Source organism: Leopardus geoffroyi, chromosome D3, assembly GCF_018350155.1.
Source record: "Leopardus geoffroyi isolate Oge1 chromosome D3, O.geoffroyi_Oge1_pat1.0, whole genome shotgun sequence".
NCBI classification, from domain to species: Eukaryota; Metazoa; Chordata; class Mammalia; order Carnivora; family Felidae; genus Leopardus; species Leopardus geoffroyi.
Window position 1 is genome coordinate 580,389 of NC_059339.1, and position 115,505 is coordinate 695,893.

Sequence of the window (115,505 nt, forward strand, 5' to 3'; positions counted from 1 at the left end):
ATCTCTGTTTAAACATGGTACCTTGGGGGCGCCTGGGTGGCTCAGTTGACTGAGCGTCCGACTTTGGCTCAGGTCATGATCTCACAGCTCATGGGTTCGAACCCCACATCGGGCTCTGTGCTGACAGCTGGGAGCCTGGAGCCTGCTTCAGATTCTGTCTCCTCTCTCTGTCCGTCCCCCATTCATGCTCTCTCTCTCTCAAACATTATTTTAAATAAATTAACAAACAAACAAACATGGTGTCTTGAAACCATACATTCATGCCTCTTTCTTCCAGAAGGCTGATTACTAAAATGACAGTAAAAAGATTTTGAAAGGAAAAAAATTAGTCCACAGAAAGAAACAAAGCAAAAATACCGGTTGACAAAATTTTGGAAGCTGGAAATCAGATCACCTTTGACCTGAGAAATGGAGCATCAGTTGCCAGTATTGTGGGGAAACCCAGAACAAGCTCAGTTAGTCCAGTGAGTCTGGAAGAATCTGGGAGTTACATGCCGTAGCCCCACCTCTTAGGAAGGGGATAGGGTTGAACAAAGGAGGACTGATTGAAGAGCCTTTAAGAGACTGTCGTCTGCACACCCTCTGTGACCTGTACCCTCAGGTGAATACCTCACCTCCCTCATGGCAGAAGACGTTCATTCCAGAGGATTTAAACCAGAAGGACTGTGGATCTGAGGACACCAGACCACGGAGACGAAGATACAGCAGTACAGCTGAGATTATGGAGTTCACATACTAATAGGACCTCTAACTCTTTTCCTCTAGTTAGCCACAAGAATGTTGGCCACTAGGCTTATACCATGCTCTGCTACAACCACGACCCTTCTGCTGGGCAAGAAATTAAAGAATTCCTCTCCGGGAAAACTGACCAGTCTAAGAGAAAAGGCCTCAGTTACTGAAAATGGGTCATCTCCAGCCAAATTGGTCAGCCCACACGGAGGGTACCACCTGAGTGGCTCTGACTCTTAAACACTGATGTATGATTAGCAGACTTTGGAGGAAATCCTGATTGGGAGAAAGAGCAAAACAGGAAGGAAAGAAAAAAAAAAAAAACTTGAACCCTGAGAAAATAGAAACAGCATATGCAACAGAAGAGAGATTTTTTATTTTTATTTTTATTTTTTTTAAATTTTTTTTTTTTAATGTTTATTTATTTTTGAGACAGAGAGAGACAGAGCATGAACGGGGGAGGGGCAGAGAGAGAGGGAGACACAGAATCGGAAACAGGCTCCAGGCTCTGAGCCATCAGCCCAGAGCCCGACGCGGGGCTCGAACTCACGGACCGCGAGATCGTGACCTGGCTGAAGTCGGACGCTTAACCGACTGAGCCACCCAGGCGCCCCAAGAGAGATTTTTTAATATAAAATTAAGATCCAAGGGTATTGTAGCTATGAAACAAGAATGGGATATTGAGAATGAGAAAAGGTGAGAAGGAAGGTTAACGAATGAGTGATAACAGAGCAGAAAATCCACTGAAAGGTGACGTATGGTTCTCGCAGGGCGAAATCCTGCTCTAGAAGGCCCCTCTTCCAACGGCTCCACGGAGGTAAGCAGTTGTAGAACAGATTTAACCACAGCTTTTTTTTTAAGTAAAAAAAAAAAAAAAAAAAAAAATCTGAGCCCTCTAGCCACCCGTTTCTTCTTCCAAAGTGACAGCAATTATTCTGAGAAATTAAAACCATCACGGAAAAGGCTACATTATAGTTTATTGTTGTCCTAACTCAATTCAGGGTGACAAGTGCAATCATTGCTACTGCATTCTACGACTCTGAGGCAGCATCACCCGAAGACAGTTTCTACCTTTTTAAAACACGAGATGCTTACATTAACAGGTTGTTTCGCCATCTTGAACCACGTGATCTGGAGTCAGCTACAGTCTTGACCAGGTGGTTTCTGCTCTCTCACCCTAGGCAGGTGTCCCTACACAGCTGGGTGTGTTCACTCCAGGCCATCTTCACTTCCCCAGAGAGGCCAGGTAGATGTACCAGAACAGAGACACCAGGTTGGCAACAAGCACCCGGAACTGCCAAAGCGAACACAGGCCACCGTGAGCGAAGTCCTGACTGCGCTTCCCAGGCACCCATCCCCCGGGACTGAGCCCATCCGCCTACTACTGTATTCACTGAGCCTCACTTTGTACTGAGCACCGTGCTGGAGGGGTGAGCGGGACTCTGCCTAGCCATGTTACAGGCCGGGAGGGGAAACTGACGAGAACTGTCCCACATCCTCCTTCGCTGAGCACTAGCTCCTGGCTTAGCTTCCCAGCCCACGACTGGTCAAGTGGTGGCCTCACCCAGCCCACTGGTGGCCGCCAGCCCCCCCACCCCAAGCCATTACCCTGCTTTGATGCTCTCATGGATGTACTCCCACCTGAAATGCCTTTAGTCAGGGAGTCTCCCTGGCATATAAGCTCCATGAAAGTAGCAGTCTGGTCTGTCTTGTTAATCACTGTACCCCTAGAGTTTAGAACAGTGGGGCATACAGTAGGTGCTCAGTATTTGCTTAATAAGCTTCACTGCCCCTTAGGCACTTGCCTGCGACCACCTCAAATGGAAACCGTGACCACAGCCTCCTGGCGCTCTGTCCCCAGGGTGCCCAGAAGGGTTCCATTTTCCAGGCTCTCCTACTCTCCCATCCGCAGACCCCTTCACATCCTCAGCCCTTCTGCCTTTCTGTGTCTATTTCCTTTGCTACATACATTAGGATACAAGGCCCAAAGCCCTCATTGCCTTCCCTTGCTGTTCCTTGGTTATACTCCTTGGCAAAAGTCCGTTCTCCCTGCTCCCCTGCCACCCTGGAGCCCTAGGTCCACGTACACGAGGGGCTCCAGCCGGCTCCCTCTGCCGTCCTCTACAGGTTTGCCCCTCCTCTCCCCTCGAAGTACCTATCCTACCTCCTTTTGCCTCAGTGTGGCCCCGCCCTGGCCTCTGCCTTCCCCAAGGAAAGAGGTATGGATGGGAGGTCACCAGTGAACAGGCACCACTCTCTTGTCTTAGTAAAGAAGAGCCTCTGTCCAAAGCATCCCTCTGCCTGTGTCCAAACCCCATGCACCCTCTTTAGGGTAGAATATGGCCTCTCCAAGCTTCAGAGACCCTCTCCTATCCCTTCTCCCCACCTCGTCACACACTTCTTGAGAGAACTTCGCAGACTTAACGATTTCTTTTCTACTTCCCCACCCACTGCTCAATTCACAGCAGTCTGGCTTCAGCCCTCACGGAGCCACTGAAATTGCTGAGGATTGTTGTTAAATTGATGAGGACTGTTGTGAAAGTCAATGAAACTAACTGATTTTCATTTTCCTTTAACTCCCTGCAGTGACTGTGGTTGTGTCACTGCCACCTTCTGGTTTTCTGCTACTCCTTGGTGTGTGTGTGTGTGTGTGTGTGTGTGACCACCCAGCCTGCACCTCCCTCCCTCTTCCCATCCTTGCAATGGAGCTCTGCTCCAGGGGGTTCTGCCTCAGGTCTATCTCTCCTTTCTAAACCAGGGGGAAACCAAGTAGGTTACTTAAATGGTGTGCAAAAAAAAGCTTGAGGCTGCTCTCCTTGGAAAGGCCCGTCAGAGTGGCTAGCCCTTGCCTGGGCTCTGGGAACTTAGAGTTCCTGTGGGTTCCTACCTTTCCCCGAGGGATAAGAATGGCCTCTGTGCTTAGACTGCTCGCTAAAACAAAGCAGTTCTGCTGAGCACTGACTCTCCTTCTGGGAGTCTGGAATTCTGGTAAGCACCAGGCAGAGGGTGCCTATGTGACTAGCTCTCCCCCAAACCCCAGGCACTGGGTCTTTACAGGGCTTCCCTGGACAGAAACGTGGCCTGAGTGTTGCTGCGTTTTGTTGGTGGGTGAGAGCTTGCCCTGCGTGACCCTCACGGGAGGGAGGGAGCGTAGGAAGGCTGCAGTGGATTCCTAAGATGCAGTTGCAAATCCTTGCTCTGAGGCTGTAATACACCCACGGCCGTGAGCAGACGCTGTGCCAAGCCCCGCCTCCAGATCTCTAGCCCTGGGCGTGGTCTTGGGGCTGGACACAGGTGGGCTGCCCTTGGTGTGTAAAGACGGCGCAGGACGGCGGGCCCCTCAGCCTTGCCCTGGTGAGCTCTTCCTGCAGCTTAGAGCCCCTCCAGGCTCCCACCGTGCTCAGAGTGGAGGCCCAGTTTCAGCAGCCTGCCTCGGGCCGCGACCCCCGGTGCCCAGAAGGGCTGAACCTGGTGCGCGGCGCCCCGACAGCATCCCTGCCCCCAGGGTCCTGCCTGCCGCTTGCCTCTCCGGCGCACGCTGATGTCAGGGCAGGTAAGGCCGGCCTCGCCGCTGCCGCACAACCTGCTGGGCTCGGCCACCGCTCGACTCCCGCACGCAAGCCCAGCTGTGACCCACGGGGCCAGGCACTGGCAACGCTGAGCCCCTGGAAAACTCGAGCTGTCCTGGACTGGAGGCTTTTCAGAAATGTTTCTGGGACCAAGGGATGAGGTGTGGACACACGCTTCGCCCGTCCACATCCAAAGCTGCTAATGATTCTGCGCGGAGAGAAAACCACCAATCGTTCCAAGAAGGAACAAGGCTGGTGGAGGATGAGGCCCCCTTGGGCTCCGCATGGTGCCAGCTGGCCCTCACCTGCAGAGGGACGTAGTTGATGTTGATGAACTGCACTGGGGTCCAGACTCGCCAGTTCATGCGCAGCGCCGGCCAGAAGCTTCTTCTTATCTGGACAGAGAGAGCAGCTGCGTCTCTCCCCTGGAAAGGAGGGGAGTGTGGACAGTAAGTGATCACCACTGCCCTCAGAACTGAAGCGGGGGTGCCACGGTCTGGAGGGCCCCAAACCCTAACATGATGGTTTTGTTTTTTTTTTTTTTCAACGTTTATTTATTTTTTGGGGGACAGAGAGAGACAGAGCATGAACGGGGGAGGGGCAGAGAGAGAGGGAGACACAGAATCGGAAACAGGCTCCAGGCTCTGAGCCATCAGCCCAGAGCCCGACGCGGGGCTCGAACTCACGGACCGCGAGATCGTGACCTGGCTGAAGTCGGACGCTTCACCGACTGCGCCACCCAGGCGCCCCTAACATGATGGTTTTTGAAAACTGTGGATTTTGTTCCATTTGTGTAGAGACAGCACATCTGTGTGTCTCATTAGCACCGCAGGGACCAGGAGCCAGTCACCTGGTCAGAAAGCCGACGGTGAAACTCCCCGAGGCTCATCCTGTGCCCACTGCCCGCACAGACCCTCATCGCTCCTCGCAGAGCTGATTAAGTGGTGTGACCCGTACTGCTGGCAGCGGGCACCAGAGCTGCTATTTATGGCCTGGCTGTTCGTGTTTCCCAAAATGGCCTCCAAAATGGATGCGTTTTTCAAGCAAAACTTGTCAGGAGTTTTTAAAGAATGAGCCCCAATAAGGTGATTCTGAATGTCATCTGAAAGGATAAGTGCATAAAAAATAACTATCTTGAAAAATAATAACAGGGGAGGCCTAAATTACTGAAGATTTAAAAATACTCTATGGTAATTAATACTAATAATTATGGTAATTAAAAGCTAAAAAATAAAAGACATACTATGGAAATAGAATCCAGCAAAAGATCGAAGAGTCCAAATAATGGCCTGTACATATGAGAATGACAGTATACGATAAAGTTGACACTTCAAGCCACGGGATTGTTTGATAAATGGCAATGAGATAATTTGCAATTGAAGTGGAAGAAACAAGCCAAGTGTATCTCCCACATATAATTAAAAAAATAAGAATACTGCAGGAAAATATGGAATATTTCTATTATGTTTGCATTTGTCAAAATGCACATAATATCGTAAGAGTAAAAGAACAAAGTTTAAGAGAATATTTCCAGTATCTTCCTTTAAAGAAACCCACGAAGAAAAAGAATCACATATTTGAATACATGAATATTTTAAACTCCTGCATGGAGAAACACACTATAAATAACCTATTTTTGTAACTTCAAATGTTTAACTTTATATGAAGTTAAAAGACAAACACCTAGGAGCGCCTGGGTGGCTCAGTCGGTTAAGCGTCTGACTTCAGCTCAGGTCATGATCTCATGGCTCATGAATTCGAGCCCCACGTTGGGCTCTGTGCTGACAGCTCAGAGCCTGGAACCTGCTTCGGATTCAGTGTCTCCCTCTCCCTTTGCTCCTCCCCTGCTCATGCTGTCTGTCTGTCTCTCTCTCAAAAATAAACATTAAAAAAAAAAAAAAAAGACAAACACCTAAAAAATGGGGAAAATATCTGCAATTTGTATCCGGCAAAGGATTGATCTCCTTAGTACACACACACACACAATCAGTGAGAAAAAGCCAACACTGATAGAAAATAAGCAAAGTTCATAGAATATAGGAGGTGTATAAAAAGATATTCAACCTTATAAAGATGTATATGTTGTTTTTACATATCAACCTGCAAACTATTTAAAAGAAAAATATAACCATGATTGTCAAGAATGTGGGGAAACAAACCTCACGTGGAGGAGAAAGAAGCTCTGGGGTCACAAAGCCTGGGTCTGACTCAAGGGCTTGTAAGTTATGAGAACTTAAGCCATGGGCCTCAGCTTTCTCATCTGTAAAATGGGGTTGCCTTGTGGCTCAAATGACACGAAGGGCTCGACGCGGGGCTTGGAACAAGTACTCATAGATGTCCGCCGTTTGTATTACTCTGTACCACCGCAGGGAGGACACGTTGAGGACAGCCTTTTTGGATAAGGGACGGACACATGGTGGACTAGCAAACACTGTGTGGTCCAAACATGATGTCTATGATCAAGAAATGCTGGATGTCGGCACAGCGCAGGGAAGAGAGAAAGCGATGTTTTAACAGAGTCGTATGCTGACACTTGCGGTGAGCATAGTGTAATGTATCGAGAGGTTGAGTCACTGTGCTGCACACCTGAAACTAACATAACATTGTGGGTCACCTATATTCAAATTAAAAAAAAATTTTTTTAATGCAGATGCAGAAGAATCTATCGTGTGTGTGGTATAACGTGGTCCAACACAAGGCATTTATGTTGGGCGCTTTACACACCTTGGTAACATACGATACGTAATCCGGATTTAGGGTCTTTGTCTATTAATGAAAAATATATTCCTTTCGTAGCTAGAAGGAAAAAAAAGAGACACTCCTGTACCTTCACTTCTAATGTGGGTATCCTTTGCTTCCTACCTCAGGTTTTCTAACGGCTTCCCAAACACTTCTTTTTACTATCAAGGACTTACTAGCAATCATGGTTGAGGTTATGCATCTTTCCTGCTTCCCCCGCAAGGATCACTTTTGGCCACAGGGGCATTCTCTTCAGTAACAAGACCTCAAGATGCTGCTTCAAAATAAAACCTGCAGAAGCATTTGCCTGCTGTGATTGGTTGGAACGATTACTTTCAGGGCAGAATGTGATTGGTTGGAACGATTACTTTCAGGGCAGAACAGGACACATCTCAGGCACACAGTGGACAGAGAGATGGTGAGAGGCTGGAGGTGTAGTGAACTGGGAAGGGTCTTAGGCTGGGCACGTTAGAACAGACATGCCTAGTGATTTGCGTGAACACGCCTCTCCTGCGGTGAGTTGTGAGGTTTTCAGTCTATGCTGGTCTCTTAGCCTCTTCAGAGCACTTATGATGTTCAGGCACTGAATTAGCACAGGCTTCTGCGATACCATTGGGGCCTGAAACTTCTGTGTCGTGAGTCCCATAGACCCCCTTCTCAGCATCCTGTTTATATAACATATATAAGATTACCAGGGAACTATACTGAATACAGCTACCAAAATATTCAGAAAAGAATCTTATTGGAGCACCTGGGTGGCTCAGTCGGTTAAGCGGCTGACTTTGGCTCGGGTCATGATTTCGCAGTCTGCGAGTCCGAGCCCCGCGTCGGGCTCTGTGCTGACAGCTCAGAGCCTGGAGCCTGTTTCAGATTCTGTGTCTCACTCTCTCTGACCCTCCCCCGTTCGTGCTCTGTCTCCGTCTCAAAAGTAAATAAACGTTAAAAAAAAAAATTTTTTTTTTAAAAAGAATCTTATGATAGACCAGTATATGTGCTTCCTTAACACATTCAGTGACAAGACTTGAAGGCAGGTGCAGGGGGTCCAGAAACATAAAAGATATTTGGGGATGTGTGATATCAAGACCTCCGTGATTTCTTACTGCGGACCGACAGGTACCGCCAATGTGACTGGGGTTTGTGTCTGACATTCATAAAAACAAGAGAGAGAAGTTTCAACTTTGGTGTGCTGGAAAGTTCACAGACCCTCTGAATTCCACCCACGGATGCCAGGTCAAGAATCGCTGTGCCCCGCAAAGAGCTACCGCAAGTACTATGGCAGCGACCAACCTCCAGGAAGTTCATGACGAGGAGAAACAACAACAGGAAGGCCGGTGCAAAGAGGAGGCGGTCCAGGAGGAGCCTCTTGACCCCAGCCCAGGGGACCTCAGAAGGGATCCAGTGCTCCACGAACAGGTAGAAGAAGTGACTCAGTGGCCCTGTGAAGAAGAACCTGAGGCCCCGCAGCGGGGGTGAGCAGGACTGCCATTTCCTGGATGTGTCCTTCTCGGGTCCAGCTCCACCCCCCAACCCCAGGTCCTAAGCCCTGCTCCCTGGGCCCCCCATCCCTGACCACACAGGTATGTGTGGTCCTTCTAGAAAACAGGCTTTCTTTGAATCTGCTTCAAGCATGGTCTTTTGTCCCTGATAGACCAGATCCCCCCTCAGTCTTCACGCGGCCAGCTCCTTCTCAACACTGTCAGCTTGGAGACCTCCTCATTGTTCTGGACAACGCACCAGCTGCTGTCTCGGCCACTCTCAATTCCAGGTCCTGTTTCACTGCCTTCATAGCATCTATCACTACATGTCCTCATCTCATTTGTCTAGTCACGTGGTGCCCTCTTGGCCCTGCTACAGGTACGCGTCACAAGACGGATTGTGTCTGTCTCATCACTGCTGTGTCCACAGCGCCTAGAACATGGCCTGGCTCAGAGGAGGTGCTCAGTAGTAAGTAAGTGGGGGCACCCCTGGTATTAGAGCTTCTCAGCAAATCCTGTTGGGTAGTTAGCAAGAGCGAAGCCTGGTGCTGGGCACTGGCTTGTCTGTCCTGCTACTGTGCATTCCCAAGTGTAGAACGCTTGGGACAGAACTGAACCCAGCCACGCCACCTGCTGGTAAAACACATCCACAGTTCCGTAAGATTCAGCAATAAAATGGGGGGTAGGGACCTAAGGGTCTTCCCATTTTTGACACTGAAGTCCTTAAACAAGTGGTTCTCAGCTGTGGCTTCCTGTCCTGCCACAGGTTATGTGGCCGGGAGCAGGGTCCTCAGTGAGAGGGAACGGAAGTCAACGCCATAAACCCTGAGTGGGTGAGGCCTCTCAGGTGATCCTGACTCCCTCCTTCCCTCCAGGAGGATTATGGCTTCTCTTTATCTACATTACAGGACAGCTGTGGCGGCTGCAACCAGCGGGCTTCCGAAGACGAAGGGATATTTGTGAGTTTTAGATCAAAAACAAAACACGACTTCAAAATAATCCATCTATACAATCACTATTGTTGGCCAGAGAACGTGACGTGGATTTAATTGGGTAAAACTCCTGAATCTCTGTGTTCTTTGCAGTTCCAAAAGTGATTCCGAAACTGGACATTTTTCAGGATTCCTAGGTATTTATTTTCTGGTTGTTTAAGCTATGAAAATAACAGAAACAACTGGCAATATTTGAGTAGTTTTCCTCTTTCACGGTCTTTGTGTCTTGAAGTCTAATTTAGGTTCAGGTGAATTATCTGCCCTCAGATCTCTCGGCCCAATGAGGACAGCCGCCCCCACTCATGCGATTCCAAATGAAAACCATAAAACAAGTTAATGTTATCCATCATTCTGACTTTTTCCCCATGATGACTTCAACGCTTTTTAAAAATTATTTCTCAAAATTAGGTTATTTCAGAGACTTGGTCTTGATACCCTAGCTTTGTCACGGTTAGTCTGCTGCTGGTTAGTTCAGCCCCTTTGTGAAACTCACCCATAAATGGCGTATCTGAGAGGCCCACTGACATCTAGCTTTTGGGAGTTTTCTTTTTTCCGCTGCTTCGCCATCATCTGGGCCAGGAAGTTCCCAAGTGCTGACAAAATGCCACTGTGGACAGAGATGTCATCAGAAAACGGGGGCAACCAGCAAGAGGGGGGCCATTCCTGCATGTACTTAGCGTGGCTGTTCTGAGATCATGGTGGGGTGGGTAGAGAGGAGTCCTCTTTAAAGCAGGTTTTTAGTTTTAATTTTTTATTTTTTTAGAGAGAGCGCAAGTGGTGGAGAGGGGCAAAGGGAGAGAGAGAGAATCCCAAGCAGGCTCCACACTCTGCACGGAGCCTGGCGCAGGGCTCAATCCCATGACCCTTGGGATCATGACCCGAGCTGAAATCAAGAATCTGACGCTCGACTGAGCCACCCAGGCGCCCCTAAAGCAGGTATTTTTTTTGGGGGGGGACAGAGAGAGACAGAGCATGAACGGGGGAGGGGCAGAGAGAGAGGGAGACACAGAATCGGAAACAGGCTCCAGGCTCTGAGCCATCAGCCCAGAGCCTGACGCAGGGCTCGAACTCCCGGACCGTGAGATCATGACCTGGCTGAAGTCGGACGCTTCACCAACTGCGCCACCCAGGCGCCCCCCTAAAGCAGGTTTTTAAGGCAGCCCCAGTGTAAGGTCCCTATGTCGAAAGGTGGGGATAGCAGAATGAAAGCCAGGAAAATCTGATCTGTGGACTGTGTCTGTGCCAGTGCCTGGCTGTGATATTGTACTACACTTTTACAAAATGTTACCCATGGGGGGAACTGGGCAAAGTGTGCGAGGGACCTCCCTGTATTCTTTCTTACACCCGCATGTAAACTACAGTGATCACAACAGAAATGTCAATAGAGAGGTGGCGACAGGCCCGGTGGCTCCAAGGCTTGGTCTACAGCTACTTTCTGATAAGCTCTGTGGGCTAAAAATGTCAAAATTCTTTGTATGGGTGATAAGCACCTTCTCGAGCTGATCCTTGGCTACCTCTTTCTGATCTGCTTCCTTTCTCGGCTTTTCATTTCTCCAGCAACACAGTCTTCTTTCCGCCCCTCCATTATTAGCTTGCTCCTCCCTCGGGATCTTTGCACCTGAAGTACCCTCTGCCCAGGGAGGTTTGGCTCCCCTCGTCCCCTCCCTTCATTCAAGCCTCCCGTTCAAATGTCACCTTCCCCGACCACTTCATCTCTGCTATGTATTTATCTGTTTCTCCTCACTCTTTCACTAGAATAGAAACGCCTTTGAGGGTCCCTACCCTCTTGATCGCTGCTGATGCCTGACACGCAGGAAGCGTTACTGTACCTACTTACGAAAAGCTGGCTTTAACAAAAGCGGACAAACTTATAAAATTAAGTAATTAAAGTAATGGAGGAGGACGATGTCTCATAAAAAGTTTAGTACCCCAAATCAATGGGTGCAACTGACCAGCAGACGGGGGAGGGGGGAGTGCGGAGGGCGGAGGGGGGTTGTCACCTTTCTGCCGAATGCAAAGCCGACTAAAAAAACAAATCTTAACACGTCGCGCCTGAGCCACTCTAACCTCAGAACAAGCGCAGGTCAGGCTTCGACCGCCCGCGGAGAAGCTGGGCCGGAGGTCACCTCCAGGGCAGGAGGTCACGTCCAGAGCAGGAGGTCTGCCTGGAGCCCTTCGCTTTGTGCCTTCCTTCGGTCTGGCCCCTGGTAACTGCTTGTGAGGACCGAATGCACCGAGCCGCCTATGCTGAGCTCTCGGGCTAACTGAAGGCCTTTGGGAGGTCGTTTTGACACCCGGACATTTTGCCTTTCGCACTCAAATCCCTGCACAGGATGCATCTACGTGGCTGGGTCCCCGAGGCCGGCCGAGCTCCGGGCCGCCCCCCGCCCGGTCCCGTCCCCTCCGCGGCCGTTGCGCGCCGACCTGGTGGCCGCCTTGGTGAGCACAGGGTAGAGCCGCAGAAGGCGCAGGTACTGGGCGAGCGCCCGCTGCGGGAGCGCCCCGAGCCCGGCCTCCGCCCGCAGCTTCGACGCCGCCGACGCCATCGCCTGCCGCGCTCCGCGCCCTCCGGGGCCCCACGACCCCGCACCAGGCGGGGACGGCCCGACATTTCCCGCCCCGCCGCGGCACGCAGCGCGGCCGGGGACAGACCCCGCCTTGCGCGGCGACCGCCTCCGCACACTTTTCCCTGAGTCCCTATCTGGCCGCCACCCCTCGGGCGGCCGTGGCCATTGGAGCTCGGTGGGGCGGGGCGGGGCGGGGCGAGCCTCCAGAGGGAGCGGCGGGCGCTTCCGGTCTCTCGCGAGAGTTGGGGGGAGCGCGCCAAATTTCTCCGGGAGAGCCGGGGCGGTGCGAGCGCGGCGCGATGGTTCTGAGGAACAGCGGGCGGCGGCGCGCGGAACCGGGCGCGGACGGCGAGGCCAGCCGGTGAGGGGCGCCGGGCCGTCCGGGCGGGTGGGCGGCGGGCGTTTGGGGCGCGCGGCCGCCGCGGCCCCGCTCGGGACGCCTCGGTGCGGCGCGTCGGTCCCGGGCTCGCACTGGGTTTCCGTGCGCTTCGCTCCGAGGTCTGTGTGGGAACGTCTGTGGTTGGCGACGTGGCGGCGCAGCAGGTGGGGCCGCCTCCCTGGGTTTGTAACGCGGGCCGGTGGGGGACGGCTTCGTGCAGACCGCGGCGTGTGCGCGCCCCTCGCTCCGCTCCCGACTGGTGCAGACGGAGGCCTTGCGGGCGCGGGGGCTGCGGAGGTGGGGGGGGGGCAGTGCGGAGGCTGAGCGGGCGCGGGGCGCGGGCCGAGTTCCCGGAGCGCTTCCCCGGCTCTCCGCGTGGACGGAGTGGGTCGTTCGAGTGTTTGCTTTCAGCGAGCGCCGCTAGCGTAGGATCTTCCCTTACGGACGAGAGACATACTCCCTTGTATTTGTGTTGACCTTTGATGAGTATCCCAAGTGCTGTTTATTGAGCACCCACTGTATACATCACGTGCATCATATGACTTAATTGTCACGCTCGATTTTGGCAGAAGTAGAATCCAGGCCAGATCGGTCATCAGGATTCTTGCTTTCTTGTGTACTGCGCTGCCGGCTTTGCGGGCTCATTGTTGTGGTGGATAACGTTGATTTCACTTTACAGACTAATACATTTCAGAACGGTCATTTTAAAAATAAAAATACAAAGAAACAGCTTTTTGAGTTAATTGTAGATTCGCAAGCAGTTGTAAGAAATGACACCCAGATCGCATGCACCCATAAGCCATAGTGCATGGACACTCGTGTGTGTGTGTGTGTTTACTCGTGTGTGTGCACATCGTATGTGACCACCACCACAATCAAGGCGCAGAACAGTTCTAGCCCACGGATCCCTCCTGCTGCCCTTTTGTGGCCACAGCCGCCTCCGCTCCTCCCTCTTCCTCATCCATGCCAGCCACTACTCTGTCGTCCACTCTGATATTATTCCAGGGATGCTATCTCAGTGGAATTGTGAAGTGTGTAATTTTAGAGGGTTGGCTTTTTTCAGTCTGAATAATACCCTTGATGGGTAAGTTTGTTCCTTCTTATCGGCCAATAGTATTGCATGGGAAGGATATAGCCTAGGTTGATGACTCACCTGTTAAGGAGTCCCTGGGTGGTTTCCACTTTGGGTTATCATGAGTGAGCTGCTAGGCACAGCCACGCACAAGTGTGTGTGTGAATGTGAGTTTCATTTCTCCGGGGTAAATGCCCAGGAGCGCAATGCTGGACTTCGTGCATTTTTAGTATCCCATAAGGCAGCAGTGTCCAGTCACGATTGTTTTTTTTTTAAGTTTTTTTTATTTTATTTTATTTAATTTTTTTTTTAATTTTTTTTTTCAACGTTTATTTTTGGGACAGAGAGAGACAGAGCAAGTTTATTTTTTTAAAGAGAGAGAGCGGGGGAGGGGTAGAGGATCTGAAGCGGGCTCTGTGCTGCCAGCAGAGAACCCGATGCGGGGCTCACACTCACAAACCATGAGATCATGACTTGAGACCAAGTTGGACGCTCAACCACTGAGCCCCCTCAGGCGCCCCACGATTGTTTGTATTAGTGCTCTGGTTACAGAGTCCAGCGTGTTTTGAGGACCCGGCCTGTCGTGTTTCCCATGACATATGTTGTTTTAATGCGTTGTTTTGCCACACGTGAGGTGTTTTGGGGGATGCATCTCCTGTGTCCCATCCAAAATGGTTACACTGGGTGGACGGAGGGTTGTGGGAAGAGATGGCGTCATGATTGGTGAAGACGAATTTCCCTCCTTTCATTCAGGGACGATGGCCCCTCTTCCTCTGTCTCGGCACTTAAGCGCCTGGAGCGCAGTCAGTGGACAGATAAGATGGATTTGCGGTTTGGGTTTGAGAGACTCAAGGAGCCTGGTGAGAAGACGGGCTGGCTCATCAACATGCACCCTGTAAGCACCTGGGCTTTTTCTCGGTCCTCGTCCCGCTCAGGAGGGCGGCTGCACCCCTCGGAGCAGCCTAGGCCTTGGCAGAGTGGGGGAGACAGGTGGAGACCGCATTGTTTGTAGCTCTCCTGCTTCCCTCTTTCACACCGCTGGGTCGTGTAGGGGCTCCTGGGAAGACCAGGGTGAAGGGTGTCCCTGTTAACCTATGAGAATGAAGTTTTCAGGGATGAGGGAGGGATTGAGAGAAATCCTCATTTGAAAGGTGCTGCGATGCAGTTCTTGCGAATGGGGGGGCTGCAGGATGTTTATGCGGGGGCGGGGCAGGGAGAAAGGGTTTGTTTTTGTGCTCAGTTTCCCAGAGAGTGAAAAGCAAGAGGGGTCTTGGACTGTGCAGCGGGTAAGGTGCCTGTGCTGGCTGGTTCTCTTGTAGACCGAGATTTTAGATGAAGATAAACGCCTGGTCAGTGCGGTGGATTACTACTTTATTCAAGATGACGGGAGCAGATTTAAGGTAAGCCCCTGAACCCCAAGAAGCTAAAACCCACTCAAGTGAGGAGGTGTAGCTGGGTCCAAAGTGGTAGCTGTGAAGAGAGGGGTTGGGAGGTGTCAGGGACACAGGTCCCTTGGAGCCACATGGGTCACCATTTAGGATGTCATAAGAGGAGCCAGCTTGGACAGACTGAAAGAGCAGTGTTGTCTGTCTCAGACTTTTGCCCCTGCCATATGTGCAGCTCTTAATTTCCTGCTGCAGCACATTTTTTTTTTTTTATTTTTTTTAACGTTTATTTTATTTATTTTTTTTTTTTAATTTTTTTTTTTTAACGTTTATTTATTTTTGGGACAGAGAGAGACAGAGCATGAACGGGGGAGGGGCAGAGAGAGAGGGAGACACAGAATTGGAAACAGGCTCCAGGCTCTGAGCCATCAGCCCAGAGCCTGACGCGGGGCTCGAACTCACGGACCGCGAGATCGTGACCTGGCTGAAGTCGGACGCTTAACCGACTGCGCCACCCAGGCGCCCCGTTATTTTTGAAACAGAGACAGAGCATGAATGGGGGAGGGTCAGAGAGAGAGGGAGACACAGAGTCTGAAGCAGGCTCCAGGCTCTGAGCTGTCAGCACAGAGCCCGACGCAGGGCTCAAACTCACCGACCCTGAGATCATGACCTGAGCCAAAGTCAGAAGCTCAACTGACTGAGCCACCCAGGTGCCCCTGCAGCATCTTTTAAGAGGTGTCCAAGGGCAAGGGTGCATTGGATCCAGGCTGCTCACGAGTATAATAGCAAACAGCGTGTCTTCACTCGTCTCCCTTTTTTCTTTCTTGTTGCCTCTGAATGGTCGGTGGCTTTCGCAGGTGGCCTTGCCCTACAAGCCATATTTCTACATTGCAACCAAAAAGGTAAGTGTGGTTAGTAGAGTCAGGTCACACGACCTGAGCCTCATGTTATGGGGAGCTTTGGAACTGAACGTAAAGGGGCCTCTAGAGAAACGGGCCAGGAAGACAGGTTTCACTGTAGAAAGTCCTTTCACTCTGATCTCAATTTAGGGTTGTGAGCGAGAAGTTTCATCTTTTCTCTCCAAGAAGTTTCAGGGTAAAATTGCTAAAGTAGAGACTGTCCCCAAAGAGGATCTGGACTTGGTGAGTACCACTTGGCCCTTCCAGGATAAATGAGGCTGGGTCTGCCCTGCACATGGGGTGAGATGGGAGGAGGCCAAGTTTAGCACCTGTGGGGTGGTATGGGTGGCGGGGCTTCGGTGACTGTCCGTATGTCCTGGAGGAGTCCAGTGGCAGAGTTGGTGCCACACGCAGAGTTGGACAAGGTGCTTTGGACTTGCTGACTCTTCCATTCTTGGGTTTACCTTTGAGTCATTCTCCCCTTATTTTCTTTCCCCAATAAAGTCTTTTTTCTCTTGAGCTCATGAGCACAATCTCTTCATTTTGTAGCCAAATCACTTGGTGGGTTTGAAGCGAAATTACATTAAGCTGTCCTTCAACACGGTGGAGGACCTTGTCAGAGTGAGGAAGGACATCTTCCCTGCCGTGAGGAAGAGCCGGGAGCAGGGCCACGCCAGTGATGCCTACACAGCTATGCTGTCCAGGTGAGCTTACCTGTCGTAAGCAGCCGGTGAGTCCACACGGACGGGTTCCTGGAGTGTGTCCCGAGGGGCAAGATGGACAGGAGGTAGGAAAACCCAGTGGTGAAGTTACCGTAAGGATTGGCTTGTCCAGTGTGGAAGCACTTTCAAGCAATTAGATAGAATTTCTTTCTTTCTTTCTTTCTTTCTTTCTTTCTTTCTTTCTTTCTTTCTTTTTAATATTTGAGAGGGAGAGAGCATGAACGCACAAGCAGGGGAGGGCCAGAGAGACAGAGAGAGAGAGAGAGAGATAGAATCTGAAGCAGGCTCCAGGCTCTGAGCTGTCAACACAGAGCCCAACGCAGGGCTTAAACTCATGAGCCGTGAGATCATGACCTGAGCCAAAGTCGGACGCTTAACCAACTGAGCCGCCCAGGTGCCCCTAGATAGAATTTCTTATGTGCTACATTTTTGTTAAAGAAATGGTGGTTTCTTGGCTTACATTTGAGCTCTTCCTCTTTTCTTACATAGCGGTGGGTTTGTGGCTCTAAAATTGAGTTGCTGTAACAGAGACATTTTGGATTCCTAGTCACACCACTTCACTTCAGTCTGTTTTCATGGCTTATGGCAAGTGTCAGGCTGCCTACAGAGTTTACTGAATGCCTAGAGTTACATAGCACATCTTCTCTAGAAAACTTTGGGTGTTATACAGAAAAACGTAAATATAGGACGCCCAACACTGTTCATCAAGTGTTTAGATATCAACGATAATAGGAAACAGGATAAGAGATTAAGAAGAGGAAATCTTGGGGTGCCTGGGTGGCTCAGTCAATTAAGTGTCCGACTCTTGGTTTTGGCTCAGGTCATGAGATTGAGCCTCTCGTTGGGCTCCACACTGAGTATGGAGCCTGCTTGGGATTTTGTCTCTCTCCTCCCGTCCCTAGCTCACTCTCTGTCTCTCTCTCAAAATAAAGAAAAGACGAGGAAATCTTGGCTAATTAAAACTTATGAAGACTTCAAGAGAGCTAATCATATTCTCTGAAAAAAGATCAATTTGGGACCCTGAACATTTCTGCACTGCACCCACCCCCTGCCCCCAGTATAATTACCTTTTACAGTATTGCAAGGTGTACCCAGAGGCCTAAGTCTTTTCTCTAAAACTCGTTGTCTTTCTTCTCCCCTTTAAGAGTCCATTTAGTGTTCGGAAGCTTACTGGGCTGATATTAGAGTTAATATTCTAGTGACAGTGATTTCCTGCTTTCCAATGATAAGGTAATTATGGTACGGAAAATTGCTACTTACCAGCTGCTGTGCCACGCAGAGAGCTCTATGAGTGTTACCTCACGACACTCCTGCAGGGTGGACGTGTTCCTGTGACCCTTGTTCTCTTAAAAAAAAAAAATTTTTTTTTTTTTTAATGTTTATTTTTGAGACAGAGAGAGACAGAGCATGAACGGGGAAGGGTCAGAGAGAGAGGGAGACACGGAATCCGAAGCAGGCTCCAGGCTCTGAGCTGTCAGCACAGAGCCCAACGCAGGGCTCGAACTCATGGACCGTGAGATCATGACCTGAGCTGAAGTCAGACTCTTAATCAACTGAGCCACCTAGGCACCCCATGACTCTCGTTCTTGATGGGGAAACAAGGTCAGCCAGGGTGGTTCACATCTGTACATGTGCCTCCCAAGTAACAGAGCATTTTCCTTTCTTTGTTTCTAATTGGGATGTAATGTACGTCCCATAAAATACGTATTCGGAGCTCTCACTGAATTTCCTGCCCGTAGCCTGCTGCTTGTGGGAGGCTGTCATCCAACATCGTCCTTTTTGTTTAAAGGATTTTTTTTTTTTTTTTAGTTTGTTTTTGAGAGAGAGGGAAAGAACATGAGCAGAGTAGGGGCAGAGAGAGGGAGAGAGAAATCCCAAGCAGACTCCATGCTGTCCGTGCAGAGCCTGACACGGGGCTCAGACTAATGAACCGAGAGATCATGACTTGAGCCAAAATCAGGAGTCAGATACTTAACCGACTGAGCACCCCAGCATCCCCGCCAACCCCCGCCCCCCCGCTCCGCCCCACTAATTCTTTAAGAAGAGCCTGTCCTGGTCATCTTAGCCACCTTCTACCTTTTGTGTTTACTCCACATGGACTCTGGTCCCCCCTGCGCCATCCCCCGGCAGACTGTAGTTAGGAGTATCCTCTCTCTGTTTCACAGTGTTCTGCAAGGGGGCAGTGTGGTTGTTGATGAAGAGGAAGCCTCTAAGAAGGTCACTGACCAGTTGGACAACATCGTGGACATGCGAGAGTATGATGTACCCTATCACATCCGCCTCTCCATTGACCTGAAGATCCACGTGGTGAGTGGGCCGTCGCTTTCGGGCAGCCCCTGGCGGTCAGGAGGTGACACTGAAGAGAAGTACCCCTCCTGGGACAGACGCAGACTCTTGATAAACACGCTGCACGTCCCGCAGGCTCACTGGTACAACGTCAGGTACCGAGGAAATGCCGTCCCTGTGGAAATCACCCGCCGAGACGACCTTGTTGAACGACCCGTAAGTACTGCTTGCGTTTCCTCCATCCTGGCTTTTCCACTTGTTTCTAGAGAGATCTAATTCGGTGCTGAAGAATGAATACAACTCAGAGATTTGTTTTCTTCTTTTTCCCCAAATACTTTCTTAAAAAAGTTGTACAGAAATCTTTTTCCTTTTTCTTTTTTGTCGGTTTCTGACGAGGTGTGATTTCGTAGAGCTTGTATGTCACCATGTGATGTCCTTGTTTGAGCTGGGCTGGATCTGAACTTCATTTATTTATTTTTTTTCAACGTTTATTTATTTTTGGGACAGAGAGAGACAGAGCATGAATGGGGGAGGGGCAGAGAGAGAGGGAGACACAGAATCGGAAACAGGCTCCAGGCTCTGAGCCATCAGCCCAGAGCCCGACGCGGGGCTCGAACTCACGGACCGCGAGATCATGACCTGGCTGAAGTCGGACGCTTAACCGACTGCGCCACCCAGGCGCCCCTGGATCTGAACTTCAAAGGAGAGCTCTGACTTCCATTTTGGATGGTTGGTAGCGACGTGATGGGGTGAAAAGCAGATTCGTATGTGGAAGGCTTTGGTTCAGGAACGCATTTGTGATCTTGGGCAAGTCTGTACTCTGTTTTCTCATTTCCGAAGTGGAGATGTTGACTCTAGCACAGTCTCCCATGTGGGTTATCGTAAAGGTCAAAAGGAGGTCATGACTTTAAAGTACTTTGTGACTCAAGTGCTCTGTAATTCTAGGATTTTCCCATCATGCTTTAGCCTCTCATAGGTGTTTAAGATTTCATACTCTCCGTGAATCGTGGTGTTCTTGACATAGGTTAGTCAACCCAAAATGCCTCTCTCGCTTCTTTTTTTAAAAAAATTTTTTTTTTTTTTAACGTTTATTTATTTTTGAGAGAGAGACCGAGCATGAAGGGGGGAGGGGCAGAGAGAGAAGGAGACACAGAATGGGAAGCAGGCTCCAGGCTCTGAGCCATCAGCCCAGAGCCCGACGCGGGGCTCGAACTCACCGCGAGATCGTGACCTGGCTGAAGTCGGACGCTTAACCGACTGCGCCACCCAGGCACCCCTCTCGCTTCTTTTGGAACCTCTCTCTGTGGCTGCTTGGCTCTTGTTTTAGCAGCTGGAGGTGGAGGTGGTGGGTGTCGGGAAGACCCTTGGCGTCTCCAGAGCTCAGCTTGGCTTACGTCCAACTTAATGAGATGTCCCTGCAGGACCCTGTGGTTTTGGCATTTGACATCGAGACGACCAAACTGCCCCTCAAGTTTCCAGACGCTGAGACTGACCAGATTATGATGATTTCCTATATGATTGACGGTCAGGTAAGTGGTGCCTTTGGGGGTGTACGCTTCCTGGGAGCAGCATGCAGCCTGTGGCTGGTATTTTTTCGGTGAAAATAAGTGAGTTGAGTCCAGGAAAGTGAAGAAACAAGCCGTGCCCCTGCCTTCCAATCTGAGTCTGACACGTTTGGGGTCTAGGGGCTGCAGCTCCTGGTGGGCGAGGGGCCTCCCGTTGCTGCAGACTCTTGTCGCAGGAGCTTCTGGGCCGAGTGTGGGGAGGTGTGTTTGGCTTTTTGTGTCCTAACTCACACTGACGGCTCACACGCTTCCCAGGGCTACCTCATCACCAACAGGGAGATAGTGTCAGAGGATGTTGGAGATTTCGAGTTCACCCCCAAGCCAGAGTATGAGGGACCCTTCTGTGTCTTCAATGAACCCGACGAGGTAAAGAGGTGTCATGTGGGAAACTCCCCGGTGTTTGGGGTGAGACGGGAAGAAGAGCCCCCTGACTCTTGAGGCCTCAGTGCTCATTTAACCAGAATGGCAGCTTGCTGGTCTGGGTTCCTGGCGGTATGGTCCTCGTTCACACTGGGGGCACAGGGTGGGTGTGGAAATGAGATACAGCATGAGATACAGCCTGCTTTTCCGACATTTTGGGAGGGGTGGTTGGAAGTAGCCGGAAGAAGAGAAACACAAATCCGCTGACTGCTACGAATCATTGAATTCAGGTTCATCTAATCCAGAGGTGGTTTGAACACGTCCAAGAGGCCAAACCCACCATCATGGTCACCTACAATGGGGACTTTTTTGACTGGTGAGTCTGACGTCTAGTTTGTGAGTAACTGAAGTGTGTCGGGGAGGGGATGTTGTGTGGCACTGTGAATGTACTCACGCTAACGAGCTGTACACTTAGAAATGGTTAAGATGCAGAGGAGAGGTGGGTGGGGGGGTTCCTGGGTTTGCTCGGGAGTCTTGTGGGGCAGTCTTTCTGTATTTGAGGGAGCTGAAGAATACCTCCCGTGTGCTCATTTATCTGCCCTCATCCCTAGGCCGTTTGTGGAGGCCAGAGCGGCAGTCCACGGGCTGAGCATGTACCAGGAGATAGGGTTCCAGAAGGACAGCCAGGGGGAGTATAAGGCATCCCAGTGCATCCACATGGACTGTCTCAGGTAGGCCCGGCGGCTCCTGGCGCTGTCTTAGAGGGCTTTCTGTGTGCGGGTCCAAGGCTCCCTTCTTGCACACCCTTGTCCTGTCTGCGTCCCTTTGAGGGAGGATGGTGGCCTCTGTTGCAGCTCCATCACCTTCAAGGACAGCGGCTGTGGCTGGGTCTGGGGACGTGTTGTCTTCCCTTGTGTGTTCATTACTCCTTCCACCAGCAAACACATCAGTGTCAGGCCTCGGGCTGGGGAAGCCAGAACAGAAAGAGGCCGGGTTGAGTCAGGCCCTGGTGCTGTGAGAGCTCCCCATGGAGGTGAGGATGCTGCAGCCAGGGGTGTCCAGGCTGGAGAGAAAGGAGGTCTTGTGGGCCTCCTGTACCCTGTGGGGAGGCAGATTTTATCTTGGGGGGCCTGGCATTATGGTGGGGGCCGGAGGGGGCAGATGGGAGTGAGGAGAGTGGTGGACTTGGGCATCCACAGACCTGGGCGGGGGGCAGGGGCACCTGGGGCACAGGGAATGTTGGTTCTCAGGGTTTGGGGTGGGCTCTGGAGCAGGAGGGTGGGTTCTAGGTAGAAGCAGGCCTGGGAACCCCACTTACAGGGGGCGTGGTGATCAACAGATTCCAGAAGAGAAGAAAAAGGACGGGGGGGGGGGGGGCTTCAGAGGAGGCGGCAATATTGGGAGACCCCAGGGGCACTTCTAGGGGTGAGGATGGCCAAGGGTCTGGAGGCTGAGGGAGGGGAGACTTGATGCAGTCGAGAGAGAGCTGTGGGCGCCAGGGACACGACCACATCCGTCTCGGAGCTGCCTCACAGGGAGGATTTGCAGACAGGTGTGAGGGTGAGGGGCGCAGGGTAGCCCCCGGTTTCCGTGCCGAAGGGACTGTGTAAGCAGAGAGGAGGTTAAGAAGAGGGCCTGAGCCGGGTGGGGGAGAGCAGGGCAGACTGGCAGTCCCATGGGACAAGCTGGGGGGCTGAGGGCTCCCTCCTGCTCAGCGTTCTCTCTCTCCACAAGGGACAGAGGGAGGCCCTGGGACTCGGGAGACTGGCGTTTCCTTGTGTTTGTGGGCGTATCTGTGAGATTACCTGGATCTGGGATAGAGGCTTCGCGAGGCGCCTGTGCCATGCGGGGTCTCGGTGGCCGTCCTTGGCGTACCTGTTGGGACGAGGCGTCTTTCTGTGTCGTGTCCAGCGGGGCTGCCTCTCGCAGTGCGTGGGCTGTGACTCAGAGCCATCTCTGAGCTTTGCACGTGTTCTTGTTCCTAGGTGGGTGAAGAGGGACAGTTACCTTCCTGTGGGCAGTCACAACCTCAAGGCGGCTGCCAAAGCCAAGTTGGGCTACGACCCTGTGGAGCTGGACCCTGAAGACATGTGCCGGATGGCCACCGAGCAGCCCCAGGCATGCGCCTCTCCTCACGGCCTTTACCTGTAGCTCCCGCACGGTGCCTGCCCGGCTCCTTGTCGCTCTTACCGCCCTGTGTTCTCTCCTCAGACTCTGGCCACATACTCGGTGTCAGACGCGGTGGCCACGTACTACCTGTACATGAAGTACGTCCACCCCTTCATATTCGCCCTCTGCACCATTATCCCCATGGAGCCTGACGAGGTCAGTGCGTCTCCCGGCCCCGTGTGCCGGTGTCAGCCTGCCGGCCCTCGGAGCTCGTCCCCGGCGGCTGCCGTGGATGCAGCTGTGTGATCTTGGCGTTTGGTTTGAAGTCTGGCTTTTCCTCCGCAGGTGCTGCGGAAGGGCTCCGGGACGCTGTGTGAGGCCTTGTTGATGGTGCAGGCCTTCCATGCCAACATCGTCTTCCCCAACAAGCAGGAGCAGGAGTTTAACAAGCTGACCGATGATGGCCACGTGCTGGACGCCGAGACCTATGTGGGTGGCCACGTGGAGGCCCTGGAGTCGGGCGTGTTCCGCAGTGACATCCCCTGCCGGTTCAGGATGGTGAGCCCTCCCCGCTCTCCCGAGGGCTGAGACCCAGAAGCCTCCAGGGCTGCAGTACAGCCCTCACCCCTTTCTTGCCCTGTGGGTCCCTCACCAGCCCTCCCTTGTCTGGCCTGTCCTTGACTGAGGTGCTGCGGGACAAGCCCTTGGCTTCTCCGGGCCAGTCCCCGCAGTGTCCTGCCCGAGGTAGTTGGGTAGGTGTGAGGGCGTTTTCCCTTCTCACTTGCGTCCTCTCTTGGTCATCTGTACTAGAATCCTGCCGCCTTTGACTTCCTGCTGCAGCGGGTGGAGAAGACCATGCGTCATGCCATCGAGGAAGAGGAGAAGGTGCCCATGGAGCAGGTCACCAACTTCCAAGAGGTAACGCTCCGGGGGCCAGGAGAGACCGTCTTCACACGCCCTGCTTGTAGACTGGCTGCTTTCAGTAGCATGCACCTACTGTGTGCTCGTACTTGGGCTCCAAGCCAGGTGATACTGAGTCTGTTCTGGTCTGCTTGGGGGACACAGGACAGTGTTGTGGTTACAGAGAATGACTGGGCTTTGGGAGATGGTAGAGATTCACAAGTTGGCCGTGGGGTCTTGAGCTGGCTATTGCTTAGAACATAGTGGTGGGTGGACGCAGGACAAAGGCGAGGGATAGGCCTTATGCCCAGTTCATTTGGACTTTATTTTATAGGCAGCGAGGAGCCACTGGTTTTAATTTTTGTTGTTAAGGAGACTTTAAAAGTGATGATAGTCAATTCCTACAGATGACAGAGTAGAATATAGTGGCTGTAAAAACTGTCCACTAATGGTTAGAAAGCACCATTTACAAGTGCTACGTGCCTAGAGACCCCAGGTACCTCCCGCCTTGCTTGTCTTATTTGAACGTGGCACTTCTCAGGTGTGTCTGTCGGGCACTGCTCAACACTACAGCATATTGAGTTACTAGTGGTTTGGAGCTTTTACGAGTTTTAGGATTGATTTCAAGAAATATGTCATAACATGGTCAGATGAGTGGGTCTGTCAGTTAAGTGTGTGACTCTTGATTTTAGCCCGGGTCATGATCTTGACGTTGTGAGATGGAGACCTGCATCAGGCTCCAAGCTCAGGGCAGAGATTCTCTCCTCGTCCTCCCCGTCTCTCCTCTCTGTCTGTCTCTCTAAGAAATGTCTCAGAACAGACTCACTAGGCAGAATTCGAATAAGAATGTGGTTACGGGGGCGCCTGGGTGGCTCAGTCAGTTAAGTATCCAACTCTTAATAGATTCTTGATATCAGTTCAGGTCACGATCTCATGGCCCTGAGATCAAGCCACACGCTGGGCTCTGTGCTGGGCGTGGAGCCTGCTTAAGATTCTCCCTCTCCCTCTGCCCCTCCCCTGCTTGTGCTCTCTGGTCTCTCACACGTGAGAAAGCTGTGTTTGTACACTGTAAAGTGCTGTGCAGCTGTTGTCAGCTCCAGCTACCATACACTTTAAGAACTAAGAACAACCTGGGGGGCGCCTGGGTGGCTCAGTCGCTTAAGCATCCGACTTCGGCTCAGGTCACGATCTCACGGCTCTTGAGTTCAGGCCCCACGTTGGGCTCTGTGCTGACAGCTCGGAGCCTGGAGCCTGCTTCCGATTCTGTGTCTCCCTCTCTCTCTGCCCCTCCCCTGCTCACACTCTGTCTCTGTCTCAAAAACAAATAACATTAAAAAAACTTAAAAAAAAAAAAAAAGGAACTAAGAACAGCCTAGAAGAGTGGCTAGGCTAAAGAACAAATGTGAGTTAACACCTTAGAAGGAACACACTTTCAACTTGAAACAGTGAAATGAGTGAGAACAAAGATAGGCTGATTGGAGGGACTCTAGACACGCTGGCGAATCCAGCAGTAGGCTCCTAGAGGACGGAGTATGGCTCCTTCGCGGTTTCTGAAGTGTGTTCTAGAGGGCACTGGACTCCTCTCTTTGTTCCCGAGGGACCATCTCATCCCGAGGATGCTGGCCGGGGATCTCGGCAGCGCAGGTGTGTTCCGTGGGAACTGTGCCTCCCTCCCCTCTTACCTGGACCGTCTCCGTGGGCCTCCTCATTGGCATTTCAGGACCTGCCTCAGGGTGGAGAAGGATGGAGTGATTATTCAAATGATTGATTTGCTTAAAATTCAACTAGGAACAAATATTACTACTTTTGGTATTTTCTGTTGTGTGTGATAAACGTTCTTCCTTTTAGTCATTGTTGCTGTATGATTTTTGGTGTGTTTTTTTTATTTTGACTACTTTGGAGGGTTTTAAGGAATGTTTTGGTGTTGTGTTTTGTTTTTTGAGAGAGAGCTTGCAGGGGTAGGGGTGCAGAGAGAGAGAGAATCCCAAGCAGGCTCCACACACAGCACAGAGCCTGACGCGGGGCTTGATCTCCCAACCGTGAGATCATGACCTGAGCTGAAATGAAGAGTCGAATGATGCTTAACTGAGCCACCCAGGCGCCCCTTAAGGAGTTTAATACTAAAGGCAATTTTTCATTCAAATGATTTTTCTAGTATGACTTCCAAATTTAACATATTTCATTAAAAAAAAAAAAAAGATGGCTACTCTCCTGGTTAGTCTTTGTATTTATTCAGATGTTTTTTAGTTTTCTCTATTCTTTTTTAAGCATTTTTTTTTAATGTTCATTATCTTTGAGAGGAGAGAGAGAGCAGGGGAGGCACAGAGAGAGGGGTAGATACAGAATCCAAAGCAGACTCCAGGCTCTGAGCTGTCAGTACAGAGCCCGACATGGGGCTTGAACCCACAAACCGTGAGATCATGACCTGAGCTGAAGTCGGACGCTTAACCGAGTGAGACACCAGGCGCCCCTGGTTTTCTCTATTCTTAAATGTCTATAACAGACGTTGGCAAACTATAGCCCATGAGGCCTATGTAACCAGCAAGCTAAGAATAGCTTTTACGTTTTAAAGATGTTATGAAAAAAAAAGATTGTGACAGATTGTGTGGCCACAAAACCTAAATTAAGATATTTATTATCTGGTCCCGTCCAGAGGTTTCCTGAGTCATTAGATTAACTTCTAAATATACTAATTCTCCAGTTCTGATGTGTATGTTTTGTGCAGAGTGAACTTAACAGATAAGTACATATTAATGTTATGATGTAATCAGGTATTAGTTTTGGGAGAGTGAATATATCACCATTAGAAGACAGTTAGTTTTAGGGGCACCAGGGTGGCTCAGTTGGTTAAGCATCCGACTTCGGCTCAGGTCTGATCTCATCGTTTGTGAGTTTTAGCCCCACATCGGGCTCTGTGCTGACAGCTCGGAGCCTGGAGCCTGCTTCTGCTTCTGTGTCTCCCTCTCTCTCTGCCCCTCACCCACTCGTGTTCTGTCTCCCTCTCTTTCTGACCCTCCTCCACTTGCACTCTGTGTCTCTCTCTCAAAAATAAACATTAAAAAAAAAAAAAAAGAAGTGGGCTCTTCCTCTCCCTGTTTTATTTAGGGCTTGGTGTTTAGTATTTTTAAAATTTTTTTTTTTTTTTCAACGTTTTATTTATTTTTGGGACAGAGAGAGACACAGCATGAACGGGGGAGGGGCAGAGAGAGAGGGAGACACAGAATCAGAAACAGGCTCCAGGCTCTGAGCCATCACCCCAGAGCCTGACGCGGGGCTCGAACTCACGGACCGCGAGATCGTGACCTGGCTGAAGTCGGACGCTTAACCGACTGCGCCACCCAGGCGCCCCGGTGTTTAGTATTTTTAATTGTGCTACTTTCCCCACGTTTACTCTGGGAGGCTTATTCTCTCAGGTTCTCGGCCTCCTCCCCCTGTGTCTGCTGTTGGTCATGGGGGTGTTTCTTCCCACGCTCTGATTTTGGGATGTGAATTTGTATTCAGCAGGGAGTCTCCTACAGCCCTTTAGGGGCCATCAGTTACTTTGATGGTTGTTTGTGGCCAGGGTCCCTTGTCACCTGGTTCCTGGGCCGGAGGGTTCCCAGATCCAGTGGAGTGTAACGTAAACCCCACGCTTATTAGAGGGACTGGCCTGCGGTGCCAGATGTGCAGCCCAGAGGAGATGTGATTTTGGTGAGCAGACTTGTAGTTTATTCTTTCACAGAGGTGGCCTTTGTTGGTCCTGCCTTTTTGGGGGGGTTCTGTATCGTCCCCCTGTTGTGTGCAGGCTTCCTGTCCCTGAGGAGGCACGAGAACCGTGCAGGAGTGCACACACCCTGGGCCAAGGCAGCCGACCTCAGGAAGGCCTGCTCGTGAGGCCGGGAGCTCGGGTCTCAGGAGGGAGGTTTCTCTCCTTTCTTGGACAGGAGTCCCTCCTGAACCTCGCTCACTCGTGCAGACACTTGTTCACAGGGAGCATTGCCCTCCTGGGAGTGTGGTTTGGGTGTGTGTGGGCCAAGGTGCCCAGGTGCCCAGTGCTCAGTGAACACTCTGGGCACTGGGTCCATGAGCAAGATGGCATCAGGCATATGTCCCGGTTTGATGCCAGGAGAATTAAGCTCATCCCAGCTTGAGCCGGACCTCCTCCTGACCTTGCCCCAATGCCTTTCCCCTTTGCCGATTGAGTTCTGTGTCCTTGCACTGCGAGTCACTGCACCTGGGAGTGGTCCTAGAGACCCCGACCCAGAGCCTGGCCTCTGCCAGGCCACTGCTGATGTAGCTCTCTGCTCTGGTTTTGAGTCTACTCTTCGCTCTTGCCCTCTGGGGTAACTTAGAAACTCAGTTCTGCGTTTACAGGGATAGTCCTCATATTTCATGCAGGATATCTAGGTGTTAGGTACCAGGAGGGTTTTTTTAGATAACAGTTTAACCTCTGGCTGGAAACAAATCTGATCCATCGGTTTGTAAAGTAATGCTGGGGACCATCTAGCACCGAGGTTCAGAGTGTGGCGTTTGGGCTAAGGGCGCCTGTGCTTGAGCCCCTGCTAAGCTCTTGAGCCTCTCATGTGTCAGGTAAGGGGCTGCTGAGGCAGGGATATCACATGCCCACACTGCGTGCACACAGGGCACCCAGGAAGGGTGCTGTTGATACTCGAGCTGGGTCTTACACCTTGCTGGCAGGTGGGCCCTGCCATCTGAGGCCACAGTCTTTCAGTTTTCTCCCAGTCCCAAAAGGTCCTCTGGGGTGGAGGCTGCTGCTTCCCGAGATGCTGTGCTCCTTAGGGTTCTTTCCTTGTGAGGCTCCTGTACCTCCCGGACCTCGCGTTGGTGGCCAGCGTCTGCTGTCCTTCTGGGACCCACGTGCTTGCTTTGTTACTGTCTATACAGTCTTTCTCCTTTCTCCATAGGTGTGTGATCAGATTAAGACCAAGCTCACCTCCCTGAAAGATGTCCCAAACAGAATCGAGTGTCCCCTTATCTACCACCTGGATGTGGGGGCCATGTACCCCAACATCATCCTGACGAACCGCCTGCAGGTGAGACGGATTCCCCGGTCAGAATCGAGCTCTTTTCTGCCCAAATACTAACTGCTGCACTCCCCCCACCCTCCCCACCCCCAGCCCTCTGCCGTGGTGGACGAGGCCACCTGTGCTGCCTGTGACTTCAACAAGCCTGGAGCAGACTGCCAGAGGAAGATGGCCTGGCAGTGGAGGGGCGAGTTCAGTGAGTGCGACCCAGGGGCAGGGGCTGGGTGGCTCAGCAGGCAGCGGGTGCATAGGTCTCTGTCACAGACTCTCTTCTGACGCCCTCCTAGTGCCAGCCAGTCGCAGCGAGTACCATCGGATCCAGCACCAGCTGGAGTCAGAGAAGTTCCCTCCCTTGACTGCAGAGGGCCCAGCCCGGGCCTTTCACGAGCTGTCCCGCGAGGAGCAGGCTAAATATGAGAAGCGGAGGCTGTCAGGTGAGCGGTTTCCAAACACTGTGGTTCCTCTGACTTGGGCCTTTCTGGTATGTCACAGCTTGATGTCATCTAAACTAGATGTTGCACTAGATGAGAGAGGAGATCACTGTGAACTATCTCTTCCTAGCCTCCCTTTCCTTATTTCTCCCTCAGTGAATGTTCGGATGATGAATTCTGCTTGCCGGGCTCTTGCTGAATTTGGCCCGTTCACACTGGGCTGTCCTTTGATAGGATAAACCAGCACTGTCTCTCTGAGTTTCGTGCTCCTCCGTACTGACCTGGGAAGCTTCATTTGTTGGTGTCGGCCTTATCCTGACTTCTTTGGCTACGTACGGGTGGCCCAGCTATCTCCTGTTTGGGGTCTCACATGCTCCCCTGCTCTCAATTGTGCCGCAGATTACTGCCGGAAGGCCTACAAGAAGATCCACGTGACCAGGGTGGAGGAGCGCCTCACCACCATCTGCCAGCGGGAGAACTCCTTCTATGTGGACACGGTGCGCGCCTTCCGGGACAGGCGCTATGAGTTCAAGGGTCTCCACAAGGCGAGTCTGACCTTTGTGAAGTCAGAACAGTCTAGTTTCTGAGATGAGAGTCCTGGCTTGGTGCTGTCTGGACAGTCATGACTTCTCCAGTTAGGATGTGTGGCTCCCAGCCTCATGCGTTTGGAAAGTAATTGAATGCACAGTTTTGAGTTTGTTTGTTTCTTGTTTTCAAGTAGCTTCATGCCCAGTGTGGAGCCCAGCGAGGGGCCCGAACTCATGACCTGGAGACCAAGACCTAGGATGAGCTCAAGAGTCAGACACATAACTAGGGGCGCCTGGGTGGCGCAGTCGGTAAAGCGTCCGACTTCAGCCAGGTCACGATCTCGCGGTCCATGAGTTCGAGCCCCGCGTCGGGCTCTGGGCTGATGGCTCAGAGCCTGGAGCCTGTTTCTGATTCTGTGTCTCCCTCTCTCTCTGCCCCTCCCCCGTTCATGCTCTGTCTCTCTCTGTCTCAAAAATAAACGTTAAGGGGCGCCTGGGTGGCGCAGTCGGTTAAGCGTCCGACTTCAGCCAGGTCACGATCTCGCGGTCCGTGAGTTCGAGCCCCGCGTCGGGCTCTGGGCTGATGGCTCGGAGCCTGGAGCCTGTTTCCGATTCTGTGTCTCCCTCTCTCTCTGCCCCTCCCCCGTTCATGCTCTGTCTCTCTCTGTCCCAAAAATAAATAAACGTTAAAAAAAAAAAATTTAAAAAAAAAATAAATAAAATAAACGTTAAAAAAAAAAAAAAAATTTAAGAGTCAGACACATAACCAAATGAGCCACCCAGGCGCCCCTCGGTTATTTTTAGTTTTGAGGATTTAAGGGCCTGAGGCCTTGAAACTATTTTGAATGATTGCTTTTGAAATATTTATTTAGAGCAGGGATCAGCTGACTATGGGTGGGCAGACTTTTTATAAATAAAATTTGATAGGAACGGAGCCGTGTCCGCTGCAGCAGGGAGGTGAGCAGCGGAGCAGAAGCGGAGGCTGCATGAGCACGGTATTGGCCGTATGGCCATAGTTTGCCAGCCTCCGATGGGGACGAATTCGGGTGATTTACTGGCCTGGCTCATCCAGGAGGATCAGGGAAGACACATACCAACCACCTCAGTTGTCATGACAAATCGTAGCTTTATACTTAAGCAAATGGGGTTGTTTTTCCTGAAAGACCTTCCTTCATGTTGGACTCAGTAAGGTCCCTGCTCTGATAGACTTTATCACTGTAAAAGATACGCGACATAAAACCTAACGTTTTTAAGTGCACGGTTTTGTGGCGTTGGGTACGTTCACACTGTTACGCAGCCACCACCCCCGGCCCTTGCCAGAACTCTTCATCTCGCAGAACTAAAACTCGGCACCATTTAACCACAAGCCCCGCATCCCACTTTCGGTCTCTGAGTCCAGCTCCTCTAGGCTCTCACGGAAGTGGAGTCACGCGGTGTTTGTCTCTTATGACGGCTCCTTTCCCTTCGCGTCGTGTCCTCCAGGTTCGTCCGTGTAGTCGCGGGTGTCAGAATCTCCTTTCAGGGGCTGAATGGTACTCCGTTGTGTGTACGCACCACATCGTGTGCATCCGCCCCCTGTCCACGGACACTGGGTTGCTTCCGCGGTTTGGCCACTGTGAAGAATGCTGCTGTGAACGTGGGTGTGCAAATCTCTTGAAGTCCCTGATGTCATTCTTTTGAGTGTGCACCCAGACGGGATTGCTGGGTCATGTGCTAATTCCGTTTTTAACCTTTTGAGGAACTGCCATACCATTTCATGTTAATTAACTATTAAGTTACTTATCCTCTCTCTCTCTCTTCAGACAAGCACTAAAAGTGTCTGTCTTGTTCTTCAGAGTCTACACAATACCTGGCACATAGTAGGCATTCAACAAATATCTGAATTGTTTCTTTCTTTATATTACTTTATTACTTTTTTTTAGAGAGAGAGCGCACGCAGGAGAGGGGCAGAGAGAGAGAATCTTAAGCAGCCTCCATACTCAGTGAGGAGCCCAACACAGGCTCTGTCCCACAACCCTGGCATCATGACCTGAGCTGAAATCGAGAGTTGGACACTTGGGGCGCCCGGGTGGCCCAGCCAGTTAAGCGTCCGACTTCGGCTCAGGTCAGGGTCTCATGGTTTGTGGGTTTGAGCCCCGTGTCGGGCTCTGTGCTGACAGCTCGGAGCCTGCAGCCTCCATCAGATTCTGTGTCTCCCTCTCGCTCTGCCCCTCCCCAACTTGTGTGCTTGTGCACGCGCTGTCGCTCTGTCTCTCAAAAATAAACATTAAAAAAAAAAAAAAAGGGGCGCCTGGGTGGCGCAGTCGGTTAAGCGTCCGACTTCAGCCAGGTCACGATCTCGCGGTCTGTGAGTTCGAGCTCCGCGTCAGGCTCTGGGCCGATGGCTCGGAGCCTGGAGCCTGTTTCCGATTCTGTGTCTCCCTCTCTCTCTGCCCCTCCCCCGTTCATGCTCTGTCTCTCTCTGTCCCAAAAATAAATAAAAACTTTGAAAAAAAAAATTTAAAAAAAAAAAAAAAAAAAAAAAGAAAGAAACCATGTGCTGGAGTCTCTCGGGGGTCGGTCACGATGTCTGCCCTGTTCATCTGGCTGTGCCACTAGAGAGAACGGGATAAGGAAACGTGGCAGAGCATCAACGGTTGTTTTTCCGGATGTGTCTATAGTCTTCACTTGTATTGGATTTTGAAGGTTTCTATAGATTTGACATTTTCACAATATGAGAATGCCGGGCCGTGGACTGTAGACTGAGCTGGAGGGGCCGAGTTGGTGATCGGTGCGCGTGTGGTTCCAGGTGTGGAAGAAGAAGCTGTCTGCGGCCGTGGAGGTGGGCGACGCCGCCGAAGCGAAGCGCTGCAAGAACATGGAGGTCCTGTACGACTCCCTGCAGCTGGCACACAAGTGCATCCTGAACTCCTTCTACGGCTACGTCATGCGCAAAGGGTGGGCTCCCGGCCGAGGGCCTCACTCCGTGGAGCGCGGGGGGAGAGCCGGGGCGGGGGTGGGGGCGTCCGGCTGCGCTGACCCAGAGCGTCTGGACTGCCAGGGATCGGGACCACAGACGTGTTGTCGGAATGTCTTGGCTGGAGACGGTGATTTGGCAGTTGCCAGTGTATTTATGTGACTTGGTGAATGGCATCGCTTGGGGGCTGTAGAGGGTCTAGGCCGTCCTGAAAAAGCACCACGTGAGCCATGGGGGTGTAAAGCTGTCTGAGAAGTCAGGATGGCCAGGAGTGGGGGGGTCTGAAAGCCAAGATGGATGCCCTTTCTGATGGAGATGTACAGCCAGGTGGGTGAGGGCCTTGGGGAGAGCAGGCTGTAGGGGCCTGGCCGCCGTGGGCAGGGTCGTGAGGAGCAGCAGCATGGAGGCTCTGGAGGAGGACGATGGGGTGCTGGGGTTTGTTGGGTTTGGATGAGGGGGAGGAAAGCGGGGCCGGGAGGGGCCGGCCTCTGGGCGCCTGACCTTGCGGGTGAGACCTGGTTTGGGGGCCACGAGGCGGGTGTCTGGCGGGGAGTTGAGGGTGTCTGTGGGCCTGTGCTTTCCCTGAGAAGTCGGAGGATGAGCCTCGGGTCTGGGAGATGGAGAAGGCACGAGATGGAGCTGGGGACAGAGGGAGAGGGCTTGTGGGAGGGGGGCGGGGCACGGGACCATCTGGACGGGTACCGAGAGAGCATGCCGCCTCCAGCCCCACACCCTGAAGCAGGGCGGAGGAGTGTCCTCGGCACGGCCCGTGCTGCCGCGGTTCCTGCCCCACTTCAGACGTCCCCTCCGCGGTGTCCTCCTGGCCTCCTCTAAGGACCCTTTGCGGGGAGCCCCCCCCACCCCACCCCCAGGCTGTGACTGTCTTCCTCAGGGCTCGCTGGTACTCCATGGAGATGGCAGGCATTGTCTGCTTCACGGGAGCCAACATCATCACCCAGGCGCGGGAACTGATCGAGCAGATCGGGTGAGCGCCGTGCTCTGGTCAGCTGCTGGGAGTGGACAGCCTGGGGGGGAAGGCTGGGGGGCACAGAAGGGGAGTGAGCATGTGGGCATTGTGTTTTTGGGTCCACGGCCTGAAAGGGCCTTCACACTGGGTTCTTCCTGCATGGAGGCCATGGTCCAGCTTCCACGTGGCCTCGTTTCTCTCTTTCTAAAGGAGACCCTTAGAGCTGGACACAGACGGAATATGGTGCGTCCTGCCCAACAGCTTCCCTGAAAACTTTGTCATCAAGACGACCAGTGTAAAAAAACCCAAGGTGACCATCTCCTACCCTGGAGCCATGTTAAACATCATGGTCAAGGTGAGCCTGGGTCTCCAGGGATGGCCTGCTATCTCTGGGCCTGGATTCTTAGTGTCTCTACTCTGATGGGGATTTGGGCGGGGGGTACTGCATCGGCTGTCACACTGGCACGTTCCCCTTCCTAACGTCACGTCACCCTGCTTGACGCCGTTCAGATTCTTCTGTAGCCTGAGGATCTATACAGAAAATGCTGTGCTCACACTCAAGTGAGTCTGTGTTCCCTGTAGGACAGCAGCAGACTATTTCGCTTTTAAGTTTGTATTTTGAAGTAACTTCAGATCTACAGAAAAGTCTTAAAAGTAAAACGCAATTTGTATATATGCTTCGGCCTCTTTCCTCTAACGTTAGTTCACATATATAAACCGTGGCACGCTTATCAGAACTAAGAAGTTCACGTTGGCGCAGCCCCATAACCAAGCCACAGTCTTTGTTTGGATTTCCCGGTTTCTCCAGGGCTCCTGTCTTCTTAGTCCCCCCAGGCTGGCAGCTCCCTGTCTTCAGTAAGCCCTGCTCAGGTGTCTTGTTGGCTGCCCCTCCTTTGGGTTTGTTGTTTCTTATCATGTTGGTTGTATCTTATCAAATGAGATTATTTGCATTTTTTAAGGCACGCTAGTGAGATGACCCGTGTTTGATTCTTTGGCTGCATGGTGTCAGGGTCTGCGCTTCTGGTCACCAGGCACAGCTGCTGTCTCCCCGCCCTGTACTGCTGCTGGAGCGAGGCATCGAGCCTACGCCGGCGGGCAGGGGTGTCGGAGAGTCTGGCCATGTGTTAAAGCCACCAGAGCCTTGAAGAACCCTAGAGGAGATACTTGAGACTGTGCAGATGTCCTGTGTCTCCCTAATTTTCACTGGTTTAAGTGACGGTGGTTCTGCGATGACGTTCCCTAATGGTGGCTCCCGCTTTCCAACAGTCCTGGTACATTTATTGGAATCCCTCTGTAAGGAAGCGTATCACCCCTCTTTCCACTCAGCAGTTCTCTTCGTCGTCGATATTGGTTAGACTGGGTTACAACCCAGGCCTGCCCTGGTGTTTTGTGACTCAGCCCATTCCTCCTGGGCTGCTAGGGCCTCCTTCACATTTGCCTACGTGTTCCTGACACGTGTCCCTGGTCTGTGGTTCGGGTTTGGGGCATTTTTAATTTAATTAATTTATTTCTTTAGCACTTTCTTACTTCTTGGTCCTGAAGGCACTCTAGCCTCATCTTGGTTATCCTAGTCCTCACCCTGGAATCCGCCATTTCTCTGAGGAACCAGGTTCCTTTTATTGGAGAGGTATTGGAAACCAAGGTCAAGTGCAGATGCTCATTGCTGCTGGGTGTAACTGCTTCTAGCCGTTCTCAGATTGAGCTAGGAGATATGTATATGCCTGATCGCGCTGTCCACGCATGCATCTAGGTTTATTTCTCTGCGTGTGCACTTTAATTTTTTTTTTTAATGTTTATTTTTGAGAGAGAGAGAGAGAGACAGCATGAGCAGGAGAGGGCAGAGAGAGAGAGAGAGGGAGACCCAGAATTGGAAGCAGGCTCCAGGCTCCGAGCTGTCAGCACAGAGCCAGATGCGGGGCTCGAACCCACAAGCCGTGAAATCATGACCTGAGCCGAAGTCGGACACTCAACTGACTCAGCCACCAGGCGCCCCTGTGTGTGCACTTTAAAGTACGAAATGCAAGGGGAGCCTGGATGGCTCAGTCAGTTGAGTGGCCGACTCTTGGTTTCGACTCAAGTCATGGTCCCGGGGTTGTGGGATCACACTCCACATTGGGCTATGCACTGGGCATGGAGCCTCCTTAGGATTCTCTCTCCCTCTCCCCCTCCACCCCTTTTCCCCACTCACACTCTCTGTCACACGCACGTGCGCGCGCGCTCTCTCTCTCTCTCTCTCAAAACATTTAAAAAACATACGTATGTACGTAAAGGACATGAGTCCACATCTATGTGTCCAGCCCCAACCTAGTCCCCTTTCCGTTAGTCACTTCTTTCTCTTGCAGTGAGAAGCATGTCCCTCATTTTCTCAATATGTTTATTTGTTCACTAGTGTGTGTGTAAAATTGTAAAACGGCTTCAGGATCGTGCCACCGTGTGCCGTAAACTTAACCGACTACGGCACAGTGTGTGTGTATAGTTGCCACTGTCTTTAGTCTGTATTACCTCGTCACAACCAGGTTTGCCAAAGTGACTGAAGCCGGCCCTTCAGTGGGATTGTTTGTCCCAGTCTGCAGTTTCCCTTGGGGTTGCCCGACATCCTGGTTGGATGCTTTTTAATTTGCTTACAGTAAAATTCACTCTTCGTAGAGTGCAGTTCTGTGGGTTTTGAGCCACACAGGGTCCTGTTTCCACCACCGCAGAGAACATGGAAAAGTTCCACCCCTCAGAAGTTCCCGAGTGCTGCCTCTATCACCAGCCTTTCTCCCTCTCTTCCCCTAGACCCTGGCTACCTAGTATGTTCCTTTGCAACGCTAATTCTGCCTTTTCCAGAATGTCCTGTGAATGGAAACAAGGTGTATAAGCTTCTGGGCTTGGCAGAATGTGTTTGGGTTCATCCACTTCTGACATGTGTCACAACTTGGCCTCTTTCTCTGGCTGAGTGGTGTCCACTGTATGGAAGAACCCCAGTTTGCTGGTCTGGTCAGTCCTCACAGGCAGCTGGTCACTTCGAGGTTTGGATGGTCAGGAGTGAAGCTGCCTCCACTTCCTCTTGTTTTGCAGGAAGGCTTCACCAATGATCAGTACCAGGAGCTGACTGAGCCAGCCTCACTCACCTATGTCACCCGCTCAGAGAACAGCATCTTTTTTGAGGTTGACGGACCCTACCTTGCCATGATCCTTCCAGCCTCCAAGGAAGAGGGCAAGAAACTGAAGAAGAGGTGGGAATCCCACAGCCTTTGTGCTTGGGGAGAAAATGAATGAGATTTAACAACCCATCCGGGAAGTGGACCAGGAGGCCAGATGGGACTACTTCTGTTTCTTGACCTTTTTGTTTCAGCATGGAAAGCTGTTGCCAACACAGATCCCGCCATCTCTGCTCTCCACCTGCTAGATTCTCATTCTACAGGCTGCAGCCTCTTATGTTGTTTTTATGTCAGAAATATGAACCTCAGGGTGGGGAGATGTTTGCTGCCTAGTACATGCTGGAGGGGAGGGTTGGACGGAGAAGGGGAAGGTGGAGAGCCAGTGACTAACAGCCAGCATCCCAGGCCCCCATTCACCGCTGGGCTCGCCTATGATTCCAGATATGCTGTCTTCAACGAGGACGGTTCCCTGGCTGAGCTAAAGGGCTTCGAGATCAAACGCCGGGGGGAGCTGCAGCTGATTAAAATCTTCCAGTCCTCAGTGTTTGAGGCCTTCCTCAAGGGCAGCACCCTAGAAGAAGTGTATGGCTCCGTCGCCAAGGTGGCTGACTACTGGCTGGACGTGCTGTACAGTAAGGTGAGCCGCCCTCCACCTGGCCGTGAGGGTCCTGCAGGCTCCTGGCGAGCAGGGTGAGTCAGGGCTGATTCTGATGAAACAGGACTTCCTAGTCGGTGCCTCTCAGTCCCTCTCGGTCGGACCCTGTGCCCAGTGACAGAATTCCAGGAAGGAGGCACCTAGCATAGTGAAAGGATTTGTAAGAGAAAAATTTACCAGTGATCCCGTCAGCTTCTTTGATTTTTTTTTTACTTTGTAGGCCCTGTTAATGAATATGCAATTTCTACAATTTAAATGACGGTGTTGGCTTACCTTGAAACATACCTTCTCATGGGATCTATCATTATTTGTTACTCTTTAGTCTGTATTTGTCAAGTTTGCATTACTTAATTTAATCTGTAAATGTTGGGTATCATATAGGCTTTTTTCACTATTTTAATGTTTTCTAAGCGAAAGGAATACTGGGACGGATATTCTAGAGCTTTTCTGGCTTCCTTTGCTTTGTGGGCTGCTGCAGCTTGAGGCATATTGTCTTGTTCTATAGAGTTGGCCCATACATGAGAGTAAGCACCAAGAGAGAAAAACACACGAAACAGGATCCAAACAAATCTTCCAGGATGTCAGGGCTGGGGGGTCGGGGATGTGTGCACGTGGGACAGCAGGGCCGGGGGGTCAGGGGTGCATGTGCACAGGTACAGATACAGCTATTTGTCCTCAGACTGCTCCGACTCCTCCCTTCTTAGTCCCATGGCTCTCCAGGGGGCTAGTGTCTCTCCTTTTTCCTGGCTCCTCCTTTCCCTAGTTTTCTTTTTGTTTTAGGAGAAAAATATCACTAATTCTGTCTTTCCTCTTTTTCTGTTAACTTTGGTGTCAGTAGCTCAGTAAATGTCTTTTAATGTTTTCCACATAGTTCGACAAAATGGAATTTAAGGTTTTGTGTGTGGATTTGTAGCGTTGCTACTCACTGGCATGAGACAACCGTGTTGTACCGCTGCCTTCAGCCCATCAGGCTGGAGAAGCTCGCTACTCGGGGGACATGTCCCAGTGAGCTTGGGAGAGCGCTCTGTTCCTTCTGTGTGATCTGCTCGTTGCCTCTCCAGGCCGCGAACATGCCTGATTCTGAGCTGTTTGAGCTGATATCTGAGAACCGCTCCATGTCTCGGAAGCTGGAAGATTATGGGGAGCAGAAGTCCACGTCTATCAGCACAGCCAAGCGCCTGGCTGAGTTCCTGGGGGATCAGATGGTGAAGGACGCGGGGCTGAGCTGCCGCTACATCATCTCCCGGAAGCCCGAGGGCTCTCCAGTCACAGAGAGGTAAGGGTTTCTGGGGTTAAGGAAGGGATTCCGTACGGTCTTGGATGTTCGGGTTGGAAGCTTGAGTCTGTTATGGGACCTCTGTCCCTTTGTAGCGATGTCAGCTTCCTTGTAAAGAGCAGGATGGTCAGGAGTGGAAGACAGGGACTGGGCTTTGGTCCCCTGCAGAACCTGGGTTGTGGGGGCCTAGACTGAGGGTGCCCTGTCAGTCAGCAGGCACAGAGATGTGAGAGTGTATTGGAGCGGGGTTGCTATGATGGGAGCCATCACAGTTCAGTTGAGGTCTAGGGCAGGCCCTGGATCACTCACACCCTTGAGGAGACCATTGTCACCCTGGCTGGAGAGGTCTTTCTGGCGAGCTGCACAGAATGCTCTAGCATCTGAGGCTCCATGGCACTGCCAATGCTGCAGCCTCAGCTCTCTTTACCGACAGACAGAAATGTCTTCCAGCTTCTGAAACACGTTCAGCGTGACAGCAAAGGGTTCTGTCAGACGGCATCTTCCACTCCCAACTACGGAATCTTCGGGGTCAGCAGTGGTTCTCCTGTCACCCTGTCGCTCATCAGGCTGCTTGAACCGTGCAGGGACCGTGTGAATGGAACAGGAAAAAACTGTGTTGAGGGCATGGATTTCTAGAACAATAGGTTTTCTTCCTGCGAATCATTGTATAACCATGGCAGAATTTCCCACCAAGAGCTCAGGGACTAGAAGTGGTTCCGCGGACAAGCCTTGAGAACAGCGGGCAGATGGAGGAAGTGCTAAGCACCAACAAGAGAAAACGTTTCAAAGATGGCCACGGCAGTGCTTCCGTGACCGTTTGTGACAGGGCCTCGTTCCTCCCATGACACTCCTTCCCTTGCACAGAGTCTGGGCAGTCCTGTGACTTGCTACGGCCTGTGCAATGTGGCAGAAGTGAACCCTGGTTGCAGGAGGCCTCATGCTTCTGCTCTTGCCCTTTGGCTGCCTGGTCAGCCTGCTAGGGGCTGGGGGTCCCTTGCAGAGGCAGCACCAGGTAACTGCAGCAGCTGCCACACAAGTGACCCCGGGCAGAACCACCTCAATCATAGGCTCATAAGCCAAAACAGTTACTGTTTCGATCCATGGAGTTTGAGGTGGGTTGTAGTATAGCAGTAGGTAACTGATAAAGCTAGACACGTCAGTAACCCGCGTTTTCACCTACGCTAGGAAGGTCTGGAGTGGAGGGGGTGGGGAGCAAATGAATGAAACACAGCAAATATTTCCTTAAAAAGAAATTCCCAGAGTTCTAACAAAAGAAGGAATTTGGTGTAAGGCTAAAACAGATTACATGGAGAGTAAAATGCAGAATTGCTGTGTATCATTAAGAAAATGGCAACACAGAAAGCAGGCAACTTCTGTGAACAGGCAGTTTGCAAGTGAAGTTGATGGTCAGTGCGTGTAAAGATGTGCAAATTCACTGTAATTGGGAAACAAGTGTGTTAACACCAGTTGTCCCACATGTACACAGCGTGGTGACAGTCACTTTGGAGAAGCCAGCAGTGCATGATGCATTAGATGGTGCCTGATTCCCCTCACAATTGAGCACGTCTGGGGATGTGTCCTGGATGATTGCCCCTGTGGTTTACATTGTGTTTAATAGCACACGTTGGGAATGCCGTAGTGTCCCTCAGTCAGAAAACGGGCAAATGTGTTTTTAATGCAGTGAAATGCTGTGCGGGCATTGGAACGATTGAATCGCAGCTCCATGGTAAATGCACGGGCTGGCACAGGCAGTCTATAGACATGGACAACGCTCTTGTTTGTTTACACATACGTACGGACAAGAGTAGTATGGGAGCAGGCGTGGGATTGGTAAACGCCAAGACAGGGGCCATGTTTATCTCTGTGAGCACAGTCAGGATTGCCGCACAGGGCCTCATCCTTGTATCTGTTTTCTCAAGTGTGAAGTAAAATGGGAAGGCATGAAGTTTGATAGGACTAGGTGATAGGTGCACAGGGGTTTGTTGTGTTCTAAGTTTCTTTGTGTTTATAAAACTCACAGGAACAACTGTTTCCTCCAGTGAAAGGAAAGGTATTAACAGTTGCCCTGTAGCCTTGCTAGTGCCATGAAAACTGGCGCATTCTTTCAGGAAAGCAGATAGACTCTTCTGTATCTTACTCAATGAGTAACATTTTAGAAATGTCTAATTACATGCACGCACACGGATATGTAATTTAGGGGAGGGCTTTGGCAATAGCTCTGTTAACAGTGGTCAAACGACACAGACCAAACGGCCACCAGTGGGGGGATCGTGCATTAATCCGTGGTATTTTAATACAGTGAAGGATTATTTGGTTATTGAATATGATAAACATTAGATATTAGCTGTAGTTTATACAAAACAATGTCATTAAATAAAAGAGGTTACAATCTAGGTTCTAAGTCCTTATTTCCATGTGAAATACATGTACGTGGTCAACGCTGCACAGAGTTAGAGAGATTTCCGTGTTTGTGAGTTTTGTGCCTCTTTTCACCCAGGGCCATCCCACTCGCCATTTTCCAGGCAGAGCCCATGGTGAGGAAGCATTTTCTCCGGAAATGGCTTAAGAGTTCTTCCCTCCAAGACTTCGATATTCGGACAGTGAGTGCTGACTTCTGTACTCTGAGAAGTTTGGGAGGAGGAGTCGACAGCACAGCATCCCTGACTCGGGTCATCGTTCTGTCTGAGTCTCCACCCTCGATGTCCTCCTCTCTGTACACAGTGGGTGAGGAAGTAGTTCCACTTAAGGACAAAACCAGAAAAACTAGTGCCGGGCAGCACTTAGATTCTGGTGCAGGGTTCTTGTGCTGGCTCAGCCAGCTACTAACTGTCATCCTGGGAGACCTTTCTTTAAGCATTCTGCCTCAGTTTCCTTCTCTGTGAAATGGGTACCTCTTGCCCCAGAATTTCTAGGTGGGATAAGTATGACACAGGAAGCATTCAGTGTGGTGCTCAGTATAGAGTGGAGCACGGGGCTGCTGCTGCTTTCCTCTTACGGTTTCTCCTTGTGCGCACCCAGATCCTGGACTGGGACTACTACATTGAGCGGCTAGGGAGTGCCATACAGAAGATCATCACAATCCCTGCGGCCCTGCAGCAGGTGAGGCCCCGCCCATGCAGACAGGGCCTGATGTGGCTCAGAAGCCATGGAAACATGGGCCTGGCCCCTACTAGCAGCCAGACAAGTGATTGGTAAGTGATTGGTGTCACCTTCTTGTAGGTGAAGAACCCGGTGCCACGCGTCAAGCACCCTGACTGGCTGCACAAGAAACTTCTGGAGAAGAATGACATCTGCAAGCAGAAGAAGATCAGTGAGCTTTTTGTCCTCGAAGGCAGGAGACAGGTAGTGGGCCCAGGGCCGCCGAGCCATGCCCGTCAGGCCTCGCGGGGGCCCCATGCTACCCAGGCTTGGGTGCTCCCATTCAAGTGTCTAGAGTGTTTCTTTTCTTTTCTTTCTTTCTAAAACTGTGTACCTGATGGGGCGCCTGGGTGGCGCAGTCGGTGAAGCGTCCGACTTCAGCCAGGTCACGATCTCGCGGTCCGTGAGTTCGAGCCCCGCGTCGGGCTCTGGGCTGATGGCTCAGAGCCTGGAGCCTGTTTCCGATTCTGTGTCTCCCTCTCTCTCTGCCCCTCCCCCGTTCATGCTCTGTCTCTCTCTGTCCCAAAAAAAAAAAATAAACGTTGAAATAAATAAATAAATAAATAAATAAATAAATAAATAAATAAAACTGTGTACCTGACAGACAACTCTTTCCACCTGGGGGGGTCTTCTGGCATAGGAAGCCTTGGGCCTTCTGTCAGGGATAAGGACTGTTTTCTGTATGAATAGAGCAGTAACTGGGCTCAGGGACTCAGTGCGTCAGTGTGCCTTGGGACTCCCATTTTCTAAACTGTGAAGTAAAAACCTGTAGAAACACTAGACAGTACTAAAGACAGTGCAATGAAGGGCTTAGCTGAAGTCAGGGGAGCCAAAAAAAAATTCTCAGCTGCTGGAAATGCAAAGTGAACTTTATTTTTACTATTGTTTTTTTCCCCACCACCCAAAAGCACACTGTAAGCTAGAGCACTGGGGGCTGGGAAGGAAAAGAGAGGACCTGTTCTTTGCAGTATTTTATTCTGTCTTACGAAAAGGAGCGAATCCCAGAGCAAACAAGGGAAAAATAGTCGTACTCGACTGATGTTTTCTATTTGACCTTTTCGCTGTTAGAAATTGGAACCAGATCAGTCAGTACATGCACATCTTTGTGTACAAGTATCTTAGCCTATTCATTTGATCCCACATGTGTATTTCTAGAGGTGGTGTTTTCAGTCTCCTGGGTCTTTGCAGGTGGGCGTGGCCCAGGCTCCAGAAGGCACACAGAGCCTTGGTGCTCCGGACATGGAGGACCTCGGCCTGGCAAAGCCACGGCGCTCAGTGGTTCCTGTTGCCACCAGGAGGAAGCGCGTCCTCTGGGAGAGCCAGGGGGAGTCGCAGGACCTGGAGCTGACGGTGCCCTGGCAGGAGATCTTGGGGCCGCCTCCGGCCCTCGGGACCACGCAGGTGACACGTCGACGTGGCCAGTGGGAGGGGGCGGGGGCAGCAGCCTGGCCCGAGCTGTAGCTTGAGGTCTCCCGTGGAGTCTGCTACGTAGCTCCGGGGCCCTGCATGGGTGAGAGGCTCCTCACCAGAGACACCTGCGCTGGGAAGCTGTGCAATGCAGTTGCTGTGCAAGGCTGTTTCTGCTTTCCCGCGTGCCCCTGGGTTGTGTTGACTGCCCCCTCTTCCTGACTTGCTTCACCGTCTGCCCTAGGAAGAGTGGCTGGTCTGGCTCCGATTCCACAAGAAGAAGTGGCAGCTGCAGGCCCGGCAGCGCCTGGGTCGCAAGAAGAGGCGGCGTCTGGAGGTGGCAGAGGGCGACCCTCGGCCTGGGGCTGTCCGCAACAGGCCTGCCACCGGGCTGGGGGGCTTCTTGCAAAGAGCCGCCCGCAGCATTTTGGACCTTCCGTGGCAGATCGTGCAGGTGCGGACTGCCATCAGTTTGGGGGGTGGGATGCCCCCCAAGGGCAGCATCACAGCCGATGGGAAGGGGTGTCTGGCCGGCTCACGGTCCTGGGGACCCTCCGTTACTTTTGTGCCCTGTGACTGGGGCTGGTGCCGGAGAGCTCTCAGGAGTGTGAGCACGGTTTGTGTCGAGGTGACACGTGGTCTGCTCTCTCCGTTCCAGATCAGTGAGACCAGCCAGGCCGGCTTGTTCAGGCTGTGGGCCGTCATCAGCAGTGACTTGTACTGCATCAGGCTGAACATCCCCCGCCAGTTCTATGTTAACCAGCGGGTGGCTAAAGCCGAGGAGGGGCCTTCATACCGCAAGGTACGGGGCAGCAGATGCTGCTGGTCACTGTGGTCAGCTGTCTGCTCCGCCTCTGAGGTGGTGTCCCCAGCGATGAGGGAGCCACATAAAGGATGGGGCTTTGTGGACGCAAAAGCCTGGTGAGCTGTGACGCTCAGGTGTGCCGGAGCACCTTCTTGGGGTGCTGTGAGGAGTGAAACGGTGTCTGGGAGCAACGGGCACAGTGCGAACGCTCAGGGGCTGGAGTTGCCGGTGTCCTGGGGGCACCATCCTCTTACGTCCGATGTCTGTGTAGCAGGGGAGGGACGAGGGGGACGTGTGTCGGTGGCTGGAGTCTGTTTCCATAGGCGCTTCTCATGTTAGCAGCCTCCCTGGACAGACTTCTCACGCCTCAGGGTTCCCTTGGTGAAAGCGTGCGGTTCAGTGGCTTTCCGTGCGTCCCGTCCTGCAGCCTCTGCCACAGCCAGTCCTCGAGCGTTTTATCTCCCTCAGAACAAACTGGGACCCTTTGCAGATCGTCCCCTCCCCCAGCCCTGGCTCACCAGGTTCCCTTGACACCCGGGTTCTGCCTGTAGGTTAGCCTGTCGAGTCCAGCTAGTTTAGTTCTGCCCGAAGCTCATTTACTGAGGCCGTCGTGCGCAATTCGCAGTGGGTGCTGGGACGTGCGGAATGCGCTGACGTCTAGTTGCGACGAGATGTGGGAGTTTGTAACTGAGACTAGACTGCAGAGGCTTTCTGGAGAAGGTGGGACTCTGCCCCCACCAGGATTCAGGGGCGTGCGGCCCTGGAAAGGGCGGGGCGCGTGAAGGCGGAGAACAGATGGTCTGGGATTCCTGTCGCTTTCCTGGATGCGATCGATGCTGCATTGTAACCTTGGAGAACACCTTTTCTGTGGGGAGGTTTTCCCTTTGGGTGCCCTGCTCTGCTCCGCTCTCTGGCTCCCCCACACCCGTCCTCTGACTGGCAGGCAACAGGAAAATAACCTGGGGACACCTGCTCCCCTCACTGCCCCAAAGCTCCTCTGCTTTTCATAAGCCCCAGGCTGCTTTTTGAACCTACAGCCACAGCTTCCAGGTTTAGTTTTACCTGTGAGGAGAGACGGGCTCTGAGGGGCTCACGTGTGGCTGCGGCTGCACAAGCCCTAGGACTATTTAAGGGATGCACGGAGTATGCGAGTTCAACAGACGTCACCGGTGAGCCTTGTGACCAGGCTGGCGCCCTGTTTCACCAGGTCAGTCGAGTGCTTCCTCGCTCCAACGTGGTCTACAACCTCTACGAGTACTCGGTGCCCGAGGACATGTATCAGGAACACGTCAACGAGATCAACACTGAATTGTCGGCCCCAGACATCGAGGGCGTGTACGAGACACAGGTGATCATCTGCCCAGCTGGATGGAGTGGAGGAAGCAAAATTGCGTATGGCGTGGACGGGCTAGCAGCCCAGCTCTGGGCCGCCTTCCCGGTGAACTCCAGCAGCGTGTCTGCTGAGGACACGCGGGCAGTGGCCTCACCCTGCCCTGTCCACCCCTCTCCCAGGTTCCGTTATTGTTCCGGGCCCTGGTGCAGCTGGGCTGTGTGTGTGTGGTCAATAAACAGCTGGTGAGACACCTTTCGGGCCGAGAAGCAGAAACCTTTGCTCTCGAGCACCTGGAGATGCGCTCTCTGGCCCAGTTCAGCTACTTGGAACCAGGTAGGACGTGTGCCCGCTGCCTTGGCCCGGCCCGGCCCGGCCTCCCACGCACGTCGGGGTGACGGCCGTGTTGCCCTGCAGGGAGCATCCGCCACCTCTACCTGTACCACCACGCGCAAGGCCACAAGGCGCTCTTCGGCCTGTTTGTGCCCTCCCAGCGCAGGGCGTCTGTGTTCGTGCTGGACACCGTGAGTTCCTGGCGAGGGGCTCGGGGAGGGACAGGCCCCTGGGCGGGACGGGCCTCTGCCCCCGGTGCCTGTGGTGATGGCTTTTGAAGTGGAGCCACAAAGGGGTCCCTGCGGCAGCACCTGCGTGGGGAGAGGGCTGACACGGCCCCCACTGTCCAGGTGCGAAGCAACCAGATGCCCAGCCTCAGCGCCCTGTACACCGCCGAGCACAGCCTCCTGATGGAGAAGGTGGGCCCCGAGCTCCTGCCTCCCCCCAAACACACTTTTGAAGTTCGGGCTGAAACCGACTTGAAAACCATCTGCAGAGCCATCCAGCGCTTCCTGCTGGCCTACAAGGTGAGTGGGGTGGGGCTTCTGTGTGTGAGCCCCTCCCCCCAACGCCCCCTCCCCCCCAGCCGCTTGCTTCCCTTACGTCCAGGAGGAGCGCCGTGGGCCCACACTCATCGCTGTTCAGTCCAACTGGGAGCTGAAGAGGCTGGTTGGCGAGGTGCCCGTCCTGGAGGACTTCCCGCTGGTGCCGGTCCGCGTGGCTGATAGGGTCAGCTATGGAGTCCTGGACTGGCAGCGCCTCGGTGCCCGGCGCATGATCCGCCACTACCTCAACCTGGACACCTGCCTGTCCCAGGCCTTCGAGATGAGCAGGTGACGGGAGTGGAGGGCATTTCTCCGTTTCTGGGCTCTGGCTGTTCCCGGTTCGTCCGTCCCTTCCCTGGGGCTGACCCCGTGCCCTCTGCAGGTACTTCCACATCCCCATTGGGAACCTGCCCGAAGACATCTCCACCTTCGGCTCCGACCTCTTCTTTGCCCGCCACCTGCAGCGCCACAACCACCTGCTCTGGCTGTCCCCCACGGCGCGCCCTGACCTGGGCGGCAAGGAGGCCGACGACAATCGCCTCGTCATGGAGTTCGACGACCAGGCCAGCGTGGAGATCAACTGTCCGGGCTGCTACTCCACGCGTAGGTGCTTGAGCCACCGGGGGTCCCCGGCTGCTGGCGTTTCCGCCACGCATTGCCATTCTGTGGTGGCGGGAAGGCCCAGTGGCGGATGCTCCGCGCTCGGCCGTGACAGTGTGGGCACTGAGCCTGCAGCAGCATCCGTGGGTGTGGGACAAGCGGGGCTGGGCTCTTTAGTCGCTCGGTGGCAGGCTTGTCAGCCAGCCCGGCTGCCCCGGGAGTGGTGTGTTTCCTGAGGTAGCGCTGGCTGCAGTCGGCCCACGGGCACCACAGGGGTGTCTCTGTGTGCAGTGTGCGTGGAGCTGGACATCCAGAACCTGGCCGTCAACACCATCTTGCAGTCCCACCACATCAATGACATGGAGGGGGCTGACAGCGTGGGCATCAGCTTCGACGTGATCCAGCAGGCCTCCCTGGAGGACATGATCACCGGCAATCAGGCCGCCGGCACCCCGGCCAGCTACGATGACACAGCCCTCTGCTCCAGCACGTTCAGGTGCCCCGAGAGCACAGCCTGGCCTTTTGTTCGTGTGCCCAGTCCTCTCCCTAGGCAGGATGGCTGGGCTTGGGATTTAGAAGGAACATTAGAAACCTGTTTATCCTCTGCCCTCGTTTTGGAAAACTAAGAGCTAAGACATTGTCACTGGGGCTTCTCTCCCCCAGGGCGGCAGCACCAGCACCCCATATGGGGCCAAGCTCCTTCCTCCAGTCGCTGGGCTTTGCTGCCCTCCGGGCACCATTGTGGCCCCTTCCTGTGGCCATTGGTGTGTTGTAGGCGTTGAGTGGAGTGAGGCCTGAGGGCGCACATGAGGGCCCAGCGATAGGGTTTGGACAGTGAGGAGAGGGGGCAGAGGTGACGGCACAATAGGGGGAAGCTGGTATCAGGGACGAAGGGCCACCCTCCATGCCTTTCTTCCAGGATCCTGAAGAGCATGGTGGTGGGCTGGGTGAAGGAGATCACACAGTACCGCAATATCTACGCTGACAACCAGGTGATGCACTTCTACCGCTGGCTCCGGTCCCCATCCTCGCTGCTGCACGACCCCGCCCTGCACCGCACACTCCACAACATGATGAAGAAGCTCTTCCTGCAGTGAGTGCTGCCAGCGGCTTGCTCCAGGCCCTGCTGACCCCAGCCCCCCCCCCCCCACCAGTCCCCAAATCCACAGGAATGGCCGGCCGACGCCCCGGGCTAGTGGTCCATGGCGGTAAAGGTCCCAGGGAGTGCTTAGCTGCTGTCCCAGCCTGCTCAGCATCCTGCACAGGTGTGCCATGTGCTGGGGTCTTTGCTTCCTGTTGGCACAAGTCCTCATGCCCTGTGTGTGTGTTCTGCACCTGTAGTTAAGAGCAGATATTGGAGACCCATGTGTGGATGTATCATCCTAATGGGCACTCGGGCTGCTTCCAGAACTCAGGCTGTTACAGATCACCAGGCAAGAATGGCCTTGTGCCCAAGGTCACGGGAATACATCTCTGGAATAATCTCTAGCAAAAGCACTGGTGCAGGTTTGATAGATCTCTTGACTGGATAGGAAAACGCTAATTTGATTCTTAGCGACAAAGCGCTCTCCGTGGAAGTTGTACAGTTGTTTGTGTGTCCAACAGAGACTGAGAATGTGTGTCCGCAGCCCCACCAGCACGGCAGACACTGGGGCCAGCCTCGTGTGGTGAAGTGCTAACCCAGTGTACTCTTGCTCTGCAGTTCTCATAAGTGAATTTGAACTTTCTTTTTATATCCTTTGTCCATTTTTCTGTAGTTTTGTTGGTTTTTTTCCTCATTGATTTATATGAGTTGTTTCTACGTAAAAATTAGCCATTTTTGTGTGATGTGATAGCATGTTTTCTCCTGTTTTTGATTCTCTTTGGCTTTGTTTATGAAAGAAACAAGTATTTGTTTTGCCCTGAGAAATCTTCACTCTGTTGCGTCTGGATTTCAGGCATATTTAGAATAGCTTTTTCGTTTAGGATCCTTAGCTTGTTTTCCCATGATGTCTTATGGTGTCCTCTGTGACATCGCGACTGGTGATTGTGACCTTGGTCTACAGGCTCATCGCTGAGTTCAAGCGCTTGGGGTCCTCTGTCGTCTATGCCAACTTCAACCGCATCATCCTCTGCACGAAGAAGCGGCGGGTCGCAGATGCCATTGCCTACGTGGAGTACATCACCAACAGGTGTTTACATTTCTAGAATTCTGCCTTCCTTTGTGTTCTGATCTGGTGTCCTTTCCCTTCTGCTGAGGGACTTCCTGTAAATCACTCGTAGCACGGATCTGTTTGTAATGAATTCTTTCTGCCACTGGATGTCCAAAGAAGCCTTTATTTTATCTTTATTTTTGGGAGATCTCGTTGCTGGTATAGAATTATAGTTAGATCTGTTTTGAAAGTTTTATTTCTCTCTGTGTTTCTTTTTGGGTAATTTCCTTTGTTGTGTCCTTAAAGTTGCTAATCCTTTCCTGCAGTGTTTAGTCTGCCGTTCATCCCGTCCAGGGTGGTTTTCCTCTCACGTGTCTGTCAGCCTAGCTGGGTCTTAGTATTCCTAGAGTCTGCTGAGCCTGCTCTGTCTTTCCTCTAGCTTTATGACTAGAATCTGGGGTCAATAACCATTTCAGTGTCCTGCTTTGCTCAGTAAAACACTTGTGTCAGTTCTGATTTGTATTCAGTGGTAGGTTTTTCTCCCGATTCCGCATTGCCTGGGAGCCTGGTGATACCGCAATGGATGTCGGCAGTTGTGAACACATGTGACTGCCTTGTCTCATGGATACCTTGGTGTTTTATTCTTCTGTAGATGTTCTAGATCTTTCTTGCTTGGAAACACATTGGCCTTTTGAGCATTTTTTGTGATTTATAGGTAGGCTGGGCCAGAGCCATGTTTAGTCTAGAGCTCACTGTTGCTCACTGGTGAAGCAAGATTGCTGTGAGCGCAGCCCTGGGCACCTTGTGAGCATCCTGAGGCTCTCGGACAGCGGTGGGAGCGGGCACTCAGCGGTCCTTGTCTCTGCTCTGTGTAGTCTCCTTGCACACAGAGGGGCTCTTGCTTCTCTGGTCCCTCAGCACGGGTCCCTGCCGCTCCCTCTTGCTTGGTGCAGAAGTCGCCTTAGCGTCGGGTTTATCACGTCCTCTGGAAAGTTGGAGGGCTGATATAGTTTGAATCCACTGTAAGTTTTTGTTAAGAAGTGAAGGGTAAGCAGGTACGAAAATAAAAGGAGGAGAGTGGAGAAAAAATGATTTCATGTAAGCAGTTTCTATTTGGCTTCTTTTCAGCGTCCATTCTAAAGAGATCTTCCATTCCTTGACGATTTCTTTCTCTCGGTGCTGGGAGTTTCTTCTCTGGATGGATCCCTCTAACTATGGTGGAATCAAAGGAAACGTCCCATCTAGTATTCACTGTGGACAGGTAAGATGTCACAGTCTGGAGAGCCCAGGCTGGGGTCTGAGACAGCTTTGGGGCCCGTCTTTGTCTCTTTGCACATGTTTGGTGCTCATGGGTCCAGCGCCTGGCCCGGTTCTGGGCCCCATCCTGCAGCCGTTCCCGCAAGAGCGTGCTGCCCCCGGGGCGATCTGTGAGGGAAGAGGTGAGCAAATGGGCAGATGGGGAACGTGCAGCACTGGCAACGGTAGGGGCTGAGGGAGGGCAGAGAGCGGGCTGTGGGGCAGGGGGCTGACTTAGGTGGGACCGTCACAGAGGCCTCTAAAGAGGGGACAGGCAAGCAGGGAATGAAGAACTGGGCCGGGGGTGCAGTGTCAGCGTAGCCATGACAACAGAGCAGGGCTGGGCGGGGGTCACGGGTAGCACAGAGCAGCCAGGAAAACAACTGGAACATCGTACGGTTCCTGCCACAGGCAGCCTCCTTGGGCCCAAAGGCCGAGTTGGAGTCTCGGCTTTTAGTGACAAAGAGACTCTGAGCAGGAGCACGTCGGGGCCTCCACTAGGGCCCCGTATTGTCGACAACAGCGTAGGAGATCAAGGCTTCAGTAGGAGCCCAGTTAGCATCAGCCCAGGGGAGGGTGGGGGGCAGGGTGGAGTCTGGGAGAAGGACTTGGGTGGGTTTTGAAGGTGGAGTGTACAAGCCAATGGAATGGATGGAGGTGACACCTGGGGGTGTGGGTGCACCCAGGGCTGTGGAGCCACGCATCTGTGATGAGATGGGTGGGGCAGGAGAGCACGTGTGGGGTGAGAGGAGCCAAGCCTGGCCAGGGTGTGTGGCGTGTGCACAAGGTCCGGCCGTCCTCAGTGCTGGGACAGGAGGTCTGTGGAGACCTCGATGGGAGGGAAGGACAGGTATCGTAGCTGAATCCGGAGAAGGCAGTGGATGCTGCTTGAAGGGTGTGGGGGATGCCGGAGTTCACACGTGGACGTGGAAGGCGCCACTGAGAGGGGAATTTGGTCGTGCGGGAGATATCTGCAGCAGGGCCCCTCAGGTAGGATCGTCACCGTCCCAGGACGTGTGGGATTCAGACAAGAGATCTAGTCACCCAAGGTCACCCACTCGTGAATCTTCCCTACCTGGGAGGTGGGAGTTAAAGAATTCTAAAGGGAATTCTCTGGAAGAACAAAGTGAGAATCACGATCAGCATTTGCTGAGTACTCCCCGGGCGCGTTACCTAAGCAGCTTCATCTCCTAAGTGGCCTCGTCCTTAGAGCCGTCCTGCGGGACTTTGACTCAGGCTCAGGGATGTGGAACGACTCGACGAGCATCTCACGAGGCACAAGGGGTCAGTAGACCCAGGTGTAGAATGACTCAGGTGTGTTGCGTCTGTGTTACAGCAAGACTCCCGAAAAGAAGGCAGAGAAGAGGAGGAGGAGGAGGAGGAGGAAGGTGGGGAGGAGGAGGAGGAGGAGGAAGGTGCCCAGGAGCCCGACGTGGAGGACATGCTGGAAAACAACTGGAATATCGTGCAGTTCCTGCCACAGGCAGCCTCCTGCCAGAGCTACTTCCTCATGATCGTTTCGGGTGAGCCGGCCCGCTAGCTCGCGTCGGAGTCTGGCGGTGGGAGTAATGTGGCTCTGGTGTGTTTGCAAAGCAAGGAGGTAAAGGGGAAGTCAAGTCTGGGGGGCGTGCACTGGCTGTGCCGGCCTTGCGGGGCTGGACCCCTGTCCTCTGCCCTGGGGCGTGTCCGCAAGTCCCAGGACTTGCGTGTGCACACAGAGCAAGTAAAAGTGAACACCAAGTACAGAAGGTTGGAAACTTCCTGAATCAGTTGCCCACTGGCTGGCCTTTGCGGCTCAACTTCTGTGTCAGAATCTTCTGTATCTGACTTGGGTCTAGAGGTGCAGTGTTAACAAAGGTTTGGTGTTTACAAACCAGGGTGTCTGAGATCACATGCACACAAAGCGTATACATTACACTCTGTCACACAGAGCTCGTCATTAGGGGAGAGCAGGTGGCGAGGGCCGGGAACACCACTCAGACCTAGCGATGTGCAGCCACAGCGGTGGTTTCGTTTATAACTGCACGTGTGCTCGCCCTTGAGTCTCTCTCTACTTCTCTCTTGAAACTCCTGGGGGGCTACCTCAGAATGCGTGCCGACACCAGGAGCCTAGACCTGTGTTTGTTATGAGCCATGTTTTGTCACTGTGTCACTGTGCGGCAGGAAGGTTGGTGAGTGTGGCTTACACGGCAGCCTCCCTACCAAGGTGCACTTGGACTTGGGCCTCAGTAAGTGCCCTGCTTATTCCCATTTTTCCAATTGATTTTGGCTCGTCCAAATGCAGCCAAGAGCCACGACTAGTAATGATATTTCAGCCCAGGCTGGCTGGAGGTCTGACCAGCCACAGGGCCCCCTGGGTCCTGACTCTCAAGGCCTGTGGCCTGTCTCTGCAGCATACATTGTGGCCGTGTACCACAGCATGAAGGAGGAGCTGAGGCGCAGTGTCCCAGGGAGCACCCCTCTGCGGAGGAGGGGGCCCAGCCAGCTCTCCCAAGAGGCCCAGGCGGTGGCCGGAGCCCTTCCTGGTGAGCACCCCCTTGCTGCCTGAGGCCACCCCTCTGCCCCTGGAACCTGAGCCCTCTGCTCTGGGGGTCCCCGTGTCCTTCCCTTAGTGTCCTTATCACTGCAAAATGGGGAGCATGTGCCGTATCCCTTTCCTTCCCAGGAGTGATCACCTTCTCTCAAGATTACGTGGCAAATGAACTCACTCAGAACTTCTTCACCATCACTCAGAAGATTCAGAAGAAAGTCACGGGTTCCCGGAACGCCACTGAGCTCTCAAAAATGTTCCCTGTCCTCCCTGGTTCTCACTTGCTGCTCAATAACCCTGCGCTGGAGTTCATCAAATACGTGTGCAAGGTGAGGCCGCGACACGTGTGCGGGGCAGAGATGCTTAACGCTAATGCGAGCACTCCCAAGAGTGTCAGTGTGTGTGGGAAGCGAGGGTGCCAGGAGTACAATCTTGTTGATTCCACGAACTCTCACTGCTCATTCCTTGCATCTGTTGTGTGAGGCATTTGGGGCTAGGAGTGGGAGGAGACCAGAGCCCCCCCGTCCTCACGGAGCCTGTGCTCCAGTGAGGGTGAGGACAAGTCAATCAGGGACAGGTGAGCCCAGAGAGGGGAGGCGGGCTGAGGTGGCCTCAGAAGGGCAGGGTAGATGAGGAAGTTGGGGCCTGAGACCACATTGAGCAGGAGGGTCCAGCCGTGTGTGGACCTGAAGAAGAACCTGAGGGTGCAAAGGCCCTGGGGTAGGATGGTCTGGGGGTGCTGGTGAGAGGCACCTGCTGAGTGGGCGAGCTGTGAAATGGCGGTGCTTGTGGATCTGGTGGGTCCAAGGGCCGGGACCAGGAACAGTCTCCCACAATGAGCGGGCTGTGGTGAAATCACAGAGGAGAGCTTGCTCGGATGCCAAATGCTTTCTGGGAAAGGCAGGCGGAGTCAGCGATGGGATAATATTACCAGGTAGCGACTGTGCAGGTGTCACCCCTCAGAGAGCACTTTCCTGGGCATTCAGTTACAGGATGCTCCAGGATCAGGTGACTTCTGGTTGTGGTGCAGAAATAGTTTAGTTTGCCATTTTATTCTTCTGTTAGACTCCAGGGTTTTTAAAATTTATTTTTACTCAGGTATAGCTTACGTACGGTGAGATTTCGCCATTGTGGGTGTGTGTTCTGTGAGTTGTGGCAGAGGCAGGATGCAGGGCATTTCACCGTTCCGCAAACATCGCACCCACCCCTGCCACGCGCTGATCTGTCTGTCCGATGTCCGTGCACTCTCTAAAGTTGACCCAGTCACATTCAGTCTGTGCAGTGAGTTGTTCAAGCTTTCACAGAGCGATGGGGCTGTGCTGCGGGCAGGTTCAAACGGTCTCCACCTGAGCTAAGTCCCCCCGAACCACTCATCTGCCCTTGCACGGCCACCTCTTCCAGAATCCCACGTTGTGGATTATGTGGCCGGTTAGGTCTGGCTCCTTTCACGGCACACACAGAGTGTACATGCGGTCCTCCACGCGGTCGCGAGTTGGGGAGGTGCAGAGAGGGAGAGGGGGACAGAGGGAGAGGAGGGGCACAGAAGAAATAAAGCGGGCTCTGTGTGGATTGGAGCCCACAAACCGTGATATCATGACTTGTGCTGAAGTTGGACACTCAACCAACTGAACCACCTAGGTATCCCTAGAATCATTTTAATCTATAGATTAACTTAGGGAGAATTAACATCTTGGGTTTTTTTTAATGTTTATTTATTTATTTTGAGAGAGAGCGCAGAAGCACAAGGAGGGGAGGGGCAGATGAGAGAGAATCCCAAGCAGGCTCTGCACTGTCAGTGCAGAGCCCGACGTGGGACTCAAACTCACGAACGTGCGATCATGACCTGAGCTGAAATCAGGAGTCCAATGAACGCTTAACTGACTGAGCCACCTGGGCACCCACAACATCTTAGTGTTGAGACTCCTGATTCATGAACCACTATCTCTTTCCATTTATTTAGGTCGCCTCTGATTTTCTTCATCAGTGTTTGGGGTTTTCAGTATTTGCACCTAAGGTTTTCAGGCTGTTTGGTGCCATCGTAATAGCACTTTTTAAAACTTCAGTTTCCGAGGGGCGCCTGGATGGCGCAGTCGGTTAAGCGTCCGACTTCAGCCAGGTCACGATCTCGCAGTCCGTGAGTTCGAGCCCCGCGTCAGGCTCTGGGCTGATGGCTCAGAGCCTGGAGCCTGTTTCCGATTCTGTGTCTCCCTCTCTCTCTGCCCCTCCCCCGTTCACGCTCTGTCTCTCTCTGTCCCAAAAATAAATAAACGTTGAAAAAAAAAAAAACAAAACAAAAACAAAAAAAAAAAACTTCAGTTTCCGGTTGTTCACTGCTAATATATAGAGATACATGAATATCTGTATCTTGTGTCACATCTTTGTTGTCCATTCGTTTATCAGTGGACCTTTGGGTTGCTTCCATAAGTTGGCTATTGTAAAAAATGCTGCAGTAAACACAGGGGTGCATATATCTTTTTGAATTAGTGTTTGCTTATTCTTTGAGTAAATACTCAGTAGTGGAATTGTTGCATCATAGCGTAATTTTATTTTTAACTTTTTGAGGAACTTCCATACTATTCTCCAGAGTGGCTACACCAGTTTGCATTCCCAGTGATAGTGTAAGAGAGTCCCTTTGCTTCACATCCTCACCAACATTTGTTATGTCTTGTGTTTTTTTATTTTGCCCATTCTGGCAGCTGTGAGGTGATACGTCATTGTGATTTTGGTTTGTCTTTCCCTAATGATGAGTGCTGTTGAGCATCTTTTCATATGTCTGATGGCCATCTGGACATGACCCTGATTTTTAAATATTAATCAACTCTTGCTTGTATTCTTGGAGGAAATCGCACTTGGTTGTGACGTATCATCCTTTGTACACGTTGGTGGGTTCAATTTGCTGGTATTGTTGAGGATTTTTGAGTGCACGTGCTGGTGGTTGGTCTGCTGTTTTCTTGTGCTGTCTTTGGTATCAGGATGATGATAGCCTCATAAACGAGCTAGAAGTGTTTTCCCTTTTGTGTTTCCCGGAAGGTACTGTGTAGAATACTTTTTTTTTGCTTAACGTTTGGTAAATTTACCAGTGAAATCTTTTTTCTTTGTTTTCCTCTTTAATTCAATCCAGTTTTTTTTTTTTTATAATGGAGATGTATAAACTATATGTTTTTGGTTTTTTTTTTAATTTTTTTTTTTTTCAACGTTTATTTATTTTTGGGACAGAGAGAGACAGATCATGAACGGGGGAGGGGCAGAGAGAGAGGGAGACAGAATCGGGAACAGGCTCCAGGCTCCGAGCCATCAGCCCAGAGCCTGACACGGGGCTCGAACTCACGGACCGCGAGATCGTGACCTGAGCTGAAGTCGGACGCTTAACCGACTGCGCCACCCAGGCGCCCCTATAAACTATATGTTTTAAGCAAACAGCTTCATACTAACAGGCTGTCGCTCCTCATTATACATACTTGCAAATTTACCTGCTTGCTGAAATCTACTTGTCTCACTGGATGGGGTGGCGGGCTTCGAATATGACCATAAATAGTTCTCCCAAAAATGTCTTCTAAGAGGGCTTTGGTTCTGTGGTGTTCTTGGTGTTGAGCTGGGACAGTAGAGTTTTAGGGGTGGGAGGGACCTCTAAAGAGGTCTGTCCTGTCCTGTCCTCTCCATTATGGACAAAAGGAGGAGACACCTCACCTGTGGTTCTGCAGGCACCACCACGAGAGCCAGGCTTCCCAGCGGGCTCCGGGCTGGCACGGGAACCCCCACCGTCGGGGCTGAGAGCACGCACTCTGCCGATGAGACCGTGCAGCCCCGCAGACTTAGGACTTCCTGTCCTTGAGGAGGAGGGAGCCGGGAAGGACGACAGGAAGAGCACGTGGTGCCCCCGTCCCCCGGAGCTGACGGAAACCTGCTCGCAGGGCCGCACTGAGGAAGCGCCCCTCACTTCCAGCGGGAGAGGGAGGGCGCGGTGCTGAGAAGCTGCAGCCTGAAGAGTCCGCTGCAGGCTTTTCCGCTCCCGATAGAGACCGGCCCGCGAGGCCATCACTGATGCTCTGTTCTTCGTAGGTTCTGTCTCTGGACACGAACATCACGAACCAGGTGAACAAGCTGAACCGGGACCTGCTGCGCCTGGTGGACGTTGGCGAGTTCTCAGAGGAGGCCCAGTTCCGAGACCCCTGCCGTTCCTACGTGCTCCCTGAGGTCATCTGCCGCAGCTGTAACTTCTGCCGGGACCTGGACCTGTGCAAAGAGCCCTCCTTCTCTCAGGTGGGCGGGGCCGGGAGGCTCTCAGACACCTTTCCTGTGTGCCGGTGCGGTGTCCTGATAGACGGTGGCGGTGACCGTGGTGCGTGCGGGCCGGCAGCCCCCTCCCCCCGGCTCCCCAGCTGGCTCCGCACGGTCTCTGCCCAGCCCCTGGGAAGCCCTGGCTGCCAAGGAAGGCTGGGCGGACCGCTGACCCGGCCCCCTCCTCCCCTGCCTAGGACGGGGCTGTGCTGCCTCAGTGGCTCTGCTCCAACTGCCTGGTTGCCTATGACTCATCAGTCATCGAGATGGCCCTGGTGGAAGCCGTGCAGAAGAAACTGATGGCCTTCACTCTGCAGGACCTGGTGAGTGGCAGGCCTGGCGTGGGGGACTCCACCCCAGCCCCCTCTCCAGCGGGCAGAGGGCTTCCTGATGAGCGGTTTGCACCCCGAGAAGCCACAGGTGTGCACAGTTCTCAAGTCCCGACTCAGTGCTCTGAGGTGGCCAGCCCTTGGATCAGGGCTCCTCTTGACTGCTTGTCACACATCTCTGGGGCCCCTGCAGGGGCGGGTGCTGGCTCCATGCACCTTTTGTTGTAATGGAAGAGGGTAGCTGGTGAGCAGGATGGAGTGTGAGAGTCATGGCAAGTGTAAAGACAACAAACAGGGAAGAGAGAGAGAAACAGGGACGTTGTCAGCATTAGATAGAGGGGTGTTCTTGACGAGAGGATGTGAAGGGGCGTCGGGGCCCGGGCAGGGAACAGCCCACATCTGCTCTGATGGAATAGGGAGACCCAAGGAAGGCACAGGGGTGAGGTCCCTGGGACTCAGAGGCAAGGGTGCAGTGCCGCCCGCCCCCCCGGGAAGGTGTTAGGAAGCAGCTGGCATGTTTGGATAAATCCCGTTACAAAGTATTGGTCTTTCCTGGTTGAGTTGAAGGCCATGGGGTGGGTGGGCATGCCGAGCTCTTGGCTACCACTGGCCACCACAGGCCCAGAAGGGGACACTGGTGACCAGGGCTGCTCCTCATTGCAGATCTGCCTCAAGTGCCAGGGTGTGAAGGAGACCAACATGCCTGTGTACTGCAGCTGTGCCGGGGACTTCGCCCTCACCATCCGCACCAAGGTGGGGGTCCCACGGCTGGCCTGGCTGCCCCCCCCCCCCCATTTGCCCTTTCTGGTCTCTGCCATCTGCCTCTCTCCCTCTCCCTACACACCCGAGCCTGTGCCTTGCATCCCTGTGCCTCCTCTGGTCATTTCTGCAGGTCTTCATGGACCAGATTAGAATCTTCCAGAACATCGCCCAGCACTATGGCATGTCGTACCTCATGGAGACCCTGGAGTGGCTGCTGCAGAAGAACCTTCAGCTGGGCCATTAGCGAGTCGAGCAGCGACCCCATTCCCTGCCCTGACTTCCAGACTCGTGACCCTGGCCAGGACGGAGCACCGAGGAAAAGGAGCAGGTCACATAGAGAAGCACGAGCCAGCCAGAGCAGGAAGTGGCTCCACCTGGGGCTGCCTAGGCCACCAGCTGTGGTCAGGGCAGCCCACTGTTGGCCTGAGAGGGGTCTCCAGGGCGGTTCCTGCTGAGTGGACAGCCCTCCCTGTGGTCCCGCTCTGTCACTCTCTCCTCTGCTGTTGAGGGGGGTCTTCTGTCTGGTGATGACTAGTGGGGTTTGCAGCCCTCGTTTCTCATCACTTGTGACCACGGAGACGGTCTCATAGCTGGATGCCAGCAGGATGTGGGCCTGTTCCAGGGAATCCGGAGCCAAACCCTGAGGGGACCTGGACATCTTTCCCACAATGTGTTCCCAGGACTTAGGCTTCTTGTCTGGAGACTTCCTGGTCAGTGTAGGGTCTGCAGGGGTGGGGCCTGCATCATGGCAGTCACCTTGTCTGCAGCAGCAAGATCTGGAATCGGGTGTGGCACCCTTGCCCTCTGAACCTGCAGGTGGGGGTGGGGACAGACACGAGCACCTGGCTCAGACTGCCGCACATGGGTGGGAGGACGCACGTGTTTGTCACCGGCTTTAACGTCATCTGTTAGCACTTGGGTTTATAGGGAAATCCTTCACATGCAAGACAGTCGGTTTTTTCCTTCCGCTTTGAGGGATCTGGTCGGGGGAAGAGACGGGAATAAAACGGCAGCAGCAGTTTTGTTGGGCTTCTAGCGGTTCTGCTCTGGCTTTTTAGCTTCAGAGTCCAAGACCTCCGGCCCTTGCGGGCCTGCCCGTCCTCCAGGGGCCACTCGGGGCATGCACGCCCAGGGTCAGCGGCCCTCACCTGCAGAGAGGGTCAGTCGGGACCATGGCCCCTTTAAACCTGGACACTTGCCACCAGTTTCTTCAGAGAGCCGGTGCAGCGCGGAGATGTGGGACCTCACTCTTCGCTGACCCTGTGGTGGGGCTGGAAAAGGGGGGGAGGCCCAGACAGGGGAGTCTGCGTCCCAGTGTCCTCAGGAGACTTTGCTGAGCTGGTCCCTCTGTCGTCACCTGCCCCAGCACAAAAGACCCAACTTCACACTTCATTTTAGTAGTTAGGTTTTATTTTTTTATTTTAGAGAGGAAGCGTGAGCGGGATGGGGGAGGGGCAGAGGATGAAAGACAGAATTTTAAGCAGGCTCCATGCTCCCCGCTGACGGAACTCGACCCCACAACCCTGGAATCATGACCTGAGCCAAAATCAAGAGTCGAGCCACCAGGCGCCTCACGCTTCATTTTTAACTAAATGAGACTGGAAGTGGAAAAAGAAGAATGGCCAGGTTGGCAAGGCAACACACAGGCTAACTGAATCATAAACTCAGACCCCAAATGGGCAGCCTCCAGGGAGGCCGTACGGAAGCCGTGGGCCAGCGTCCACTCTGGGGCCCGGCTCGAGTTCATCATTGCTGCCTGACTTCTCCAAGTATCTCCTAGTATTTTACACTTTAACTTCAGTTTTACTCTTTGGATTTTGCATTCCTGAAAATTTTTACATGTGTTTGTGCGAGGACAGAAAGAAGACTGACCTCTGTTGCAACTGGGTGCATTGGCTCCTGGGTCCTGTGCTCCGGGTGTGCCCGGGCCCTGTGGCCACGAGAAACCTGACACTGGCTGGAAGGTGGACAGAGCCCGCATCAGCCCCCAGATGGAGATCAAATCAAATTAGGGCTGGGATGGGGAGGGGAGCTAACTAGGCTTCCTGGAAGTGCAGCAGAGAGCAGAGATGTCCCCGGAGAGGAGAGGGGAGGGGCTGGGGGCCTGGATACCACTCCCTGTCCTTACAACAGGGCCAGAGGGTGCCGGGTGGGTCCCTCGGAAGCCAGCTTAGGGATTGGAGCATTTGGGACAGCAAAGGGTCCTGGGGTCACTCTCGTGCTTGGGAATGGGAAACCTGAACCCCTGGCCATGGTTCTTGAGCTGCAGCCCAGCCCCAACTGGAAAAGCCAGTTTCTCCAAAACTGGACATCAGGGAGCCAGACACAGGGTATTGTAGGCATTTGGGTGACTGAGGAATCCTCACCTCAAGGTGGCCGTGGGGGGGGGGGGAGGGGTGCTTCTCAGGTGTGTGCCGTTGCTGGCCCCCCTGTTGGGTGTGGGCAGGTGAGATGGCCAGCTCTGGCCACCTGCCAGCATGATTTGGACATGGGGACCCCCTGAGCTATCGCTGAACCTCGGAAGAGGGATCCTGGCTGAGGGAGTCTGTGCAAAGCACAGCATGTGCTGCCATAGACCTGTGTGCTCACCATCCGTGTTGCTAGGGGAACCGCCACCCAGCCAAGTTCTGGCGGCCCCTGGGGGAGGGGGGCCTGGCCAGACAGGCACCAGGCAGCGCCACTGAATATAATGACCATTGTGGCATCTGAGGGTGTGGTAACTAGTTATCTGCTGGCTTGTGCTCCCCCTCAACCTCACCATGACCATCCCCCTCCCCCAGCACCAACTTCTTGCCCCGCCTGGGTCCTTGTTTCAAATTCCCTCACCTACCCCTTGTCTCCCTTCCTCCAGAGTCCCCATCCTTTCACGTGTTTTGAGGGTGGCTCTGGGATCACCCCCCCCACCCCAGGAGGTTGGTAAGCAAGCTGGCTGAAGGGCAGGTGCTGGGTTCCTCGTGCACCCAGTCTCTGCCTGCCCCCCTGTCCCCCTGCTTGGACGCAACATGCAGTCTGCACCCAGGCTGATTAGAGGACAGACCAGACCAGAGGCACCCACAGCTCCCATGCGCGAGAACCCTCTACTGCCTATGTCTTCAGGACCTCAAGATGCTTCTCCCAAAAAATGAGGCCAGAGGTTCTGGACACAGGTTTATTGGACTCTGGGTATGTGACTTCTTGGCTATTGAAGCAAGCAAAGGGTCTGGGTGGGGAGGGGTGAGAAGTTTGTGAGGAGGTCAGCTAGGGAGGAGGAGGAGGCAGGAGTTTACCCCTTCCTCCAGGCCCGGGGACGTTGAGGGGCCAGCCAGGATCCGGTGCCACCCACTTCGTGCCCGCCCACTGCCCGGTTGCATGGGGGGTCCTTTCGTTCCCAGCTTCTCAGAGCGTGTTGAGGTGCATGGGCAGGGCCCAGGGGAGCTGGCGGCTTGGTCTCGGGACCAGACTTCAGGACCCCATCAGGCCCGCCTTGGACACAGCATGATGGAAGGCATGTGGTGGGCTCAGAGCTGGGCCAAACCTCGGGGGTCCGTGAGTGTGGAGTCCTGCCGGGAAGGCTCGGAGGCACCCAACTCTGGTCCCACAGTCTGCTCAGGGGTGTCGGCCATCTGCTCAGAAGGGGCAGAGGCAGGGCAAGGCCATGGGGGCGGGGCGGCCAGGGACTGGCCTGGGTCTGCAGAGCAGGGACAGGGTGGGGGAGGAGCCTGGCCCAAAACAAGAGCCAGAGTCACAGGCCAGCTACCAGAGGAGCGCCTGGGTGTGCACACCTTGTCGAATTTCTTATGGCTGTACACCTTGTTTTTGTTCATGAACGTCAGCAAGATCCAGTCACACAGGAAGGAGCCCTGGGCCAGCAAGACCGACACGTGAGGGCCCAGGAGACCCCCCCACCCAAGCCCCCCGTGCCCAGCATGCATTTCCTTACCACCCCGATGGAGGTCAGTGCTGTGGCCAGATTAATGATGGTGGGAATCAGGCTGAACTTCCCTGCCTTGGGAGAGAATCAGGCTGAAGTTCCCTGCCTTAGATGGTTGTTGGGTCCGGGGCAGGTGGGGCTCAAGGGAGGGTGGGGGAGATGAGGCCATGCCAGCTGGGCCCTGGGCAAAGCAGGCTGGCCTACCTGTCCGTGCACAATGACGTCGATGCGGATCCCATAGGCCTTGATGAGCGTGCGGGTGGCGCTGCCGTTTACCTTGTAATACTTGGCAAACCTGGGACAGCATGACCCTGAGGAGCACGGTGGCGGGCGCCCACCCATCACCCAAGATGGGAAGCTCCCCTGGACCTTGGAGCACCTGCCCTGTTCTTTTAGAGCCACCACAGCCAGGGCAGATGAGGACCCAGGCGTCCCAAGGCCAAGGTACCTGAAGTTGTAGCCAGACGAGGCTGGGACGTGCTTGGGGTCAAGCCTCCGGAAAGAATACTTGGGGTTGCACTTTGACGCTGACAGGTCCAGGTCACAGTCCCAGTTGATAATGACCCCGATGACACCACCCTGCCCAGAAGTGGGCACAGGGATGGGTGTCAGGGAGGCCGCACAGAGGACCCCCAAGAGCCGTGGGTCCTGCCCTGAGACTGTGCACGGGGTGCTCATCTTGGGGCACCTCGGGCCGCTCAGGGCCGAGAGCCAGGAGTGCCCGGCGAGCGCCCCGCTTCTGAAGCACAAGGGTATGCTGGTGGCCAGCCGTGTGACCAGGAGTCAATAATTTAGCAGCAGCCATGCATGCCCAGACCAGTCGGCCGATTGTGTTTCTCTTTCCTTTGCCCGAACAGGGCCAGGGTTGGCCAAGACCGCAAAGGGGGCTGGCTGTAATGGAGACCCTCCGTTTGCAGCTAGGAGCCAGCACCTGGAGGAGAGCTGGCCCGCCCACTCCCGCGGCTGCCCACTCCCTCGGCTGCCCGCCTCACCGTGTGTGCCAGCTCCGTGAAGTTTTCCCCTGCCTGTTCCACGATGAAGCCCAGCTTGAAAATGGGACAGTAGGGGTCGGAGACCTCATCGAATGTGCAGCGTTTCAGGTAGCCGTCCTTCCGGTGCTCGATGTTGCCTCTGAGGACAGGGCCCAGCCACATCAGGTGGGGAGGGGGCAGAAGCTCTGTAACCCACAAACGCCACATTCCCAGGACGTAGCTCCCATCCCGGCCCGTGGTCACCACAGCCTGGTGGCTCTTACTTGGAGAACTGGAATTTAGGGTAGTGGATGCTGTTCTTGATGAGGATGGTGAAATTCGGAGCCATCTTGCCGAGAAATTGGCTGAGGAGGCACAGACTGGGTGTGTTTAGTCTCCCCCACCCCGAACCCCTCCCCGGCACATCCCCAGTCCTGGCCAGTGAGGAGAGAAAGGAGCAAAATAGAGTCGTGCTGGGGTGTCAGCTGCATCCCAGCTAGGTGGGGTCACTGGGCGTGCGCACCTGACCGACGCCCCGTCTTCCACCGGGCACCAGCCCCACACCTCGCAGGTCTTGGCCGACCCTTGGTAGTAGGGTACGCAGCGCCCGGTCCGCAGGCCTGCGGGCAGATGGACGCTCAGGGGGCGAGGGGCCCCGCCCCGCCCCACCCCCAGCCGGCGCGCACTGACCGCTTCCCAGCATGTCCAGCTGTTCCGCCCCGCAGTCCTCGTCCGTGTCACAGGAGGCGTTGCTAACCCTCACGCTCTAGGGAGGAGCCGCCTGGGTCAGGGGCCCCGAGCCTTCTGGGGCAAGCTGACCAGGCAGGCAGGGCCCCTCCCTCTGCCCCAGCTCTGCCCTCCGCCAGGCCTCACCTCCGGGCAGGTTCCGAGGGTCTGCGAGGGTGTGACCTCGATCCTGGTGATGATGCTGAACACGCTGCCTCCCTGGGCTCAGAAAGAGGGGATGGTCGGCCGAGGCTCAGAGAGAGGGGGTGGTCGGTACCGTCCCGGGGTGCGCGGCCGCGGGCGGGGCGGGCAGGCGCACCTCGGGGGGCTTCACGTACTCCTCCACGTCCCACACTTTGCGCTCGGAGAAGGTGATGCCCTTGACCTTGGTAATGACGGAGCTCTCGGGGCCCGTCTCGCTGTCCTGGTAGCTCTTCTGCACGATGAACACGTACCTGCGGGACGGCAGGGCCGCGCTGGAGGCGACCCGGGACCCTCCCCCCGCCGGCCGCCGCCTCCCGGGGCCCCGAGGCCCCGCGCCCCCCCGCCCCCGGCCGCGCCGCACCCACCACACGAAGTAGAGCAGGATGAGGAGCTGCACCGCGCGGTACACGACGCCCAGGCGCCGGTTCTTCACCACGATCACCTTGGGCGTCTCGTAGTCCCAGAACGCGGACCAGCAGCCTCGGGCCAGGCGCCCGGCCGCGGCCGCCCCCGCGGGGGGCTTGGGCTCGGCGGCCGCCATGGCCCGGAGCTCCGCCCGGGGCGCGACGCGGGCGCACCCTGCGGGCTCGGGGCGCGGGCAGGGGAGCCCCGCGGCACCGCCCCGGGGCGTGGCCTCGCGCGCCCCGCCCCTCACCCCTGCGGGGCCGCGCGGCCTTGGGGCGCGCGGGGGCGCACCTGGCAGGTGTCTCCAGGTGGGCCCGGCGCGGGCACAGCGCGGGCGGCGGCCTTCGCCCCACCCGCCCCGGGGGCCCGCACGTCCCTGGGGTGGGACACGGAGCCGCGGGGACATTGTTGAGACGCGGGAGGAAGACCTGGCGAGGCTCCGCAGGCCTCCTGGCGTCTCCGGCGGCGTCTGACGGCGGCGCGCCCTGACCCCGAGGGGCTGTCCCTGTGTCCAGTGCCCTGACTTCGAACACCGTGGGGGGTTAGGTGTCTCAGGAGGGGATTTCCGATGGGCAGTCCTGGATTCTCCGCAGCTCGGCAGAGACCCCCGGCCCCCCGCCCCCGCCAGGCTCGCACAAACCTGGGTCCTTTCCTTTGCCCAGACGGCCCCTTTGCTTGAGCCACGGGCGCGCTCTGAGCCGTCAGTTCTCGCCCCTCCTCCACCCAGCCGCCCAGCCCTGGCGTCTGTCCTGGACTTCGGCTGAGGCCCCTAACTGCTTTTACCCGCTTCCATCCATTTCCGCTTTCTTTGCAAACCGAAGTGGTTGTGGGTTTTTTTGAACCCTTTTATATCTTCGCCCCATTTCGTTATTTTGGTATTTCACAAAATGACACGTTTCTTACAGCTTTATTTAGGTGAAATTCATTTAGCATCTAATTAACTTTTTTTTTTTTTTACAGTTTATTTATTTATTTTGAGAGAGAACAAGCGGGGGAGAGGAAGAGTGGGCAGGGGCGCAGACAGAGGATCAGAAGCAGGCTCTGCGTTGACAGCTGAGAGCCAGATGCGGGGCTCAAACCCGCAAACCCCAAGATCATGGCCAGAGGTGAACTTGCACGCATAGCAGACTGAGCCACCCAGGTGCCCCAAGTGTGGGACTCTTGATTTCGGTTCAGGTCATGATCTCGCGGCTTGTGGGTTCGAGCCCCCACATCAGGCTTTGCACCGACAGTGTGGAGCCTACTTGGGATTCTCTCTGCCCCTCACAAGCTTGCCCTCTCTCTCCCTCCCTCTCAAAAATAAACATTAAAAAAAATCAAATGAAAACACCAGGCAAACTCTCCAGGCTGGGAGAAAACCCGTGTACACCCTAACCACGGAATTTGTAAGGACAGCCACGGTGTCCATTAAAATTTATAATTTGAGGGGCATCTGGGTGGCTCACTTGATTAAGCCTCGGACTTCGGCTCAGGTCATGATCTTGTGGTTCACGAGTGAGAGCCCCACATCGGGGTCTGTGCTGACAGCTCAGTCTGGAGCCTGCTTCAGATTCTGTCTCCCTCTCTGCTCCTCCCCCACTCATGTTCTCTCTCTCTCTCAAAAATAAACATTAAAAAATTAAAAAATATTTTTTAAATTTATAATTTGCATGAAACTTTCAAAGACGTTAAAGAAGTTAGTCTTAGGAGGAGTGAGTCTCATAATAGTTTTTTTGTGTTTTTTTTTTTTTTTTTTTTTTTTTTTTTTTTTACTTAAAAAGGCCTTTTACAAGTGAAAAAATAAAGTTATTCAACTGAATTTTAAGACGTTTGGTTAACCGGAAATAGTACTCTACGGCAAGAATAGAATAAACATATCTGTAAATAACAATGTAAAAACAGCTTGGTTATAAGTAAAAGTCCCAAGTAAAAATAAAATTAGATTTCCTTTTCTAAACAGCTTTATTGAGATAAAATTCACACGCCATACAATTTACCCATTTGGAGTACGGAATTCATTGTTTCTAGTATATTCACACGGTGGTACAAACATCACAACCTAATTTTAGAACACTCACCGCTTCTAAAGGAAACCCCAGCCCCCACTCTGCTCCCCTCGACCCCGCAGCTGCCCCCGGAGGACCCCCGGCCACGCCTGCGTCTCCGCCCACTGCCTCCGGGGCTCCCTCCTGCTCGTGGCCCGATTCCCAGGCTGGGTCGCAGAGCCGCTCAGGCTTCGCAGAGCCGCTCAGGCTCCGCAGGGCCCCTGCCGTGCGCCCGGCCAACCCACACGCCCGGAGAGATGATGTGACCAACTGCCCTTTCAGGCCACCGAGCTCTGGCGCGCGTTGTTAACGCTGCGCGAACGCGGATCCCCGACACCCCAGTCGCGACGGGCCGGGGTCGCTCTGGGTTCTCGCCCAGCCCCCCGCCCCCGCCTGCCCCTCACTCCTGCGCCAGCCCCGACCCCGCCCCGCGTCCTGAAGCGCTTCCCGCCGGCTGCAGGTCCAGACGCGGCTGCCCACCCGCCGCCAGGGGCCGCTCGCTAACCGCTAACCGTCCCAGCTCCCGACACCCCCCTCCTGGCTCTAAATCCACCCACCTCCTTCTGCCTGATCTCTTTGTTGACACGACCATTTCCCAAACTAGACCAAGCACTCTTGGGGGCAAGGAGGGGCGGGCACACGCAATCTTTCCCTGGGCAGAGCCTCGCATATAGTCAACAGTGAGTAAATACATGTTTACTGAATGACGACGTCCGCAGAGAGAAACGAAGACCACCCCCCATGAGAACAAACCCCTGCTTGGCATCCGGCCACCCACAGGCAGGTGTGTGGGGATGCTGGTGGTGCCAGGCTGGTGCAGGTGCCCCCAGGGGACTTGGGGGTGGGGTGGGGTGGGAGCATCCCGCTAGATCGGTTAAGGGCATATTTGACTGGTCCTGAGTCGGAGGAGGGGAAAGCCTGGGGAAGCCACAGCCACTGACCCAGTGCTGGCTGTCTGGCCGGTTGGCCTGCAGCAGCTGTGGTCAGCTTCCTGGGCTCCTGTGTGGCCCGGCCTCGTCTGCTTCCATCCGGTCCTTCCTGCAGAGGGGGGGGGACTCTGGTCAGCTGGAAGGTGGGGCCAGGAAGGAGGTAGGAGAGGAGGGTGGGCCTCGCCCTGGTGAGTCTGTGGCGCTTTGCCCGGGACTCCCTCGGCCTTGGTCCTGTGGATTCTCCCTTGGGGGCTGGAGTCTGTTCTGGAGTTACGGCTTGGCCGGTCTCCCTTACAGAGGGGCAGGTGGAGCCCACGATAGAAAGGTAGGAGCACTGAACACTTGAGCAGTTCTCAGCAGCCAGGGAGAGATTTTCTGCGAGCAGTGTCCAGCCTCACGCATTTGCCCGTGTGGTCTGCTTCCCTGTGTGTAAGCGTGCGGAGGCTGCTGCCCTGGGCCGACTGCCCCGGTCCGGGCCACGCTGCCTTTCCTTGGAGGTGGCAAAGGAGGCAGGGCGGGTAAGGCCCCAGTGTGAGGGGTTCGTGCTCGAAATATGGGAGTCACAGTTCAGGGAATAATTTATTGGCGTCTGTGATTTCTGGCAAGATTTGGCATCAAGGTTTTTTTTAAATAAGTTTGTTTTTGACACAGAGAGAGAGAGAGAGAGAGAGATCACAGTGGGGGAGGGGGAGGGGCAGAGAGAGAAAGGGAGACACAGAATCCGAAGCAGGCTCCAGGCTCTGAGCTGTCAGCACAGAGCCTGACACGGGGCTCGAACTCACGAACCGTGAGATCTTGACCTGAGCTGAAGTCGGACACAAGTGACCGAGCCCCCCGGGCACCCCTGGCATCAAGCTTTTATTTGCCAGATTGAGATACTATGGAATCATATTTTGGTGTTGAGGTTTGGAAGGAAAGACTGTGGAAAGATGTCTGCTCTGAGAGATTTATACACAAATATCCAAGGAAAGAGACTTCATGAATAAAAGAATATTTAAGGGGCGCCTGGGTGGCTCGGTCGGTTGAGCGTCCGACTTCGGCTCAGGTCATGATCTCGCGGTTTGTGAGTTCAAGCCCCACATCAGGCTCTGTGCCGACGGCTTGGAGCCTGGAGCCTGCTTTGGATTCTGTGTCTCCTTCTCCCTCTGCCCCTTCCCCACTTGTGCTCTGTCTCTCTCTATCAAAAATAAATAAAATATTAAAAAATTAAAAATAAATAAATAAAAGAATATTTAAGAATAAGCAGGGGCTGTGAATGCCCTGTTCTTCCAAGTTCAGGAACAGCTACGCCTCAGGGCCTCCCGGGCCTCTGAGTAGTGCCGGTAGCCTTTGATTTACGGCAGTGAGATACACATAAAAATTTTCCCATTGTAAACACCGTGACAGGCGCAGTTCAGGGGCACCAGGTACCCCCGCACCGCCCTGCCGGGGCCACCGTCCACGTCCAGCACTGTCGCCCTCCGAGACTGATGCTCTGTCCCGCTCCACACTGACGGCGGCCCAGCGCCCGGCACCCACCTTCTACCCTCTGCTTCTACGAATCTGGCTGCTCTAAGGCCTTCCTACGAGCGGAAGCCTGCAGTGTCTGTCCTTCTGGGACCAGCTTATTTCACTCAGCATCATGTCCTCAGCGCCCAGCCAGGTTGTGACACGTGTCAGGATTTCCCTCCTTTTTCAGGTGAATTACATGTCATTGTATGGATGGACTACGTTCTGTTTATCCTTCACCCTGGACACCTGGGCTGCGCCCACCTCTTGGCTCTGGCCTTGTTGCTGCCATGGGCGGCATGGGCTGGAGCCGCTCCGTGGGGACAGTGGGTGTCTGTGGGGCATGGCTGTTTGACCAGGCACATCAGGCCCAGTTTTATAAACGGCCTGTGAACTTCTCAAGGGCCCATGAGAAATCAGAGACCATAAAGGTTTTTTTTGCCCTGTTCAAAGCACAAAAAAACACGGCAAGTTTTAAATTCTTAAATATTCAAGTTGTGATTTAAATCCCGCTTTCATATAGTTGTATTACTCATATTCTTCACATTTGATGTAATATGGAGGCAAGACTTTCAAGACTGATACAGTGGCTACAGGTTTGCCCATTTATTTTCGGGAATGTTTATCCGACTCTGTTGTCTAGTGTCATTTCTCTGGAACATGTGCTTAGGGGCATCTGAGAGCCTTGACCTGCAGTGAGGGGACAGAAAGGGGCGCCTGGGTGGTTCAGTCAGTTGACTTTAGCTCAGGTCATGATCTTGTGGCTTGCGAGTTCGAGCCCCGTGTCAGACTGCTGTCAGCACAGAGCCCACTTCAGATCCTCTGTCCCCCTCTCTCTTGCCCCTCCCCTGCTTGCACTGTCTCTCTCTCTCTCTCTCTCTCTCAAAAATCTTTATATATATAAGTATAAAAGAGTTCCCACAGCCCTTCCACTGTCCCTCGAGCGCTGGCTCATGGAGCTTATGGATCAGGAGAACAGAGGCCCAGGGGTCAGCAGAGTGGAACGCGGCCCGGTGCGTAAGCATGACGCAGGGAGATGTGTCCACACCCCAGGAGAAGGGCCCCGGAAGGGACAGCCCCACCCACACCCGGATCTGGACCTCCAGCCTCCAGGACCGTGAGGAACAAACCGTGATTGAACCCACCCCGCTCACGGTGTTTGTTATGCAGCCGTGGCGGACAGGTACGGGTGTCCCATGGTTGCTCAGGGGGCATCGTTGGCTTCGCGGGCTGGTCCTGACTTGAGGACACTGCAGCCGCTGGCCCAGTGCTGGTCCCCGAGGGCCAGCTGAGAGATGGCAGTTGGCTTCCGGGTTGGCTGCTGCGACCCGGGGGCCGAGTCCCAGTTTCAAAGACGGTCCGGCCATCGTCCGCCTGTGTGTTCAGTCTTCCAGGACCAAAAGGTGGGTCTTGGGTTGCATCAGGGAGATACTTGGCGACCTCGTAAGAGCTGTTTCTGAATGTTCCGTAAGTTCGGTGGCCTCCAGGGCCTGGGGGTCTGGGAGGTGCTGGCAGGAGCTGCCAGGTGGGCGGCCTCAGCGGCCCGGAACGCGCGGAGGCCACCCCAGAAGGCTTCGCTCGCCCTCCCCATTCGCCGTGCGGGCCGTGCGGGGAACCCACAAGCTCACACATCACACCTGCCGGCATCTGGGGCCACACGCGGCACAGGAATGTCCTGACCGCCAGCTGCTGCTCTTGAGCGGAAAACGTTTAAACACCGGTAGCACGCGCACGCTGAAATAGACCTCGAAGTGCTTTTCCGAAGGTAAAAAGTGAAAGAGCTTTGGCCCTGCTCGTGCTGCGCCCAGCAGCCTCCCTCTGCTCTCCTCTCCCGTGTCTTTGTCATTCTTTGGTGGCTGCAGATCAGAATAGGGCTCCGCGTTCATGCTGTTGTACCTCTTTTGAAACCAATTAGCAGAACTCGGGAACAAAATGGTCTAGCAATGCTTTTGTGACTTCTGAACGATCTCAAACGGACTGCAGATAAATTTAAGTATAAGATTACAGAAAGCCCGAAACTCAGCTGATGTGTGCTGTGATTTGCTATTTTTTCCAAACACAAAACAAAACAAAAACCCGATAGATGATGATAGCCTCCTTTGGCCTGAGGTGTCCTGAGTTGCTGAACGTGTCTTCACGGGGATTCACGTGTCGCACGGGCAGCGGGTCGTTTCCGGAGATTTTTGTGGAGGCCAAATGACTGTAAGTGTGGAGGCGCTCTGGAAAATACCAGCCTCACCGGTTCTGCTAGCGCTCCTGTTGATGTGACTTGAGCAGGAGATAAACAGAGTCCTCGGGGGCCCGCCGTGCTGGCTCCCTGACCCCAACCCTGCCATGGGCTCTGGCTCCCGCCTCCTCACAAGCTTCCCCACGGCAGCCTGCCCAGAAATGGCTGTCCCTGGGCCGTCCCGTGTGGCTCCACTGTTTTGTCCAGCTCCCGGGCTCTCCTCGTCCGTCTGCGTCACCCCACGCGCGAGGACATGGTGTGTCTGCCTTTCTCCCTGGGGACCTTCTGCGTTTCTCAGTTCCAGCCCCAGGAGGACTTGTCTTGTGGTCAGAGGTGCTCCTGGCCTGGGGACCTGAACAGACCAGGAGACAACAAACAGGTTTCCACTGTGCTTTGCGGGGCAAGTGACCCCAGCAAAGAACAAAGGGGCAAGATGAGCACATCTTCACTGGAATCATCTGGAAACCAGAGGTTCAGGGGACACGACATGGGACAGCAAGAGGCCACCACTGACCTCATAGATGGGCAGCAAGGTCCTGGAAAGGCTCAGCCGTTCCCCCCCCCCCCCCCACTCCACCCCCAAGGGCCTGCAGCACGTGGGACGGAAACCAAAGGCAGGACTGAGTCTGAGGCTCGTGGGCCCTGGGCTGGGAGCTGGTGGTCCTGAGGGGAGCACGGCCACAGGGCGGGAAGACAGACTTGAGGAGGGTTCTAGAACAGGAGTCTAGCTTGTACTGTGGGATGATGGAATGTTCTAGAACCAGATAGAGGTGGTGCTTGCACACTGTTAAGAATGCATTGAAGGCCCCTGAATTGTTTACTTTACAAAAAATTATGGAGGCGCCTGGGTGACTCAATCGGTTAAGCCTCGGACCTCAGCTGAGGTCATGATCTCACTGTTCATGGGTTCGAGCCCCGCATCCGGCTCTGGGCTGACAGCTCAGAGCCTGGAGCCTGCTTCGGATTCTGTGTCTCCCTATCTCTCTACCCCTCCTCCGCTCATGCTCTGTCTCTCTGTCTCTCTCTCTCTCCCAACAATAAACATTTGAAAATTCTTTTTTAATTTATAAAAATTTAAAAATGGTTAACTTTATGTTCTGTGAATATCACTTCAGTTTTGTTTTATTTATCTGTTTATTTATTTATTTACTTTGAGGGAGAGAGAGAGCACAGGCAGAAGAGAGGGGCAGAGGAAGAGAGACGATCGGAAGCAGGTTCCATGCCCAGCACAGAGCCCGACTCGGGGCTCAATCCCATAACCCCCGGCCGGGGTCATGACCTGAGCCGAAATCAAGAGTTGGATGCTTGGGGGCGCCTGGGTGGCTCATCTCTCAGGCATCCAGCTCTTGATTTTGGCTCAGGTCATGACCTCACAGTTTGTGAGTCCAAGGCTCACATCAGGCTCTGCGCTGATGGTGTGGAGCCTCCTTGGGATTCTCTCTCTCCCTCTCTCTCTACCCGCTCTCTCTCTCAAAAAAAAAAAAAAAAAAAAAGAGTTGGATGCTCAACGGACTGAACCTCCCAGGTACTCCATCACGTAATTTAAAAGATAAAAGAGAGGCATCTTGCGGGGGGGGGGGGGGGGTCTGTCAGTTAAGCCCCTTGATTTCAGCTCAGGTTATGATCTTGCGGTTCGTGGATTCAAGCCCTGCATCAGGCTCTGTGCTGATGATGCGGAAGCTGTTTGGGATTCTCTCTCTCTCTCTCTCTCTCTCTCCCTCTTTGCCGCTTCCCCCACCTCTCAAAATAAAGAAATATTGAGAAAAAAAAAAAGATAAAAGAACTAGGGGCAAAGTCGGAGGCCAAACCATCAGCTTTATGAATAGCCAGACAATCGGCCGAATACCCTGCGCGTGGGCAGGGGCGGCTGAGGCTTGGATCTGAGGCTGACTTGGGACTCCTGGCCATCTTCCCCCATCCGGGGCAGGAGACTCGCCCGTGCCTGGGGGCTGCCGCGCCTGCTCCCCCAACTGCAGGGCGTGGGCTCCTGGCTCAACCTGCCTGCCTCAGCGGGGGGCGGGGGGGGGGGAGGGCATAGGGGCTGGACTCACAGGAGGGTTGCACAGCCCGTGGGTGCTCTCTGATGCCAAGCAGAGAGGTTCCTGTTCAACTCAGAGAGGGCACGATCCTTCCCAGGAGAAAGGGGTGTTGAAAATTCATTCTCCACTCAGCGATAAAAAGGGATTTGCTATCAAGTGAGTGAAGGAAGCCAGTCTGGAAAGGCTGCATCTTGTATGGTTCCAGCTCTGGGATACTGGGGAGAAGGCACAAGGCACAGCTACGAGACCAAAAAAGAACCCCCAAAAGATCCATGGCTGCCGGGGTTTCATGGGCAAGGCTGAGCAGGAAGAGCACAGAGGGTTTAGGGCAGTGAAAATACTGTGTGTTAATGTGGTGGCCTTCGTCCAACTGGCAGAACGTCCTGCACCGGCAGTGAACCCGGGAACTCGTCATAATGTATCTATCGCCCGACCAACTGTAGCCGATGTCCCGGCATCCGCTGACATAATACTAGGGAAACAGGGGGAAGAGGGCTGTATGGGAACACTTTGTACTTTCTGCGCAATTTCTGTGGTCCTAAAACTGCTCCAGAAAATGTCTGTTACTGTGTAGAACCTGTTTTGCGAGAGAAAGACTGGGAAGGGGGGAAGGAAGCGGGTGCCCACGCAGGTGCCGTGGGGGGACAGGGAGAGCCATCTGGGGCATTGACAGGCCCGGAGCCCCATGGCGTGCGCCAGGCGTCTGCTGATGCTGCTCTATCTGCTGCCTGTGTCCTTGGCCTGGAGGCCCAAGACCGTGTTCCATTTGCATAAGGTAAGCACCCCCCCCCCCAGCGGAGGTGGCCCCCACTCGGGCTCCCGGGCGTTCCTGGCTCCTCTCCGCAGGTGCCTGCCCCCACGAATCCTGTCTGGGCTCTCTGGAAAAGAAGGCCCCCGGGCGTTTGGGCCCCCAGGACAGCTGACGCTGGCTCCCCCAGGCCACAGGGTCCCCGACGATGACGGTCACAGGCCGGGGAGCCAGGCAGGTAGCGCGGTGCCAGGCGCCCGGTGGGGCCACTCCGTGTTCAGCACGTTCTGCTTTGCTTTGGAAAATAGACTTGTGTTTCATAAGAAGCTGTTCTGTAGGTGAACACGGGCTGGAGTTCCTATTTTTAACTAACTTTGCACACAAGTCCGTAAAACTCTGAGTGAGTACCCGCGGCGGGAAAAGTCGTTACGAGGGACCCACACCAACAACAGCTCTGGGGCCCCAGTAGTTTGCTGAGTTTGCAAAGGGGCGTTTCGACCCGAAGCTTGAGAACTTCCACCAAAGGCCTCAGGAGCAGGGGGGGCCGCCAGCGGCCGGGCCAGGACCTGGGTGAGGGCCAGCCACGGCTCCTGCCCGCACGTGACCCCGCCCGCCCTCCTGGGCCCGTAGAAGCTGTGAGAGTCCGTGGCAGCTCTTCCCCTCCCCGCTCCGCTGCTCCTCCTCTCGTCCTCTGTGCCTTGGTTTACCTCCCGTCCGCGTGGCTCACCACACACAGACCACGTTAGTTCTCTTCCCCTCCCTTTCCGCTGGCTCCCCCCGCCCTCAGCCCCACCAGGTCTGGGACATCCGGGAACTTGGAAGGGAAGCGGAAAGGAGGGGCGGGTGTTCCTCAATCAAGAAGCCCTACTGGGCGCTGGCCCGTGAGGATCGCCTGGAGGGCCCGAGCCACTGCTGTGTCCCCAGCAGCCTGGCGTCACGGAAGCTCTGCACCACCCAGACCGTCTCCCTCCAGGGCCGGGCCCGGCAGAAGGCGCCCGAGCGGGCTGGCCGGCACCGGGAGGAGGAGGGTCCCGCCGCCCGGAGCTGGCCGCCGAGGGGGCAGGGGGCCGGCGGAGAGCACGGGGTCTCCCCTCCCGCGGCTGGCAGCCGAACGGCCACGCCTGCTCCAAGCACTCCGAATGCCGGAGCCGCTGCTGCGTGCTCAGCATCTCGGGCTCCGAGCTGACCTGCAGACCCATGACCATCTTCCTGCAGTGTCAGCCTTGGCGCAAGGTGAGCCGGCGGCCGGGCCGCGGCAGGGAGGGCCGGGGCCGGGGCCAGGGCGGGAGGCGGGCGCCAGGCTCCGGCTCTGTGTCCCCAGCCCAACGGGAGCCGCTGCACCAACGACAACGAGTGCCAGAGCAGGTGTTGCCTCGCTCCGACCGAGGTCAGCCACCGCCGCTGCGTCCCCCAGAGAGGGATCCTGGTTCAGTGCCTGCTCTTGGTGAGTGCCCCCGATGCCCGGGTGGAGGGGCTGCCCGGAGCCCTGGACTGGCCGTAGGGCCTGCGCCGAGTGAACGGGATTCTCCGAACCCACGGAGAGTCCCCTTCCAGGAGAGGCTGTCCTCTGCCGTCTGGACACTGGCCTCCGCGTCCGCTTCCTTGAGCAGGAAGGCCCGGATGAGGCCTCCGAAAAGGAAACAGGTCACAGGCAGGTCCCTCGGGGTCTCGGCAGGGAACAGGTGCCCCCGCCTGGGAAAGGGCCATCTGATGCGTGGCTGGGTGGTGAACCCACCTCACCAGGTGCCAGGATTACCGGGTGCCAGGATTCCCAACATGGGGCTGAGGGCGGGGGGTTGGGGACAGAAGGAGGGGGTGGAAGAAGGGACTTCGGAGATGAGGGGGTGAGAGATGGGGAGGGGGTCGACAGAGGTGGGGAGGGTCGGAGATGGGGAGGGGGCCACAGCAGCTGGAGATGGGCCTTGGGGGGTTGCTGAGAGAACGCACGGGTGCAGTGATGTGTGGGTGTTTAAGTACGTGGTCTGATGCCGGAATCCAAAACTTCTTTCCGATTATGAAGGGGTCTCTGCTCCCAGGGTTAAGGAGCACATTTTTGAGCACATACGACCTCTTTGGAGCTGCGGCACCATCAGCTCCCAGGGGAACACTGGGCACAGCAGGTGTTCACCGCAGTGTGTAAATGCTGGATTCCCTGTGTGGTCCTTGCCCCAGACGAGCTGGTTCCGCCAGTGAGGGTGAGGGTGGGGGCGGTGTTGGGTGCCTGACGGGCCCCGTATCTCCCTGTGCATTTTCTAACTTTGCCCCGTTAGTGACGGGGAAACTCATCCTCGAGGAAGAACCAGTCCGGACCCGGGAGAAGCTCAGCCTGGATCTCGTGCCTGCGTTTCGCTGGGAGCTCAGCCTGCGCGGTTCCCGCCGCTCGTTCTGGGCTGTGAAAACCTGCAGGTGTCAGACGCGCCCGTCCTGTCGTAGCAGCGAGCTCCGGAGACCGCTCTGTGAGGATGAACCGAACCGTAGCTCCGGGGAACCTGCAGCTTGATGGCCTCACATCGGTGAGCCCCGCTGACCGAGTCAAGGCACTTCGTCACTTCTATTTTTTTTCAGACAATAAAGTAATACAAATCTGTAGAAGACGTGGAGACCGTGGACAGGTGGAGCCTGCTCAGGTTGCCTGCCTAGGAATGTGCGTCCAGCAGAGACGAGCCTGACCTGCAGGGAAAGGGGCAGAGCAGGGGCGTGCCCTCCCCACGGGGCGTCTTGTCCTGGCAGGTAGAAATCATCCGCCCACTGTCCCAAACTGAAAAGCCTCCCCTGAGCGTTGCTGCCCGACAGGAAACACAAGCACGGGAGCAGAGCGGAGCCAGGACTCCCTGGAGGGGCCCCAGGTCCTGCCGCTTCCCTGGGAGCAGACGCGCTGGCTAACTCAGAGCCCGTTCCCACCAGGGCCTTCTTGGCGGTCCCAGAGTGCAGGGCCTCGGGCGAAGCACCCGGACAGCTGCCTTCTGGGGCTCCCGTCACCCATGCTGACACGGGGCTGCTTCTCTGGGCGCCTTAAAAATATTTCGCCTCCTCCCTCCCCACCTCGTCCCTTCTGCCCCTCCTCCTCCTCCCCCTCTTCCCCCCCCTCCTTCTTCCACTCCTCCTCCCCTCCCCCTTCCTCTCCCTCTTCCCTTCCTCTCCTCCTTCTCCCCCTCCTCCTCCCCTTCCTCTCCCTCTTCCTTTCCTCCCCTCCCCCTTCCTCTCCCTCCTCCCTGCCTCCTCCTCCCCTTCCTCTCCCTCTTCCCTTCCTCCCCTTTCTATCCCTTCTTTCCCACCTCCTCCTCCTTCTCCCCCTTCTTCTCTTCCTTTCCCCTTCCTCTCCCTCTTTCCTTCCCCCTTCCTCTCCCTCCTTCCTTCCCCCTTCCTCTCCCTCCTTCCTGCCTCTCCTCTCCTCCCTCTCCTCTCCTCCCTCCTCCTTAGCCTGAGCTAAGATGATTGATTGTTGCAGAGAAAGTTAGGAGAAGCCATTGCTTGTATGCTAATAATGAGAGCAGGTGAGGTAAGCCATAAAGTATAGCTAAAAAAAAAAAAAAAAAAAAAAAGGAAAGAACAGATGTAAGTGGAAAACATAACGTACAAAGCATTTAGAAGAAAAATAGGATATGTTCTTGACTTCGGATTCAACAAAGAGTTCTTAGATGTGACCAAATGTCACTCATAAGAGAAAAGGTAGATAAACCCCTAATTAAGAACTTTCATTCTATGATACATACCATTTTATAGGTTTTCTTAAAACTTGCAGAAACCACGTGCTTTTAAAAAATGTTTATTTATTTTTGAGAGAGAGAAAGAGGCAGAGAGGGAGAGAGAATCCCAAGCAGGCTCAGCACTGTCAGTGCAGAGCCCGATGTGCAGCTCAAACTCACATGCCACAAAATCATGACCTGAGCCGAAATCAAGAGTCGGACGCTTAACCAACAGTCACCCAGGCACCGCTATTTTTTTTATCTTATTATTTTATATTTTACTTTATATTTAATTTCATTTCATTATTTCATTTTCTTGTGATCTCTATGCCCAACATGGGGCTGGAACTCAAGACCCTGAGATCAAGAGTTTCGTGCCCCTCCACCTGAGCCGGCCGGTGCCCCTAGGACAGAAACCGTTAAGGGAAACTGTTAACCTAACAAAGGGCTTAGATCCAGGGTATATTAAAAAAAAACCTCTTGGGACTTAACACTTACTAAACAACCCAATTAAAAAGTAGACCAAAGACTTGCGCAGACATTTCGCCAAAGAGATCCACAGGGGGCAGAGAAGGGCATACAACGTGTTGGCCGTCAGGGAAACGCACGTCAGGACAGACGGCGGAGTAACAGTCCTGACTGTCCCCACTCCTTGTGCCAGATTCATAGGGAGACCCCCGTGACCAAAGTCACTGTTTTCCACGCCTGTATTTCTAGCAGCTGAACACAGCTCCTAAATTGTATCATCCAAAAGCCAAGTTCCCTTTTCTGGAAGGTTTGGAAGAGATTTCTCTAACTGAGCACCAGAGGAAGGCTTGCATTTGGAGGCCCGTGTGTGAAAAGATAGGTAACATCCAAGTTCCATTTGACGGCACAGGTGTACCCAGTGCCTGGCTGAGAACGAGTGAGCCGCTCGGCCGAGGGAAGCCTGGACCTGAAACAGGGAAGCGGAGTACAGCCGGGCCTCTGAACAGCATCCCCCCAGGGACCACAGGCAAGGGGATCTGGCAGCCACTTGGGTGCGCCTGCAGCTGGAGGCCCACAGACAGTGAGCCAACGGCACACACGCAGACGGTGGAGGCCCGAGCGCAGTGCAGGCGGTGCAGGCCAAGGGCGCATGTGCGGGCGCCGCAGGCCAAGGGCGCATGTGCAGGCGGTGCAGGCCGGGGGAGGTCTTGACCTCAAAAGTGCGGCCAACTGCAGAACCTGGGCCCGGGAGCTGCTCCCAGAGCCACTCGGCATCTGTTCGATCCAAGCAGGATCTCCCACAACGGCACATTTCGCCCCGAATCCAGAGCAGGTTGCGTGCCTGGGCGGGGGTCGAGGGGGACGGTCGGGTTGCCCTCCAGAGGGAGGGTCAGAAGCCGCCCTTGCTGGAGAGGCCGGGGCACCCACCGGGCAAGTGGACCACCTGGGGACTGACTGGTGCCAGGTACAATGTGCCGCATCAGAAAGACGGTCCTGGTGTGGGCATCCTGGGATGGGTCGGGATCTCCACGGGGCTGGGGTGTCCCCGGGGCCCAAGGGGCGGACGGCACATGTGCAGGCCACGCAGGTGGCACAGCCCGGGGCCCGGAACAGGACGGCTGTAGGAAGGGGCCAGGTCACAGGAGGCGGCTGCTTGGGGCCTGGGTCGGCCTCGTTCAGAGACTTAGTTCACACTCGGGCACATGTGCCCCCCCCCACCGAAGGCCGGTCTAGAGGCAAGTGTACTACCTTTCTAGCTCTGGGCGGGGCCCGCGGGCTGGTGAATCCTAGTGAATCCTCCCCCAAAGACCCGGGAGGGGAGCCTTGATGGCTGGAGAGGCCGGGGAGCCCATCGCACAGACAGGCGGGAGAGGACGGACTGCTGCTGCATTCAAGCTGCTGGCTCAGAGAGATTCTCGGGTTGGGATCTCTCCTCCTGGAAGGCTGTCCGGGTGGTTCTGGTGTGGACGGAGCTCCACAGGCAGAGGGCCCCGGCTCCACACACGGGGGAGGGGGGCCTGGTGCGCAGGTGCGAGCCCCGCGGGTGCCTAGAACGGAGCGAACGTTTGGAGAGGTCTGGGGAGGGGAGCGGGTGCCCGGCTGTCCCAGCCTTTGCCTGATTCCCCGCCCTCCGCTCCACAGTTGTGCCTATTTCACCCCAAAGGTAAAGGCGGGGGAGCGCGCTGCCTCGGTCGGAGGGGCCGGGGTGGCTGGTTTCCAGCCAGAGACACTCGGGAGCCTCGATTCCTGGTAACCCCGGGACCCCTCAGGCAGGCAGCCAGGTGCAGGGGGCACGGACTGCAGCGTTTCGTCACCTGAGAAAGTGTTTGGGTGGAGGGGGTGACTGTTTTCATCGTGGAGGCTGCTGGGTGATTCCGGCTCTTCCGGATTTCCACCGGGGGCCAGGGCTCCCCTGGCTGCCGGGGTGTGTACCCCGCTTGTATGAGCTGCCCGGGTCAGGGGAGCCCAGGACAGCGGCGCCACGAGGGTGGGGTGTGGCCGCGTCTCCAGGCTCGGCTGTAGGGGGTCCGTGTGCCCTACACACTTGCGCCCTAGGTGGGTGCAACCTGCCTAGCTGGGTGTGCTACCCTTTCAGCCGGAGCCGGAGGAACTGGGACTGTCTGGCCCGGGTGGCCCTGAGCCCCCGGACGGTGCTGTCCTTTGATAAGAGACACCTGGGAGCCTTGAGGAGGGTAAGGCCGGAGCCTCAGGCGGCCGTTCCAAGCTGGGACTGCGCTTGGCCGCTTGAGAGGGGCATCCAAGAGAGAGGTGCGGGTGGTGGCCCCTCCAGCCCGCAGGCCGTGCATGTGGCCCCAGACACCCCCCCCCCCCCCGCGCTCCACAGGCTGATACCCGCAGCTGCCCTCCGCGGGCCGACGGAGCGCCTACTGAGCAGGCTCCAGCCGCACAGGCGAGGGTCTGGAGAGGCCGGCTCGCAGGCGTGGCCCGGTGGGGGACGTGGCACCCGCCTGTTTGCAAGCGCCAGTCCGCACGAAGGCGTGGATCCCTTCTGCCCGAGGGCGGAGCGGAGGGATCTGGAAGCCTCGCAGGCACCGAGGCCAGCGCGCGCACCGTGGTACCCCTCCACGACAGGCACCTGGGAGCCTTGTTTGCTGCAGAGACCCGGGACTTCCGAACAGCGAGCTCACCTGGGGACTGCCTCTCACCCACTTCCGGGCCGCCTGCAAAGCGATTTCAGAGGTGGGCGGGCTCCCTCCGTGTTTGATGCAATTGACGCAATGCAGAGGTGGGGGGAGGTGGGCCCTGGCTCCCAAGGCGGCGGGCGGACGGACGGACGGACGGGGTGAGTACCGTGCATGTGTGAGCCTCACGGGTGGGGGTGCGGGTGGGGGTGGGGGGAGCAGGGCCTGGAGCAGGGCCGCGTGGGGCGAAGTCGGGACACGGTAGCGGGCTTGCGTGGACCCGAATCTACCTAAAGCCAAGCCCTGACCTGCACCAGTGTCACGTGCCCCCTGAAGTCTGGTGGGTTTGGGGACAAACAGGGCTGAGACTGATTGTCTTTGCCACCAGTGTCTTTAATGCTGGTTCACTAAGTATCTCCAGCCAATTAATGGTTTTTAATTTACCGTCAAGGAAGTAGCAAAGTCACGCTCATGCTAGATTAATCACACTGTTTCCAGGCAAGGGGAAATGAAAGGAATAAAGTTCAAATGTAGCAGAGGTGTGTTTTTATAGCCATCAACACTTGGAGACAACCCCCCCCCCCCCCCCCCACACACACACACACTTGCCAGAGATCTGACCTCCAGCTGCCCGAGTCAGAGTTTGGTGTTAGAGCTCGTTTCCAGGGAAGCATGGTTCGGGTGCTGATGGCCCAGAAGTACCTCCCTGAGGGGCCTTAGCCTGGCTTTCCCCGCTGCCTGTAAGAGGGGCTGTTCCTCCCCAGCAGGACGCTTCACATCAGCAACTGTAGGCTTGCCCAGGGGGAGCACTGCTGGGCAGTCCTCCGCGCTTGGGTGTCCACGGTCTACGTATGCCCTTGTCCTCCCTGCTCCTTCCCGTGTCTGCACGATGAGCCCCCGGAGGGGCCCCGTGCCGCCAATTGCTGAGTTCTTCTGGGCGAGAGCAGATGAGACGCTGCCGTCCCGACAGGACTTCCCAGGCTCTTGTGTCAAAACAGCTTTGCTGCCGAGAGCAATCTTGTTCTTTGCCACAAAGAAGTGGGTGTGAGATCCTATCGGACCAACACACAGCCACCCACCCTGTGATTCCACATCCCTCACCCGCGACTTCATAGTGGGACCTAACGCCCCGTACACATTCAAGTTCACAGAAGTCTCCGTCCACCCTGTGCACGATTCTACATCACGTCTACGTTCGTCGCAGACACTCGTATGTTGTGAGCGTTTTTCCTTTGCACGCTTTTCACCCACACTTTCACGACCCGTGTAAGCAACTGGAGCCCGATGTGATCAGTATGAGCACAGCTAGAAACCTGAACGTGGAGCCATATCCAGTCGTCGGACGACCCACAGCTCAACTTCTGAAACCAGTCCCTGACTTCCCGACACCCTCCTCGTACAGGTCAGTGTCAGAGGCTGGGGTGTGGCAGAGCACCGTCAGGCACACGTTCGCCGGCCAGGACGTGAGCAGCGGGGCTCCCGTGATTTTAGACGATGCACTGCTCCCTTTTCAGCTCCTGCGAAGTTCTCTTCCTTGATTGGTCTCGACTTCCAGGTGTACCCTATTGTCTAGCGCACAGCTTCCTTCGTCTTCTCTGACCTTGAGGAATGTCGCTTCCTTCCGATGTCACACACAAGACCCGGTTGCACGCAGCCCATCGCGTTGGTCCTTTTTTCTGCTTTGACTCCGGTAGGTCAGGCTGAGGCTTGGCTCTGAGCGTACTAGCCGGGTCCACACTATCCGGTTCCTGTGTCGTGTGTGCCTGGTGGAGGAGGCATCGAGGCCGTACCCCCCGGCACTCGTGTCCTAGGTGAGCCAAAGGCCTAAGGGTTGGAGGATATTTTCGTGCCATTCCACCAACGTCTCCTTAGGAACGGGTTTCCCTCTATCACTACGGGGCTCTCTGTGGCCTGTAGGCCCGCTCCACTCTCTTTTCATACTGGGGGTCCCCAGAGGTGTGGTCCTGTTTCCGCCTAGAAGTGCCAATAGTCTGTTTCCCGAGGAATCACAGCCACGAGGCTGTGTGGTGGCCGCCTTACTCTGACCGGGTTTTCTGGCATCTCAGCCAGCCAGGATCACCCCCAACATCGTAGCTGTCCTAAGAGTATTCCCCTGTCTGCCCATCTCACGGAAGCAATTGTCTACACTAGAGAAATCCCTGTCGTGATTTCTCCACCTGCTTCATGGCGAATTTTCATCGCTTTGTTTCTGTGTGAAATTCCTCTGTGTTTTGTATCCACTGCTGGTCTTGTCCATCTGTGTGCCCAGTGATGACAAAGCTGCCGTGGTCTGTGTGCTAAATGGAAATGATTTGGTTTCACACACTTTTACGGTGCGCTTTGAACGCTCAGGTATAGAGGAAAAGCAGTTGTCCAAGTTCCCAGTGGAAACTCCTACCAGTCAGCACAGATTGGTTTCCTCCCTTCTGGCAAATCTCTTTTTGATACAGGTTACACGTTTGGCACAGAGAAAGACGAACACTGAGCACATCGGGGGACCTGCATCTGGTCTCAAAGTCCTGTGTGTTAAATTCCTAGGCATGGCCTGCGTTGTAGGTTCCGATATATGTGAGAGGCTTTGCTCCTTTTTCTTTCTTTAATTTAAATTCTAGTTGGTTACCATACGGCATAGTGTATGTTTCAGGTGGAGAATTTAGTGACTCATCACTGACACACAACACCCAGTGATCCTCACAAGTGCCCTCCTTAACGCCCATCCCCCCTCCCTCCAGCACCCTCAGTCTGTTCTGTGAGGAGCTTTCCTAACATAGGCTCCCATATCGTTGGGGTGGAAATCTGTGGTGTGAGAGTGAAACCTGTTCTGAGGTGACGGTGTGTTTTAGGCTAAGTTTTCGTGTGCCCTCTATGCACCTTAAAGGTGACCCTGTTCTTTTGAAGCCTGGATATAGTGTCCGTGCATCTGTTGTTAATTTTATGATTGGTGACTCTGGATTAAATGTCGCAAGTTGGGAGTGTAGTAAGTGATCCGTTTTTTTTTTTTTTTTGCCTGTTCTGTTGAAAGATCTAATTGCCCATTACGCACCTTCGGCACTTGCTCTGGTAAATAAAACGCTCGCACAGAGTCAACCAGGAGTTACAGGAGACTGTACCTGGTTGTCTCGGTGTATTTGCTGGGTTATCCTGCCAAGTGCCATTTACAACAGTTCAGGCCAGTCTTCCTCCAAGTCATATGTATGTGAGGGGGCCGCTCAGCAGCCCCCCGACCCTCGTGCCGAGAGACCTGGGGTTTCCACTCCGGATCAGCCTCCCTGCACCTCCCGGCGAGCAGAGCAGGCGGGGCGGTGGCGGAGGGGGTGGGCTCACCACGCCGGGACGGTGGGGCCGCTGGTGCGTCCTCGGGGCGACAAGGCGTCCGGGATGGCGACCGACCGCGGAGCGGGCAGAGGCTGTCGCAGACAGCGGGGCTGTATCCGGACCGGGAGGCCGCCTTCCAGCCCCGGACGGCCTCTCGCTGGGGCCGAGGGGAGGGTGTCGGCGGGGCGGTGAGGATGCCGTCCCACAGTGAGCAGGGACGGACGTGCGGGCCGCGGCCGCGTCTGCACCCGCCCGCTTCGGGGTCTCGGTGGACGCTGGAGATGCGAAGCGGTCCTGCCCGTGGTCGTGAGGACCGCGTCCTGCGAACGTTCCGTCCTTCTCGTTCTCGCCCCTCGAGGGACGCCAGACTCCTCAGGGCCGTCGGTGCGGGGCCCGCCCCGGGCACAACCGCCCCGCATCACCGAGCCTGAATATTCGGCATCCGGAGCTGACGCGGCGAAAGCCGGTGGTGGTCCTCCTACCTGACGTGCTTATAGACCCGTCACACGATTGGCTTTAATTTCGTGGGCCGTGCCTTTTGCTTAGTCCCCTGCCTTTGCTTCTCACCTGTCTTGATCGCGAGCGGAGAGTGGCGGCGTTCGGGCGGGCCGCACCTGTTCCCGTCCTCGCCGCGGTCAGCTGCCGTGCGTGTCTGCGTGAGCTGCGGGGGAGGTGCCCGTGCCCTGTTCCGGGTTGTCGTCCGGGTGCGCGGGGACGCGTGTGACGAAGCTGGAGACGGCGTCGGCCCGCGCCGGTTCCCGCGCCGTGTTCCGTGCCGGGAGCTCCGCCATCAGCTCCCGCCCGCGGGTCTGAGCGCGCACCCAGGGCCTCGTCGTTCCCCGGGACCGGCGGCCCGGTCACCAGTGCGGCCGGTGTCACGGAGGCCGATCTGTCTGGAAAGCGCGCGCTGTGCTCCGGGGCCCGAGCGCGGGGAGGTTGCGGCCCGTCTGCCGTGGGCACAGTGGGGCTTCCCCGGCTGGTGCGGGGGGCCGGCCTCCCGCGTGCGCGCCCTGCTCGGAAACGGTCCGCTCCCCGGTCGGGACCCGTGGTGGGGTCGCTCCCCTCTGTTGGCCGGGGGTCCGCTTTGCCGGCTGCGGAACGGACGCTGCGCTTGATTTAGTCCGTGTCAGTGGCTCTGCCGTCCGTAGGGCCCCAGAGAGCGCGCAGGGGAGCCTTTCAGCCGCTGGTCCCTGTCCTCAGAACGCGGGGACTCGTTGGCCCAAAACCCGCTCGGGTGAAACCGGGGCCTGCGGCGTTTCGGTCCCCCGTGACCGTGCCGCAAACCCTTGGGAGTGACGTCGCTCGGGTGTGCGCCCAGAGTCCTCCTCAGCCGGCGCCAGGGTCTTCCGGGTCCTGACTGTGCTGCTCCAGTCAAGGCTGCGTCAACCAGCATGTATTAAGTTTCAGATCCAGTGGTGATATGGTTTATAGTAACACTTGTATCTGAGAGTATTCCCTCCATTTTTGCAGTATTAGTTTAAATTCCTGTTATCTATTATAAATCTACAGGACTCGTGTTGTTTTTAATCGACTGCATTGGTCTGTTATATGATATAGTCCACACGATAATTTGCTCTTTTAGGAGTTTATGGATTTTTTTCCCCTGAGTATGTGCTATTATGTCCATTCCAAGGATGTTTTCCAAATGGGGACATTTAAGGTACTTAGTGTTAATGGCTGGTCTGTCACCAGTTGTTCTGGATCTAGGACCCATGTCCCTGGGCTCAATTTTCCTCGTAGTTGTTTAGTTAGCTGCCACTCAGAAAGATATTCGGGGCGGGCTTCCTGCGCGCGGAGGCTCTGCAGGTTGACGGGGACTGACTGGAGCCCTCCTGTCCTGGAGGCCCCCGATGCTCACGGGCAGTTGACGGGCTGTGTCCTGTGCGTGTGTTTGCCGTGCAGGTCAGGAAGCCAACGCCCTCGCCGGGGCATGTGTCCGAGAGGCCGGGTGCCCAGGGTGACGTCTCCGGGGTCCACGGTGTCTGCCCTGACTCATCCTCTCCTGCACAGGTACACTTACTCCTCCTGAGCACAAAGCTGGAGGCACCTACAGTGTCTTTCTGGGTTACCTTGATTCAGGGAAACCTAGGATCCTTGACTACTGGTTTTGGGAAGGAAAACTTTTCCTCTGTCTTTCGAGGCTCTTCTAGCTGGTTCAAGAATTAAGTTGACATGAATGGGGCTCGTGGGTGGCTCTGTCAGTTAAGCGTCTGACCTCGGCTCAGGTCATGATCTCACCTCTCTCCGCCTCTCCCCCACTCGTGCACACACACGCACGCTCTCTCAAAAATAAACATTTAAAAAATATTTAAAAAAATTGACATGGTTAACAGGAGAAACAAGGTTTTATCACGTGCATATGGAGGCCCAATGATGAGACAGAAAGCATGACCAAGGCAGGAGGCGTTTGTACATTTTAGACAAAGAGGCATAAATCTGTGAGGAATTTGCAGGACGATTAATCGAGTAATCTGGTATTAAATAAGGGGCATTTCTATGGAAACAAAAGAAAAACAGTGGAGTGGAGCAAATTATACACCAATTTTTGAGTTCTGAGTGTGGCCAGTCAAGATTTCTAGACGTCAGGGTCGAAGCATCTGTAGATGGAGCGAAAGCAGATGGCAGCAATCAGACATTCCTGGTCTGCTGTTGGAATGTCTCCGGTGACCTCTTGGAGTGGCCCACACAGCCACAGGCCTAGAGCCCGTGTGTGAGCTACTGCGGCCATCTCTCCGAAGTACGCCTCGAACCGTTCATTTCAGTTTGCAAGGCTTCGGGAAAAAGGGCAGTTTCAGCGTTCAAGGGTTTCAAGTCAAACAGATGGAAGGAAATTGGAATGTTAGTTTGGAGAGTTGTAGTCTGACATTACAAGAATCTGGAAGAATTCAGGATCCAAAGTTTTTACAGATAGAAATCAGAACCTCAAAACAACAGAACTAGAATATGATATCCAAAAGCACACATTATAGTTCCAACGGAAGTGAAATTTTCCTCTCAACAATTACCCCCATTTCTATCAACAGTAACCATCGTAAGACTAATTTGCCAATTAGATGGTTTCAGTACACTAGAATTAGCGATGGGTCAATATGGGCTATTTTAAATATGCTTTGCTACAGCTTTTCATAAGGAATCTCAGATTGACGTTTTTGAAAATTTTATTTTTGAAACATGGTTGACGCACAATATGACAATATTAATTTATACTTTTTGTGCGATATAGTGATCCGACAAGTCTACACAGTATGCAATACCGTGCAAAGTGTCCCCTGTCATTTGCCGTTGCTGACTGTATTCTCCGTCCCGCAGTCTTCCTCCCTGCAACTTCTTTCAAAACGGGGACTCTAACTCTTCAGCCCCTTCACCTGCTTGGCCCATCCCCCACCCCCTTCCTTCTGCAAGCAAGTTTGTTCTCTGAGTCTGTTTCTGGTTTGGGTTTTTGTTCGTTTGTTTTAGGTACCGCATATAAGGAAATCTGGGTTTTCCCCCGTCTCCGACTTCTTTCAGCACAAAACCCTCTAGGTCTGTCTGTGTTCTTACAAACGGCAAGGTTTCTTTCTTCATGACTGAGTAGTATTTCATTGTGTGTCTGTTATGTCTTTATCCATCTGTCGTTGGACATGCAGGACATATCTTGCCTGTTGTAAATAGTGCTGCAATCAACATAGGGGGGTGCACATATCATTTTGAGTTAGTGCTCTAATTTTCTTTGGGCAAATACCCCATGGTAGGATTACTGGATTGTATGGTGTTTTTAAGTTTCTGAGGCCCCGCCATACTGTTTTCCTCAGGGGCTGCACCAGTCTGCATCCCAGACAGCAGTGCACGAGGGCTCCTATTTCTCCACATCCTCCCCAATACTTGTCATTTCTTGTCTGGCATCAGCCATTCTGACAGGTGTGAGGTGATATCTCATTGTGGTCTTGATTCGAGTTTCCCTGACGATTAGCGATGTTGAGTGTCGTCGCATGTAGCCGTTGGCCATCTCCGTGTCGTCTTTGGAAAAACGTCTACTCAGGGCCTCTGCCCTTTTAAAAATTAGACTGTTTGGTGGGATTGCTGTGTGTGTGCGCATGTGTGTTGTTGGAGTTCATATATATTTGGATATTAACACCTTACTGGATATATCATTAGCAAATACCTTCTATTCATTTTCACTGAATTTTTGTTTTGTTGACGGTTTCCTTCACTGAGCAAAGCTTTCCAGTTTGGTGTAGTCCCAACAGCCTACTATTGATTTTGTTTGTTTTACCTGAAGTGAGACACGAGCAGAAAGTTGCTGCGGCTGATGTGCAAAGGTTTGCTTCTGTTTTCTCTTGGGAGACCTATGGTTTCAGGTCTCACACTTAGGTCTTTAATCCCTTTTGAGTTCATTTCCGTGGGTGGCATAAGCATGGGATCCCATCTCAGTCTTTTCCACACGCTGTCCCACCTTCTCAGCGCCATGTACTGAAGAGACTCTTCCCTCGTTTCATATTCTTGCCCCCTCTGTTCAGATGAATTGACCAGAAAAGTGGAGGTTTGTTTCGGGCTGTCTGTCCGGCTCCGTTGACCTCTGTCTTGGGCCATTCCCGTACCGCTTTGATTACTGCAACTCTGTGGTGTGCCTCGATATCTGGGATTGCGAAACCCCCAGCTCTATTGTCCCTTCTCAAGATTGCTTTGGTTATTTGGGGTCTCTGTGGTTCAATACACATTTTAAGATTCTTGTTCTTGCTCCGTTAAAAACACTACTGGTATTTTGATAGGGATCCCTTTGACTGTGGAGATTCCTCTGGGTAGGCAGGCTATTTTAACAACATCCCTTCTTCCGCTCCACGAGCTTAGCGTACGTTTCCACTTGTTTGTGTCATCTTCGGTTGCTTCATATTTTATAGTTTTCGGAGTCCAAGTGTTTCACTTCCCTGGTTAAATTTATTCCCAGGTGTTTTATTCCTTTTGGTGCAGTTGTAAACCGAACTGTTTCCTCAACTTCTCTTTATGCTGCTTTGATATCAGTGTGCAGAAATGCAACACGTTTCTGTGTATTGACTCGGTATCCTACAACTCTACTGAATGCGTCTATTAGTTGCAGTAGAATCTTGGTGGAGTCTTCAGGCTGTTAAGGATGTAGTATCCCATCTGCAAATAGTGACAGTTTTACTTCTTCCTTAGCAATTGGGATGCCTTTTCTCTCTCTTTCCTGTCCGGTTGCTGGGGTTTGGTCTTCCAGTACCATGTTGAACAAAGGTGGCAACAGGGGGCATCCTTGTCTTGGAGGAAAAGCTCTCGGTTTATCGCCGTTGACTTTGATGTATGCTCGGCGTTTGCCACACGTGGCCTTTATCATTTGCCATAGATTTCCTCTAATGCCACTCCGTTGGAGTTTTATCATGAATGGATGTCGTCAAATGCTTTTTCTGCATCTGTTGAGACGACCATATGGTTTTTATCCTTCGTGTCATTAATGTGATGTGTCACTGTGATTGATTTCGGTATTGAACCACGCTTTCATGTCTGGAATAAACCGCACTTCACTCTGGCATATGGTCCTTTTAATGTATTGTTGAACTTGGTTTGTGAATAGTTCGTTGCGGGGTATTTTTGCATCCGTGTTCATCAGGGATATTGGCCTGTAGTTCTCCTTTTTTGTGGTGTCTTTTTCGGGTTGCGGTGTCAGGGTAATGCCGGCCACATAGAATGAATCTGGAAGTTTTCCTTCCTTTCTATTTTTGAATTGGCTTGAGAAGAATAGTTATTAACTGCTATTTAAATGTTTGGTAGAAATTACCCGTGAAACCATCTGGTTCTTGACTTTGTTGGGAGCTTATAGATTACTGATTCTGAACAGACCAATTACCAATAACGAAACTGATCTTCTGCTTGTTCCTGATTCAGTTTTGGAAGATTGTTTCTAGGAATTTATCTACTTCTGGTTGTCCAATTGTTGGCATATCATTTTTTATAATGTTCTCATAATCCTTTGTATTTCTTTGTCAGTGTTTTCTCATTTCTATTTGAATTATCTTGTTTTCATAATGCGTCTAGCTAAATGTTTATTAGTTTTGTTTCTTTTCAAAGAACCAGCTCTTAGTTTTATTGGGCTTTTCTGATTTCTTTAGTCTCTATTTCATTTCTTCCCACTCTGATCTTTACCATTTCCTTCCTTCCACCAACTTTGGGCTTTATTTGTTCTTCTTCTAGTTCCTTGAGGTGTGAAGTTAGATTGAGACTTTTCTTGTTTCTAGAGGTAGGCCTGTATCACTGTACACTTCCCTCTTAGAGCTTTGCTGTTTCCCCAAGATTTTGCACTGCTGTGTTTCCATTTTCTTTTGTCTCTGGGTATTTAAAAATTTTTTCTCTTTGATTTCTTCGATGACACATTTATTGTTGAGTAGTGTATTGTTTGGCCTCCATGTGTTAGTGGTTTTTCCATGTTTTTCTTGTGATTTGAAAAGATGATGAAGTTTAGATCTTCTTCAGTTTTCTGAGACCTGGTTTGTGGCCCAACATGTGATCCATTCCAGAGAATGTTCCACGTGTACTCGAGATGCACGTGTAGTCCGCTGTTTGGGACAGATTGGTCCGTGTGTATCTGCTAAGTCCATCTGGATTTGTGTTGTTCAAGGCCAGTGTTTCTGCCTTGATCTTCTGTCAGGATGATCTATCCTCGGAGGTAGGTGACACGTCACATTCCCTCTCTATTGTATCACTGTCGACCTCTCCCTTTATGTGTGGTAATACCTGTGAATGACGTACGTATTTGGGTCTTCCTATGCTGGGTGCACAGATACTTACAACTGCCCTATCCTCTTGTTGGGCTGGTTCCTTTATTACTAGGTAAGGCCTCTCTGTGTCTCTGGTTACAAACGTTGACTATTTTTTCTGATAGAAGGATTGTTACCCTGAATTTTTTTCCTTCTTTTTGCACAGATCTCTTTTCCATACCTTTACTATCGGTCTGCGGGTGTCTTTAGGTCTGAAGCGAGTCTCTTGTAAACAGCACATAAGGTGGGTCTTGCTTGTTTTATCCATTCATTCACCCTCTGTCTTTTGATTGGAGTGTTTAGGCCATTTGCATTTAAGGTAATTATCGACATGTATATGTTTATTGCCATTTTGTCACATTTTCTCTCGGGTTTGTGGTTCTTCTGTGTCCCTTCTCTTCCTTTATAACTGATGACTTTCTTCAGTTTTATGCTTGGGTCCTTTCTCTCTTTTGGTGTGTTGATTACAGGTTTTTGGTTTGTGGCTTCCATCCTCACTATACCACAGCCTGTATGAAGTTCGTGGTCACTTAAGTTCAAACACATTCTGAAAGCCCTACGTTCTCACTCCCCCTTCTGTGTGTCACGCCTGTGATGTCATCTCACATCTTTTAGGAGTCCCTTAACTGTGACCGATTTTCCTACGTTTGTCTTTTCACCTTCATACCGCCTTTAAAAGTGATTGATCTACCTGTAGTGTATGTTTGTGCTCACAATTTTCCTTTCAGTTTTCTTGCAACTAGAGCCTTTTCTTTGCTACTCCAAGAAGTTCTGTAGACCTTTCTTGTAAGGCTAGTTCAGTGGTGATGAATGCCTGCAACTTCTGCTTGTGTGGGACACACTCTCCCTTTTCTTTAGTTCTGAACAGTGCAGTGAACTTGGATGTGTTTCCGTTCAGCACTTTGCATACCTCATGCCACTCCCTCCAGCCTGCAAAGTTTCTGTTGAAAAGTCGGCTGATTGCCCTCTGGGGTTTCCCTTGTGGGCAACTGGTTGCTTTTCTACCGTTGTTTTTAAGATTCTCTCTCTCTTTAATCGTTGACCACTGGATTATCATCTATTGTGGGAGGACCTCCCGGGCCTCATCTTCTGTGGGGTTGTCTGTGCTTCTTGGTCCTGAATATCTATTTCCTTCCTTCCTGTTCTTCAGGCTAGGGAGGTTTTCGGTTATTATTTAAGTGCTTTCCCTTTCTCTCTCTCCTCCTTCTGGGACCCCTCTAATGTGAGCACTCACAGGCTTTGTGTTGTCCCGGAGCTTTCTGAACTTGGCCTTTTTATTTATTCATGTCTTCCTTCCTTCCCTGCGGCTCAATGTGGACCATGACCCTGTCTTTCAGGTTGCGGATCCGTCCCTCTGCGTCCTGTGATCTGCTGCTTCCCTCCTCTGTGTTCATTTCGGTTACCATATTCTCTGATTCTTATATTTGCTGTCTCTCTGGGGAAGTTCTCACTGAGCCCATCCACTCTTCCCTCGAGTCCAGCGAGCACCGCTATGACCTCTGCTTTGAAGTCTTTCTCAGGTAGATTGCTGATCTGTTTCACATGGTTGTTTTTCTGAAGCTTTGTCTTTTTCTTTCATTTGGAGCATGTTCCTGTCTCCTCATTTTGACTTTCTGTGTGTGTTTGTGAGTTAGGTGGAACAGCTGTCTCTAATCTTGAAGGAAAGGCCTTATTCAGGAACATGCCCTGTGCAAACTGCATATGCCTGGGGCTTTGGCTGGCTGGCTGGCACTATGGTGGGTGCAGGTGGGGGTCCTAGGGCCATCCTGATCGGACAGCTAGAGCTGAAGCAGGCGTGGGCACGGGGACCCCAGGGTACTCCGTGCAGAGGGTGCCCTGCGGGAACAGGCAAAGGTAAGGTTGGTACAGGCCAGGAGGTCCAGGGCATTCAATGCAGGGGACACCTGGTGGGATCACTGGAGCTGAAGCAGGGGACCTACGGTGCTCCACAGAGGCCCCAGGATGGGCTGGATGGCACGAGCCAAGGGTATGTGGACCAGGTGGTTCTGGGGTACTCCACACTGGGGGTTCCCTGGCCAGTCACGTGGAGCTGACACAGGAGCAGGCCTGGCATGTCCCAGGGTGCTTTGCGCCTGTGTCACCTTGCAGAGAGGGCTGGAGCTGCACTGGGTGCTGTGCCGGGGTCACCTTGGTGGGCTGACTGGGGCCCCAGCCTCGCTGAAGCAGCAGGCTGGCTTCATCTGCACTGGCCAGGCGAAGGGGGGAGGGAAGTCACGGTCTGGCCAGCACCTCCAAACCCCCACCTTTTGGTAGGTGCTCTGGCATTATTTCCTTTGTATTCTAGTTGCCCTTTTACACCGTGGCTCTGTGTGTCCTGGCTGGATGAATCAGTTCCTGGTCCCCCCACCCCCCGCAGGTCACCGTGTTACTCTCCTGCCCTTCCCTGCGTGGTCTGTCCAGTCATTCCCTCAGTGCTGCAGGAGGAACTACCGACCAGGGAAGAGGTGAATCAGGGTCCTGCTACCTCACCGTCTTTGTAATGCCTGTAGCTGGCGGTTACTTCCTCTCTTCTTGAGGCCCCCAAATCTCTGGAAGTTCTTGCTCCTGTGAGGAAGTGACCTTTGATCCCCTGGGAAGGCTGCAGGGGCCCTGCAAGCAAGCCATCAAGGGGACATTTCCAAGGGGCTTTAGTGGCTCCATAAAGTCAACCTCAGTTCCTAAAAGCTGGCCAGTTTGGAGTCAACAAGGTCTTTCTCAAATATGGTTCCGGTCAAACCTTGGTAATCTCGGCAGTGTTCCCAACCGTGCCCCATTCCGAGATCAGATTCCCACTGAGCGTACGCCAGGATGGATGTGAAAACAGGAATGTAACAGAGGTTGCTGATCTCGGGGCATCATGTTGGGCACAAGCCTCCATCCTGTTTACGGAACTGCTGTAAGTAGATGTTCTTCTATCGGGAACACGACAGATGATCGTGAACGAAGTCCTGACAGTTACAAATGCCCTCCCAGATGTAATGAATCATCGATCTTTGTTATGGTTTTGTGGGGCTGTTGGGTCCCCCCGCAGAGTTCTGTAAATCTGACCCTGGGTCAATGGGACCATCGGAAATTAACAGCCCATTCCAGCACCTGGGTCTGTGCTCACCCCGTCTGCTTGAGAAGGAAGCACCCTTGCAGAAGCATCGGAGTCAAACCACAACCACTGTAAATGAGGAAGGACTTAAAAGGGCCATGTTTAAATACCTGCTTAGTTCCCGTCATGCAGCTGACAAGGAGATTTGGGGACTTCTGTGGCTCAGGGCACTTCAAATGACAGAATTACAGGTGATAACACACCAGGACCGATCAGATCTTTAGGAGTTTTGTACGGCTTCCACAATGCTAAATTTCACATAGATTTCTACAGACACAATCTCAGAAGGGTTAGCACCACTTACCAGGAACGAGTTCTGCAAGTATTTTCTCCAGCTGTGGGAAGGGGTTCTCCCACTCTTGTCTCTACTTGACCCGGATGCTGACATGGGAAGGGCTCATGTGCTGGCTGCTTACTTCAAAGTCATCAGCCTGCCAGCGTGGCGCATTTTAGGGTGTCCTGTCCCCTCACAGGCATTTGTGTAGGCTAGGGCTTGGAATTCTCCAGATTCCTCGGACCCACAATTTCCCCTTCTGTTCCCAGTCCCTCCTGGCAGGGGCCCTCTCTCAGGCCCGGGATAAGTGAATCAGAGAGGCCTGCACTGGGGCCAGGCACACTCCAGCTTCAACCCTGGGGGCCTGTACACCCCAGGCCCATTCCCATCAACCGCACAGCCTCCAAGGTGGAGGGAAACACCTGGAAAATCTTTCTGAAATGTCAGCTTTAAACTGGCAACGTGCCTTCCCCATTTGGACCTGCTGCCTGTTGGGGTCCTGGCTTCTTCAGCGAACAAGGTCCCCAGGTGTGTTTTTGGAGGCCAGCCTGGCAGAACCGGGTCTTCAGCTTGGCCTTCACAGGGAGTAAGCACATTTGTGTAGCTGAGGGCCAGGAGTAGGCATGTGCCGTGAGCTGTCTGCTCCCGAGGCCAGGTGGCTTCTGCAGCAGGGTCCCTGGCCACCCGGAGTATCGATGCAAGTGAGTGAAAAACGTACCCAGTCAGCCAGTCTCAGGCGACCGGGACAAGGCCGACATGCACTGCTCAGACTAGTCCTCACCTACCTGCATGGCTCCAGGGCGGAGGGAACACGGCCCCTCAGATCTTTCTGAGTTGTTCGCTTTCAACTAGGAAAGGTCAGTCACCCTTTCGAGACGCTGTTCGATGAGGTCTTGGGCTTCACATTAAGGCTGCAGGTGTCTCTTCATGAGGGGAACCCCAGCAGCCAGACCCTGGCCCTGTTCCAGGGTAGTAGAGACAGATAAAACATGCAACACAATTCAATACCAATTCATGATAAAAACTAAGCAATATAGCAATCCCTATCAAAAGAACACCAGCATTCTTCACAGAGCTAGGACAGACAATCCCAAAATGTGTATGGAACCAGGAAAGACCCCGAATAGCCAAAGCAATCTTGAAAAAGAAAACCACAGCAGGAGGCATCACAATCCCAGACTTCAAGCTGTATTACAAAGCTGTCATCATCAAGACAGTATGGTACGGGCACAAGAAGAGACGCTCAGATCAATGGAACAGAGTAGAGAACCCAGAAATGGACCCACAAACGTATGGCCAAGTAATCTCTGACAAAGCAGGAAAGAACGTCCGATGGAATAAAGATAGTCTCTTCAGCAAGTGGTGCTGGGAAAACTGGACAGCAACATGCACAAGAATGAACCTGGATCGGGGCGCCTGGGTGGCGCAGTCGGTTAAGCGTCCGACTTCAGCCAGGTCACGATCTCGCGGTCCGTGAGTTTGAGCCCCGCGTCGGGCTCTGGGCTGATGGCTCGGAGCCTGGAGCCTGTTTCCGATTCTGTGTCTCCCTCTCTCTCTGCCCCTCCCCCGTTCATGCTCTGTCTCTCTCTGTCCCAAAAAATAAATAAACGTTGAAAAAAAAAAAAAAAAAGAATGAACCTGGATCACTTTCTTATACCAGACACAAAAATAAACTCAAAATGGTTGAAAGACCTCAATGTAAGACAGGAAGCCATCAAAATCCTAGAGAAGAAAGCAGGCAAAAACCTCTTTCACCTCGGCTGCAGCAACTTCTTAACATGTCTCCAGAGGCAAGGGAAATAAAAGCACAAATGAACTACTGGGACCTCATCAAGATAAAAAGCTTCTGCACAGCGAAGGAAACAATCAGCAAAACTAAAGGGCAACCGACAGAATGGGAGAAGATATTTGCAAGTGACATATTAGATAAAGGGTTAGTATCCAAAATCTCTATAAAGAACTTATCAAACTCAACACCCCAAAACCAAATAATCTAGTGAAGAAATGGGCAAAAGACATGAATAGACACTTCTCCAAAGAAGAGATCCAGATGGCCAACCGACACATGAAAAAATGCTCTACTTTACTCATCATCAGGGAAATACAAATCAAAACCACCATGAAATACCACCTTACACCTGTCAGAATGGCTAACGTTAACAACTCAGGCAACAACAGATGTTGGCGAAGATGCACTGCTGGTGGGAATGCAAACTGGTGCAGCCGCTCTGGAAAACAGTGTGGAGTTTCCTCAAAAAGTTACAAATAGAATTACCCCACGACCCAACAATTGCACTACTAGGTATTTATCCAGAGGATACAGGTGTGGTGATGCATAGGGACGTGCACCCCAATGTTTATAGCTAAACGTGTATAGCTATCGACAATAGCCAAGTTATGGAAAGAGCCCAAATGTCCATCGGTGGATGAATGAATAAAGATGTGATATATATACCCAATGGAATATTACTCAGTGATAAAAAAAAAAAAAAAGGATGAAATCTTGCCACTTGCAACTACATGGATGGAACTAGAGGGTATTATGTTAAGCGAAATTAGTCCGAGAAAGACATGTATCACATGACTTCACTCGTGTGTGGAATTTAAGATACAAAACAGATGGACATAAGGGAAGGGAAGCAAAAATAATACAAAACAGAGAGGGAGACCAACCATAAGAGACTCTTAAGTACAGAGAACAAACTGAGGGTTGCTGTAGGCGTGTTGGGTGGGGGGATGGGCTAGATGGGCGAAGGGCATCAAAGAAGACACGTGGGATGAGCACTGGGTGTTCTATGTAAGTGATAAATCACTAAATTCTATTCCTGAAATCGTTGTTACACTCTATGTTAACTAACTTGTAGATTCCTCAGCAATCTAGGAATGAGGGGAGCTCCCTCAACTTAATAAAGAACATCTACCAGAAACATGCAGCTAACATTATACTTACTGGTGAGAAGCTCAACATTTTCTCCCTACAATCAGGAACAAGGCAAAAATGTCCCCTCACCACTGCTTTTCAACATCATAATGAGAGACAACGACATTTTGGGAGAGGGAAAGGGGGTAGGTGATGACAACTAGAGAGAAAGCCCTAGCTAATCCAGCCAGACGAAAAAAATTCCACATTCCCAGCCAGTTATTGTGCAGATATCAACAAATGGATTCTAAAGTGTGTATGAAGAGGCAAGAGATCCAGACTAGCCAGCTCAATTCTGAAGAAGAACGAGGTTGCAGAACTGACCTTATGATGCTACCCAATGTCACGACTCACTGGGGAGCCACGGTGATGGGGACAGGGTGGTCCTGCTGAAAGAGCAGATCAACAGGACAGAATAGAGAGTCTGGAAGGTGGCCCACATCAACACAGTCCACTGATGCTGACAAAGGAGTAAAGACAACAGAACAGAGAGGGTCTCCCGTAAATCGTGCCAGGACAACAGGACATCTATGTGCAGGAAACAACCCATGGAGACAGAGACCTTACACCCGTTACAGAATTAATTCAAACTGGAACACAGACCTCAATAGAAAACACAAAATGGCAGGCATACCTCACTGTGTTGTGCTTTGCAGATACTGTGTTTTCTACACAGTGGAGGTTTGTGGTGCCAAGGCTACAGGCGCCATTTTCCTACAGCATCTGCTCACTTCACGTCTGTGTGTCCCGCTCGCAGTATTCCAAATGTTTCCATTGTTTCTCTCGTCGTCGTGGGGACCCTTGACGTTACCGTTGTAACTGGGAAACCAGGACGTACGATGGCGAGCTTCATCAATACGCACTGTGCATGTTGTGCCTGCTTCGTGGACCCACTGTGCCGTGTCCCTTGTCCTGGAGACAAAACAGTATTAAAACCAGGGCAACTAATAACCCTACGATGGTCTCTAGGGTTCAAGTGAGAGAGTCACACGTCTCTCACTGCAAATCAAAAGGTAGAAATGGTTAGCTCTGTGAGGAAGGCATGTTGAACACTGAGAGAGGGCAAAAGCTAGGTCTCTTGTGCCAAGCAGACCAGCTGTGAATAGAGAGTAACGTTCTAGAAGGAACTGAAAAGGGCTACTCCGGTGAGCGGATGAATCGAAGGCAAAGCAGATTTACATCCGGTGTGGAGAAAGTTGGAGCGGTCGGGACGGAAAGGTCAGACCAGCCACAAACCTTCCCTTAAGCCCAAGCCTCACCCAGAGCGAGGCCTTGGCTGTCTTCAGTTCCGCAAAGGCTGAGGGAGGCGAGGAAGCTGGCAAGTCTGAAGCAGCCGAGGTTGGGTCATGAGGTCTGAGGAAAGAAGGCCTCTCCGCAACATCAAGTGCAGGTGACGGCAGCAGGTGTCAGAAGATGTAGCTGAGGTGACTGGAGGTGGCCCCATTGAACAGCAGATTTTCAGTGTAAATGAACAGCCTTCTGTTGGAAGAAGAGGCCATTTAGGACTTTCGTGGCCAGAGAGAAGTCAGTGCCTGGCCTCAAAGCTTCTAGGGACGGGCTGACTCTCTTGTTAGGGGCTGATGCAGCTAGTGACTTCACGGGGCAGCCAGTGCTCAGTGGCCATCCTGGGCCCTGGAGAAAGAATTATGCCCCCTGCCCTCTGCCTGTGCTCTGTCAGTGGAACGACAAAGCCTGGATGACAGCCCGTGTCTTTACAACGTGACTGAATGTTTTAAGCCCACTGTTGGGACTACTGCTCAGAAAAAAAAGATTCAAACTGTTACTGCTCATTGACCCCTCACCGGGTCACCCATGAGCTCTGACGACGAACAACGAGATGAGAGTTTCCACGGCAGCCAACACAACGTCTGCCTGTTCTGCAGCCCGTGGAGCGATAAGTCTTCAACTTTCACGTCTTTGTAGGAAATACATTTCGTGAAGCTGCAGCTGCCCTAGACGGTGATTCCTCTGAGGGACTGGGGCAGAGTGAACCGGAAAGGAGTCACCCTCCTAGATGCCACAGAACGGTCGTGAATCGTGGGAAGAAGTCAGAACATCAACATTACCAGGAATTGGAAGGAGTTGATTCCAACCCCGGTGGATGACTGTGAGGGGTCGAGACCGGGGGAGGCCGTCCCCACAGGTGGGGTGGAAACAGGAGAACCAGAGTGAGGAGTGGAGCCTGAAGGTAGGACTGAACCGCTGCCGTCCCAGGACCAAACGGGAACGGTCGAGGAGGCGCTTCCTGGGGAGGTGCGAAGAGCCTGGTTCCTTGAGAAGGAGTCTCCTCCTGGTGAGGGTGCTGGGACGATTGCGGACGTGACAAGGACAGAACATCAGAGACCTCGTGGCAGGTTGGAGAGCATGCGTTTGGAAAGAAGCTTCTCCTGTGGGTGAGAGGCCAGCAAACAGCACCACCTGCCACAGAGAAATCATTTGTGAAAGGAAGAAGAGTCCATCGACGTGGCCAACTTCATTCTCGTTTGAAGAAGTTGCCACGGCCACCCTGGCCTGCCATGGGCACCACCCTGACAGGCCGGCAGACACGGGCATCGAGGGACGACCCTCCGCCAGAAACACGTTACAGCCAATGAAAACTTGGAGGATGCTGAGCATTTTTTTTTTTTTTTTTTTGAGAGAGTGGGAGCGGGGAGGGGCAGAGAGAGAGGGAGACGCAGAATCCGAAGCAGGTTCCAGGCTCCGAGCTATCAGCACAGAGCCCCATGTGGGGCTCGAACCCACGAACGGCGAGATCATGACCTGAGCTGAAGCCAGCCAAGGCTGAGCCACCGAGGCACCCCAGAGCATGTTTTAATGATGGAGTATTTTTTTTAACTTTTAGAGACTCCCAAGCAGGCTCCGTACTTCATGCAGAGCCCAATGTGGAGCTCAATCCCATGACCGTAGGATGGTGACCTGAACCGAAATCAAAATTCAGACATTCAATGGACGGAGTCACCCAGGTGCTCCAGCAGTGAAATATTTTTAAATTAAAATATGAACAGGGGCTCCTGGGTGGCTTTGTCAGTTAAGCGTCCGACTTCGGCTCAGGTCACGATCTCAGTTTGTGGGTTCGAGCCCCGCGTCGGGCTCTGCGCTAATGGCTCCGAGCCTGGAGCCTGCTTCGGATTCTGTGTCTCCCTCTCTCTCTGCCCCTCCCCTGCTCTCTCTCTCTCCCTCAAAAATAAACGTTAGGGGCGCCTGGGTAGCGCAGTCGGTTAAGCGTCCGACTTCAGCCAGGTCACGATCTCGCGGTCCGTGAGTTCGAGCCCCGCGTCGGGCTCTGGGCTGATGGCTCAGAGCCTGGAGCCCGTTTCCGATTCTGTATCTCCCTCTCTCTCTGCCCCTCCCCCGTTCATGCTCTGTCTCTCTCTGTCCCAAAAATAAATAAACGTTAAAAAAAATTAATAAAAAAAAAATAAACGTTAAAAAAAAAAGGAACAGGGGGGTGCCTGGGTGGCTCAGTCGGTTAAGCGTCCGACTTCGGCTCAGGTCATGATCTCACAGTTCGTGGGATCAAGCCCCATATTGGCTCTGTGCTGACAGCTCAGAGCCTGGAGCCTGCTTTGGATTCTGTCTCCCTCTCTCTGCCCCTCTCCTGCTGATGTTCTCTCTCAAAAATAAGCAAACATAAAAAATTAAAAAACACACAACAAATGACAAAAATTAGAATTCCAGCAAACTGATCTGAACACAGAAATCCAACGGCAGTTAGAGTCATGGACCAAAGGGGGACAATGTCCAAACCTCCAGGAGCAGAGATGGTGTGGCTTGAACTTCATCAAGCCTTAGAATCATGTTCTGCACGTGCTCGACTTACCAACATCTCTGTTTCCCTGGGTAGCAGCAACCTGGCCCACAACTAAGAGGTCATCCTCTCAAGCATCTCCGTGGAAAACAGGGAAGCTCTAATCGAATAACAAAGTTAGAACACTTACCTGTGACTTGGGATGTGGACTAGAAGCCCACAGACATCCAGGCCTTTGGTAGAAACACACACCATTGCTTCCTATACTGCTGACATCCTTACTTCTGGTGACAACTTGGAGAAGAGATTAACGTCCGTATGGAGTGAATCGCATTCCTACCTTCAGGGGGTGGACAATCGACCCAAACAAGAGCCACGTGTCTCACACTACAGTGAAATTTCTAGGCATTTCCTCCGAAGGCAGAAAAATACCACATCGCCCACCTCACACACAGCATAGGTTACAGACCAGCCCCGGCTACAAAGGAGACACAGAACTGATGGGAGACGGCACGGACCGGGTGTGGGGAGAACAGAGCAACTCATTTACGAAATAACTAGGAGAGTAGGGAACGTACGCGGACACAGACTCAAGACGCAGCCTTGGCTGGAGGAGCACAGTCAGGACCCGGAAGACCCTGGCGCCGGCTGAGGAGGACTCTGGGCGCACACCCGAGCGACGTCACTCCCAAGGGTTTGCGGCACGGTCACGGGGGACCGAAACGCCGCAGGCCCCGGTTTCACCCGAGCGGGTTTTGGGCCAACGAGTCCCCGCGTTCTGAGGACAGGGACCAGCGGCTGAAAGGCTCCCCTGCGCGCTCTCTGGGGCCCTACGGACGGCAGAGCCACTGACACGGACTAAATCAAGCGCAGCGTCCGTTCCGCAGCCGGCAAAGCGGACCCCCGGCCAACAGAGGGGAGCGACCCCACCACGGGTCCCGACCGGGGAGCGGACCGTTTCCGAGCAGGGCGCGCACGCGGGAGGCCGGCCCCCCGCACCAGCCGGGGAAGCCCCACTGTGCCCACGGCAGACGGGCCGCAACCTCCCCGCGCTCGGGCCCCGGAGCACAGCGCGCGCTTTCCAGACAGATCGGCCTCCGTGACACCGGCCGCACTGGTGACCGGGCCGCCGGTCCCGGGGAACGACGAGGCCCTGGGTGCGCGCTCAGACCCGCGGGCGGGAGCTGATGGCGGAGCTCCCGGCACGGAACACGGCGCGGGAACCGGCGCGGGCCGACGCCGTCTCCAGCTTCGTCACACGCGTCCCCGCGCACCCGGACGACAACCCGGAACAGGGCACGGGCACCTCCCCCGCAGCTCACGCAGACACGCACGGCAGCTGACCGCGGCGAGGACGGGAACAGGTGCGGCCCGCCCGAACGCCGCCACTCTCCGCTCGCGATCAAGACAGGTGAGAAGCAAAGGCAGGGGACTAAGCAAAAGGCACGGCCCACGAAATTAAAGCCAATCGTGTGACGGGTCTATAAGCACGTCAGGTAGGAGGACCACCACCGGCTTTCGCCGCGTCAGCTCTGGATGCCGAATATTCAGGCTCGGTGATGCGGGGCGGTTGTGCCCGGGGCGGGCCCCGCACCGACGGCCCTGAGGAGTCTGGCGTCCCTCGAGGGGCGAGAACGAGAAGGACGGAACGTTCGCAGGACGCGGTCCTCACGACCACGGGCAGGACCGCTTCGCATCTCCAGCGTCCACCGAGACCCCGAAGCGGGCGGGTGCAGACGCGGCCGCGGCCCGCACGTCCGTCCCTGCTCACTGTGGGACGGCATCCTCACCGCCCCGCCGACACCCTCCCCTCGGCCCCAGCGAGAGGCCGTCCGGGGCTGGAAGGCGGCCTCCCGGTCCGGATACAGCCCCGCTGTCTGCGACAGCCTCTGCCCGCTCCGCGGTCGGTCGCCATCCCGGACGCCTTGTCGCCCCGAGGATGCACCAGCGGCCCCACCGTCCCGGCGTGGTGAGCCCACCCCCTCCGCCCTCCGCTGTCGGCCCCGCCTGCTCCCCGGGAGGTGCAGGGAGGCTGATCCGGAGTGGAAACCCCAGGTCTCTCGGCACGAGGGTCGGGGGGCTGCTGAGGGACACCACGTACGTCCTGCTCACGGACTTGGGTGATGGATTCTCGTCTGAGCTCCTCACTGGATCTTGGCAGGATAACCCAGCAAATACACCGGGACAGCCGTGTCCTCACCTCTGTGCTGCTCCCGTAGCTTCCGACAAGGGCGGTCTGGACACAGCAGAAATTTGTAAAAATAACCACAGTTTAATCTCAGACTTACATTGATGATTTTCTAGATTCCCCATCACACTTTTTAATGCAAAGTCACCATGGAGGAGGCTGTCCATGCGGTGTGACGACTGCTTCACCGTGAGCTGGACCCGGTGATCGTGGGCCCCTCCCGCCCGCTCCCTTCCCCCACTGCGGGGTCTGCTCGCCTCCCTGCTCCCAGATGCTGTGCCCAGGCCACGGCCAACGGACACTGATGTGCTGAACCCACCTGAGGCATCTGTCCAACCTTGTAGATGTGGCAGCCAGACACGCGCTCGTCTCCCCCTGCCCCAGACCGTCCCTTGCTGACGACCCACCCACCCCCCCCCCCCACCCCCGCCAGTCTGGGCTGGCCTGCACCTGTCTTCAGTCCCTGCCCGTTCTTGGCACAGGGACGGGCCTCACACGAACCCTAGAAGCTCTCGGGCTGCTGGACACTTGACACCCAGGAAGCCACAGATGGGACGGGAGGGACAGGCCTGGAGAGGAGCCCATGGGGGACAGTTGGCCCACACGTCAGGTACGTGGCGTCCACCGCGTGAGCACGAGGACAGTGGAGGTCGGCAGGCAGCCCCAGTGCTCGTTGGAGGCGAGCAGTTCAGATTCGTCCCATCAGCCCTGCCACCCCGGGTGCCTCACCTCCTCCAGAAACGCCCTCAGGGACACCGTCCTCCACAGGCTGGGGGCCTCCCTTTCCGGGTGCGGGACGCCGGCCCAGGTTGCCGCCAGGTGAGGGCCACGGGGGCCGGAAGAGGCCTCACAGTGGGCTTGCTGCTCGTCGGTCCTCTGGAGACACTCACGGGGGCCATCGGTGGGTCCTGCAGCCGGATGGACCGGAACACAGGGTCGCCCCCACAGAGCTCCGAGGGTCACAGGGCACAAGCAGTTATGGTCGGGGGGGGGGGGGGGTCCCTGGCACGGATGCCGTGGGCTCCCCCGACCCCGAGGACGGGGATTCCCGTCTGGATTCCACCTCCGGGTGGCGTTCTCGAAGCCGTGCAGGGGGACGTGGGAACCGGGAACTGGGAGGCCTGCGTTCCCTGAAGGCCGGTCACCCTCAAACGGCAGAAGCTGCTCGGGGCCACGAGGGGACGGGGGAAGCCGCCCTGAAACCGATCGCGGGGCCGCCGCGCCCGTCCCCGCAGTGGTTTCAACAGCCTGGCGTGGCCACTAGAGCCTGACCACTGGTGGGGGTGACGGTGGGCAGGAGCGAGCGCCCCATCCACGAGGCCACGCCCAACGGTGACACCGTGGTAGCCGCTCTGCCGCGGCCCCAGGACCGTGCTCGGCCGGATCTGCAGTGCCGTTCCCAGGACATCTCTGGCCCCGGGTCACGCGGTCAAGGTGACGACTCGGGCGCATCCCCCAGTTGTGGCCAGCCGCGCCGCATGTCAGGGCTGGGGTGAGCGTACGTCCCCTCGACTCACCTCTGCTGGGGCTGAAACCCCCGTGGGATGAAGGGTCACGCCCAGCGCTGGGGAGGGGCACTCTGTCCCCCGGCCCGCGGCCTCTAGAACGGTGGGCACGAGGAGACCCTGCAGATATCCCGGCCCCTCTGCCTGGGGCATCCCTGGGGCCGCGGACCGGGAGTGGGGAGCTGCCAGCTGACTCCTGGCGCGCAGTGGGTCGCGTCGGTGCAGTGTACCACCCGGACCGCGGTCCCCACGCAGCCAACGGGGACTCCGTCTGGTTAGAAGCAGGAACACCCGCGGCAGCTCGGCAGCCAGCGCCGGACTCGGAGCTGGGCCGTGGTCACCGCACCAGCCGTGGGCTGTTCCCGAGGGGGGAGCCCTCGTGGGGTCGGGAACGGGGGAGGACCGGCCCGTCCGCGAGAGCCTGGCGTGGCCGTCCCTGGTTGCTGCCCCGGCTCGCAAGGCCTGGCAGTCGGGCCGCAGACGCCCCGGCGAGCGACCCCCCAGGAGATCCGGCCGCTCGGCACCCGGGGGGGGGGGGGCATTGCCACACATGCCAACCGCGCTGGGCGCCAGTGGTTGCGTCAGTGCCACGCCACCACGTCCTGTGTGTTCTCAGCGGGACCCAAGGCAGCTGCCACATGGTTCCAGGACCATCCGTGGAGTCCCCACCCGGGGCGGGACTGATCACACCGGCCCCTCCAGGTGAGGGTCCTAAATATGCCCGGTTTGCGTGGACACCGCGCCCGGCCTAACCCAAGCCTTCCCTGCCACCGTGCAAAGCAGGCTGCCACCGCTAGGGTCGGAGAGAGGCTGAGTGGCACGTGCGGGCGCCTCGCCTCACTGAACAGTGAGGGGTCACACTTCGAAGATCACAATGTGCAGACCTGGGGGGGCGCGCGGCGGTGAGCGGGGTCCATCTTGCCCAGAACCACAGTGCGGGGCTGGCAGAAAGGAGCAACGGAACAGGAAAGCAGCAGGTTGAGTTACAGGGAACGGCCCCTTGGCCGGGTACTAACACGCCGTCCAGGCTCTAATGCTTCCGCAGGGTCAGGCTGTATGGCCGGTCGTCCATAGCGAGGCAGAACCCCACCGGGGCCCCAGCGTCATAACCATGGGAGCCGCAGGACATAGTCGACGCCTGGCCTCCACCGAGGATCGGCGAGCTCGGCTGCCCCGTCACACCTGGGAGGGGAGGGACGGGCTGGAATTCGCACCGAGAAGTTCCCAGACAGAGGAGTCACTTCACACCCCGGGTGGCGGGAAACGACCCCGTCTCTGCTGGGGCCCCGCTGTGCCACCGCAGTCAGACCTCCTGAAACGCACTACACCTGGCATGACACACGGCATCGGGAGAGGGCAGAGGGGGGAGGGCGGGGGTCCCGGTCGGCCACGTCCCACCCACGCCCCACCTCCCTGGGCCAAAGTGGTGGGTATCAGCCCTCCGGGGGAGAAGTCGGAAGGCCTCGAGGGCGAGCTGGGACCAGCACTCTCATCCAGCACCACCCGTAGCACGTCCGTAGCACTGGGCACGGGCATTGCTTTTCCGTCCAACGAACTATAAATGCAGCCCATCAAACTGCTCCCTGGAAGGCTCGAGAACCGCCATCACAGTCCCGGGTGGCTATGCTCAGGATTGGAGTGGGTTGATGTGGCCGACTCCGGATTAAGGACATTTTGGTGTCCTGTCACCCCTATGTTGGAAACAGAAAAATCGCCCTCAACAAAATCAACCCAACCGTATTGGGAACACGGAATGGAGACCACTGGGGCCACGGCCGTCCTGTCAGATGAAGGGCAGAGACTGGTGCCCCCACTGGGTGTTTACTGGGTGCCTCGAATGGGCCTCCGTCGTTCCATGGCACACGTTTGGCCGTGGCCTTCCCCTGGGTCTCCCCCCGGGGGGAACTGCCCCGGGGAACTACGGTGCACAGGCTCCCTCTCCGAGGCCGGATGGGCGCACTCTGTCTCTGATGGGCTGCCCTTCGCTCCATCGGCTTCCCGTGGCCCGGACTGCAGTCACCCAGTGAGCCCCGAGGGACGGCCGGGGAGTCTGCCCTCCCTGAACACCCAAGTGTCTCCAATGAGAACAGCCGTCCTGCGAACCACGATGGCCGCAGACATCTGTGCTTCCTCCAAGGAGGCGCCTGTGCCCCGCTCCAAACAGAGCGCTGCGTGTTCGGACCTGACGAGGCTCACGAGGACACCGTGAGCGCCCTGGGCGATCTGAGCCCAGCCTCGGGGATCTCGTAAACCAGCGGCTGGGATCAGGGGCCCCTTGGGAAAACCTGTTGCTCATTTTGGGAGCCACCGTCCCAGTTTGTGCTTCTCTCACACGTGGCCGCATCACTGCTGTGGCTTCTGCGTCCGCCGCAGCCACACGGCTGCCACAGGAGGCGCGTCCGTGCCGGTGCCGCCCCCTCCCGGCCGCTCGGGCTCACCGCAGAACAGAGGCCCACGAGCACCGGGCACGCGGGTGGGGTGTCGGAGAAGGTCGGCGAGAGGCTGTGACCACCACTGGCTGAGACCTGGCCCCGGGCGGTGGGGGGCCCTCCCCCTCCCCGCCCTCGGAACGTGGGCCTCCCCTGCCTTCCCCACTCCCAGACGCTGCTCCAGGCATGTGGCCTGGAGACAGTCACGTGGCGTTGGGACCACCCGGATGGTATCTGTGACTGAACTCAGTCACGGCCTCTGTATGAGCCTCTCAGAGGAGGCAGGCGGGTGTGGACATCCACTCCTTTTATGGCCGCCCCAGACAAGCCACGCTCCTTAAACCTGCCACCTCCCCACCCACAGTGGGCTGCCCCCACCCTTGGTCTCTCCCTGCCCTCAGAACTGGCCGGGTTCAGACGACATCCGGGAAGCCCCCAAGGAGCTTAGAAAACAATAGTCCCCGATTGGGTCGTTAGCCATCGACCCATGGACACTACGTCCAGACTTGGACAGAAAGCAGACCCCTAGACTCCACCGGAAATCTCCAGAACTGATATAAATGAATTCAGTCGCAGGATGGGGGGGCGCCTGGGTGGCTCAGTCGGTTGAGCGGCCGACTTCGGCTCAGGTCATGATCTCGCGGTCCGTGAGTTCGAGCCCCGCGTCGGGCCCTGTGCTGACAGCTCAGAGCCTGGAGCCTGCTTCAGATTCTGTGTCTCCCTCTTTCTCTGTACACCCCCCCACCCAAATAAACATTGAAAAATTAAAAAAAATAAAGTCACAGGATAAAAATCAATAATGCAGACACGTGTTCGTTTCCTATACGCTAATAACGCAGCAGAAAATGAAATTAAGAAAACGACATCATTTGCAATTGCACCAAAAACAATAAATCATCTAGGAATAAATTTAACCAAAGTAGTGAAGGATCTGTACTCTGAAAACCGTGAAACACCGATGAAAGAAATTCAATATGGTGGAAACACAAGGAAAGACATTCCATGCTCGTGAGTTGCAGGAAAAAAATATTGTTAAAATGTCACTACTACCCAAGGCCATCTACACATTTAATGCAATCCCTATCAAAATACCACCAGCATTCTTCACAGAGCTAGGACAGACAATCCCAAAATGTGTATGGAACCAGAAAAGACCCCGAATAGCCAAAGCAATCTTGAAAAAGAAAACCACAGCAGGAGGCATCACAATCCCAGACTTCAAGCTGTATCACAAAGCTGTCGTCATCAAGACAGTATGGTACGGGCACAAGAAGAGACGCTCAGATCAATGGAACAGAGTAGAGGACCCAGAAATGGACCCACAAACGTATGGCCAAGTAATCTCTGACAAAGCAGGAAAGAACGTCCGATGGAATAAAGACAGTCTCTTCAGCAAGTGGTGCCTTGAAAACTGGACAGCGACAGGCAGAAAAATGAGCCTGGACCACTTTCTTACACCAGACACAAAAATAAACTCTGAAAGACTGAAACGTAAGACCTGAAACCATAAAAACCCTACAGGAGAACAGAGGCAGGAACTTCTGTCACATGGGCTGCAGCAACGTCTTACTCAACACGTCTCCAGAGGCAAGGGAAACAAAAGAAGCAAAAATAGACTACTAGGACTACATCAAAATAAAACCTTTCTGCACAGCAAAGAAACAATCAACAAATCTAAAAGGCAGCGTAAGAATGAGAGAGGATATTTGCAAATGACATATGGGATAAAGGGTTAGTATCCAAAATCTATAAAGAACTTCTCAAGCCCAACACCCCAAAAATGAACGACATTTTAAAAACTGGGCAGAAGACATGAATAGACATTTCTCCAAAGAAGACACGCAGATGGCCAACAGACGTGAGATGCTCGATATCACTCATCAGGGACACACAGATGAAAACCATGACGAGATACCGCCTCGCACCTGCCAGAACGGCTAACGGTAACAACACAAGAAACACAGGTGCTGGCGAGGATGCGAGAAAGGGGACCCTCGTGCACCGTTGCTGGGAACGCAGACAGGTGCAGCCGCTCTGGAAAACAGAGTGGAGCTTCCTGCAAAAGTTAAAAATAGAAGTCCCCTATAATTCAGTAACCGCACTACTGGGTATTTACCCCAAAAATACAAAAGCACTAACTCAAGGGGATACGTGCGCCCTTTATAGGCGCATTACCTACAACAGCCGAAATACGGCAACAGCCCAAGTGTCCCTCAGCTGATGAACGGAGAGGAAGACGGATACAGGCAACGGAATATTACTCGGCAATCAAAAACGAAGTCTGGCCACTTGCAAGGACATGGGCGGAGCTAGAGTGTATTATGCGAAGCAAGATAAGTCAGAGACAGACAAATACCATATGATTTCACTCCCATGTGGAATTTAAGAAACAACATAAAGAAAAAAAAAGAGAAACCAAGAAACAGCCTCAACCGTGGAGAACACTCGTGGTTGCGGGCGGGACGTGGGTGGGGGATGAGTGAACTGGGGAGCGGAATTGACAGAACTTACGATGAGCAGCGGGCGATGGATGGAACAGGTGACTCACCACATTGCACACCGGAAACTAATACAACACTACGTTAACTACGCTGCATTACAAAAAATTAAAAAAAAATTTTTTTGATGTTTATTTTTGAAGGAGAGAGGGAGACAGAGCATGAGGGGAGAGGGCCGGAGAGAGAGGGAGACACAGACGAGGCAGGCTCCAGGCTTGAGCTGTCAGCACAGAGCCCGACCTGGGGCTCGAACTCACCGACCGTGAGATCATGACCTGAGCCGAAGTGGGAGGCTTAACCGACTGAGACACCCAGGCGTCCCTGGAATTTAAAAATATTTTAAATGTATCAAACAACAGCAACAACAAAAAGACACTGGTGGCAAAGACAATCAGTCTCAGCCCTGTTTGTCCCCAAACCCACCAGACTTCAGGGGCACGTGACACTGGTGCAGGTCAGGGCTTGGCTTTAGGTAGATTCGGGTCCACGCAAGCCCGCTACCGTGTCGCGACCTCGCCCCACGCGGCCCCGCTCCAGGCCCTGCTCCCCCCACCCCCACCCGCACCCCCACCCGTGAGGCTCACACATGCACGGTACTCACCCCGTCCGTCCGTCCGCCGCTTGGGAGCCAGGGCCCACCTCCCCCCACCTCTGCATTGCGTCAATTGCATCAAACACGGAGGGAGCCCGCCCACCTCTGAAATCGCTTTGCAGGCGGCCCGGAAGTGGGTGAGAGGCAGTCCCCAGGTGAGCTCGCTGTTCGGAAGTCCCGGGTCTCTGCAGCAAACAAGGCTCCCAGGTGCCTGTCGTGGAGGGGTACCACGGTGCGCGCGCTGGCCTCGGTGCCTGCGAGGCTTCCAGATCCCTCCGCTCCGCCCTCGGGCAGAAGGGATCCACGCCTTCGTGCGGACTGGCGCTTGCAAACAGGCGGGTGCCACGTCCCCCACCGGGCCACGCCTGCGAGCCGGCCTCTCCAGACCCTCGCCTGTGCGGCTGGAGCCTGCTCAGTAGGCGCCCCGTCGGCCCGCGGAGGGCAGCTGCGGGTATCAGCCTGTGGAGCGCGGTGGGGGGTCTGGGGCCACATGCACGGCCTGCGGGCTGGAGGGGCCACCACCCGCACCTCTCTCTTGGATGCCCCTCTCAAGCGGCCAAGCGCAGTCCCAGCTTGGAACGGCCGCCTGAGGCTCCGGGCTTACCCTCCTCAAGGCTCCCAGGTGTCTCTTATCAAAGGACAGCACCGTCCGGGGGCTCAGGGCCACCCGGGCCAGACAGTCCCAGTTCCTCCGGCTCCGGCTGAAAGGGTAGCACACCCAGCTAGGCAGGTTGCACCCACCTAGGGCGCAAGTGTGTAGGGCACACGGACCCCCTACAGCCGAGCCTGGAGACGCGGCCACACCCCACCCTCGCGGCGCCCGCTGTCCTGGGCTCCCCTCCCGGGTCTTTGGGGAGGATTCACTAGGATTCACCAGCCCGCGGGCCCCGCCCAGAGCTAGAAAGGTAGTACACTTGCCTCTAGACCGGCCTTCGGGGGGGGGGGGGGGCACATGTGCCCGAGTGTGAACTAAGTCTCTGAACGAGGCCGACCCAGGCCCCAAGCAGCCGCCTCCTGTGACCTGGCCCCTTCCTACAGCCGCCCTGTTCCGGCCCCGGGCTGCGCCACCCGCGGGGCTCACACATGCGCACCAGGCCCCCCTCCCCCGTGCGTGGAGCCGGGGCCCTCTCTGCCTGTGGAGCTGCGTCCACACCAGAACCACCTGGACGGCCTTCCAGGGCCGGAGCCCTCCCCCCACAACATGTGTCTGAGGGGGCACTGAGCCCCCACGGTGGCGGCTGCCTGCCTGAAGGGGCCCGGGCTCCACCTCCTGCCCCCGCTTCGGGGCCCGGGACCCCCGCGCCTCCCGGCAGCCGGAACAAGTGTAGCGGGTCCCCAGTGGGCCTTCGGCTGAGCGTGCCCAGGGGCCCCTCTCTCTCCTCCTGTGTCCCCCGCCCGCCTCCCGGCCTGTCGGGCTCAGGTCGGCCCCCAGGTTGTAGAGGGGTCACACCCCCAAATCCTGTCTGAGGCAGAGCTGGAAGCTGGGGACAGGCAGTCCCCTTTACACTGGATGCCCGGTGGGCCCCGGGGCCTCCCAGATCACTGGAGCGCTATCCGGCCTGAGTTGGGGTCAGTCGGGGCCCGGGCTCTCCCTGCGAGTCCCCCGGTTTGGGTCCACGCCTCCCCCGTGCCCGGCGGTCCGCGCACACACAGCCGGCCCCTCGGTGTCGCGGCCCCTGCAGGCCTCTGTCCGCCAGCTCCCTCCCGGCCTGTCGTCTCGGGCAGAATTCAGGTTGGAGGGAGCCCGCTGCGCACCCCCTTTCTGAGGCAGCAGCCCTCAGCTGCCCACGGGCCCTCAGCCTTTCCTCGGGAGGCCCGATGGGCTCCCAGGTGTCTGTTCGCCGCCTGCCCGCAGCAGCCGGGCCTGGTCTGCAGGGCGATCCGAGTCCTCCCGTGGGCTGAGCCCTGGGATCCGAGGATTCCAGGTTCCCCCCGCCAGGCCCCTCTCCCCCCCCCCCCCCCCCCCCAGGCCCCTCTCCCCGCCCCCCCTCTCCCCCCCCCCCCCCCCGCCAGGCCCCTCTCCCCGCCCCCCCTCTCCCCGCCCCCCCCGCCAGGCCCCCCCCCCCGCCCCCCCCTCCCCGCCCCCCCCCCGCCAGGCCCCTCTCCTCCCCCCCCCCCGCCAGGCCCCTCTCCCCCCCCCCCCCCCGCCCCCCCCCCCCCCCCCCCCCCCCCCCCCCCCCCCCCCCCACCCCCCCCAGGCCCCCCCCCCCCCCCCCCTCCCCCCCCCCCCCCCCCCCCCCTCTCCTCCCCCCCCCCCCCCCGCCAGGCCCCTCTCCCCCCCCCCCCCCCCCACCCCCCCCCCCCCCCCCCCCCCCAGGCCCCTCTCCCCCCCCCCCCCCCCCCCCCCCTCTCCCGCCCCCCCTCTCCCCGCCCCCCCTCCCCCCCCCCCCCCCCCCCCCCCCCCCCCCGCCCCCCCCCTCTCCCCCCCCCCCCCCCGCCCCCCCCCCCCCCCCCCCCCCCCCCCCCCCGCCCCCCCCCCTCCCCCCCCCCCCCCCCCCCCCCCCCCCCCCCCCCCCCCCCCCCCCCCCCCCCCCCCCCCCCCCCCCCCGCCCCCCCCCCCCCCCCCCCCCCCCCCCCCTCTCCCCCACCCCCCCCCCCCCCCCCCCCCCACCCCCCGCCAGGCCCCTCTCCCCGCCCCCCCCCCCCGCCAGGCCCCTCTCCCCCCCCCCCCCCCGCCCCCCCCCCCCCCCCCCCCCCCCCCCTCCCCCCCCCCCCCCCCTCTCCCCGCCCCCCCCCCCCCGCCAGGCCCCTCTCCCCAGCCCCCCCCGCCCCCCCCCCCCGCCAGGCCTCGTCAGCCCTGCCCCAGGCCCGGCTCCCCGCCCGTGTGCCCACTCACGCGGCCGTCCTCACTGAGTCTGGCATCCCTTGGTGCAGGCCCAGGCTCGGAAACAGGCGGATGCTGCCACGAACCCCCCAGCCGTTCCCACTGTGCCCCAGCCTGGCTGGACACGCCCTGTTCTGGGGCCTGGCTCCCCTGACCCCCCTCCCCGGGCCCGCCCCCGCACAGTCAGCACCCTGGGAGCTGGCCCCAGGCCCAGGGGGGTCTGGCTTAACCTCCAGGGTGCAGGGCCCACACTCCGAACGGCCTTCTGGGCTTCCTTGGACACCAAGGCCTGTCGGTCCCTGTGGGGACTGGGTCCCTCTGTGGGGTCTGGGTGCTTCTTCAGCGGTCGAGGCCTCCGGGAGTCTCTTCTCGGAGGGGACGCCCGACCTCCCATGGGGCCACGGCCGTCCAGATCCCTCCAGGCGTGCCTTCAGGGCGGACACACACGTTTGTGCAGTTGGAGGCTGGAGCTGGGCAGAAGCCAGCGGCACCCACCCGCCCCCTCCTGGGTCCGGCACCCCTACAGCTGCCCCCTCGCGGGTGTCTGGGTCTGCCGGTCCCTGCGGGGCTCTGTCGGGCAGCCTGGGGAACCTGGGCGGTCCGGGCCTGTGGAGCCAGGGCCTGGGCCCACACCCCGCAGAGCCTCAAGCGTGCAGTGACCACGCGCAGCTGGCATCTTTCGGGGGGGGGGCAGCTCTCCACCGACGACCGTCACCCCCCATTTGCACAGGCTGCCCGAAGGGGTGCGTCTGTTACCGAGCTCGAGGCTTCCTGTGTCTCCTGGGGCTGGCTGCCCAGGTGCTGAGCCAGCAGGACGCTCAAGTCCCCTTGCTCTGCCCTCGGGGGTGACGGGCCTGGCCGTGCTACCAAGGGCCCGGAAGAAGGCAGAGGCTGCTCCCCCCTCACCTGCTTGGGTCTGGCTCCCGACCCCGGCCCCACACCGTCCTCTCCCAGCTCCCGGCTGCCCAGACTGTCCACACCCCATCCTCTGGCGTGGCCTTAGGAAACCCCGCACGCCCGTGGAAACGGGCCTTAACCCAAACGCCTGCACGGCCAAGACCACACCAGCCAAGCCACGCGAGCACGTGCCACATCTGGCGAAGCCACGTCGACCTCGACAACACGGACTGAGGCCACGAGCCGCCACCACGGGGACCGAGGCCACGTCAGCCAGCTCCACGAGTACCGAGGCCACCCCACTCTGGCCTCCGGACCCGGCTGCCCTATTCGGTTTAGACCGAGAGCCCCTCGGAGGAGGGGACCCGCCAGGATCCACCGACACCCGGGCCCGGCCGCGAGCGGGAGGCGGCGCTGGGTGGGACGTGTGGGTGTGAGCGAGGGGCTTTGCGGGGAAGGCGGGGCACGGCCCCCAGCCCCCGTGAGGAGAAGGGGAAGGGGAAAGCCGGCCGCCCTCCGCACAGTGCTGTTGACAGAGGTCGCGCTGGCACGTTCACGTTTCTGTGCTCAACAGCTCCGGCTTGAGCCAGGCAGATCATTCCTGCAGGATGTGAGGCCAGCATGGAAGAAATGGTGGTGGGGGGGCGGGCAGGAAGGGACCGCTCCGCTGAGACCGAGACCCCGGCTTGGGGAAGACGTCCCGCTTCTGGGAAGCTGGCGCTAGGGGGGCACAGGGTGTCCCCTCCTCTGCGAGCGCAGGATGGGCGGGGCGGGGTTGGGGGCGCGGGCGCTTCCGGGAACTTACTCCACACGGTCTCTCCCCCCAGAATAAACCACTAAGAATTAACGAGAGGCATCAGCCCCCTGGTTCGCGTCCCCCAGCGCGGCTATCCCGAGGCGTCCGCTCTGGACCAGCTTGATATGACGTGGTGGGGGGCCCGGACGCTCCGGACACGGGGTGTCACATCAGGAAAGAGAAGGGAACCGGAGCTCAGCAGAACCTCCGGGTCCTGCGGGACCCCCACCGGCCCTCGCCAGTGACCCCTCTCCCTCTGCAGCCCGGGCTCCTGACGGAGCAGAGGGGACGCTGGGCGGTGAACACGGGGCGACGACAGAGGAGCCTAGGACCAGGGCCTGACCCCCAGGAGACTGGTTCCTGTCGAAACCAGGGCCAGTGCCCGGCCGCACTCGCCCTGCCCTGCTCTCGGCTCTCGGCCTCCTGGGCTTTCGCCAGAGCACACGGCAAGCAGGGGGGCGTCCCCGCGTGTCAAGGCCAGGCCAGGGGAGAACAGCACAGACAGGCTGGCCGCCAGTGTCGGGGGCAAAAGTGCGCAGTCCTCAGAAAGGTCGCCAAACAGGCATCGTGTTAAGTAGCCATGTCGACACGGGGAACTGAGTCCGTTTCCCCCTCTGGATTCAGAGACGCAGAGTAACTTGTTTGCTTAAAGTGGTCACGTGCACAACTTTTAAAACCATTTCTTTTTTTTTTTTTTTAACGTTTATTTATTTTTGAGACAGAGAGAGACAGAGCATGAGCAGGGGAGGGGCAGAGAGAGAGGGAGACACAGAATCGGAAACAGGCTCCAGGCTCTGAGCCATCAGCCCAGAGCTTGACGCGGGGCTCGAACTCACGGACCACGAGATCGTGACCTGGCTGAAGTCGGACGCTCAACCGACTGCGCCACCCAGGCGCCCCACGTGCACAACTTTTAAAACCATTTCTTTTTTTTTTCTTTTTAACGTTTATTTATTTTTGAGACAGAGAGAGACAGAGCATGAGCAGGGGAGGGGCA

At 55.0% G+C, this 115,505-nt stretch overlaps 4 protein-coding genes across 11 annotated transcripts; 2 read left to right on the top strand and 2 right to left on the bottom strand.

Annotated features, from left to right (window-relative positions):
• Nucleotides 1-1,688: 1,688 nt before the first annotated feature.
• PXMP2 (peroxisomal membrane protein 2) lies at nucleotides 1,689-12,232 on the bottom strand. 3 transcript variants are annotated; one of them, XR_006707523.1, is made up of 6 exons: nucleotides 11,929-12,227; nucleotides 9,998-10,111; nucleotides 8,325-8,487; nucleotides 4,604-4,723; nucleotides 2,371-2,456; nucleotides 1,689-2,023 (listed from the first exon to the last, which is right to left on the bottom strand). XR_006707523.1 is itself a non-coding variant. In XM_045457820.1 (5 exons), exons 1-5 carry the CDS (start codon nucleotides 12,048-12,050, stop codon nucleotides 1,955-1,957), a joined length of 588 nt encoding a protein of 195 aa, XP_045313776.1. In that variant the 5' UTR covers nucleotides 12,051-12,223; the 3' UTR covers nucleotides 1,689-1,954. The 3 variants fall into 3 exon arrangements, 2 of the variants coding, with proteins under 2 accessions (XP_045313776.1, XP_045313775.1); XM_045457820.1 differs by lacking the exon at nucleotides 2,371-2,456 and having other exon boundaries at nucleotides 11,929-12,223; XM_045457819.1 differs by lacking the exons at nucleotides 1,689-2,023; nucleotides 2,371-2,456 and having other exon boundaries at nucleotides 3,913-4,723; nucleotides 11,929-12,232.
• Nucleotides 12,233-12,303: 71 nt separating this feature from the next.
• On the top strand, nucleotides 12,304-59,230 carry POLE (DNA polymerase epsilon, catalytic subunit). 2 transcript variants are annotated; one of them, XM_045457786.1, is made up of 49 exons: nucleotides 12,304-12,432; nucleotides 14,276-14,417; nucleotides 14,842-14,922; nucleotides 15,765-15,809; nucleotides 15,957-16,049; nucleotides 16,356-16,510; nucleotides 18,694-18,835; nucleotides 18,950-19,030; nucleotides 20,236-20,343; nucleotides 20,635-20,745; nucleotides 21,030-21,115; nucleotides 21,351-21,470; nucleotides 22,725-22,857; nucleotides 22,951-23,064; nucleotides 23,194-23,406; nucleotides 23,659-23,766; nucleotides 28,653-28,781; nucleotides 28,866-28,968; nucleotides 29,060-29,206; nucleotides 29,603-29,748; nucleotides 32,519-32,667; nucleotides 33,579-33,671; nucleotides 33,864-34,008; nucleotides 36,714-36,871; nucleotides 37,238-37,433; nucleotides 38,513-38,727; nucleotides 41,225-41,327; nucleotides 41,746-41,826; nucleotides 41,947-42,069; nucleotides 43,054-43,266; nucleotides 43,517-43,726; nucleotides 43,931-44,074; nucleotides 45,285-45,425; nucleotides 45,590-45,743; nucleotides 45,825-45,931; nucleotides 46,091-46,267; nucleotides 46,350-46,573; nucleotides 46,668-46,888; nucleotides 47,177-47,381; nucleotides 47,805-47,978; nucleotides 48,931-49,056; nucleotides 50,146-50,278; nucleotides 51,650-51,836; nucleotides 52,707-52,838; nucleotides 52,979-53,172; nucleotides 56,903-57,103; nucleotides 57,319-57,444; nucleotides 58,114-58,203; nucleotides 58,343-59,230. In XM_045457786.1, the coding sequence occupies exons 1-49, from the start codon at nucleotides 12,371-12,373 to the stop codon at nucleotides 58,454-58,456; spliced, it is 6,855 nt and encodes a 2,284-aa protein (XP_045313742.1). In that variant the 5' UTR covers nucleotides 12,304-12,370; the 3' UTR covers nucleotides 58,457-59,230. The 2 variants fall into 2 exon arrangements, with proteins under 2 accessions (XP_045313742.1, XP_045313741.1); XM_045457785.1 differs by having other exon boundaries at nucleotides 18,694-19,030.
• Nucleotides 59,231-61,346: 2,116 nt separating this feature from the next.
• Nucleotides 61,347-64,596, bottom strand: P2RX2 (purinergic receptor P2X 2). 5 transcript variants are annotated; one of them, XM_045457808.1, is made up of 12 exons: nucleotides 64,389-64,592; nucleotides 64,139-64,274; nucleotides 63,967-64,038; nucleotides 63,784-63,859; nucleotides 63,617-63,713; nucleotides 63,378-63,458; nucleotides 63,115-63,253; nucleotides 62,571-62,701; nucleotides 62,327-62,417; nucleotides 62,132-62,197; nucleotides 61,974-62,051; nucleotides 61,347-61,814 (listed from the first exon to the last, which is right to left on the bottom strand). In XM_045457808.1, exons 1-12 carry the CDS (start codon nucleotides 64,562-64,564, stop codon nucleotides 61,710-61,712), a joined length of 1,248 nt encoding a protein of 415 aa, XP_045313764.1. In that variant the 5' UTR covers nucleotides 64,565-64,592; the 3' UTR covers nucleotides 61,347-61,709. The 5 variants fall into 5 exon arrangements, with proteins under 5 accessions (XP_045313764.1, XP_045313765.1, XP_045313762.1 ...); XM_045457809.1 differs by lacking the exon at nucleotides 61,974-62,051; XM_045457806.1 differs by having other exon boundaries at nucleotides 61,347-62,051.
• Nucleotides 64,597-73,820: 9,224 nt separating this feature from the next.
• LRCOL1 (leucine rich colipase like 1) lies at nucleotides 73,821-82,490 on the top strand. Its single transcript, XM_045459198.1, has 8 exons — nucleotides 73,821-73,910; nucleotides 74,494-74,874; nucleotides 74,991-75,642; nucleotides 76,154-76,339; nucleotides 80,093-80,229; nucleotides 80,382-80,737; nucleotides 82,082-82,142; nucleotides 82,374-82,490. Exons 1-8 carry the CDS (start codon nucleotides 73,821-73,823, stop codon nucleotides 82,488-82,490), a joined length of 1,980 nt encoding a protein of 659 aa, XP_045315154.1.
• The last annotated feature ends 33,015 nt before the right edge of the window (nucleotides 82,491-115,505 follow it).

Bases quoted from the DNA above. Each gene is read 5' to 3' on its own strand.
- PXMP2 (XM_045457819.1), bottom strand. From the start codon at position 12,050: ATGGCGTCGGCGGCGTCGAAGCTGCGGGCGGAGGCCGGGCTCGGGGCG. The intron at 10,112-11,928 runs GTCGGCGCGCAA...CTCTGTCCACAG, and splicing joins CTCACCAAGGCGGCCACCAG to TGGCATTTTGTCAGCACTTG. The intron at 8,488-9,997 runs GTGAGTTTCACA...GCGGGGCCTCAG, and splicing joins CTCAGATACGCCATTTATGG to GTTCTTCTTCACAGGGCCAC.
- POLE (XM_045457785.1), top strand. From the start codon at position 12,371: ATGGTTCTGAGGAACAGCGGGCGGCGGCGCGCGGAACCGGGCGCGGAC. The intron at 33,672-33,863 runs GTGAGCGCCGTG...CTCTTTCTAAAG, and splicing joins GAACTGATCGAGCAGATCGG to GAGACCCTTAGAGCTGGACA. The intron at 38,728-41,224 runs GTAAGGGTTTCT...CTTTTCACCCAG, and splicing joins GGCTCTCCAGTCACAGAGAG to GGCCATCCCACTCGCCATTT.
- P2RX2 (XM_045457806.1), bottom strand. From the start codon at position 64,564: ATGGCGGCCGCCGAGCCCAAGCCCCCCGCGGGGGCGGCCGCGGCCGGG. The intron at 63,714-63,783 runs GTCAGTGCGCGC...ATCTGCCCGCAG, and splicing joins GCTGGACATGCTGGGAAGCG to GCCTGCGGACCGGGCGCTGC. The intron at 63,254-63,377 runs GTAAGAGCCACC...CCCTGTCCTCAG, and splicing joins CCTAAATTCCAGTTCTCCAA to AGGCAACATCGAGCACCGGA.
- LRCOL1 (XM_045459198.1), top strand. From the start codon at position 73,821: ATGGCGTGCGCCAGGCGTCTGCTGATGCTGCTCTATCTGCTGCCTGTG. The intron at 75,643-76,153 runs GTGCCAGGATTC...TTGCCCCGTTAG, and splicing joins CCAGGTGCCAGGATTACCGG to TGACGGGGAAACTCATCCTC. The intron at 80,738-82,081 runs GTGGGCGGGCTC...CTCCTCGTACAG, and splicing joins CCTGCAAAGCGATTTCAGAG to GTCAGTGTCAGAGGCTGGGG.